Source organism: Pseudophryne corroboree, chromosome 2 (genome assembly GCF_028390025.1).
Source record: "Pseudophryne corroboree isolate aPseCor3 chromosome 2, aPseCor3.hap2, whole genome shotgun sequence".
Taxonomy (NCBI): domain Eukaryota; kingdom Metazoa; phylum Chordata; class Amphibia; order Anura; family Myobatrachidae; genus Pseudophryne; species Pseudophryne corroboree.
Genome location: NC_086445.1, coordinates 376295238 through 376418727, shown reverse-complemented (window position 1 = coordinate 376418727; position 123490 = coordinate 376295238). Strand labels below are relative to the sequence as shown.

Genomic DNA, 123490 nt, shown 5'->3' with positions numbered 1-123490 from the left:
TATGCAAAAATAACAGCAGACAACATGATAAACATATAAATATACTGGAATGATGGTTGCCAAGTTATGCCTGGCATTGAAAATTCTAATATCTACTATGTAAAAGTTGCACTGGTCAATAATTTGACGCTACACTATACTGTAAATTCAAATTATTTTATTGATTCCTATTTTGCCTACATTGTTCCTGTAATTTACTCACATTTATTTGCTCTGTATATCAAAACTGAACTTTACACATTTATTTTATTGAGAACATTAACAACCTAATTCACACAGTATGTCCATATTTGTTCTGGGCAGGTGTCTAAATCGCACCGTACAAGTGTCTGAGTTGCAGTGAGCAGGTATCTGAGTCACACCAAGCATGTCTGATTTGAACTGCGCAGGAGTCTGAGTTGCACCAAGCATGTCTCAGTAGAACCACGCAGGTGTCTGAGTCACACAACGCATGCATCTTGATTTTGTGCATTCAGAGTTGTAGGTCAAATTTAGATGCACGGTAACGGTCACAGGGAGGTAACAGGGATGAGATGTGTGTTATGGGAGTCTCGCAGGTATGTTGCTGAAATCTGTTGTGTGCAAAATATGCTGAAACACTCACATACAGTCGGAGGCCACACTCAGATGTAGGCACGTCACCTGCCGTAGTTTTCATGATGCAACCGATGGTGACGTGTAAAGAGCCAAGCTGTATTTCAGTGCCTGTGGTTGCTGACAGTAGGCATCTCAGCCATTGAACATTCAGACGCATGGATGTACACCAGGGAAGGCGTTTGTAGTGGAATTAGTATAACATAGTAACATAGTATCTAAGGTTGAAAAAAGACAATTGTCCATCGAGTTCAACCTATTTGTGGTCTCCTATGCACGATTATTTTGTATAAAATTTTGACTGAAGTTGATGACTGCTGTTACGTTTTACCCCTCTTTTTTATAATAACCATAGTGCGTGACTATGCCCCGTAACCCTGGATATCCTTATCCATTAGGAATTTACCTAACCCATTCTTAAAGGTGTTGACTGAGTCGGCCATTACAACTCCCTCAGGCAGGGAATTCCAAACACGTATCGTCCTTACCATAAAAAAGCCTTTACGCCGTATTGTGCGGAATCTCCTCTCCTCTAACCTGAGCGAGTGTCCACGAGTTATCTGTGTTGATCTAACCAAAAACAGGTCCGGCGCAAGATCTGTTTATTGTCCCCTTATATATTTGTAAATGTTGATCATGTCCCCTCTTAATCTCCTCTTTTCCAGTGTAAACATGCCTAGTCTTGCAAGCCTTTCCTCGTATTCCAGCGTCTCCATACCCTTAATTAGTTTGGTCACCCGCCTTTGAACCTTTTCTAGCTCCAGGATATCCTTTTTATAGTAAGGTGCCCAGAATTGTACACAGTATTCAAGGTTTGGCCTCACAAGTGATTTATATAACGGGAGTATAATACTCTCGTCCCTAGCATCAATTCCCCATTTTATGCATGCTAATATCTTATTAGCCTTCTTTGCTGCAGTCCTACTTTGGGTACTACTGCTTAGTTTGCTATCTATGAGGACACCTAAGTCCTTTTCCAATACAGAATCCCCTAATTTTACCCCATTTAGTAGGTAGGTGTTATTTTTGTTCTTGTTACCACAGTGCATTACCTTACACTTGTCTGTTTTGAAGCGCATTCTCCATTTCGCTGCCCAAGCTTCTAATTTAACTAAGTCGTTCTGAAGCGACTCAGCATCCCCCTCCGCATTTATAACTTTACACAATTTGGTATCATCTGCAAAAATTTACACCATGCTCTCTAGACCTTCTGTTAGGTCGTTAATGAAAATATTGAACAATAGCGGTCCTAATACTGAGCCTTGCGGCATACCACTTAGTACTTCAGTCCAAGTTGAAAAAGATCCATTAACCACAACGCGCTGCTCCCTATTATCTAACCAGTTTTTGACCCAAGTGCATATTGTGCCTCCTAGCCCTGTTTCTTGTAGCTTGTAGATAAGTCTCATGTGTGGTACAGTGTCGAATGCTTTGGCAAAATCTAAAAAGATTACATCCACATCTTTACCCTGATCTAGGTTTGCGCTTACTGTTTCATAAAAGCCAAGTAAGTTGGTTTGACAGGAAATGTCCTTCATAAACCCATGTTGATTCCTTTTAATGACCTTATTGACTTCAAGGAACTTCTGAATACTATCTCTCAGAATACCTTCCAATACTTTCCCCACTATAGATGTAAGACTAACTGGTCTATAATTACCTGGTTCAGCTTTACTTCCCTTTTTGAATATAGGCACTACTTCCGCTATACGCCAGTCTTTGGGAACCATACCTGATATTACTGAATCCTTAAAGATCAAAAATAGCGGTTTTGCAAGTTCAGAGTGAAGCTCCATTAGAACCCTTGGGTGAATACCATCGGGACCTGGTGATTTATTCATCTTTAAATGTTTTAATCAGTCAGACTACTTCCTCGCTTAAATAAGTACCTATCAGTGGCATATTCTCATTATTGAGATTATGTGTTAGTCCCTGAATTGGGTCCTCTCTGGTAAATACTGTTGAAAAAAACTCATTTAGTGTGTCCGCTATGTCATTATCATTTTTGCTTAAGACTCCCAACTAGTCTTTTAAAGGGCCTATACTCTCCTTCTTTAATCTCTTGCTATTAATGTATTTAAAGAATTTTTTGGGATTCGCTTTGCTTTCCTTTGCTACTAGTTTTTCAGTTTCTACTTTAGCCGCTCTTATTTCCTTTTTGCATATTTTGTTCATTTCTTATAGTGCTGAAATGACTCTGCTTCCCCGTCAGATTTGTATTTTTTAAATGCTCGCCTTTTCTTGCCCATAAGTTCCTTTATCTTTTTGTTAAGCCACATCGGTTTATGATTTTTATTCCTTTTTTTGCTGCTCGTAGGAATAAATTTGAGTGTATTTTTAGCTAGCAGGAATTTTAGTACCTCCCATTTCTCCGTAGTATTTTTTTCCTAAAAACAAACCTTCCCATTCAATATCCCTGAAAAATACCCTCATCTTTTCAAAATTCGCTTTGCTAAAGTTTAGAGTCCTAGTTGAGCCAGTATAGGGCTGTTTATGAAAACTGATATTGAATGTGACCATATTGTGCTCGCTGTTTCCTATGGGTTCCCCTACTATAATACCTGATACCAAATCCCCATTGTTTGTTAATACCAGGTCTAAGATTGCATAAGACACAGATCAGAGCCAGATTAAGACCATGGGGGGCCCGGGGCACTTAAGACAGTGGGGCCCCTAATAAAGAGAACGTAGATGAATTATATCCATATACATGTGTGTGTGTCTATATATATATATATATATATATATATATATATATATATAAAAAAAAAAAGGGGGAAGACAAAGGCGCCTAATAGTGCATCAACCTAAACCACTGTAGTTTCTGTGATATTAGATATTACCACACGTACCAAAAAGGAAGCCCTAGGTAAAACCTATATGGGCTAACAGCGCATTGTGATAGTAGATCCTGGAACCGTCCACCACTCATATGGTCCTCAGGACTCCAAACGTACATCAGTGACCCAGTAACAAATAATAAAATATATAGTGTAATACGTTGTTGTTTTTTTTAAAGAAAAATTTCATATACACACAAAAATAGTTAAGCGTACATAAAAAATGTGCACAGATTTTTAGTCATTGCATAACCGGCTTATCTGATCAAAGATAAATCATCTCACAAATCTCCGAGCAGCAGTAACAGTGACTCAACGCGTTTCATCCTTCAACAGTTCAGTAGGACTTCATCCTCCTCCATGTAAATAGAGAATGCTGCTTGGCCACTCTGATTGCGTTTAATTAAAATCAGAGTGGCTGGGCAGCATTTGCTACCAGCTTCCCAAGAAGTTCCGGGAGGACAGATGCCACTTAGCCCAGCCTGCCTTTTTTGGAGGGCCCCTAATATTATGGGACCCTGGGCAGCTGCATATTCTGGCCATACATTAAGATGGCCCTAAGTTTAGCCATTGGTCTCTGTTAGATCAAAGAAAGAAGAAGGCCATAGTCAAATATGCAAACCACTACAAGGCAGAACAAATTGGGTAGTAGGAGGCAAGCATATCAGATTGTAAAATAAGGGAGTACTATTATATACAATTATATCTGTGGTGTAATATTATCAAATTTAAAATATATGGAGGCAATATTATGAAAAATGGGCCACTATTGTTTCCATAAAAAAATACTTAATATCATTTGTTTTAAATAAAACCAGTATGAGGACACTCAATTTTCTTCTTAGACAATACATCTTTATTTTGCCTGGTATCCACTGATCAAGTGTGCCAGGAGAGGCCCATTGGCCCTTTCCTTTCAGCTGGACATCCGTAGGTGAAGGGATCCCCAGCTAGAGAACTGTGACCAATCATAGTCCATTATAGAAGATGTAAGAGGGGCCATTTTTTTTAACATTACTAAAGACAGTTTCCCACACAATGTTCGGCTCGGCTAAGCCACATTCCATTTATGGGTTTTAAGTCTAACAAGCATTGCTGTCGATTTACTTTTTGACACTCTTAAAGGGCAAAATTACAGATTTGCATTAGTTTTAAAATGTCTTCAATAATCTCAATTTATGTAGTATTGTGTGTCCATCTCTATATGAATAGCAACCACACATGAGAAAGATAAGCCAGAGATCCAGAAAGCAGTTACTTAACCCATACTATTGCACTTAAATAGCACATCACTAGGGTAGTAAGCAGAACAGCACCCAGGGACACAGAGGAAGTGGGTTAGTTTATTATATTGCTATCTTTTCAGCAGTGGTCATTTTTCAATATATAAAAAAATAGTCAACAATGTCCGTGAGGTCAGAGTCTGAGAGAACATCTAAGAGAACAATTAGCAGTAGCGTTGGTGTGAACGTTTGCCATCTTTTATTAGAATGATCTCATTCAACAGTAGTGCTCTTCAACTATGTTTGTTCATCATGAGGCTTGTCATATAGCAACAGTTGATAGGCTGAGTAACAAACCTCCAATATTAGATGCAAGCATGGACAGTGAATGCGTTTTCCCTCCCTTCCTCAAAATTTTATTCAGCACACTTGGTGCTTAAAGACAATTCAGAAGTGCTCACAATTGTGAAGTTATCTTTCAGTTCCTCTCTCATTAAAGTTCTGTCATGCCGGAGAGTTTCGGTTTGGCTTTGGTAGGCATGTATGGGTGGAGCAGGTACTGTTAGCTTGTGGAGGAAGTGGGGAGGCTTGAGCCAGCTCATACTTATGGAATTAGGAGTCTAGCAGAGGCAGCAGGAACTTGAGGAGAATCATTGTTGTTCTAGCAGTGGATGGCCCGAAGGCGTGAACAGGAAATGAAGATGAATAATTTTATTAAACTGGAACTGAATCTGTCTTTATCATCTGAGTAGTGTTTGAGATAGGATGAGTGGCTAGATGATTAGGCTGGATTGAATGAGAACCATGCTAAAACTGTATTGATGATCAGACTGGAACCGAACTGCATTGATGATCAGACTGAAGCCGAACTGCATTGACTTGAACTGGATTGGAAACCGGACTGGAACTGGATTGATGACCAGACTGGAACTGGATTGAAGACCGGACTGAAACCAGAGAGGTGATCGGACTGGAACTGGATAGATGACTGGACTGGAACTGGATAGATGACCAGACGGGAACAGGATAGATGACTGGACTGAAACTGGATAGATACTCGGACTGGAACTAGATAGATACCCGCATTGGAACAGGATAGATACCCGGATTGGAATTGGGTAGATACTTGGACTGGAACTGGAGAGGTAACCAGACTGGAATTGGACAGGTGTTGTTAGGGGATGTGGTTATGATACCAGCTGTTGGGATCCTGACACCCATCAGAATGCCAACGTCGGAATCCCAACAGGGTCAAGAGACAAATGCCAGAATCATGACAGCCGGCATGCTGACCATATGTATAGCAGGTGGGTTAGGGCCGGGGGGTTAGGGTTAGGCACCACTGGGGGAGGGAAGCACTAACAGGGGAAATTAGGGTTAGGCTGTAGGAAGAGATGGTTAGGGGTTAAGGGACTGGGTATAGCATGCTTACCTCACCCCTGTCTGGATTTTAACGATTGGATGCCGGCATTGGTATTGTGACTGCCGACAAAGTTATTTTCCAATAATAGGGAACTCTTTTATCAATAGGTTTTCACTTTGAAATTTGTGTGTCCAACTCTAGAATACAGAAGCACCACTAGAACCTCCATAAAGAAGGTCATGATAACAGATCATGAGTTTTTAGGTGGACCGGTATCATCAGCTTGAAACCTTGGTAAGTGTGTCTCCCTCTCCTACACCACTAAAAACTTTCATCTATTGGGTTGGGAGTTTTATTCCTTCAGATAAATTTACTACATCAAAAATCGATAAAATTTGCATCAAAAGGTTTTGATACCAAAAAATATCCAAAGAGTCCAACTGTGCATGGATAGCAGTCTCTTACATAAATTGGAAGGGATGATATACCATTTCAGAAAGGCACAAAAGAGAAATATTGTCTTGATGGGAATTTATCTGGGAAAATTAACAAATTAGCAGATGGATTGTGCAGACAATAGTTCACCCTAGGCTAAGTGAAATTTAAGAACACTGTTGTAAAAACAGTATAGTCCTTTCATTTGGAACTCCACACGTAGTAATCTTTCACTGATCCATTCAATGTACAGATTCCTCAATTTGTGTGTAACACCCTCTAGGGGATGTTAGTAGAAAAACACCCATATCAAGTAATGCATGCCTAAGATCTTGGTCGAACCCAAAAATGGGTTTGTCCAAGTGATAAACATCATTAAAGCTGGAGTGGAGTCTTATGCTATAAAGGAGAGAGGTTTTCCCGTTTTTGAGAAAATCATCTTGGAGCTGAAGAGTAAGGAGGTAGCTTCTTTGCTTCCCCAGTTGGGGAGAAGGGCAGAGCTGTGGTGGGTGCCACGATGCCCATCTAACGCCCAAACGCGGACCCATGTTGTTGTGAAAGGGAGCAAAGAGAAGCAGATATATGTGTGACCTAGTATATTGCTGGTCCTTAGGGAGCAGAGAGAGGCAGACTGGATGTGATACAATCTGTACATTGTCTGCAGAAAAGCAAAGAGAGGCATAGTGTAGTAGCACATAAGGGAGGACTAATGCACTTGCGTAGGATGTGTCCTTATTAAAGCAGTGAGAGAAGTATGTGGAGATGTGAAACTACAGGCATCAGCCAAAGAAGGGCCAGTTGGACCTGTATGTGTAAAGTGCAAACTGTGCTTCAAGACTGTGCTGGTGAAGAAGATAGAAATGTAATGTAAACATTTTCATAAGATTGTCTATGCCATATGACATCTGATTGTCCAACAAGAACTGTTACTTTATCACTGTGTATACCTGTGTCCATGTGAATGTTATAAAACTTGCATGGGCAGGGACCCAATTCTCAAGTATTGCCCACTCCCTGGAGTGCTATCCTGGGGCAATGGCAAGTGTATCACTTCAAAGGCACCTTGCACCACACTGCACACTGAAAGGGGGTTACATGTGGCGCTATGCTTTTCCACAAGTAGCTCTTTTAAAAGTTCAACACATGCATTTATAATTTGGCGATTAACCATCAGTCATTTTGATTGTTTACTACACTGTATATTCTCTCTGCTATTATGAATGGAAAGATGAGAGAAGGTTGACACATGATCAGGACAGAATGAACTGTATAAATTCTAGTTTACCCAGTGTTGCACACATATATGCAAGGGTCCCAAGATTCTGTCTCTGTTAGGCTTTTCCAGAGATTGCTCCCAGTGAACTATGACAATCTACCCCAACGCATGTGTATGGTTAATGGATATGGCTTTAGCATCTCATACTAGAGCATTGATAAATGATTTATGAGAGCTAGATACTATTCTACGAGGAATATGCAATACATTTCTGGAAGCACAAAGTATTGTATTTGCAAGCAAAGTGAACAATACTTTTTTTTTCAAAGTATTCGCCATTGAAGTCTATGCCAAGTTTTATGCGCTCAAATCACTTGGTGGAGCAGCTGACTAGTCCTAAGCAACTATGTCTTCTACATACTGGATGAAGGTATCCACTGAAGATTCTGGTGACTCAGAAATGAATCCCATGCATCTTGTGCTTGATTTGTGGGAACACGAAGAAGTCGTAGGGGGCCAGTTCTGGACTGTACGGTGGATGGCCAAGCCCCTGGATGCTTTCATGGGCCAGAAAATTCACCAGTTTCCTGGATTTGTGTGTAAATGCATTGTTATGATGAAGTAGGGCACCACGAGTGAGAGTTCTCGGACAGCGTCTGGAAATGGCTTCCAGCACTTACGGCAGGTATTGCTTGGCGTACCAGTCCCCAGTAACAGTGCACTACTGCACGAATGGTATGGTAGCTATATGACCAGTCATGGCCACAAAAACAGTCACCATCTGCTTGGCCACACTGCTCTTATGTCTGGTGCACCTCCAACTGGAGTCCACGGGGTTGACTGTTTGGTCTCAGGGTTGAAACTGTAGATTCAGGGTTCATCGCCACTGATGATCTTCCAGACAGAGTTTAGCTGATGGGGCACCCAGCGTGCAGAAACCTTGATCAGCTTTTTATGTAGTATCAAGTGGATGGATCCTGATGAGATGCCTATCTCCTTCTCTAGCTGGGCTATGGACACCCTGGCATTCACCTAAACTATGGCCCCACACACCAGCAATTTTGTCCTTGGTGATGGCAAACACAAATTGGCTGCAGCGCTCTTCGTCTTCCAGGGACCGTCTCCAGCACCAAAATTTGGCAGTGGTTTGGGATGGTGTTTTCTCAACAAAAGCAGCTTGCAGTCGGTCAATACTCTCCTGCTGTCGCAGACCATTCTTGTAGTTGTAAAAGATCATGGTTCTTCAGTGGCCTCTGTTGCACTCCATAACAAGTTTGTGACGGAAGTGAACATGCTGACTTCTTCGGTTTGCAGTGCTTTTTATATACGGTTGTGTGACTTGACATTTCAAAAGAACTTTAGTCAGAGATTACAGTTCACAACCAGACAGTCAGAATGTGTCATTGTGCTTTCAAAAACTTATTGCACACCCCTCGCATCGTAAAGGGAATTTTATTTATGTCATAATCAAATACATTTAGCTCAGTTTTAATTTCTCATTTTGGTCGTAGATTTCTTGGCTTAGGAATATGAATTAGGGATAATTTCCTCTACGATACGATTCTACAGTTCTGCAATGTGTTAATCATTCCAGGATTGACAGAGAATAAATTGTACCTGTGTCTTTTGGGGGGCATTTTTATTACACGTTTATTACTCAAAAACTTGCATGACTATTGGCACTAGTCTTTTCTGCTGGAGGTGCAGAACTGACTCTGATACATATCTCAGATACCTGGATGATTCAGACACTTGAAGATGTTAACACTAAAACATCAACCTTCAGACAGCCTATTGTGTACTCTGACCTTAACAAAGACAACAGAACCTAATTTTAACATTGTGCCTTGCTTGTCAATCTATCTTTTGCTTAAACTTCCTATAAAATAAAATATTCCTCAATTATTTTTGATTTGCTAGAAACTTTGTCCCCAGGGCCTCTACTACTAGAGGGCGAATAGTTACAGTCATGAAAGATGAAGGAATTGACACCAGCCGATTTAATGGCCACTTATTACAGGGTGCAGCTACAACTATAGCTGCAACTATGGGTAGGCATTTAAGTGACCTGCAGCATAGACTTTCGCTACTGAAGACAATGCAAGCTGTAAAAGATTGAATTTCAGAAATCACCAGATATGTGGAATTGTGTCCACTAGCTGCCTATGAGGCATTTAGGTCTGCATGAAGAAAGAAGTTGACCTACGTATATGTTAGCCTACCGGTCAAGTTATTCAAGCCCTGTAAAGTCATTAAACTGATTCCATACCCAATGGCCATTATCCCACCAAGATGGTCACAATTTTCTAGTCAAAATGGTGCATATGACCTGCATTAAATTTGCTTAAATGCTCATGGTATATTTAGACCTTAAGCAGTATCAGCAACTGTGTATATATCCTTGATGCCCTGCTAGTAGGATCCCCAGCAGTCAGACCCTACAGTAATTAAAGGTATCCTGTTTGTGTGATTTCCTATTCTGCAAATTTGTGTATTATGTTACTGCTTTGCTCTATGTACATGTCTGCATTGTATTGCGCTATGGTGTCCTTTTTTGGGGTCAGTTGCCTATAGTTGTTTGTTTGTAGAGTTGGGGAGCAAGGTCAGTGCAGTACACCTAGGGGATTATTCCGAGTTGATCGCTAGCTGCCGTTGTTTGCAGCGCGGCGATCAGGCTACAAACTGGCATTTCTGCGCATGCTTATGGACCGCAATGCACAAGCGCGACGTACGGGTACAAAGGCCTTTGTGGTTTTGCACAGTTTCTAGTGACGTTTTCATTCACACTGGCGGCCGCAAGAAGATTGACAGGAAGGGGGCGTTTCTGGGTGTGAACTGACCACTTTCAGGGAGTGCTTAGAAAAACGCAGGCGTGCCAGGGAAAACGCAGGCGTGGCTTGCTGAATGCTGGGTGGGTGTGTCATCAAAAGACAACCCATCAGCGTTAGAATCAACGCACACGAAGAGTAACTACAGGGCTGGTCTTGTTCTGCACAAAATGTTTTTTCAGGCGCTCTGCTGCACAGGCGTTCGCACTTCTGCAAAGCGAAAAAACACTACCCGGTGGGTGGCGACAATGCGTTTGCACGGCTGCTAAAAACTGCTAGTGAGCGATCAACTCGGAATGACCTCCATAGGGGGTCATTCCGACCCGATCGCTCGCTGCAGTTTATCGCAGCCGCAGGCATCCCCCGGCATGTCTGAGTGCCTGATCGTAGCTGTGTTAAATTTAGCACAGCTACGATCAACTTGGAATGACCCCCATAGAGCCATAGATTATTGTTACACAGGTGAGAGTGACCACATAGGGGTAATTGCGTTGGTTAGCTAGAGTGGGTGGAACACTTGTGAGTATTATTTTTCTCTCATACGGTAGTTCATTTTGCATTCCTGAGATTTTAGGATTACCTGGATATGATCTCTGGATCTCAGGATAATTTTGGAATTGGGATTAAAGGAAAGATATACAAATATTTTAATATGATATTTTTATTTCTTCATAACGGTAATGTATATTTTTGTGATTAAATGCTTGCCATACTCTGTTCTCCCAGTGCTACCTACTAGTTTCACTCACTGCTCTCCATCTCCACCTCATGTCCCCTCTGCTTTGCTGGTCTTTCCCCTCCTGTCCTCCCTACTGTACAATCAGTCTTCCCCCTCCTTTTCTCTCTGCTATCCCTCCTCTCCTCCATGCTATCCTTCTCCCCCTGTTCTCCATGCTATCCCAATCCCACCATGCTATCCTTCATCTCTGCTATTCTCCTCCCCTTTTACTTCCCTTAGTCACACAGTGGTGGTTAACAGAGACTTCTCTTGTTGGTGGATACATTGTCTGGTCCACTCCAAGGCTCAGCTGCAGTAAAGGAGATGGAGTCCTGTTATGTGACAGCTCTAAGGGGTCTATTTACTAAGCCTTGGATGGAGATAAAGTTAATGGAGATAAAGTACCAGCCAATCCGCTCCTAAATGCCATGTCACAGGCTGTGTTTGAAAAATGACAGTTAGGAGCTGATTGGCTGGTACTTTATCTCCATCCACTTTATCTCCATCCAAATGCTTAGTAAATAGACCCTAAGTCATTAATATGCAGAGAGCACAGTCCATGGTGTCACATGATGGTGGTGAGGAGCTGGAACAGGGGGATGGGGAGAGGAGGGAGATGGGAACCAGGGGGGAGGGGGATGGATCTACTCGGCATTTGCTGGAAGCAAATCACTGGTTTATAAAAAAAAAAAAAATTCTGTTGTTTTACGTAAGGGTCCTGGCACTAATTTGGTGGGTCCCTTGCTTTAAACATATAAAACAGTAACAAAAAAAAATCTTTAAAAAAAAAAAATCTTTAAAAAAAATCTTTTTTCAGCGAACCTAAATTTGTCTGCCTCACCAGGAAAACTCCCACTGAGGTCTATGGGGGTCATTCTGAGTTGTTCGCTCGCTAGCAGTTTTTAGCAGCCATGCAAACGCTATGCCGCCTCCCACTGGGAGTGTATTTTAGCTTAGCAGAAGTGCGAACGAAAGGATCGCAGAGCGGCTACAAAATTATTTTGTGCAGTTTCAGAGTAGCTTCAGACCTACTCAGCGCTTGCGATCACTTCAGACTGTTCAGTTCCTGTTTTGACGTCACGAACACGCCCTGCGTTCACCCAGCCACGCCTGCATTTTTCCTGGCACGTCTGCGTTTTTTCGAACACTCTCTGAAAACGGTCAGTTGACACCCAGAAACGACCTCTTCCTGTTAATCACTCTGCGGCCAGCAGTGCGACTGAAAAGCTTCGCTAGACCTTGTGTGAAACGACAACATTCGTTGTAATAGTACGACGCGTATGCGCATTGTGCCGCATACGCATGCGCAGAAGTGCCATTTTTTTGCCTGATCGCAGCACAGCGAACGAAAGCTGCTAGCGATCAACTCGGAATGACCCCTATGTCCAATCCACTCTTGACTACTAATATTGAGATGTGTGGCAAACTGGTAATAGTTTTGATACTGTCTCAATATTTGGTATTATTGTTTGTTTTATATTTGTGCATTAGCAAAAGTAAAAAATAAACAAGAATCTTCTAATTTTCATAAGATGTAAAACAAACACTATTAATCAGCTTACAGACGCTTTTTCAGCTACTTCGCAGAGATCTTCGTTTTTCTGAGTGCATATTAATAATGCAGGGTTTTACTTTCAGAGGTCAACGCAAACAAAAACTGTGCAGGCTGCAAATGTAGTGACAACAATATGCTCAGAAACCACTGTCCTGAACAAACAGTAGACAAAGCCGTATGCTAACAAATGAGCATATTGCTTCCTTATAGAATTGCTGTATTTTGTGTTATCATCAAGAAAACACGTAGGAACCTCTATTTCTGGAAGACTGTATGTAGAGCATGACATTTTGTTAACAATACTAATAATACATATTGTAATTTAAAAAAGCCTTACATGTAAACTTAGAAAAAAAGATTCAGTGGTTCAGATAGGTTTTGTAAATCGGCAGTGGGATCTGCTCAGAACCCTCTCCGCAACCCATGACCTCCTTCCAATAGGAAGGAGCGGGGCTCTCAGAACCAGTTAGTTCCCACAAGCAAATTTAAGTTTTCAGAGTTTGTGGAATACCTTATAATGAACTTGCACGTTATATGAAATATGCATTTCTGCATGTGTAACAGGCCCATTGCGGATGATGAATAGGCCCCAGTGTCAGCAAACATCTATATTGTAATCATATGTATCTCTAAATAACCAAAATGCAGCATACAAAATTATTTTTCACCTCTAGAACATTCCCAGGTTATGGGTAACGTTGTGTCCTTCATTGGTCACAAATTACTTACAGTAGTTGCATCTCAGGTGAAAGGCTTTTGCAGCAAACATAGCATGTGAAACTGCCAATATCTGACAACAGAGCTCCATTACAACAAGCCTTAAGCACATCTAGATGATGTATGTATCCAGCGACATTGGCAGCAATGGGACACGGCATGAGGGCCAGCATCAGCAAGTGCATGCACACTTGCCGATGCCGGCAGCGATAGACTGGCAGTGGCGGCCATGCTGCATTCGGCAGCATGGCCTTTGCTAACGCCAACCCCCCCGATGACCCTGTATGTAGGTTCAACAGAGGATGTTGCTGACAAGCCGCGGGAGCGCGCATAGTCAACAACACGTTTTGTCATTCCAATCCATCGAATTCAGGCACATCGTTTAAAATATCGTCTAGTGCACAGGTTCTCAAACTCGGTCCTGAGGACCCAACACAGTGCATGTTTTGCAGGTCTCCTCACAGAATCACCAGTGAAATAATTAGCTCCACCTGTGGACCTTTTAAAATGTGTCATTGAGTAATAAATACATTTATGCACATGCTGGTTTACCTGGAAAACGTTGACTGTTTGGAGTCCTGAGGACCGAGTTTGAGAACCTCTGGTCTAGTGTGTACCCAGTACTAGAACACAAGGACATGCACTGAAACTGGAGGGAGGGAGGTTCAGGGGAAATTTGAGGAAAAATTACTTCACAGAAAGGGTAGTGGACAAGTGGAATGGAATAGTCTCCCATCAGAGGTGGTAGAGGCTAAGACAGTAGAGGAATTCAAACATGCATGGGATAGGCATAAGGATATCCTTACAAAAAAATAAGGAACAAATAAGGTATGATGTAAAAATATGTAAAAAAAGGAAAAAAAAGAAAAGGGGCAGACTAGATAGGCCAAGTGGTTCTTATCTGCCGTCAAATTCTATGTTTCTATGTAAGGATGGTATGGAAGACAGAAGGGGTATATAGGTAGCAGAGAGGAAAGGAGAGGGAAGAATGATTGTAAGTAAAAGGTTAATCCACTACTAATTGTTTCATGCTGATAAATTGTGAAGAAGTAGCGCCATGCAGGCCTATTACCTTTTATTAGACATTTAAAATAACATTTTGTAAAAGAAAGCAGCATTTGCATCATTGCATTGTGCTCCCAAGTTAGAAAATCTCCTGTAACAGCTAAACAGACCATGCTGTGCGTCCATGGTACAAGTGGGTACAGAGGAGCTATAAGCACCGATGGAGCACATCAGGTTGAGTCAAAGCTGAGCCCCAATGATAATTCCTACATCCTCCATTCTACTGTACCTGCATCCTCCATTCTACTGTACTGTAGGTCCTCCATCTTTATTCATATATAAAACACTTTATTATGTTTTGTAGCATGCTAGTTTCACATACATATGTCCTTAAGCTTCCAAATAGGATAAGGTCCTCGGCAGGGCCGTAACTAGGGGGGGCTAAGGGGGCATGCTCCCCGGGTGCAGGATTTGAGGGGGCGCTGAGGAGTTACAGAGGAGCAGGGTTTTTTGTTTTGTTTTTTACCGACAGTGTTGTGCTGCTCCAGTGAGACAGCAGACGGCTCCCGGGGCAGTGTCTCTGACCCACCTGTCTGGCTGCAGCTGCCTCCGATGCTGTGCAGGTGAGCTTCAGTACCTGGGATCTCTCCTATGTCGGCTACTGTCTTAAACTCTTGTCTTTGCCATGCAGTGCTGTGGCTAGTGTGCGGTGCACTGTATAAGCTATAGAAGCGAACTGTTGGTGCTGTGTTTTTCAGCAGGTTATGATTCCAGCTGCCTGCCCAGCACCAACCGATAACAAGCTGCAGGCTACACCACACTGCCCCAGGCTTATGCTTGCTAACAGGTGCAGTCACCGATGTTACAGAAATCAAAGGTTCACTTTGCTAGCTGTCCACTTGACAGTGGAAACTTAGAGCCTGGACAACCTCCAACTCTCACCGAGTATCACTACAGCAGCTTTATGGTGGGTTTAAAGACAGACTTTATTATCGGCACTGTGCTCCCAGGTAGCAGTATCAACCTCCGCTTTGCCTCCCAGATAGGGGGAATTGGTGTAGTATATAGGGTATGTAGTGTAGTATATAGGGGCATGTAGTATAGTGATGTAGTTCAGCATATTGGGGATGTAGTATATCGATATAGTGCAGTTGATAGGGGAATGTAGAGCAGTGATGAAGTGTTATGATATAGTGCAGGAGCATAGGAGACAAAATTCCAGAGCTAATTGCGATAATGACAAGGGATAACCTGGATATTGTCGCAATTACCGAGTCATGGTGCAATGAGAATCATGACTGAGACATAGCTATACCAGGATACAATTTATTTAGGAAGGATAGAATGGGAAGAATAGGAGGAGGGGTAGCAATGTATGTGAAAAAAAGCATAAATGCTACTTTAATACAAAATGTTGAGGACAAAACTGAGGCCCTTTGGGTCACCACGGAAACTGGGGAGAAGGACATTATTCGCATTGGGGTGATCTATAGACCACTAGGCCAGGGGCAGGATTTGGACAGGAACCTATTGTTGGACATCTCTAAAATGGCTTTAAAGGGAGAAGTTATAATCATGGGAGACTTTAATTTACCTGATGTAAATTGGGAGGGGTCCTTTGCAAGTTCAGCTACAAGTGGCAAATTTCTACATTCCTTACAGGGAGCATCTCTCGAGCAATTGGTGAGGGAGCCCACTCGCAAAGACTCAATATTAGATTAGATTCTTACAAATGGTGACAGGATATCAGACATATATGTGGGTGAGCACCTGGGATCCAGTGATCATCAGGCAGTATGGTTTAGTATAAAGACAGGATCCAACTCCTGTCACACAAAAACAAAGGTGTTGGATTGAAGAAATGCTGACTTTGCAAAAATGGGGAGATGTTTAAGTGATTCATTGGCGGACTGGAGGAACTTGGAAGGAGTGCAGGAGAGATGGGAAAAACTGAAAAGTGCAACACTAAGGGCAACAGACCTTTGTATCAAAAGGGTTAGGAAAAGCACCAGGAAAAGGAAGCCAATGTGGTTCACAAAAGAAGTATCAACTAGTGTGAAAGCAAAAAAGATGGCTTTTAGGAAATACAAACAGACTCAAAATAATAATGACAAAGAGGTGTATCTTGACAGACGGAAGGATGCTAAGAAAGTGATCAGACGTGCAAAGGCAGAAGCTGAGGAGACAATGGCCCAGTCGGTAGATAAAGGGGGCAAAACTTTTTTTAAGTATATAAATGAAAGGAGAAAATCAAATGGAGGAATAATAAGACTTAAGACAGAGAGTGAGAATTTGGTGGAGGGAGACAAGGCAATAGCAGATCACCTAAATAATTATTTTTGCTCAGTATTTACTACATAAGGAGAAGGGAAGGGGCCACAGTTATGTTGCAAGGACATTCATAAAAATAAGGTAGATGAAAGTACATTTACAGAGGAGAAGGTCCTAACTGAACTTTCAAAACTAAAAGTGGATAAATCAATGGGGCCAGATGGGATACACCCAAGGATACTAAAAGAGCTAAAAGATGTGCTGGTGGCACCATTAACAGAATTATTTAACCAGTCACTAAATACAGGTGCCATTCCAGAGGACTGGAAAAGAGCAAATGTAGTTCCATTGTACAAAAGTGGAAGCAAGGCAGAAGCAAGTAACTACAGACCAGTAAGCCTTACATGAGTAGTAGGGAAAGTAATGGAAAAACTACTAAAAGAAAGAGTTGTGGAATATCTTAAATCAAACAACTTACAGGATCCAAAACAGCATGGATTTACTGGTGGGAGATCATGCCAAACAAATCTTATTGACTTTTTTGACTCTGTGATGAAAATAATAGATCAAGGGGGAGCTGTAGATGTAGCATATATAGACTTTAGTAAAGCATTTGACACTGTCCCACATCGCAGACTGCTAAATAAACTTGAAAGCCTGGGGGTGGATTATAAATTAGTTAAATGGATAAGAACCTGGTTGCAGGATAGGAAACAGACAGTTGTAGTAAATGGAGTGCGATATATGGAGGGAAATGTTACCAGTGGAGTACCCCAGGGATCTGTACTCGGATCAGTTCTCTTTAATATCTTTGTTGGTGACATTGCAAATAGTATATATAGTAAAGTATGCCTTTTTGCAGATGATACAAAGATATGCAACAGGGTAGACACACCAGGAGGGGTAAAACAAATGATTGATGACCTAGCTAGGCTTAAAAAATGGTCAAGAACATGGCAACTACAGTTTAATGCTAAAAAATGCAAAATCATGCACTTGGGTCTTAAAAACCCAAAGGCTAAATATAGTATCAAGGGTACTATAATGGAAACTACTGAGGAGGAAAGGGATTTAGGAGTCACTATTTCAAGTGACTTAAAGGCAGGAAAGCAATGCAACAAAGCAATGAGAAAGGCAAGTCAGATGCTTGGTTGCATAGGGAGAGGAATCAGTAGCAGGAAAAGAGAAGTAATAATGCCACTGTATAGGTCATTGGTGCGGCCTCATCTGGAATACTGTGTCCAGTTCTGGAGCCCATATCTCCAGAAGGGGTGGTCTTCAGTATGCCGGCGGTCGGGCTCCCGGCTACCAGCATACCGGTGCTGGGAGCCCGTTAGCCGGCATACCGCCACTTATTCTCCCTCGTGGGAGTCCACGACCCCCTTGGAGGGAGAATAAAATAGTGTGGCGCCTGTAGCGTGGCGAGCGCAGCGAGCCCGCAAGGGGCTCATTTGCGCTCGCCACACTATCGGTAAGCCGTAGTGAACCCCTCCAGAAGGATATAAATACATTAGAAAGTGTACAAAGAAGGGCAACTAAAATGGTGCATGGGCTACATCACAAAACTTACCCGGAAAGGCTAAAAGATCTTAACATGTATAGTATGGAGGAGAGAAGGGAAAGGGGAGACATGATAGAAACTTTCAAATATACCAAAAGTTTTAACAAAGTTCAGGAGGGAAACATTTTTCAAAGGAAGAGAAGTATTAGAACTCAAGGACATACACTGAAACTGGAGGGAGGCAGGTTCAGGGGAAATTTAAGGAAAAATTATTTCACAGAAAGGGTAGTGGATAAGTGGAATAGCCTCCCATCAGAGGTGGTAGAGGCTAAGACTGTGGAGCAGTTTGAACATGCTTGGGATAGGCATGTGAATATCCTTACAAGGAATTAAGGTTCAAAGAGGGTTGCGATTACCTAAAGGATAAAAAAAATGGGCAGACTAGATGGGCCAAGTGGTTCTTATCTGCCGTCAAATTCTATGTTTCTATGTTAATGTATGGGGACACATAGGGGAACATGTAGTGGGGCATGTGACGCATAAGGCATTTGAGGCACATAGGGGAATATTGTCCAATATTATCCCCCCCTTTTTTTCCCCCAACATTTTTCATAATCTAAGTATTTTAGTCTGACAAGGTTTTTTTTTTTTTTTTTTTGGGGGGGGGGGGGGGGCGGGAGTTTGTTTTTGGGGCGGGCGCCAAATTACTGCCTTGCCCGGGTGGCGAAAATCCTAGTTTCGGCCCTGGTCCTCGGTATACCAATGCGTTTTCCTAATTCCCAATTCCATCATTTATACACGAGGTAACCTCTCACTATAGTGAGGCAGACAGATTGATAGGATTTTATTTGTAGAGACATTACATATACAAGATGCCACGTTCCATTCCAGTTTGATAGACTAAATATTTTGCACACTTGCCAAAAACAACATTAGCCAACATCAAAATCTAGGTTTCGACCGTCCCATGACTCCCATGGTAAATGGACATTGTGTTTGTCTTTTATTTGTTCCATGGCCTAAGCCATGCAGTGAATACATATTATACTGATAACAGGACTGATTCTAGAAATGGCAGATATGAACGGCAAAAATAGAAAACATTGCAATTAATAAAACTGTCTTTCATATCGGTACTGCTCAATTGACCTTTCGACCTTCTAATCTTTTGGAAACGTAAGGCACTTAAAACATTTAAAGTCTGTAAAATATGCAGATAAGCACACTAACACGTGTCAATAAAATTGACTTAATAGTCTTAAATCAACAATCTGAACAGAGTAGTTACACATTTAGCAACACTTTCCATTATCTCACTTAAGTGTTTTATATTTATTTATATTTCCTACATGTGGTGTTTCTCTTACTTATGCCATAGGCCAGGCTTTTTCAACCAGTGTGCCGTGGCACACTAGTGTGCCGCGACCAGTTGCAAGGTGTGCCGCGGAGCCAGAGCAGCTTCCTGCACCATCAGAGTGAACTGTTGGCCCGGGATCTTCTTAGAGGATCAGTCGTGCTCCGGCCATGACCTATGCCTTGAAAACAATGTGATATCATAGGTCACAGCCGCCGCATCTCACCACCCAGCCAGCCCACCTGCCTGCATACACATCTTCCAGTTCCCGCCTGCATACACAGCTTTCCTTGCCTACCCACATCCACACCTGCCTGACCGCCCGCTGCTCTGTATTCGCAGAACTCCACTATGAACAACCCCCGCCACTGAGGGACAGGAAGGAGGACAGCTGATAATATTTGTTATTTTATTTCTCCTGTGGGGAACAATAGTATTTCAATAGGATTTATGTGGGGAGAATAAGAACAATGTGAATAATTCATGTGGGGAGCAATAGGATTTATGTGGGGAACAATGTGATTGTTTTTTCTGTGTAGGCCAATGCATGTGTGGATTTTTTTTATTTTTTTTTTACTGTGAGGGCCAATGTGTGTGTTTTGTTTTTTTCTGTGGGGAACTGATGGTGTGCCTTGGCAATTTTAAAATATTATTCGGTGTGCCGCGAGTAAAAGAAGGTTGAAAATCACTGCCATAGGCTATCTTCATATACTTTCTACTAGGAGCAGGTGATGGTTTAAGTGGACAGGTGCCCCTACAAATAAAGATTTATAAACAAGAAAGCCAAGCATCCATCATGAGGCACAGGCTTAGCAGTAGTCCCATTATCTGGTTGTCAAATACAGTATATGGGCACCAGACCATCTCTTATACTGGGTACACACTGGCCGATATATCGTGGGTGCGACGGCGGCTGTCTACCCACGATATATCTGTGAACAACGGCGTTCACAAACATATCATGTCGACCCTGCAGCACAGATGATGACCGAGATATCTATATACTGTATATACAGATGGAGCCTTGCTCATCTAGCCTTCTCTGCTGTGCCTAGGTGCACCAAGGTTTATTAGCATAAGCCTTTCATCTATTTTTCTCAGCTGCAATGCAATACAGAGAGAACAATACAGCAGGGGATTAAGTTATTACAGCAGGGGATTAAGTCTGACAGCACTGGCTCAGTTAATCCTATTAAAGGGATAGATGAGCAGGGCTCCATCTGTATTGACGCATTGTGTGGTGTGTACGGAGGTCTATAGGCCGCCCACACACTTGCTGTAGAGGCTGCCGGTGACTGACATCTTCACTGGGTGGGCACATTTAAATACCTGCCCAGTTGAGATATTAGGCACAACACATCGGGCCAACAATTGGAAAGTGTGTATGCACTTACTGATCATCAGAAGAATTGATGCTGTTTTGAAGGCAATGGGCAGTCACACCAAATATTGATTTGATTTAGATTCATCTTCTGTTCATTCACTTTACAATTTGTTAATTGATAAAAAAATTAACTATGACCACTTCTATTTTTTTAAAGCATTCTTACTTTGCAGCATTTTTTTTTCCCACACTTCCCTATAACTTTTGCACAGTAATATATAAATATAGGATGGTCCATAAGTCTGGAAACATCTTTATAAAAAGGAAATGAGTGAGGAAATATCAATCCATTGACTACACACATGATATGGGAGCGGGGGGGGGGGGGATTTTTAAGGTAAAGCCTTACCCCACTGCCACAGCATAAGTGTAGACACTGGATATACATATATACATACAGTTGTGCTCATAAGTTTACATACCCTAGCAGAATTTGTGATTTTCTGGCCATTTGTCAGAGAATGTGAATAACTCACAAACTTTTCTTTCACTCATGGTTAGTGGTTGGGTGAAGCCATTTATTGTCAAACAACTGTGTTTACTCTTTTTATATCATAATGACAAAAGAAACTACCCAAATGACCCTGATCAAAAGTTTACATACCCCAGTTCTTAATACCGTGTAATGCTCCCTTTAACATCAATGACAGCTTGAAGTCTTTTGTGGTAGTTGTGGATGAGGTTCTTTATTTTCTCAGATGGTAAAGCTGCCCATTCTTCTTGGCAAAAAGCCTCCAGTTCCTGTAAATTCTTGGGCTGTCTTGCATGAACTGCACGTTTGAGATCTCCCCAGAGTGGCTCAATGATATTGAGGTCAGGAGACTGAGATGGCCACTCCAGAACCTTCACTTTATTCTGCTGTAGCCAATGACAGGTCGACCTGGCCTTGTGTTTTGGATCATTGTCATGTTGGAACGTCCAAGTACGTCCCATGCGCAGCTTCCAGGCTGATGAGTGCAAATTTTCCTCCAGTATTTTCTGATAACATGCTGCATTCATCTTGCCATCAATTTTGACCAAGTTTTCAGTGCCTTTGTAGCTCACACATCCCCAAAACATCAGCGATCCACCTCCGTGTTTCACAGTAGGAATTTAAAGGATGTACCTTTCATCATAGGCCTTGTTGACTCCTCTCCAAAAGTAACGTTTATGGTTGTGGTCAAAAAGTTCAATTTTGGTCTCATCACTCCAAATGACTTTGTTCCAGAAGTTTTGAGGCTTGTCTCTGTGCTGTTTGGAGTATTGTAAGCGGGATGCTTAGTGGCATTTGCGTAGTAATGGCATTCTTCTGGCGACCATGCAGCCCATTTTTCTTCAAATGCCTCCTTATTGTGAAACAACCACACCACTTTTTTTCAGAGAGTCCTGTATTTCAGCTGAAGTTATTTGTGGATTTTTCTTTGCATCCCGAACAATTTTCCTGGCAGTTCTGGCTGAAATTTTTGTTGGTCTACCTAACCGTAATTTGGTTTCCACAGAATCCCTCATTTTCCACTTCTTAATTAGAGTTTGAACACTGCTGATTGGCATTCTCAATTGCTTGGATATCTTTTTATATCCCTTTCCTGTTTTATACAGTTCAATTACATTTTCTGCAGATCCTTTGACAATTCTTTTGCTTACCCCATGACTCAGAATCCAGACACGTCAGTGCAGCACTGGATGAAAGATGCAAGGGTCTTTCAGGAGTCCAGAAACTCACTGACCTTTTATACACACACTGATTACAAGCAAACAGATCACAGGTGAGGATGGTTACCTTTAGTAGCCATTCAAACCCGTTTGTGTCAACTTGTGTGCATGTTATCAGGCCAAAATCTCCAGGGTATGTAAACTTTTGATCAGGGTCATTTGGGTAGTTTCTGTTGTCATTATGATTTAAAAAGAGTAAACACAGTTGTTTGACAATAAATGGCATCACCCAACCACTAACCATGAGTGAAAGAAAAGTTTGTGAGTTAGAGATGTGCACCGGAAATTTTTCGGGTTTTGTGTTTTGGTTTTGGATTCGGTTCCGCGGCCGTGTTTTGGATTCGGACGCATTTTGGCAAAACCTCCCTGAAATTTTTTTGTTGGATTCGGGTGTGTTTTGGATTCGGGTGTTTTTTTCAAAAATCCCTCAAAAACAGCTTAAATCATAGAATTTGGGGGTTATTTTGATCCCATAGTATTATTAACCTCAATAACAATAATTTCCACTCATTTCCAGTCCATTCTGAACACCTTACGTCTCACAATATTATTTTTAGTCCTAAAATTTGCACCAAGGTTGCTGGATGACTAAGCTAAGCGACCCAAGTGAGCGGCACAAACACCTGGCCCATCTAGGAGTGGCACTGCAGTGTCGGACAGGATGGCACTTAAAAAAATTAGCCCCAAACATCACATGATGCAGAGATAAATAAAAAAAAGAGGTGCAAGATGGAATTGTCCTTGGGCCCTCCCACCCACGCTTATGTTGTATAAACAGGACATGCACACTTTAACAAACCCATCAATTCAGCCACAAGGTCTGCCACACGCATGTGGCTGAAATGACTGGTTGGTTTGGGCCCCCACCAAAAAAGAAGCAATCAATCTCTCCTTGCACAAACTGGCTCTACAGAGGCAAGATGTCCACCTCCTCCTCATCGTCCGATTCATCACCCCTTTCACTGTGTACATCCCCCTCCTCACAGAGTATTATTAATTCGTCCCCACTGGAATCCACCATCTCAGGTCCCTGTGTACATTCTGGAGGCAATTGCTGGTGAATGTCTCCATGGAGGAATTGATTATAATTCATTTTGATGAACATCATCTTCTCCACATTTTCTGGAAGTAACCTCGTACGCCAATTGCTGACAAGGTGACCGGCTGCACTAAACACTCTTTCGGAGTACACACTGGAGGGGGGGCAACTTAGGTAAAATAAAGCCAGTTTGTGCAAGGGCCTCCAAATTGCCTCTTTTTCCTGCCAGTATACGTACGGACTGTCTGAAGTGCCTACTTGGATGCGGTCACACATATAATCCTCCACCATTCTTTCAATGGTGACAGAATCATATGCAGTGACAGAAGACGACATGTCAGTAATCGTTGGCAGGTCCTTCAGTCTGGACCAGATGTCAGCACTCGCTCCAGACTGCCCTGCATCACCGCCTCGGGTGGGCTCGGAATTCTTAGCCTTTTCCTCACAGCCCCAGTTGCGGGAGAATGTGAAGGAGGCGCTGTTGACGGGTCACGTTCCGCTTGACTTGACAAGTGTCCAGGGCCGGTGCAAGGTTTCTCGGCACCCTAGGCAAAACTTCTGCCTTCTGCCCCTTCCCCCTACCCACCCTTCAGATGAAAGCCATGCTGCTCTTACCCCCTCCCCCCTACTCTGTTAAATGTTTGCTGTTCTATCCCCCCCAAAATCTGTGTGCATGCTGCTGCTCATCCCCCCAGACTGTGTGCATGCCTGCTCCTTATCTCCTCCCCCCCACCCCCTCACCACACCGCTGCTCTCGCTCTCTTTCCTTATCAATGCAGAGAATGCACTGTGCAGCCACCTTACCTGCAGGCTGCAGTGCAGAGTTGGAACTGAGTAGTCTGTGAAGAGCCTGGAATGAAGAGCAGTGTCACCCCCAGCCAGGACTCCAGAAGCTGTCAAAGTTACTGCCTATGCCGGGTGGAGGTGGAGCTGGAGGCTGCAATACGGGAGCTTAGCAGCCACGGCTACTGTAAGATACGCATTCTGGGGGATTGCAGTGGCTGTGAAAGGTAGGACTATGCTACCTTTTTTAGGAAGTTGCAGCAGGCCACCCCCTCAGGTCCCGGCGCCCCTAGGCAGCTGCCTAAAGCTGCCTAGTGGAAGCTCCGGCCCTGCAAGTGTCTCACCAGCAGGTCTTTGAACATGTGCAGACTTGTGTCTGCCAGAAAGAGAGATACAACGTAGGCTTTAAACCTAGGATCGAGCACAGTGGCCAAAATGTAGTGCTCTGATTTCAACAGATTGACCACCCGTGAATCCTGGTTAAGCGAATTAAGGTCTCCATCCACAAGTCCCATATGCCTAGTGGAATCGCTCCGTTTTAGCTCCTCCTTCAATCTATCCAGCTGCTTCTGCAAAAGCCTGATGAGGGGAATGACCTGACTCGGGCTGGCAGTGTCTGAACTGACTTCACGTGTGGCAAGTTCAAAGGGTTGCAGAACCTTGTACAACGTTGAAATCATTCTCCACTGCACTTGAGTCAGGTGCATTCCCCCTCCTTTGCCTATATCGTAGGCAGATGTATAGGCTTGAATGGCCTTTTGCTGCTCCTCCATCCTCTGAAGCATATAGAGGGTTGAATTCCACCTCGTTACCACCTCTTGCTTCAGATGATGGCGGGGCGGGTTCAGGAGTGTTTGCTGGTGCTCCAGTTTTCGGCCCGCAATTCTTCGGGCCACCGACAGCATCTCTTGCACGCCCCTGTCGTTTTTAAATAAATTCTGCACCACCAAATTCAATGTATGTGCAAAACATGGGACGTGCTGGAATTTGCCCACATGTAATGCACGCATAATATTGGTGGCGTTGTCAGAAGTCACAAATCCACAGGACAGTCCAATTGGGGTTAGCCATTCTGCGATGGTGTTCCTCAGTTTCCGTAAGAGGTTGTCAGCTGTGTGCCTCTTATGGAAAGCGGTGATACAAAGCGTAGCCTGCCTAGGAATGAGTTGGCGTTTGCGAGATGCTGCTACTGGTGCCACCGCTGCTGTTGTTGCTGCGGGAGGCAATACATATACCCAGTGGGCTGTCACAGTCATATAGTCCTGAGTCTGCCCTGCTCCACTTGTCCACATGTCCGTGGTTAAGTGTACATTGGGTACAACTGCATTTTTTAGGACATTGGTGACTCTTTTTCTGACGTCTGTGTACATTCTCGGTATCGCCTGCCTAGAGAAATGAACCTAGATGGTATTTGGTACCGGGGACACAGTACCTCAAGCAATTCTCTAATTCCCTGTGAACTAACGGTGGATACCGGACACACGTTTAACACTAACACAGCTGCCAAGGCCTGATTTATCCGCTTTGCAGCAAGATGACTGCTGTGAAATTTCATCTTCCTCGCAAAGGACTGTTGGACAGTCAATTGCTTACTGGAAGTAGTACAAGTGGTCTTCCGACTTCCCCTCTGGGATGACGATCGACTGCCAGCAGCAACAACAGCAGCGCCAGCAGCAGTAGGCGTTACACTCAAGGATCCATCGGAGGAATCCCAGTTAGGAGAGGACTCGTCAGACTTGCCAGTGACATGGCCTGCAGGACTATTGGCGTTCCTGTGTAAGGAGGAAATTGACACTGAAGGAGTTGGTGGTGTGGTTTGCAGGAGCTTGGGTACAAGAGGAAGGGATTTAGTTGTCAGTGGACTGCTTCCACTGTCACCCAAAGTTTTTGAACTTGTCAATGACTTCTGATGATTGTGGTCCAGGTGACGTATAAGGGAGGATGTTCCTAGGTGGTTAACGTCCTTACCCCTACTTATTACAGCTTGACAAAGGCAACACACGGCTTGACACCTGTTGTCCGCATTTCTGTTAAAATAATTCCACACTGAAGAGGTGATTTTTTTTTTTGTAATTTGACCAGGCATGTCAATGGCCATATTCATCCCACGGACAACAGGTGTCTCCCCGGGTGCCTGACTTAAACAAACCACCTCACCATCAGAATCCTCCTTGTCAATTTCCTCCTCAGCGCCAGCAACACCCATATCCTCATCCTGGTGTACTTCAACAGTGACATCTTCAATTTCACTATCAGGAACTGGACTGCGGGTGCTCCTTCCAGCACTTGTAGGGGGCGTGCAAATGGTGGAAGGCGCCACCTCTTCCCGTCCAGTGTTGGGAAGGTCAGGCATCGCAACCGACACAATTGGACTCTCCTTGGGGATTTGTGATTTAGAAGAAAGCACAGTTCTTTGCTGTGCTTTTGCCAGCTTAAGTCTTTTCATTTTTCTAGCGGGAGGATGAGTGCTTCCATCCTCATGTGAAGCTGAACCACTAGCCATGAACATAGGCCAGGGCCTCATCCGTTCCTTGCCACTGCCGTGTCGTAAATGGCATATTGGCAAGTTTACGCTTCTCCTCAGACGCTTTTAATTTTGATTTTTGGGTAATTTTACTGAACTTTAGTTTTTTTGATTTTACATGCTCTCTACTATGACATTTGGCATCGGCCTTGGCAGACGACGTTGATGGCATTTCATCATCTCGGCCATGACTAGTGACAGCAGCTTCAGCATGAGGTGGAAGTGGATCTTGATCTTTCCCTATTTTACCTTCCACATTTCTGTTCTCCATTTTTTTAATGTGTGGAATTATATGCCAGTAATATATCAATAGCAATGACCTACTGTACTGTACTATATATGTATACTGTTGGTCACCAAAATGCTGCACTGTAATACTATATATACTGCTCACAAAAATGCAGCACAAATATGGAATGGATACTTGCAGTGACACAGAGCTGCAAGATACAGCAATGGCCTACTGTACTGTACTACTATTATACTGGTGGTCCCCAGTCCCCACAATAAAGCACACTGAGCACAGATATTTGCAGCACACTGAGCACAGATATGGAGCGTTTTCAGGCAGAGGGGGTAATTCCAAGTTGATCGCAGCAGGATTTTTGTTAGCAATTGGGCAAAACCATGTGCACTGCAGGGGAGGCAGATATAACATGTGCAGAGAGAGATAGATTTGGGTGTGGTGAGTTCAATCTGCAATCTAAATTGCAGTGTAAAAATAAAGCAGCCAGTATTTACCCTGCACAGAAATAAAATAACCCACCCAAATCTAACTCTTTCTGCACATGTTATATCTGCCTCCCCTGCAGTGCACATGGTTTTGCCCAATTGCTATCAAAAATCCTGCTGCGATCAACTTGGAATTACCCCCAGAGAACGTAGATATTTTCAGCACACTGAGCACAGATATTTGCAGCACACTGAGCACAGATTACGGAGCTTTTCAGGGAGAGAATGCAGCCACGTTCTCTCTGTTCAATCTCCAATGCACGAGTGAAAATGGCGGCGGCGCGCGGCTCTTTATATAGAATACGGATCTCACGAGAATCCGACAGCGGGGTGATGACGTTCGGGCGCGTTCGGGTTAACCGAGCAAGGCGGGAAGATCCGAGGCTGCCTCGGAACCGTGTAAAATAGGTGAAGTTCGGGGGGGTTCGGATCTCGGAGAACCGAACCCGCTCATCTCTAGTTATCATTCACATGGCCAGAAAATAACAAATCCTGCTAGGGTATGTAAACTTATGAGCACAACTGTATAATTCCATATACTGTAGGTTTCCGCACTCACATCCAATCATTGGTCATCATAGGGGTGCTCATCAAGGTAATGCTGGAGGCTTGCCAAATAATATTGGTTCGTGAAGTCATAGACTTGGCAGAGGACACTCACCATTCCAGTAGATACTTAAACATTTTATTCAGACATCAGCATCAACAAGTATGTGTCGAAGTTTCAACCCTACCGGTTCTTCTTCAAGGCAGCCACATGAGATATCCTTTCAGCATGCAAGTTGTGCATGCTGAAAGGATATCTGTCTTGAAAAAGACCGGTAGGGTCGAAGCGTCGACACATACTTGTTGATGCTGATGTCCACATAAAACCTTTAAGTATCTACTGGAATGGTGAGTACCCTCTATATACAGTGGGGCAAAAAAGTATCTGGACAGCCACCGATTGTGCAAGTTGACCCACCTAAAAAGATGAGAGAGGTCTGTAATTTCCATCATAGGTACACTTCAACTGTGAGAGACAGATTCTGAAAAAAAAAACAGGAAATCACAATGTATGATTTTTTAACAATTTACTTGTATATTCTTGTGCAGCAAGATTTATGGTTCTCACAGACCTGTTACTTCTTCTTTAAGAAGTTCTTCTATCCTCCACTCGTTACCTGCATTAATGGCACCTGTCTGAACTGGTTATCTGTATAAAAGACACCTGTCCACACCCTCAAACAGTCAGACTGCTACCTCTCCACCATGGCCAAGACCAGAGAGCTTTCTAAGGACACCAGGGACAAAATTGTAGAGCTGCACAATGCTGGGATGAGCTACTCGACAATAGGCAAGCAGCTTGGTGAGAAGAGATCAACTGTTGGCGCAATTACTAAAAAAATGGAAGAAATACAAGATCACTGACAATCTCCCTCGACCTGGGGCTCCGTGCAAGATCTCACCTCGTGGGGTATCAATGATCTTGAGAACGGTGAGGAATCAGCCCAGATCTACATGGGGGGACCTGGTCAATGACCTCAAGAGAGCTGGGACCACAGTCACAAAGGTTACCATTAGTAACACACTACGTTGTCATGGGTTGAAATCCTGCAGTGCCCAAAAGGTCCCCCTGCTTAAGCCAGCACATGTCCAGGCCCGTCTAAAGTTTGCCAGTGACCATCTGGATGATACAGAGAAGGATTAGGAGAATGTAATGTGGACAGATGAGAGCAAAATCAAACTGTTTGGTATAAACTCCACTCACCGTGTTTGGAGGGAGAAAAATGATGAATGGCATCCCAAGAACACCATACCCACTGTGAAGCATGGGGGTGGAAACATCATGCTTTGGGGCTGCTTTACTGCAAAGGGGACAGGACGACTGATCCGTATTAAGGAGAGGATGAATGGGGCCATGTATCGTGAGATTTTGGGCAAAAACCTCCTTCCCTCAGTTAGAGCATTGAAGATGGGACGTGGCTGGGTCTTCCAGCATGACAATGACCCCAAACACACTGCCCGGGCAACTAAGGAGTGGCTCTGTAAGAAGCATTTCAAGGTCGTGGAGTGGCCTAGCCAGTCTCCAGACCTCAACCCAATAGAAAATCTGTGGAGGGAGTTGAAAGTCCGTGTTGCCCGGCGACAGCCCCAAAACATGACAGATCTAGAGAAGATCTGCATGGAAGAGTTGGCCAATATACCTGCAACAGTGTGTGCAAACCTGGTCAAGAACTACAGGAAACGTTTGACCTCTGTAATTGCCAACCGAGGTTATATTGCAAAGTATTGAGTTAAACTTTTTGATTGTCCAAATATTTATTTTCCGCAAGAATATACAAATAAGTTGTTTAAAAATCATACAATGTGATGTCCTAGTTTTTTTTCAGATTCTGTCTCTCACAGTTGAAGTGTACCTATAATGGAAATTACAGACCTCTCTCATCTTTTTAAGTGGGTCAACTTTCACAATCGGTGGCTGTCTAAATACTTTTTTGGCCCACTCTGTATATATATATATATATATATATATACACACACACATACACACACACACACACACACACACACATATACAGGAAACCACCGCACTCACTATACCCAGGAATGGGGTGCACACCTGCACTCACCACCCCCAGGCCGTGGCCTGTGACCACATTGCTTAAATAATATTGTACAGAGATCCCAGCACTCACCTTAGTAAGCTCACTCACCTAAATACATCAGTACATAAATAAATAATTGGGTTTTAGTTTATGGATTGTTAGCTGTGAAACCATGTGCCCTTAGAGACTGTGGGGTATATTCAATTGCAGTCGAAAAGACGGCAGTTTTCGGCTTTTTAAGGTCGAATCTTGATTCGACCTATTCAGAGCTATTCGACTTGTCAAAAGCACGTGGATCGGCGGAATAGCTGCCGATCCACGTGTTGATGTCGACAACGGGGCCAAATCCGACAGGTTTTGGCCCCCTTTTCGACTATCTCAAGCCGACATCAAAATGATGTCGGAATGAGATGGACCCGGAGGAGGCGAGGGGGGGGGGGGGAGCCGCAGGGAGACGGGGGGACAGCCGGCGGGCATACAGGAGATCAGCGCTGCGATCGCTGCTGGAGCCGGGTGGAATCTGCCGTGAGGCCGGGCGGGTGAGTGACACTCATCTCCTCTGGCTGCCGCCGGCTGTCCCCCCGTGGCTCGCCCCCCCCCCCCCCCCCACTCCTCCTCTGGGTCCCATCTAAAATTCGACTTGAAAAAGTCGAATTTTAGATGGGATTGAATAGGGGTTGTCGGATCCATTCCGACAAATACATGTCGGAATGGATCCGACTTTAATTGAATACTCTTTTGTAACACTACCTCCACCTTTGGAAAGTGTGACTCCCAGTTGGATCTAAAAATGACAATGTCATCTAAATACGCTGCTGCATATTCCCTGTGCGGCCAGAGCAATTTATTCATAACTCTCTGGAAAGTTGCAGGGGTGCCATGCAAACCAAAGGGCAGCACTTTGTACTGGAACAAACCCTCCAGCGTTACCTAGGGTAGAGAAGGCTGTCTTTGCTTTGGCAGTTTTCGTCAGAGGAATTTGCTAGTACCCCTTTGTTAAACCTAGCATGGTGAGATGCTGGCTTGTTGCTAAATTTTCTACAAGTTCATAAACCTGGAGCAAAGGATAGCAATCAAACTGAGAAACTTTTTTTTAACTTTTTGAAGTCATTACAGAATCTCAAAGCTCCTGAAGGCATGGGCACTACAATTATGTGATTGACATATTTGATCCTGGAGGCACTATCATCCCATTTAACGTTCTACATGACAAATTTTTGATTCCACACAATTTTTTATGTACTTACAAAGTGTCCATTATGCTCAGTCAACCGTTAAACAGTTACCGGTATCCAATTCTCCTGATCCACTTAATTCCTTAATGGTGTTTTTAACGCTTCATCCATATAAGACCAAATATCTCAGTGCAGAATTGGTGGTATGTACCCCTGCAAAGGTGTGGAATCAAACAGTGGTAATCTGGGGTCATGATATTCCTTCTGTCACCTCTGCTGATGCCCTGCTGGCTCATTATGACACAACATTGAAATATTTACACTGTTCTTGGTCGATGTAAAAACAATTAACCGTTTCTATATATCTCAGGCCTGACGGATCCGTATAGTGGTGGAGAAGTTGGGAGATTGTCTTAAGTGCAAACGCACTAATGCTACTTTCTACCACAACTTTTGGCAATGTTCCAAGGTACAGAGGTTTTGGGGTAAAGTGGTTCAATATATCAATTCCATCTTTCATTTACATTGTCAGTCTGACCCCCTTGCCTTGTTATGTGCAAATTTATCTATGTGGGATTTGGGGCCCCACAAATCCTCTGTTATGCCTCTACTGACTGTAATAGTCACTGTTGCAAAAAAGTTATCTTATGCAGGTAAAGCTTTGTTAATATGGACATTATATTATAATCTGCAAAAAGCCTTCCCGGCAGTGGAAACCGGGGTAATGTCTTTTTATAAAAAATGGAATTCACTGGTTGAATCTCTTGACTCCTCCACCCGTGACAAAATTTTGAAGGTTTTTGAGACCACTTCCTGGTACCTATACCGTACTTTGTCATAACTGTTTCTTGCATTGCTCATGTCCATTCTAAGGGTGTGTACACACGGTGAGATCCTTGCTATGCCTGATTTTCACTTGCGATTTCCCTTGAACTCCCCGGAGCCCAGATAGCACAGATTTTGACTAACTTTTCTTGAGATATGGACTATGTGTGCTTATGATTTTGGCTTATGTGAGATTTTGGCTTATGTGAGATGTCATTGACATGTGACATGAACTAGATAGTACACTGATCTAGCAAGGATTGACTTGCCTGCACAGTCTATCTTTTCTTGCGATGCCGACCTGGCGGGACCGCGCATCGGGATCGAATCGGGATCGCAAGGTGACTTTCACCTTGCGATCTGCACTAACTTTTCTTGCGATTTTGACTATATAGTGTAAATGTTGATTTACTTACATGACTAAAGGCAACACTTTAAAAAGACATTCAATACACTTTAAATGGAGCCGCTGCGGCCGCTGTAATCAATCCTTAGCTTACGTACTTTTTACCCAGTTTGCGTACAGAGCCCCGTACCGTGTACGCACTTTGCGTACAAACGCCGCGATGGTCGTACAAAGTACACGCGGTGCGTGCACACATACAGACACGCCGTGAGCACTTTTCAGCTACACGTGTGACTAGATTACACTTATATAACACTAGCAGGGAAAGAGAGACACAACACCAATTTGCATTTCAAAGACTATGTTGGGATCTGACCCACCAACGGTTCTTTACTAGCAGGGGGTTACAATAACAACAATACAATACAATAAGACAAAAGAGAATTTGAAAGTGCTGATAAAGCTAAATATTTATCTTATATAAAACCCTTTATGAGGTCTAAGAACACTGTACGCTATTTACGTACGGAGTACCGTAAGGGTACGCTCGTTGCGTAACGATCGCTTAGCCGAGGTCGAGACGCTCAAGCGTCACGTTCGCTCACGGCCAAGAGATCACAGGCAGGCACGCTATTGGCTGCCGACTAACGTAATGATTCGCCATAGCGTAGCGGCCGCTCGGGACCACGAGGAGATCACCAGCGGCGCAGACGCTCACAATGTTAAACCTTTATATCTAAACCATAAACAATGAAATATGCTGTAAAACCTTAGTGTAGAGATAGGGTGTAGATGCAACACAGTGTAACCTTATTAACTTAAAAGCTGCTTGAGCGTCACCGACGCTCTGAGAATACTTAACACTATAAGAAATACACAGATACCGTGCTTAGGGTCCAACGCCTAATATATATATTATGAATGTTATACCTGCAAAAGAATTAATACAATACAAGTCATACACTACAATATAACATAGACTACCTAACCAGATAACTACACATGAAATACAATACAATACTATTACGTTTAAGGGATTACGAGAGAAAGAGGAGAAGAGAGAGAGAGAGAGAGAGAGAGAGATATGGCCCATAACAACAAGGAAAGACAATATGATTGCGGAGAAAACTTACGCACAAAGGAAACGATCACATGCGCCTCTGGACATCCAGCTCCCGATTTTCAGCAATGATAACCATTGAAGAGTGAGAGCTGGATGTGATCGGCTTGTCTATTTATGCCCCACACACAATACAATTCAATGGTCCCTACAATCTCATTGTTCATTGGACACAGGAATTCCTCCTCGCATTATAACAAAAGGTCATAGGTTGATTCATACAGGTGGGCTGTGACGATTTCCAACAGCTCAGGTGGGAGGGAAACTGGGTTTCCCGCCGCATGGATAATTAAGTGCAAATAATAGTAAATGTCCATAAACTTCTTATGTCCATAACTATTCGCACGAGCGATTAATCCGCTTCAAACCAACACCGGAATATTGCTAATTAAATACTCTTCCGATGGATACTAAACACCACTGTATTACTCCTGTCTGACCCTTCGTATCAAACAAAGAGGGATTTCTCTGTTCAAGAACATTCTATATTAACCAAACTTTCAGAATCTATCAAAGGGACCATGATCTACAAAATACATTATATAGTGAAAATATGTAACGATTGAGTCGCACGCTACGAACACATGAACTCTACCGTAAATGCACATACCGCGCGCCCGCGGGTGCCCGCAACAGCGAGTATGCGCACGCACGGGAGAGCGCACGCATGCGCAGCGCAGACCTGTGTGAGGTGCAAATATGGCAGTGTGCATAGAGATATTTTTCTGACTTTGACAGTGCTGACACTCTGTATATATATCTGAAATATATTTTTATTCTTTAAACTACAAAGTTTTTGAATACCAAAAATAAAATTCAAAGAATATAAAATCAGCAGTACAATTAAAAACACATTTTTTTTATCCATGTAATAAACCATGTACATGACCCTCTTTTCTGGTCCCTAGAGACTGATAGCAATTATTTGTTACTTTGTTCTAAACACAATTGTATCAATTCAGTCTCTGTGGAGCAGAAAAGCTCCTAACTCCCTGCAACACAATAACTCTGTTAACTATATAGCTAATTATACTAGACAAAAACACCTACAAGGTTTCTAGTTATTTTTATTATAACACCATATCACTCCATCTTATATGCTTTTAGAATAACATTATAATGTCCACAATGTGAGTTTTTTTTTTTTACGTGGTGTATGGATTTTGTTTATCGTTCTGGCACCAGGTTTTAATCAGTAGAATAAGATGAAGTACATTGGAGTCTTTGACTCGAAGATTGAAATTTAATAGCGTGCACGTTGCCAGGATGTTTCAATCATCTCTCAGCGCAAGAAAAGTCAGTTGCACATATAGTGTTAACACATGGCCATGTATATAGTTTTTATGCATCAACTTTACCCCTCTCGATGTGCGGGGAAAATTTGCACTGGTCAATAGAACTTCCGGCTCTGGTAGCTAAATTCCGTTTAGTTGAGCCAAATCTGGAGGTCCAAATCCAGTTCCACGTTGGTTAACAGGGCTGTCTTATAGACAATTTCATTACTACATTTTCATATATATTTTGATCACTCAATTGTCTATTAAATACCTGGGTAACCTATTTTATATATTGCACTAATCCATTCATTACATTTCATCTTATAAATATACCATTTATAAACCGTTGTTCATATTAGTACTGTTTATTATTTACTAATTAACCAATCACAATTTATATCCTTTATTTATATCTGTATTTTGAGACACACTTCTTTATAATGTTATTTACAACCCCTACTAGTATTTTATTATATTTATATTTATTAATGTATGTTTTTCTTTTTAAATTTATTTATATGTTCTAATTAGTTTAATTAATTTTAAATATCACAGATTTATATCTGTGTGCCAATAGATCTCATTCGGCATTTACCTATAAATTTCATCTAGGAGAAAAAGGAAACTCAAAACTACTTCTAAATATATACCCCCCAAGATTTTTAACTACTATTTCTCCATATGGAGAAATAGATTTTATATATATAAATTTCCCATCATCTTCTATTCTTTATAGCTTATCTTTCATTCCCCTGGTACAGAATAAAAGTCAGATACTCTTGTAACTTATCCGTGTTGTAACCCCCTATAAAAAGGATCCTCAATCCATCAATTTTCATCTGTATAATATAGATCCCACTTATTCTTTATCCAGAGGTATTCACTTACAGCAGATACTACCCACAACACGTATGTAATCCTTATTGTTTTTATTTTCTTTTATTATTTTGTTTTTGTCTTTTCCAGGGACTCGGATGGACATCCGATATCATCTGAGTTACATCTCAAAAAAGACAATAAAAATATGTATGTATTATTTATATCGTTTAGGGGACTCTTTCTACTGATTATATTTATCCCACAATACAATAAGAAAATGGCTACAGTCAATGGTACATACGTTTTGGTTTCGCCTGCGCTTCCCGGTCCGGTCCTCAATCTTCAAGGTTGATGATCTTCAGAGATTGAGAGAGTGACCTGGCCTGCAGCTGGCTATTTATACATTCGTCCAAAATCTAACACAATGGAAACTGTAATCCCTTTGTCCATTGGACACAGGGATGGTCATTTACAGTACAGGAGAGGTCATAGGTCGGTTTGAATAGGTGGCCGATGTCTGTTTCAGGTGCAGTTGCAGATGTTTTCCTCTGGGTTCAGTAAAGTGTACAGTAAATACAGTTAATATTTATATTCTGCTCCTGTGCATAACTATTCTCAGGAGCATGCGATCTTCAGCAAACTAACACCGGAATATTGCTCTTAAAATACCCTACAGCTGGATACCAAACACTACCTTATAACCTAGTTCTGTCCCCTCCTATCCTGTAAAGGTGAATCCCTTTGTTCTTGTACCATTTAAACATGTGTAACTCGCTGGTGTGGTGCAGGGAGACTATGTGTACATTGTGCACTATTTGGATTAAATATGTAATGTGTTTTTATGGCTTTTCCTTGCGATTACAAACACTACCGTAATTACTCATACCACGCACTAATACGCAGGACCGCGGGAGCGACCATACGCAACTTGTGAATATGCGCACGCACGGCAGAACAAGTATGCGCACGGGGGCCATCTGTGTGTAGTTTGTACGTGATGTGTGTACTGCAATATTTTTCAACTTCGACAATAGTTAAAATCGGAAGAAAATATCTCACCGTGTGTACACACCCTTATGGTGATTTTTGTTTTTTATTTCAACTAATTATGTTTATACCATGTACACACAGCACTCAGGTCTGGTTTTACCTGTTCCTTCGCTTCCCTCTGTCGAAGTCAAAAATATTACATACACACAACATACAAACTCCAAACAGAGTGGCCTCTGTTTGTGCGTTTTGCGCATATACGGTAGCATATGCATTTGCACAGAGAAGCCACAAAGACATATACAACATATTCATACAACACAAAAACAAAACATGTTTAGCACCATTTTGTATTAAGTTATATAATAGAGTGTAACATTATATATATATATATATATATATATATATATATATATATTTATTTGGAATGAAACAAGTTAAACATATCATGCTTAATGTCAAAATGATCAGGAGAATGTGTCTTTTAATTTGATAGCTATGGGAAGATTGTAGCATATTGCAACTATTAGTTATGATTAGATGTATGAAATCTAAAGTCACTCTTATTAGAACAAAGACAGCATGTGTGCAGCAAAAACCAGTGGCTAACTTCTATAATTGCATCTTCAAACTGGACGTTGCTTGCATATGAACTGACTAATAACACATCATGAATGAGAGATCGTCCTCCTCTGGACAAATGGAATAAAATGAAACTCATTGTCGTATACACCCATTATTTTACTGTATAAAGGGAGGGACTCAGATTCCAGGCAGCTCTGTTTCTGATACATTCTCACACACACACACACACACACACACACACACACACACACACACACACACACACACACACACACTTATCAGAGGTCTCCTACCTGATGACTGGCTGCCTGGGACCAGTGAAACTAAGTGTATGTATATTGGCTGTAACTGATCCTTATGTAACTACAACTGCTTCTTGTGTAATTGTAACTCTGTAACCATATTTATATATGTTATTTTGTATGCATACCCTTTTAATATCAAATATATATATATATATATATATATATATATTTATCTCTGAGCGTTGGACCTCAGCTTACAATGTGTGCAACTGCTTGCTTTCTCTTAAGGGATGTAGTGCTGTGACGTTCAGCGCACTTTTATCGTATATGGTTATAAGATGCACCTTGTGTCCACAGTATATATTAACGCTGGCATTAAAATGTTTATTTAAAATAATTAGAAATTCACAGTTGGGGGCTCTGTCCGCGATATCACGTACTTAATGATGTGCTGTACAGACGCACTGTGGTCTACCAGCTAAGGATGGACGCATCTAGATGCTGCTGAACCACATGCGTTTTTTTTGCGCTATCAGTAAGGCGCTGATATAAATCAAGGGACAATAGATTTCTTTGTTGTGTGAGTGTGACAAAAACGCACAATATTAGAAATGCTATAGCGTAATTTTATTGTTGCAAAACGAGGTTCAGTAAGTCATATTCTGTTTGATTCAGATTGGATTGTTTCTCTGTTAAGTAAATTTAAAGAGCGTTTAAAAGTTGGTGCATAGTATGGATATAGCCCTGTTAGCATGCTGAGGCCTATTCGCATACTGCTAACATAGGCCTGAAGTAGCAAAGCTTTGTTCGCGCTGAAAAAGCGTGTGGAAATGTTGTTACCATGCAGTGGGAAATGTCTATTAGGGCAACTTCTGGTGCTTGTATAATTTGTGATTTATTTGTGACAAAGGATAGAGTGTTTGTATTCTGGCCGCATCGTGTGATCACCATTTTGTCCAAGTACATGGCTTGGGAAGGGGGGAGGAGCAGTGGCCATTTTAGGTACATAAGGTCACTATCCACCTAGCTAATAGCTGACTTCCAGCTGTTCCTGAAGTCCATTGTTAAACAATCTATAGCCTTTGTCACAATATAAAAAATATATGTACAAATTCATCACCATTTAAAAGCTACCAATGAATTTAACTAACCCATGCCATAGTCAATTATAAAAAGTGTTTCAATTAGATCTAGTGAGAGTAATAGTGAGGTAAATACTTAGCTTATGTTATGCACACCAGTGCCTGCAGGAATGTACTGGTGTCAGAACTGTTATGCACTCCAGTGCCTGCAGGAATGTACTGGTGTTTGAACTGTTATGCACACCAGTGCCTGCAGGAATGTACTGGTGTCAGAACGGATAGGTATGCAAAACAAATGAACTCACAGACAGACTGGGGAATATGACATTACGTACACAGAAGGTGATAGGGTAACAAAATACACACAAAGTGAACAGAGAAGCCCAGAGGCTAAGGAACTGGGTGTCTCCCTAGTATTAGTAATGCTCAGATGGGAAAAGCAAGATGTTGTGTTTTAATACGTAGAGAACCCGAAATGCTGTTGCTAAGGGCAACAGCAAAACCCTAAAGGGTTACCAACGGGTGTGGCAGTAAACTCCTTGGTCAGAGATGGAATGATAGACACAAGGAGAGTCTCCACAATCCTAATTCTCACTTGCAGTGCACTGGTTCAGCTTACTGCCACTAAACTGACACCTGACACCTTGCACAGTGAGACAGGATTTAGGCAGGCAAGTCTTAGAATACAGCCGCAAACTTGCTAAGTTCACAGAGTAGTAAAAGAACCCCAGCAAGCTAAACGACTGACTCCAGTCTTACTGCTAGGTCTGGATTGGCAGAGTGTAGTACCAAATCCCCAGGCCTATTTGCAGTAAGCAACAACAAATACAAAGCTACACAGTACTGGCTAACTTTCAGGAACTGACTAACCAACAAAGATTCAGCAGCATCTGCTTAACCTGAGAAGAGGCCTTATAAAGCAGGTGCTGTCCACGCCCCACTCAGACCTCACAGACTGTGAGCACAAAAACCAGCACCGGATCCCCTGCCGTGCACAGAGCCTGTAACCACTGCACAGCAAAAGACCCGAACCGGAGTATCAGCTGCGCTCAGGTTACTCCGCTAGCACTTGTCTCCCGGTTGCCATGACGACGTGGCAGCACAGGGCAGGAGACCCTAACAGCTTGATGTAAAAATTACACACAGATAATAGAGTTTTTTTTTTCAGGATTTGTTAACCATCTGCTTGCTACAAGATAGGCAATTAAAATGTTAATGAACTTGTCAACCACTCTGGAACAACAATCATGTGAACATCTGACATGCAAATTAGAGGCTCTGCAGAAATTACATTCATTCAGTATGTGTGTATAAAAATATATGCTGTGTGAGGGTTTTCATAAGAGTGTAATAAATGAATGTGTGTGTTATATATATATATATATATATATATATCTCTTTATCTATATATATATATATATATATATATTATATATATTATTATATAAAATATGTATATTTATATCAGTGTATGTTCTGCAAGATGGCTATCCAATCTGAATCATAGCATTTAAATTATAGTCAATAGCCATATTATATTGAAGTGTTTTATTGATTGTTAAAGTGTCATTGTTAACAAAAATTTGCTAAATATTTGCATTTCATAAGTGAAGCTCCGTTCCTGCCTAAAAGTTTAGGTAGCACGTAGTGGAAGCTTTCCGGCAGAGGACTTCCGGTGCTCGATGGGAACGTGGAAGCATTTATCTAACTACTACAATACAATACAAATATATATATATATATATTTTATTGTATTGCTAGAGTTGGGTAAGACAGTGTGGCAAGCTACGTGCAAAGGTACGCAGCGATACACATTTGCGTACGCAAGTATACACGTGTCATAGTACAATAGTAAGTGGACGCATATATATCGACGCACAGGTACACACATGGACACAGAAGGCCTGAAACGTGAGTGCATATTTACGCAAGCGGGAGTTAGCCGCATAATAGAAATTGATTGTTAAGGTGGGATAAAACACATTTTAACAAGTAACTATCCGATTTTAAAGCACATTACTATAATACTTTGTTAAAAGTGTAATACCTCTGAAGGGTATGTTATCAATCGCTGGTAAATGACTTTTTTTTCTGTACAGAAAATCTAAAAGTGTGGGTTGTTGAAAAGCAAGTGTGAGTGCATTGAACCCCAGGAAAAGCGGGATCCCGTCGGTGAGGCACTGAGTTAGCAGAGGCTTGGTGGCGAGGAGGTTAGTGACCACTGACCTCCAGTATTAATTGGTATTGAGGCACGTAGTGTGTGTGTTTTTAAAGGTAAAACATGTGGAGGAGCGTGATTTTTGGTGTTACGCTCCGGCTGTGGAGCGCAGCTTGTGAATTCGACTCCCGTGATCTTAGGGCGTATAGATAACAAGTATCTATAAGCTGTGCGATTGGACCGCACGTGTGTGTTATACGCGGTGCAACGTGATACCATTTGCGTAATTTTGCGCAAATTGCATCATCATACGCACTGTGTTAGCATACACAGATGTGATGTGTGTAAAGTAAAGGAATTTTTTCGCTGACTCTCTCTCAGGAAATATTCCTGGTAGACATTCATTGGAAAGGGTGATCGATAAGTTGTTTCTCACCCAAGAAAATTCCAGTGGATAGAAACCAAAAAGATCAGGCTTTTAACTTCCACTGCAAAAGGTGTGGTATTGATTTATTGCTGTAAATACTTCATACTTCCAGTGCTGAGGGGTCTGGTAGGGTCCTTGCTGGGTACGCGGGAAGTCACTACAGGAGCGGGCCGTGGTACTGGCCTGCGGAGGAGCGGGTGAAAAGCGCTCAAAGGGACTTTTCACCGTCGTCTCGCGTGGGCCATTTGGTGTTTAAAAAGTCCACAATGGGAGCCAAGTGGAGCCTGCGAGAGGTATTCAGGATCCAGGGTTCAGGCTGAGGAGCAGAGGCCGAAAGGGTCCGCTCGGTATATTAGGTGTAAGAAGTATGGTCCTTACATGCAGAGGCTTTTTGTAAAGGTATTGCAGGTAGTACGTTTAACCAAAGTCATATAAGACAAGAACGAAAACATAATAACTGTTTGAACTCGTAGCAACAATAAGTAAAAAGAGAAAACAAGTACACCGCCATATGTGGATGTGCAAGCAGTTACAGCCAGCATACAAACTATAGAAAATAATAAAAATATGAATGTAACCTATATATGTACTAATGAATGTCAAAGTTTTACTTAGGAGAAGGTGACCCGACTCTGGTTTCAGCCATTTCTCATGCACTCAGAGGAGTAATATCCAACCGGTAAAAGAGTAGCTATAGCCTGCAGGGAAAGTGGCTGAGACCAGTGGAACTGGTAAGTATGGAGCCATTCAAGTACATATATAGCCAAAAAATAAAATAAAATAGTATTTCCCAGTAGGAAAGCGGACAGAGATGGGGTAACCCCCAGGGTACTTCTTTTTAACTACCACATAAGAAGTATTCATTTCTAGGAATGCCCTTGTCTAGATAAGCTCGGAAATGTTGTTGGACCATGTACAGACCCTTAATATGGGATGAGAAGGATTAAATGTATACTTCGCATGACCTAGAAGCTTGTTTTTTTTGTAGTACTAGAAAATTCTCTGTTAGGATAAGATCACTGGTAAACACTAATACGGCAAATGGGAGGAACAAACCGCTCTCCAGTGTGAAGCGTCCTGCAATGCATCTCCCTGCCTCTGTGGGTGGACCCAGTTAAAGTATCAGGGTTTGCTGTGGTTACCGTCCAGCAATTGTGGTTCCTGTTCAGGCACCAAATATGACAGAACCACATAGACAGAGTACAGTCCAACTCACTTTATTTCCAACCCAGGCATGTTACAAAGTACATGCAGGTTTTGCAGGTCAGGTTTTACAGGCAGTCTTTAAACAGCAGCACAACATAACAATTTCTAATAAGTACAAGTAGTATAGATTCCAAATGGCTCCTAACATAACCCCAGACCCCAACTTATCACCTGGCCACTTGTTGGCATCAGGAGCAATGACCTACTGAACAAACACAACTTCAAAGGTAGCAGACAAGTTGTAGTGATTAGTCCAGCTGTGGCTTACAACAGACTCAGCTAAAACCCGGACTGGATTCCATCAGACCTTTTGCTGATGCTCCAATCCTGCAAGCGTACATATATATATATACAGATGTGTCCACTTACATCTTTGCTTTTTTACCAAATTGGCACAACATGCAAAACACGGCTAAGCTGTTTTTCACGAGTAGTGAGTGGATTAATTTACATTTTTTTGTTTGCCATAATCGAATATGTATAAAGTAACATATTAAAGAAGCAAATTAAGAAAAATCACAAGGCATGGCTAAATCTCTGAGTCTATGGCATGCAAAACTGTGCCATACATGGCGGGATATAGCAAAGATGTATGTGGACACATCTGTATATATAAAATCAGTGACAAGTCCGACACACCATGTTTAAGAAAAGGTATACTTAACTGGTTTCCCCCACAGTAGTCATTGGTATATGGAACGAAGGTGCGGCACTCCAAGCTTTTGAAAAAATACAGCTCACAGCACTGTGAACCTGCTGCTGTGAGCTGTATTTTTTCAAAAGCTTGGAGTGCCGCACCTTTGTTTCATATAACCGGACACCTGTGATTTAGCTCTGAGGGTGTCAGTGCGGCTTCCCGGGACTTTGTTCTGTGATAACCTGTGTTTTCTTTGGAGCTGCACCACTGATCATTCTTTTAAGTATTTGTTGTGTTTTTTTTGTGGTTTGTTTTTTTTTGTTTGTTACGGTGTCTTAGTGTGCTTTGGACATCTATCTGCTTCACGCTGCATAGTATGGAGCATGACATAGGTGACCTTACTGGCACAAAAAGATTTTTGGACAAAGATGTCACACGAATATTGTTTAACACCACTGATCAATTAGCTTTTGATGTAGACACACCGTCTGAAATTAATTCTGATTTGCTGAAGTTGCGCAAACGATTGGTTGAATTGGAACTCCATGGGTTGACTCTTTCCCAGTACCATAAAGAGAATCTTATACCCAGGGGTCTAAGAATTAGAAACCAACCTACTATTGGTCGCAACAGCAAAGAATTTTGCAGACAGTGGTGTCAAATTTTGAATCAATGTAGTTTCGACCTTATGATCTTGATAGTTCAACAGGTGAATTCAGAAATTGAAAATGTAAAAAAAGATATTGTCATTTGTGAATCTCAAGGTTTGCCCATATTGAAAGCCGATAACTCAGTAGACTGGGTAACACAACTTGAGGAAAGTCTGGTATCATTTAAAAATGAACTATTGGTCTTTAAAAAAGCCAAATACAGAAAAGTTAAAGACGATTATAAGGAGTTGAGGGTTTATCCCTGGATTTTTACACCAACTAATCGCCGTCCATGGCGAGCGGGACAAGGCTATAGGAGAAGGGTTGAGACACAATACACTGACCTAGATTCCCAAACTTCACATAGCGACTCGGATCATTCGACACATAAAAATACGGCCAATTTTTTAGGCGAAAGGGCCAATACCAGGAGTTATGTAAGGGGACACAAAAACCCAAAAAACCCTGTAGACGAGGAGGGAAGAGGCACAAAAGCAAACGCAAAAAATCAGAAGGTAGGCAGGAGGTAACCGTGTTAAATTTGTCCACATATACACCTACAGAAATTGAGATGGCAGTTTTATCTAAAGGTCTGACGTATGTACAGACACACCGTCAGAATGCTTTTGATTGTGAAGTTGAATTGTATTTATTTCAACGACAATTACGCCTGAAGGACTTCTTTTCCGGTAGAGGTGAGACTATGGGACAAGTTACACGATTCAGGGGTAAAAGTGTATTTGATCCACCAGCATGTAATGCCTCTATAGAAACTTTTATGAGACTAGTACGTACAGAGTCTCAGGCCAGTATCCGCATTTCTAGGAAATATTTTTTCCGATATGACTAGACAGGAAGCAGAGGCGGTGAGGGGCTTACGTGACAATACTACCATTGTTATACGCCCCGCCGATAAGGGCGGGGCTATTGTTTTATTGAACCATTGCGATTATGTCAATGAGGTACTCCGCCAACTGTCTGACAGGGATTGCTATGTGCAACTTCCGACAGACCCTACTGAAAGTTTCAAAAGGGAAATAGATTTAGTGATCTCAATGGGCCTTACTAACAGCTGGATTGATACACCTACAGTTGAATTTCTCACACAGGAGTTTCCATTAATTCCACTGATGTATATTCTACCGAAGGTACATAAGTCCCTGATTGCTCCACCTGGTAGGCCCATCATATCATCCAGAGGGTCATTAGGCCAACCCATCTCACAGTACCTCGACTTCCTCCTACAACCAGTGGTTCAATCCACTCCGTACTACATTAAAGATACCACTGACTTTCTATGCAAGTTGAATACCGTTGGTTTGTTACCGTTTGGTTGCCTGATGGTGACCCTAGATGTGGCTAGCCTGTATACAAATATAGGACACACTGAGGGTACTGCAGCCATCGGGTCTGTTGTCCACCACAGTCCACAGTATACGGGTCCCCCTTTGGAATTTACTATTCTATTACTGGAGTTGGTTCTTCAAAAGAACTATTTTTTGTTCAACAACTCATTTTATTTACAATTGCGTGGCACAGTGATGGGGTCCAATGTGGCCCCATCATATGCCAATTTATTTATGTACCAGTATGAGCAAAAACACATTATGGGAGATCCTGTATTTTCAGGGTACATTGCGTTTTACGTACGTTACATTGACGATCTCTTTATGCTGTTGACTGGGGGCGAGGAATTATTGCTGAGTTTTATTGATAAGTTGAATACGTTGCCAGGGTCCATTCGCTTTACCAGTATTCACAGCACAGTTGAAATTAGTTATTTGGATGTCCTGGTGAGACTAGAAAATGGACGTTTAACCACAGGGATCTATAGGAAGCCGACTGACAAAAACTCTCTATTATTAGCATCAAGTTTCCACCCGATTGCGTTAAAAAGGGGGTTACCATATTCGCAGCTTGTCCATGTGTCCAGAATCATTTCAGACCGCACACAATTATCTGATGCCCTTGCAGAAATGGGGGACAGATTTATCGCCAGAGGCTATGATAGGAATGAGGTTGGACAGGCCATCATAAGATGTGAGCAGCATTCCCGCGAGGAATTATTGGAACCTCAGACAAAGGTGGATACAGACCGGCTGGTCTTTGCAAGTACATATTCCATTGCATCTGGGAAAATTCGTCAAGCCATTTTAAGACATTGGCATATATTGCAAACAGACCCAGTGATGAAAGAATATTGTGCTCAACCACCATTATTCTGCTATCGGCGAAGTCGTAATTTAAAGGAACAAATTTCCTGCACTGATATTGGCCCACGAGTGGGCAGGGGAACCAGCTGGTTGCAGTTACGTAAAGGTGCCTTCAAATGCCATGGTTGTGTCAATTGTGCATTTATGATGACTGGTAATAGCTGCTCACACCCGACGAAAGGGACGCAGTATCCCATACAACATCGGTTGACTTGTGATACCAAGTTTGTCACTTACATGATTGTCTGTCCGTGTAAGAAACTATATATTGGGAAGACCATACGCATGCTGAAAGAAAGAATAGCGATGCATAGGTCCTCCATTAAAAAGGTCTACACGAAAATGGATGGTGGAACTCCCCCTGCATTTTGTTACTAGAAATCAGAAATTGAGTGAATTCAGGTTTATGCCTATTGACCATGTGCCACCTCTGAGGAGGGGTGGCGATAGACATAGACTATTACTCCAACAGGAATGTCGGTGGATCCATAGACTGGAAGCAATGGCCCCACAAGGACTAAATGAGGAATGTTCTTTTGTTCCTTTTCTGTAGAGCTGTGATACTGGTCTATCGATGGACCCTTTTTGAGTATTTATGATTTTTGAATGTTTCCGTATCTTTCGTAATAATTTACAATATGGCTGAAGCCTTATGATTCGCTTTGAGGGATGGTGTTTTTCAATACTGTGTATCATTATTATTATTATTATTTTTTATTATTTTGGTTGTTCTTTTCATCTATGTTATATACTTCATGTTTTGAATGCATAGTATATATGAAAGTGGGGATTTGATTGTTATTCCTGTTTATGCTTACTGGATATGACCCCATATGTTGCCTCTAACATGATTTAAGCATTCACTATGTGGTGACCATGACAACCGTTGCACTTAGATGTTAGTGCACCATTTTCCGGGTGGTTTTTCCATCGGCTGCGCAGAACGGGGGTGACTTCCTGTCTGTGGACCGCGGCGTGCGTTCCACGGGCCGGATCTTCTGGTCACGTGGAGCGCATGGCGTGCGTTCCACGCCGGATTGCCTCTGCAATGCGCGGCTGAGGGGGACTGACCCCCGCAGCTGTGTTGCGCCCACTGGTGTAATTGGTAAGTATGGTCAGTGGGATAAATAGAGCCCACATTGTTGAGCAATATTTGCACTGCACGCAGACACTTTACTCTCTTTGGCACATGGCACTTTAGCTGGTAATTCCCCTGATGAAGGTCTGAAACTGAAAACGGCTGTTTGGGATGCCACCCATGCTATGCTTCTGTTGCACCATGATGAGTATATGCTGGATCTTACCAAGTTTCTTCAATTAAATTGTTTGTTCAAATATAGAACAGTATGCTGGTTCTGTTCAAACCTACATGCGGATGCTGGGGAATGGACATGTTTTCATATCAATTTGATTTATAACCGGACACCTGCGATTTAGCTCTGAGAGTGTCAGTGCGGCTTCCCGGGACTTTGTTCTGTGATATATATATATATATATATATATATATATATATATATATACACAGAGGGTAGGTGCGGCACTCCAATAAATCAGTCACGAAACTCCGTTAACCACAACGTTTCAATGCCTTTTATTTGTTAGGCATTTTCATCAGGATATGATATCCTGATGAAAATGCCTAACAAATAAAAGGCATTGAAACGTTGTGGTTAACGGAGTTTCGTGACTGATTTATTGGAGTGCCGCACCTACCCTCTGTGTATCGATTTCATTGTGAGGGCACCCAGAGCTATATTTGTCTAAAGTGGCTGTGCCACCCCTACCTGTCATATATATATATATATATATATATATATATATATGATATATATATATATATATATTAGCTTTTATTCAAATTCAACCCTGAATAAAAAGACAGGGGGTGAGAGAGACAGGGAGACAAAGAGAGAAGGCTTGGAGAAGAAAACAGGAAAATGTGGAAGAGATAGAGAGACAGGGGAGATAGAAATAAAAGCTGAGGCTGAAGGCACAAGGAGCAGTGGAGTGAACGGGAACGAAATATGTGTGAGAGAGAGTGTGAAAGACAGATGGAGAAAGAAAGAGAGAGAGGTAAAAGACGAAAAGGGCACTAGAAGGTTCAAAGAAGGTGGAGAAAAGAAAGAATGAAAGGGAGAGGGAATTCAGAAAAAGTAATGGAATAGGGAGAGAAAACAAGGATTTAAGGTGAGATACGGCTGACAAAAAAAGGAAAGAGGATAAAGTAGAGGAAAGAATGGAGAAGAGAGATGGTGGTAGAAACAAATATGAGCAACAGAGGATAAAAGAGAAATCTCACCCACCTGAAACACTCCATCATAGCTTTGTAGTTATAACTGCCTGTGGACAAGGGTGTAATGTTGTCCAACACTTTTTTTTTTTTTAAATATATTTATTGAAGGGTTTTCAAACATATACATGCAAATACGAAAATACGCAAAAGGAAATATACATACAACATGGGAATACTGTATATTATACATGTAATATATATGTGGGGGGGGGGGGGGGAGGGGGGGAAACACAGAAGGGTAACAGAGATGGGAGGAAGGGGAAATAAGACCAGATGAGGGTGAGTGTTAGGGCCTGCCCATAACACTTCTTATCACATTATAATATACTAATGCCAGGGAAAGAAGAGTTATTATAATAAATGAAATGGATCGTTGACCAGTTAAGATAATATACTCAAGCCTTTAGAAATTACTCATAAGATAACATAGAGCAGTCCAGGGTTTTCAAGATATGTTGTTTGGTAGGTGTGGGCAACGTGTCTATAAATGGGCTCCATTTGCGACAAAACTTTCGCGTGGTAAAGAATGGAGAAGTTAGTACCGTTTTTCTATCATAATACAATAATTGCAAAAGCTTTTGCTTGACTTCCGCAAGGGAAGGAGCGGAACGTTTAACCCATCTAATTAGTATACATTTTTTTCCAAGTGTGAGGATCACGCTGAGGAGAGGGATGTGTCCAGCTGTGATCTGACAGTTTGTAAAGTTTAATGTGAGACAGGCTAGCTTGTCTGGTGCAATGTTCAATAGGAATAGACTGTTAATATAGATAAAGAGTTTACACCAGAATTTTCTGATTTTTCTGCATTCCCACACGCAATGTATAAAAGAAGCAGAGGCTTTTCCGCATTTAAGACAATCACCTGATTCGGCGGCTAACATGTGGGATCGTTGTGCGGGTGAGATGTATGCTCTGTGCAAAAATCGCAGGTGTACTTCTTGGAAGTAAGCTGATGACAGAAATTTCAGTGAGTTTTCACACGATTGTGTGATATCAGAAATGGTAACTATTGCCGGGATGTCGTTTTTCCATTTTAGCAGCAAGTTATCCCATTGCGCAGTGGGAAGGCAGGATATCAAAATGACATAGAGATACTTTATCCTAAATGGTCGTGTCTGGGAGGAATACAGAAGAGCATCAATATCTTTAGAAGCAGGGTAGTCTCTAGAGGAAGGTTTTGCATGAGGCAAGACATCGTAAGAGAGAACAAAGTGACGCATCTGGAAATACATGTACAAGTGGCGAGGAGACAAATTAAATTTCTGGCATAGAGCAGAAAAGGAGTACAGGACTCCACCTGGGTCAAACACCTTGTGAAAGGAATCAAGGCCTTTCTCCTTCCAGAGGGAGTACGTAGCATTGTGCAGCGAGGGCGGAAAGCCGGGTTACCCCATAACGGGATAAATTTAGAGAAATAGGGATCTCGTTGACATTTTTTGTTGATGGTTAACCAAGCATAGGATGTGTCTTTAAATAGTATATGGTTCTTTAATTGGGGAGGTATCTGGGAGTGATGTGAAAGTATTAGCGCACTAGGGGCGTATGGAGAGAAAATTGCTAAGTCGAGGTCATAATCAACATAATGGGATGTTGCATGGATCCAATCCACAATGTAGCGGAACTGGACAGCTAAGGAATATGCTTGAATATCAGGAGCCGCAAAGCCGCCCTTTGCTTTAGGGGATTTTAGTTTCTGTTTGGCTATGCGCGGTCTTTTGCCTCGCCAAAGAAATTTAGAAAAAAGTGTTTCAAGTCTGAGGATATCTTTACGTGTCAATGAAATAGGAAGCATTTGCATTAAATAAAATAACTTGGGGAAAATAATACATTTTATCACTTCTAGCCTCCCCAGGAGAGATAATGGTAAATCCATCCAGGAATCCATCTTGAGGGCTAGGTTCTCAATAAGAGGAGAATAGTTAATTTTGTAAAGATTAAGGAGGTCAGAGCAAATGTTAATACCTAAATATTTGAAATGGGAAAGGGTCACTTTAAAGGATGGAATGTCAGGATGGGACAATATAGAACTAGAAGGTGTTAAGTTGCCCAAGAGCAGGAGTTCCGATTTATTGACGTTAATTCTGTACCCTGCCAATTTCCCAAAGGAGTGAATCAATTGTAATAAGGACGGTAGTGATTGTTCTGGATTTGATAAAAACAAAAGTGTGTCATCCGCAAATAGTGCTATTTTCAAAACTTGCGGTCCAATGGCGATACCCTGAATGTGTGGAGAATTACGAACAGCTATAGCAAGAGGCTCCATTGATAGATCAAAAAGGAGTGGTGAAAGTGGACAGCCTTGTCTCGTCCCCCTCTGTAGAACAAAGGCATCTGAAAGAAGGCCGTTGCAAGAAATGGAAGAGGATGGTGCAGAGTATAGTGTACGGACAACAGAAATGAAGGAGTTAGGGAAGCCAAATCTGTGCAATGTTTGGAAGAGGTAAGGCCATAATAGAAGGTCGAAGGCCTTTTCTGCGTCTATCGATAGGATAAGCGCCGGGGGGGAGGCAATAGAAGAGTTGGCATGTTGGATGACCGAGAGGACCCTCCGAAGATTCACTACCGAATGGCGACCATTTATAAAACCTGTTTGGTCTTTGTGGATAAGTATAGGCATGACTGGCTTTAGTCTCTGCGTGAGGATAGATGTAAAAATTTTAAAGTCCACATTTAATAATGAAATAGGCCTATAGGAGCCCGGTAAGGAGAGGTCTCTGCCAGCTTTAGGTAACACCTTGATCACTGCGTCAGTGAACCTATCAGGGAGAATCCCCTCGGTCATGATTTTGTTAAAAACCGCCTGCAAGACAGGGCCAATCTTGTGGGACATAGATTTATAAAATTCATTTGTGTAGCCATCTGGGCCTGGGGCTTTACAAGGTTTGAGCCTTTTTATAGTTGTTAGGATTTCAGAAAGAGTAATAGGAGAAGATAGTGAGGAAATCATTGTCTCTGGTACATGGGGTAGTGGAAGGTTATCCCAGAAATGGGGGGGATATGTATCATGCGGGGTAAGTGCTTCTCCCTGATCAGGAGAGGAATATAAGGATACGTAGTATTCACGCATAATGGCTGCAATCTGGGCATTAGAAGAGGTGCGGGAGTTATCCGGTTTTTGTAAGGGATGGACCATCATTGGCTTCCTGGATCCCTGCAATAGTGAGGTGAGGAGTTTGCCTGCTTTGTTTCCAAAGCGGTGAAACTTGTAACTAACATTAAACTGATATTTTTCCCCTGCTAGATGTAAGATGTCATTAAAGGTAGTTTTAGCCAAAATGTAAGCTGTTCTAGTTTCCGGAGAGGGTTTTGTTTTGAAAGATTGATATGCCGATGATAGGTTGCTTTGGGCTTCTAAGTATGTTTGGTTAAGCGATCTCTTAAGATGTGAGTAGTAAGAGATCACTTCGCCCCTTAAAACTGTTTTGGCGGTTTGCCAGAAAAGAGAAGGATTTTCTATTTCATGTATTGAGTTATCCAGTCGAAAATTCTCCCAGATGTCTTCGCATTTACTTTTAAATTTGTCAGATTTCACTAGATGCGAAGGGAATTTCCACAAAGGGGGGGAAGATTTTTCCACTGTATAAGCCAACTCAACCCAGACCATTCCATGATCCGAGATAGAAATCGGTTCAATGGTAGCTTGGCGAATGTTGGGGAATAGTAGAGAAGCAACCAAGACATAATCTATACGTGACCATGAATTATGCACCATTGAAAGGCATGTAAACTCTTTTTCTGTGGGGTTTAAAGCTCGCCAGGCGTCTACCAGATTCAGACTTTTGGATAGCCACGGCACACCTAAATTGGGAAGAGGTCGGGATCGACTTGTGGGATGAGATTTATCAAGATACAGAGAGGAGACTAAATTTAAATCGCCACATAATACCAGGGAGGAGGGGTCACAGGATTGGAGTTTGGCTATAAGTGTTGTAAAAAATTTTTTTTTATAGACGTTAGGAGCATAAACGGAACATATGTGGTAACGTGTGTTGCCCAATTTACAATGCACAAGCACGTATCTTCCCTCTGGATCAGCCTCCATCGACAGTACTTCAATTGGGAGAGAGCGTCTCACTAAAATTGCTACGCCACAAGATTTTGAGTTAAGGGATGCTGCGCCCAATAAGGACCAATTCAACATCTGTAATTTTTTAGTTTCCTTTAGAACCAGATGCGTCTCTTGTAAGCATGCAATGTCTATATGTTTTTTATTCAGATAAGATAAAATCTTTCTCCTTTTAGCAGGTGTATTTATGCCTCCTACATTAAGTGTACATATCTTAATCGTAGCCATATCTCAAAAAAGTAGAATATGACGTCTGGCAGGTATAAGTTGTAACATCGTGTCTTATCTCTATAAGAGTTGGAGGGAAATGGGTGGGATGGGAAAACACATAAGGAAAGAAAACATTGACAGGGGCGACAAACTTAAAGATTATGGAAAAAAGAAAGTTAGACAGCAAAAACACACGTAATGAAATATACATTACAGAAGTATTAGAACTGGTATTAAACCGACTTCGGGTGAAGCTGTAATAGAAAGCGGTTACAACCACAGAAAAACAAAAAAGGGCGGCGGGGGCTTCTCCGCTGCCACCAACAACTGTAGAATACAACAACATTAATAAAACATTTTGTCAAGCTCACCAAACGATCACCAAACCATATATATTACGGCACAGCAGTGTGTATCGCCTAAGCTGCACACCAACGTTATAATCAACATTTTAGTTAGCATGCCTGAAACCTAAAATGGGCTACTAAAGAACTAAGAAAGAGTCACCCAGGTGGATGATCTGCAATATCCTGCTCCAGCGAATCAGCTTCTTCTTTGAGATATGCTTCAGCATCAGCGGGATTCGTAAAGTCCGTGAAAGAGGATCCCTGGAAAATTCTGAGTCGAGCAGGGTATAACATAGCGAATTTTCGTTTATTCTTGACCAGATAGGCACAGACAGGATTGAAAGCTTTGCGAAGGCGAGAAAGTTCAGCAGAGTAGTCTTGAAAGATCCGTAAAGGGACGCCCTCCCAACGGAGATCCACTTTACGAGAGGCTTTCCATATAGCGTCCTTATGAAGAAAGTTCAAGGTTTTAAAAATAACCACACGTGGCCTCTTAGCTCCAGTACGTGTCTGTTCTCCCATTCTATGCACACGTTCAACCACCATGTCAGCACACTCGTCTGCAACGTTTAGCATTTTAGGTAAGGTATTCCTGACAAATTGCTCCAGACTTGGACCTTTAAAAGATTCGGGCAGACCAATTATACGTAAGTTGCACCTGCGTGTGCGGTTTTCAATATTGTCCATCTTATCAAGGAGATGTTTATTGTCCTTTTCCAGACGCCCCACAGTGGATTTTAGGTTTTCAACCTCGTCCATGGTTACCCCTAAGCTGATCTCTGTGTTAGAAACTCTGTTTGAGAGTTGTTGCAATTGCAACGTAATGTCTCCAACTGCTTTCTGTAGCAGGGGGGCCATCGTGTCCTGGATAGCAGTTACCATGTCTTTGTAAGTTAGGGGGGTATCTGGAGGTGAAACAGTATCACGTACCTGTTTTTGGGAGGTGTCGGAGGCGTCTTTAATCGCTTTCTTCGCTGCAGGTTTCACTGGGCTAGAATCCGAACTGGACGGAGGGGTCTGGTCTGCTCTCCGTTTATCCTGCCGAGGAGGTAGTGCTGGAGGAGGAATCTTGGGAGTAGTTGGTGGGCCCAGGAATTTCTCCATGGCGGTCGTAGAAATTAGTAAGTCAGCCAAAGATATCTATTCCTATATCATAGGATCACGTACCTCAGGTACAGTAAAAGACCTTTCCCTTCGCCTCCAACGTTAACTTCTGTGCGGCAGGAGGTGAGAGAGCCTTGGAAAAGTTATGACCTTTAAAATAGATGCACTGTCAGCGTGCAGCGTAGTAATCACAGCCCCCGGGGCCCTGCAGACAGTTGCCGTGTATATCCGACCCTCAGCACGCCGTGCAAGCGCACACGGCGTGAGCGGGTATCGTGCCGGGGGGGGGGTGAGGGGAGAGCCTGCAGCGGGTGACGGGAGGTGATGGTAAAGGTGTGCCTTTCACGATATTTAGGTGCACTGGCACCTTGCAGCGAGCATGAAGACGCGTACTTCGTGTGGTACGCACAGTCACCGGGGCGCCGCTGCCAGCTGCTGTGTAGGCCCGACCCTCAGCACGCCGTGCGAGTGCACACAGCGCGAGCGGGTATCGTGCCGGGCGGGGGAGATCCTGCAGCGGGATGTGACTAGTGCCGAGGACCGGAGCTGAGACTCGTGAGCGGCCCGTTAGTGAGCGGTGGAGGCTGATGGCAGCGGAGGAGCACACAGGAGTTGCTGCTTACTCCGCCATACCGGAACCCGAAGCCCTGTTGTCCAACACTTTTACAACACCTATTCAAGTTAGTGCAATGACAAAAAGAAATAGCATTTGAACACTATGGGACTGCTGTTAAATGTGCTTTTTTTCACAGATTCAAATAGTGAGATTCAGCATTTGGCACATGAATGTGAGCAGTTTATAGATTTTTGCATATCTCCTGCAAATTAATAGTCGGACAGATCTTTGTTGCATCTCGCCTTGTGTCATACGGGTGCATTTGGGGCGGGAACTGGGTGGAGACCATGGAACTGTTCAGTCATGTGGGAGTGTCCTGTAGCTAGAGTTCCATGCTATTCTGAGTCTTGCTTGCGTAGAAGAGAAGCCTGTTTTCAGACTGATCTCTTGCACTTTGCATGGGGCTGGTGCAAGTGCCGATACTAATAATGATGGTTGTGGCTATAGATGTAACAACAGTGGGCAAAACAGTTTCCCACTTACAGGCGCACTGATCCTCATAAAGAGCATAGAAAAGAGCATAGTGAAGCTCCCCACTGTTGCCTCTCCCACCATACAGGTAAGCTCAGAGCTGGATTAAGGCTTCGGGGGGCCTGGGGTACTTAAGACAGGGGGGCCCTAAAATTTAAAATTAAAATCATAACGTCTTCAATCACTACAATGATCTACAATGATCCAAAATTCACATTACGCCACACAGTATGAGTCAAAATTCACATTAAGCCACACAGTATGAGCTGTATTCACATTACACCACACAGTATGAGCCGTATTCACATTATCCCACACAATATGAGCCGAAATTCACATTATGCCACACAGTATGAGTCGTATTAAATTACACCACACAGTATGAGCCGTATTCACATTACACCACACAGTATATACCGTATTCACATTACACCAAACAGTATGAGCCGAAATTCACATTATCCCACACAGTATGAGCCGTATTCACATTATTCCACACAGTATGAGCCGTATTCACATTATGCCACACAGTAAGGGCCAATGTTCAGGGACAGGGAGAGTGACAGCAGGGACAGTGACAGAGAGTGACAGGAAGGTACATAGGGACAGGGAGAGTGACAGCAGGGACAAAGGGGCAGAGAGAGTGACAGCGGTGATAGAGGGACAAAAAGAGTTATCTAATGAGCAGTGGAAGGGGCTGTGGTCAGCAGCGGTGCAGAGGCTGTAGTCGGCGGCAGTGCGGAACAGGACGTGGGTGACAGCGGCGGCGGTGCAGAGGGGCAGTCCTGGGGCAGCAGTGATGTGGACCTTCGGTCCCTATGACCGCGGCACCACCATTTGAAATCTGCTGCGGTTCGGCAGCCAATCAGGTGATTGGCTGCAGGTTCCAGTGCTTAAACAGTGCGGAATTTGAAAGGCAGTGGTGGCGGGGGACAGTGCTCAAACTACCGGTATGCCATACCAGCATATACTGGGCCACCTCGAGCACTCTATATATATATATATATAGGAATAGATTGCACGGCACTCCAATAAAGGAGCAAATGCCACTGGTGCCTTCAGCAATTAGTACAACAGGAAGAAAACAACGGAGCAAAAAAAAAAATACATCGCATTATTTGAACAAGACTATCGGACTGACGCTGTTTTCTTCCTGTATATATATGTATGTATATATATATATATATATATAGATAGATATAGATATATATATATATTTTTTTTTTTTGAAACACAGTACATAATACAGACAGTACATAATAGTACATAATACAGACAGTACATAATACAGCCAGCCTTACGTTTTTCTGTACTTTGCTGCTGGCAGGCTGCACAGATAATGTACTGTAGTCTGTATAAATAGGAGAGCTGCCTGGATGGGTGCTGGCTGCTGCCTCTACGCACCGTCCTCCTTCTTCCCTGCAGCCTGCGCGCCCAGCCAATGACTGAGCCGCAGGCTGCTGCTCTTCAGACTATTGGACAGCTGAGCCGTCGCTCAGCTGTCCTTCCCTTTACACGCTGACAGTGACTTCCTGCGTGCAGCCGCGGCGCCAGCCTATAAATGCTGTGTGGAGCCGGGAGCCGCCAGGGACAGCAACCGATGAGCTGCCCTGCGTGTGGTGCCGCCGCACGCGCCGCCTCCTGGGAGCGCAGCATAATACCGCAGATCGGACCAGAGGTCCGATCTATGGCGATGGCGGCGACGGGGGGCCCTTTAAAAAAGGGGGCCCGGGGTACTTATCCCCAGGGCACCCCTCTTAATCCGGCTCTGGGTAGGCTTCAGGCCTGAGCCCGCTAGAAATAGATCTGGGCACCAAGCTCAGATCATAATAATATAATTTGGTTTGCCCTGAATACTCCCGGGCAGTGTGGTCTATCTTGTTAGTTAATGCCCGTGAGGACCTGAACAACAGGCCCCTGTTGAAAATAGTGTGCAGGATCTTTAGTGAGGTGGGAAAGCTGTGGCTCCCAACCTCTAGTTACATCCCCTGTGTGAAGGAACGGTCCAGTTTCACACACTTGGCTGAAACACTTTACCCCTCACATAGATAGCTGTCAGGCCCCTGCTTATATATCTTGTTCCCCAACAGAAGTGACCAGCTCTACAGTATGAAGAGGTTTGAGGAACAGCTCTAGATAGGCAGGTATTTAAACAGACAGGACTATGATTTACTTTTGTGTGGTTGTGTTGCGTTATTGTGACTGTTCCGTGCAGGGTACAGTTGTTAGAACTGTTTATCTGTTAAAGTTTGTGCCGCACTACACACACAGTATAGGTTGAGGTAGATGTTATTGTAGTAAGTGTAGTGGTGTGACACACTTAGGTTAGGTTTAGCCTCCTGCGGTGTTTGTCTCCTTACATGGATCTGTAGGCGAGTGAGCGGGAGAAGAACAAGGGTAGTCACGGTGCGAACCATCTGTGTCTGTTTGTCCATCTGTGTTCTGTTTGTCTCTATTTATACTATCTTCCTTCTGGACAGACAGTGGACCTTGCACTCTGATGCCAGGTTGAATTTTCACCTGGTGCGGGAGTACCAATTGGTGAAATTCGGGTTCTGAGTAGAGATGAGCGGGTTCGGTTTCTCTGAATCCGAACCCGCCAGAACTTCATGTTTTTTTTCACGGGTCCGAGCGACTCGGATCTTCCCGCCTTGCTCGGTTAACCCGAGCGCGCCCGAACGTCATCATGACGCTGTCGGATTCTCGCGAGGCTCGGATTCTATCGCGAGACTCGGAATCTATATAAGGAGCCCGCGTCGCCGCCATTTTCACACGTGCATTGAGATTGATAGGGAGAGGACGTGGCTGGCGTCCTCTCCGTTTAGAATTAGAATAGATTAGAGAGACACTTGATTTACTAATTTTGGGGAGCATTAGGAGTACTCAGTAGTGTACAGTGCAGAGTTTTGCTGATAGTGACCAGTGACCACCACTTTTATTTATAATCCGTTCTCTGCCTGAAAAAAGCGATACACAGCACACAGTGACTCAGTCACATACCATATCTGTGTGCACTGCTCAGGCTCAGGCCAGTGTGCTGCATCATCTATTATCTATATATAATATTATATATATATCTGTCTGACTGCTCAGCTCACACAGCTTATAATTGTGGGGGAGACTGGGGAGCACTACTGCAGTGCCAGTTATAGGTTATAGCAGGAGCCAGGAGTACATAATATATTATATAGTGAGTGACCACCAGACACACAGTGCAGTTTATTTAATATATCCGTTCTCTGCCTGAAAAAAGCGATACACACAGTGACTCAGTCAGTCACATACCATATCTGTGTGCACTGCTCAGGCTCAGGCCAGTGTGCTGCATCATCTATATATATATTATATATCTGTCTGACTGCTCAGCTCACACAGCTTATAATTGTGGGGGAGACTGGGGAGCACTACTGCAGTGCCAGTTATAGGTTATAGCAGGAGCCAGGAGTACATAATATTATATTAAAATTAAACAGTGCACACTTTTGCTGCAGGAGTGCCACTGCCCGTGTGACTAGTGACCAGTGACCTGACCACCAGTATATAATATTAGTAGTATACTATCTCTTTATCAACCAGTCTATATTAGCAGCAGACACAGTACAGTGCGGTAGTTCACGGCTGTGGCTACCTCTGTGTCGGCACTCGGCAGCCCGTCCATAATTGTATATACCACCTAACCGTGGTTTTTTTTTCTTTCCTTATACATACATACTAGTTACGAGTATACTATCTCTTTATCAACCAGTCTATATATTAGCAGCAGACACAGTACAGTGCGGTAGTTCACGGCTGTGGCTACCTCTGTGTCGGCACTCGGCAGCCCGTCCATAATTGTATATACCACCTAACCGTGGTTTTTTTTTCTTTCTTTATACATACATACTAGTTACGAGTATACTATCTCTTTATCAACCAGTCTATATATTAGCAGCAGACACAGTACAGTGCGGTAGTTCACGGCTGTGGCTACCTCTGTGTCGGCACTCGGCAGCCCGTCCATAATTGTATATACCACCTAACCGTGGTTTTTTTTTCTTTCTTTATACATACATACTAGTTACGAGTATACTATCTCTTTATCATCCAGTCTATATATTAGCAGCAGACACAGTACAGTGCGGTAGTTCACGGCTGTGGCTACCTCTGTGTCGGCACTCGGCAGCCCGTCCATAATTGTATATACCACCTAACCGTGGTTTTTTTTTCTTTCTTTATACATACATACTAGTTACGAGTATACTATCTCTTTATCAACCAGTCTATATATTAGCAGCAGACACAGTACAGTGCGGTAGTTCACGGCTGTGGCTACCTCTGTGTCGGCACTCGGCAGCCCGTCCATAATTGTATATACCACCTAACCGTGGTTTTTTTTTCTTTCTTTATACATACATACTAGTTACGAGTATACTATCTCTTTATCAACCAGTCTATATATTAGCAGCAGACACAGTACAGTGCGGTAGTTCACGGCTGTGGCTACCTCTGTGTCGGCACTCGGCAGCCCGTCCATAATTGTATACTAGTATCCAATCCATCCATCTCCATTGTTTACCTGAGGTGCCTTTTAGTTGTGCCTATTAAAATATGGAGAACAAAAATGTTGAGGTTCCAAAATTAGGGAAAGATCAAGATCCACTTCCACCTCGTGCTGAAGCTGCTGCCACTAGTCATGGCCGAGACGATGAAATGCCAGCAACGTCGTCTGCCAAGGCCGATGCCCAATGTCATAGTACAGAGCATGTCAAATCCAAAACACCAAATATCAGTAAAAAGCCTCTTTTTTTCTTTGCGTCATGTGCTGTTTGGGGAGGGTTTTTTGGAAGGGACATCCTGCGTGACACTGCAGTGCCACTCCTAGATGGGCCCGGTGTTTGTGTCGGCCACTAGGGTCGCTAATCTTACTCACACAGCTACCTCATTGCGCCTCTTTTTTTCTTTGCGTCATGTGCTGTTTGGGGAGGGTTTTTTGGAAGGGACATCCTGCGTGACACTGCAGTGCCACTCCTAGATGGGCCCGGTGTTTGTGTCGGCCACTAGGGTCGCTTATCTTACTCACACAGCGACCTCGGTGCAAATTTTAGGACTAAAAATAATATTGTGAGGTGTGAGGTATTCAGAATAGACTGAAAATGAGTGTAAATTATGGTTTTTGAGGTTAATAATACTTTGGGATCAAAATGACCCCCAAATTCTATGATTTAAGCTGTTTTTTAGTGTTTTTTGAAAAAAACACCCGAATCCAAAACACACCCGAATCCGACAAAAAAAATTCGGTGAGGTTTTGCCAAAACGCGGTCGAACCCAAAACACGGCCGCGGAACCGAACCCAAAACCAAAACACAAAACCCGAAAAATTTCAGGCGCTCATCTCTAGTTCTGAGGCCATGAGTACCGAGGATAACCTTCACTTAAGGCTGAAATCCCTTTTTTGGGAAAAATCTAGGTTTAGTGGGGCGTGTCAGTCTCCTCTCAGGAAGGACAGGCCTCGCATTATCTCCTTCCTTCTAATCTAGATTCTCATGTCAATGTCCAGTCTATACCAGAACTGTCTGTTACCTATACGACCTGAAGGTGAGAGGGTGCAATGCAAGGTAAGTAACAAGACTACACCTGCACGACAGCAGGCACCGCACTACTCTTATACATACAGAAGCGTGCATTTCATAAAGTAGTAAATCAGACTCCATGGCATCATGCAAACACGGACACTTTGGTTCTGGCTCGCAATCAGACCCTGTCTGTCACATAGTATGTTGTCTGTTTCTTTTCTTCTCGCTACACACATTTTCTCATTTCACACATGGTAAATAATTACCACTAAAGAACACTCCTTTCATTTTATCCTTTTCTTACTATATGTTGTGGGAGATTTAGCAAAGCTTGGCGAGAGATAAAGTACCAACCAATCAGCTCCTAACTTTCATTTTTCAAAGGCAGCCTGTAACATATCAGTTAGAATCTGACTTGTTGGTACTTTATCTCTCTTCAAGCTTTGATAAATCTCCCCCTTTATCATTATTTGCACCATTTTTTAAATTTAGGATTGCAGTAGAGTAATGCTAGGAGACCTATTGTATAGTTCATTTATGTAGTAACAATAGAATTTCATTAGTACATAAATATATTCTGGTATTACTTGTTTAAATAAGCCAGGAGTTGCCACTTGTCTGAAAAGAAATGTTCTTGTGCATTATAGACACGAGAAAGCCTAGAGGTAGATACCGATCTAAAGTTCCATCCGGATCAATTATCTAATGCCTGGGTTGTCCAATTGGTTGGTTATTTGTGCCTTTTGAGTAGTTACTGCACATACCATCTCTGTGTTTATGAAAAAATATTATTAAAGCAGCTCCAGGTGTCAGTACAAATGAATAAGGACAGGGATGGGCAATTATTTCAGCTGGGAGGCCACTTAACACTTTTCAGTAAATATTCGAGGGCCGCACAGAAAATATTGGGGCTCCAGCAGGACATTATCGCAGATTATGCTTCGGGTGCCTGAGGCACCCGAAGCATAATCCCCGATAAGGGCCTGCCGCATTACAGCTAATAGGATAGCCCCAGCGATACAATTACCCGCAATTGGATACCCCCATATATCTTTTCATAAATTACTAATAACATTATGGTGCTGAATCTGAGGTAACAGACATTTATTAAAACAACGTATACTTTCGTCAGGAACAGTCAGTGCCAGAAGGCACAGAAACGCGTATAGCCTGACACGCATTTCCTACTGCCACCGACATTGAATAGTCAGGTGTCAAAACCTGACCTCACAGCACCACTTGCAAACAATCACATTTAATACTAATAATAATAATACCAATAAATAATAATAATAATAATAATAATAATAATAATAATAAAAACTTTTACAGTTATCATCTTCCCTCCCATCTACCCACTCCCTGGACAAAATAATCAGCTCCCCAGCTCCCTGGACAAAATAATCAGCCCCCCTCCCACTCCCTGGACAAAATAATCAGCCCCCCCCCCTCCCACTCCCTGGACAAAATAATCAGCCCCCCCCCCCCCCCCCCTCCCCAGACAAAGTTACCAGTCTCCCTCCCTGGACAGAATTGCCAGCTCCCCCCCCCCCCCCCCCCGGCACCCCTTTACTGGGCACCTCTGTCATCTTGCCAGGCAGGTCCTGCTGCCACCCGCCATCCATGCATGTACCCTGAGCACAGAAAGTGCTGTGCCGGTGCTGCTGCATGTATTCAAACTGGCCGGGCTGCCGCCACATGCCACTCGCATCCACGCTGAGGCTCCAAACCCCAACGGCGCCTGATGTCACAGGTAATCCAGCCAGCTGTCCCTGACATGACCAGGCTTCCTCAGCGGCACCCACGGCTGGGAGATAATGCAGCGCAATGACAAGCAGCTCAGACAGTCAGGCCGCTTGTCATTGCACACTGACCCTGGGAGGCAGCGGGCCGGGCAGGATCAGTTCGCGGCCCGTATTTTGCCCACCCCTAAATAATAACCTCATTAAGTAAGGGTTGCAGATTCTGCTTTTTAGCAAAATCTGCAATCCTAGCAATTGCATGCTGGGGTTGCCCATCGCAGGGCAAGGCCGCTAAGCATGCGACCTGCCGCCCACCCACTGCGATCATGCTGTAATTGCGATCGCACCTTGGTCCACTTGCTGCTCTGTTCTGTCCTGCCACTCCCCCTTTCTGCAGCTGCTCCTTCCTATCCTGCATCTGACCTATCCCTCTCTCTATCCACTGCTCCTCCCCTGCTGTCCCTCCCTGCCCTTTATATATTCTAATCCTTCCCAGCATAGAGAGGTCCCCTGGCTAACTACTGTCGCATCACTTACCACAGTGTGAGCCATAGGAGGAGCTACCTGACATGGCTGCACTGCGCATGGATGTTGGAAATGAGAAAGACCTAAGGATATTATTATGTACAATGGGGGTCATTCCGAGTTGTTCGCTCGCTAGCTGCTTTTAGCAGCTTTGCACACGCTAAGCCGCCGCCTACTGGGAGTGAATCTTAGCTTATCAAAATTGCGAACGAAAGATTAGCAGAATTGCTAATAGACACTTCTTAGCAGTTTCTGAGTAGCTCCACACTTACTCGGCATCTGCGATCAGTTCAGTCAGTTTCGTTCCTGGTTTGACGTCACAAACACACCCAGCGTTCGCCCAGACACTCCTCCGTTTCTCCAGCCACTCCCGCGTTTTTCCCAGAAACGGTAGCGTTTTTTCGCACACACCCATAAAACGGCCAGTTTCCGCCCAGAAGCACCCACTTCCTGTCAATCACATTACGATCACCAGAACGAAGAAAAAACCTTGTAATGCCGTGAGTAAAATACCTAACTGCATAGCAAATTTACTTGGCGCAGTCGCACTGCGGACATTGCGCATGCGCATTAGCGACTAATCGCTCCGTTGCGAGAAAAAATAACGAGCGAACAACTCGGAATGACCCCCAATGTTCTAATATAACTCTTTTTAATACTGAATTCATGTGGTGGGGAACTCTCAAACTAAATTATAAAGAATTTTTTTTTTTTAACATGCTTTTTTAGATTTTGCATTAATGCTAATTTCATTCTCTAGTTGTGTTCATGGAGTACATATAACATTTTATTTTCTGACATAACTGACTATAATCACTGGTTAAATTAATGGTGGCGCAGAATCTGACATAAATAACTATTTGTTCAGAGTTTATGTTGTCAGTATAGATTGCATTTCCTTCACACCGTTAATTTAGTTATACCCACTGTCTCCTACATGGCTTCATGGGCTGACACTGAGAGGAATATTGTGAGAATGTTTATATTAGGAAGGCTTCCTTTGTTTTCCTGTTGTTCCTCACAGACACCACCTGTCTAAAATACAATCTCTGGCTGCTGCTGGGATCTCCTAAATTGTTGTGCATAACGTAATGTGACATTCATTTCTGTACGGGTAAACCTGCAATCTACACTGTCAACAACTGTCAGCGTCCATTACATGAGAAACCAGCCCTGCCATTATATTGTCCAGCATTTCCACACTGTCTGGCTGGATGTTCTCATTCGGTTGCGTAATATGTTGATTAGGAACATGTTTTCTTCCTGTGCTCTGAGAGACAGAGCTGTGTGTCACTGACCTCATGACTCAGAAGCCATGGCAGTTTTTAATATAATGTATTTGTCTTCACAAATTCCATGTTAGATAGGGGAGGGATGATGATGGTGAAATATATATATCATTCACTTATATATTATACCCCCAACATGCCATTGTGAGATAAAAATTGAAAGACCAAATAGAGAAAATGGAAGAGAGTGTGGGCGCTAGTGAAATGACTTGGAGACACTTGAAAAAACTACTACACAATTGTCTATAGGTATTTGTCAATAAATTACACCTGTTCCCCGGACTGCAGCTACTAAATTGAGTTTGCTAAATCTCAATATTATACAAGAAAAAAAACGGGGATGTTTAAAGAAGCGCCATCCATAAGAAAAAGGTGTAATTATTTGATTTATTCAATAGATCACATATGTATTGACATACCTCAAATATTAATCGCAATATCCCCCCCAGCAAAAAACATGTATTAAGCAATTAAAAAGGTCACATGCATTAATAACCGATTTCAATTTATCCAATAATAACTGAACAGCTGTGAATATATAACCAGGAGGAAAAGCGCTTTTCAAAAACTAAAATGAGTAAAAAATGAAAAAAATAAAATAAAAATGATAAAAAGTCTATATTAATAAGACTGTCCAATTGGAGACAACACTGCACCAGTCTTTTTTAGTTCCACAATGGGCTTGAATCAGACTCTTTATGATAGAAATTACAATGTGGCAAGCAATTCCAGGACAGTTCAATTTAAGCAGATTCCTGCTCCAACAGTTCCATATGTTAAGATACCCCTCACCTGTCGTTTAAAGATGAATACAGGTGAATTGCTGTATCGGGGTTGGAAATCTTCTATGCAGGAGTGATGTAGAAAGTACATCACTCCTGCATAGGAGATTTCTAACCCCGGAGTGTTTTGCCCAGCGGTGCAACTATGCGGGTACGCTCGGGTTGGGAGTACCCTTAAGAATTTGGCAGCGGGTACGCAGTACCACCTGCCACACACTTTGCCATTACCACAATTATAATTAGAGATGAGCGGGTTCGGTTCTCAGAGAACCGAACCCTACCAGACTTTGCCTTCCGAGTTCGGTTCTGAGCCAGGCTCGGGTTTTCCCGCCTGATTCGGAAACCAGAACGCAGCAAAACTTAATCATCCCGCTGTCGGATTCTCGCGGGATTTGGATTCCATATAAGGAGCCGCGCGTCGCGGCCATTTTCACTCCAGTCTCGGAGAGTGTATTGAGAGGACGTGTCCTCAGTGTTCAGTGTTTGTGTGGGGGCAGGAAAGTGGGGTGGCGAGTCTTGTGCTGTGTTGTGCTGTCCAGTGTAGTCAGTGTATTGTGCTGCATCAGTCCAGCCAGTCACAGTGTTTGTGTCCTCTGCTGCCATATATCCAGTGTAGCTGTATAAAGTGGTGCTGTGTTGTGCTGTCGAGTCCAGTGTAGTCAGTGTATTGTGCTGCATTAGTCCAGCCAGTCACAGTGTTGGTGTCCTCTGCTGCCATATATCCAGTGTAGCTGTATAAAGTGGTGTTGTGTTGTGCTGCATCAGACCAGTGGTAGTGTCCTGTCCATCAGTCATTCCAGTGATGATATACGCTGCTGCTATATGTCCACTGCTACAGTTTTATAATAATAATAATAATAATAATAATAACAACAACAACAACCACAAGTCCCTTACAGTGTTGTTGTGTTGTGCTGCATCAGACCAGTGGTAGTGTCCTGTCCATCAGTCATTCCAGTGACGAGGCAGTCACAGTGGTATACGCTGCTGCTATATGTCCACTGCTGCCGTATAATAACAACAACAACAACAACAACAACAAGTCCCTTACAGTGTTGCTGTGTTGTGCTGCATCAGACCAGTGGTAGTGTCCTGGCCATCAGTCATTCCAGTCATTTCTGTGCCGCATATTGTCTTATATAACTACCAAAAAATAATGGAGAACAAAAATTTGGAGGATAAAATAGGGAAAGATCAAGAACCACTTCCTCCTAGTGCTGAAGCTGCTGCCACTAGCCATGACATAGATGATGAAATGCCATCAACGTCGTCTGCCAAGGCCGATGCCCAATGTGATAGTAGAGGGCATGTAAAATCCAAAAAGCCAAAGTTCAGTAAAAAGAACCAAAAAAAGAAATTTACATGGTCTGAGGAGAAACGTAAACTTGCCAATATGCCATTTATGACACGGAGTGGCAAGGAACGGCTGAGGCCCTGGCCTATGTTCATGGCTAGTGTTTCAGCTTCACATGACGATGGAAGCCCTCATCCTCACCGCTAGAAAAATGAAAAGAGTTAAGCTGAAAAGAGCAGAGAAAAGAACTCTGCGTTCTGAGATGGTATCACAAATCCCCAAGGAGAGTCCAAGTGTGTCGGCGGTTGCGATGCCTAACCTTCCCAACACTGGACGGGAAGAGGTGGCTCCTTCCACCAATTGCACGCCCCCTGCAAGTGCTGGAAGGAGCACCCACAGTCCAGTTCCTGATATTCAAATTGAAGATGTCACTGTTGAAGTACACCAGGATGAGGATAAGGGTGTTGCTGGTGCTGAAGGGGGAAGTTGACGATGAGGATTCTGATGGTGATGTGGTTTGTTTAAGTCAGGCACCGGGGGAGACACCTGTTGACCATGGGATGAAAAAGCCCAGTGTGATGCCTGGGAAACTACCAAAAAAGCCACTTCTTCGGTGTGGAATTATTTCTCCACAAATCCGGACAACAGGTGCCAATCCATCTGTTGCCTCTGTCAATCTGTAATAAGTAGGGGTAAGGATGTTAACCACCTAGGAACATCCTCCCTTATACGTCACCTGCTGCGCATTCATCAGAAGTCAGTGTCAAGTTGTGAAACTTTGGGTAAGAGCATAAGCAGTCGACTGACACCTAAATACCTTCTTCCTCCTGTACCCAAGCTCCTGCAAGCCACACCACCAACTCCCTCAACGTCAACTTCCTCCTCAGTCAGGAACGTCAGTAGTCAGGCAGGCCATGTCACTGTCAAGACTGAGGAGTCCTCTCCTAACCGGGATTCCTCCGTAGGATCCTTGAGTGGTACGCCTGCTGTTGCTGCCACTGCTGTTGTTGCTGCTGGGAGTCGATCGTCATCCCAGAGGGGAAGTCGGAAAACCACTTGCACTACTTCCAGTAAGCAATTGGCTGTCCAACAGTCCTTTGTGAGGAAGATGAAATATGACAGCAGTCATCCTTTTGCAAAGCAGATAACTGAGGCCTTGACAGCTATGTTGGTGTTAGACGTGCATCCGGTATCTGCTATCAGTTCAGTGGGACTTAGAGAATTGTTTGAGGTGCTGTGTCCCCGGTATTAAATCCCATCTAGGTTCCACTTCTCTAGGCAGGCGATACAGAGAATGTACACAGACGTCAGAAAAAGAGTCACCAGTGTCCTACAAAATGCGGTTGTATCCAGTGTCCACTTAACAACGGACATGTGGACAAGTGGAACAGGGCAGACTAAGGACTATATGACTGTAACAGCCCACTTAATAGATGTATGGCCTCCCGCAGCAACAACAGCAGCGGCACCAGTAGCAGCATCTCGCAAACGCCAACTCGTTCCTAGGCAGGCTACACTATGTATCACCGCTTTCCGTAAGAGGCACACAGCTGACAACCTCTTACGGAAACTGAGGAACATCATTGCAGAATGGCTTACCCCATTTGGACTCTCCTGGGGATTTGTGATATCGGACAACGCCACCAATATTGTGCGTGCATTACATCTGGGCAAATTCCAGCACGCCCCATGTTTTGCACATACAATTAATTTGGTGGTGCAGAATTTTTTGAAAAATGACAGGGGTGTGCAGGAGATGCTGTCGGTGGCCCAAAAAATTGCGGGCCACTTTCAGCATTCAGACACCGCGTGCCGAAGACTGGAGCGCCAGCAAACACGCCTGAACCTGCCCTGCCATCAACTGAAGCAAGAGGTGGTAACGAGGTGGAATTCAACACTCTATATGCTACAGAGTATGGAGGAGCAGCAAAAGGCCATTCAAGCCTATACATCCACCTACGTTATAGGCAAAGGAGGGGTAATGCACCTGACTCAAGCGCAGTGGAGAATGATTTCCGTCTTGTGCCAGGTTCTCCAACCCTTCGAACTTGCCACACGTGAAGTCAGTTCAGACACTGCCAGCTTGAGTCAGGTCATTCCCCTCATCAGGCTTTTGCAGAAGCAGCTGGATAAATTGAAGGAGGAGCTAAGATGGAGCGATTCAGCAAAGTATGTGGGACTTGTGGATGAAGCCCTTCATTCACTTTGCCAGGATTCAAGTGTGGTCAATCTGTTGAAATCAGAGCACTACATTTTGGCCACCATGCTCGATCCTAGGTTTAAAGCCTACGTTGTATCTCTCTTTCCGGCAGACACAAGTGTGCAGAGGTGCATAGACCTGCTGGTGAGTAAATTGTCAACTCAAGCGGAACGTGACCCGACAGCAGCTCCTCCTTCAATTTCTCCCACCACTGGGGCTGCAAGGAAAAGGATAAGATTTCCTTGCCCACCCGCTAGTGGTGATGCAGGGCAGTCAGGAGCGAAAGCTGACATCTGGTCCGGACTGAAGGACCTGCCAATGATTACTGACATGTCTACTGTCACTGCATATGATTCTGTCACCATTGAAAGAATAGTGGAGGATTATATGAGTGACAGCATCCAAGGAGGCATGTCAGACAGTCCGTATGTATACTGGCAGAAAAAAGAGGCAATTTGGATGCCCTTGCACAAACTGGCTTTATTTTACCTAAGTTGCCCCCCTCCAGTGTGTACTCCGAAAGAGTGTTTAGTGCAGCCGGTAACCTTGTCAGCGATCGGCATAGGAGGTTACTTCCACTAAATGTGGAGATGATGATGTTCATCAAAATGAATTATAAATTCCTCCGGGAAGACCTTTGCCAGCAGTTGCCTCCAGAAAGTACACAGGGACCTGTGATGGTGGATTCCAGTGGGGACGAATTAATACTCTGTGAGAAATATGTACACAGTGAAAGGGGTGAGGAATCTGAGGATGAGGTCGACATCTTGCCTCTGTAGAGCCAGTTTGTGCAAGGAGAGATTGATTGCTTCTTTTTTGGTGGGGGCCCAAACCAACCAGTCATTTCAGTCACAGTCATGTGGCAGACCCTGTCGCTGAAATGATGGGTTTGTTAAAGTGTGCATGTCCTGTTTATACAACATAAGGGTGGGTGGGAGGGCCCAAGGACAATTCCATCTTGCACCTCTTTTTCTTCTTTGCATCATGTGCTGCTTGGGGACTAGTTTTTTTAAGTGCCATCCTGTCTGACACTGCAGTGCCACTCCTAGATGGGCCAGGTGTTTGTGCCGCACACTTGTGTCGCTTAGCTTAGTCATACAGCTACCTCATTGCGCCTCTTTTTCTTCTTTGCATCATGTGCTGTTTGGGGCCTATTTTTTAAATCTGCCATCCTGTCTGACACTGCAGTGCCACTCCTAGATGGGCCAGGTGTTTGTGCCACCCACTTGTGTCGCTTAGCTTAGTCATACAGCCACCTCGGTGCAACCTTTTGTCCTAAAAACAATATTGTGAGGTGTGAGGTGTTCAGAATAGACTGGACATGAGTGGAAATGAATGTTATTGAGGTTAATAATACCGTAGGAGCAAAATTACCCCCAAATTCTGTGATTTTAGCTGTTTTTATGTTTTTTCCCCAAAAATCATCCAGATCCAAAACCAAAACCAAAACACGAAAGGTTGCTTTTGGCAAAACCAAGCCAAAACCAAAACGCGAAAAGTTGAATTAGATCCAAAACCAAAACACAAAACACGAAAAGTGCCAGCGCACATCTTTAATTATAATGGACCATGGTGCTTGGCAGCATGACGGCTCTATCCACTTTGTCAGAGTCACTGGGAGTGCAACAGGGGCTGTATTTCCTGTTATAATGGAGGCATTACTATATATTGTTATTAAATTGGGGGCATTGCTATATATTTTTATTATACTGGAGGTATCACTATATATTTCTATTATACTGGAGGCATTACTATATATTTTTACCCTTGCTCCCAGATTCCAAAAAAAAAAGGGGGCTGTTGTGTGGCCATGTTGCTAGTGTCATGTAGTCACTCCCACTAGCAGCATGTGGCTGGTACCATTAAGAAAATATTTCTACTTGCACCACTGGTTTTGCCCACTGGAAACCTGAACTCTAGTTCAGAATTGTCAAAGCCTTCACAGAAACCACATTAAAATGTGTTTGCAATACTGCTAGAATGATCTAATGGTTTTTTTTATGCAGGTTAAATACTAGCAAATGTATAGCAGTTCTTACATGGATGCTTAAATATGCTATATTGGCAATTTTGCAGGTCATAATAATATGATGATTTTTTTTATTGAAAATAAATCACACAACATTTTTAAATTTTCCTGACCATCCTACAGTATGTCAGCCTTCTGGAATGAATGTCTTAACAGGAGTTCTCAACTTCATGGTTGCAACCATCAGTCTCATGGAGTGTTTTGCCCACTGGAAACCCAAAATGGCAGAAAATGAAGACACATGAGCTTTTAAAGTTAAAAGCATTTTTGAACTACAGTACTTTTGATAGGAAACTGAGGTTGTGAGAATCAGGTAGCTGTTATTCCCATTCTATAAATCTATTCCAGACAATATGATACAAGGTAGAAGAAGAACTGTGTTTTAGCATAATTTCTACTACTGTAACATCTGGACCCTATATTATTAAAATATACTGCTCAATCTGCAGGTCATGAGGGACCACACTTTCAGTGGTAGATGTTGCTTCAGTCTTTGGACCATGGTGTCAGGAAGAATTGGCAATCACAATATTTTCTCCTTTGTGATATTATTCAGCATTACATACTTGTCTAACCTGGTACTACAACTATTAACTGTGTCTTAAGTTCTGGAAGAATAAGCTATTTTAAAGAAAACTAAATCATGTTGCATGTTCCATTTCTTAGACTTTTGCCTGTATTATGTAACCCATGGCAACATTTTCTCTGGAAGATCCCATGTGTCCGCAATTTTTTAAAATCTTGGGACATGGTTTATTTTCATATTTGTTGATGTAATTGTGCTTAAGAAATCTGCCTGAAGAATGAGTCATACTGAATGAAGAGTCTAAATTGTTCTCATCAGATAAGAATTCACTTTAGCATCCAGAGTAGTGGACAACTGTTGGAAACTGGAACTGCATTGAAACGTAAAGGTCAATAGAGGTTAGCCAAACACTGACTGGACCAACAGAAATTATGGCTTTTTAACTCCATCTTGAATGTTTTCACTGTGGGAAAATGGTTGCCTCTTATCTTATCTCCATAGTTCTGTTAATTTATTGACCAGGAAAATACTATATAATCATCCAGTTCCATACCAAAGAGAGTCTTCCCTTGGAAGGGCATAGTAAAAGTAGGAATTCCCGACTTGTCAGAAACCACGTGGATTGTCGGAATCCACATTGGCTGTCGGAAGTGCGGCCCCGTTTAAAGAAAGTCGGATTGCCATTGTCGGGAATGGGCCAAACCTGTCGGGTTTGGCCCGGCATTGAATACTGACCTGTCAGATCCTTTTTGTTGGAAAGGATCCGACAGGTATTGAACATACCCCTATGTATATACACATATATGTATAAAATGTTAATGTACTAGTTTATTATGATGATTATTACCTGATTTTAATGCATATAAATAAAGTAACAATGTTTTAGTTTATCAAAAACTTTTCTGTAAGCGTGCCTCAAAACCAAAGTCCTTCTTTGCTCTTGTAACCTTGATACAGTACTTTTGACTCTTGGGAGCACCACCAACCCAGCTTATCTACCTTTAATACAAGGATCCATCTGAATCTGATACATGTTGGTTTCAGCATATTCCTCTATAAGATATCCAGCTTAGCATACCCAGACAAACACTGTGCGGAATCAAACCCTCTCCAAACACACTCTTAGTAGTTTTTTGTCTAGTGATCACCTGTAATCACCAGTCAATATTACCCCCGCTGTGAACGCCTAGATCTTTCCATCCAGGGTAAAAAAATAAAAAAATGAGGTCTCATGCTTGTTGGACTACGTAATTATTCATTTATGTTGTTTGCATTTAGGGCCTGATTCTGAATTGTATGGAATTGCACAGCCGCAGGGAAGCAGGTGTGCAATGCCTTACACAGAAAAATGCAAATACAGCAGGATGCGTTTGTAGGAGATAGGCACTTCCTGCATGCATCTACTAAACCCAAGTGCTGTGTGCGAGGACTCAGCATCGCATCACCATTGCGACCATCAGTCTGGTGATAGTAAAAGACGACGGTCAGTGTGCTTAAGCCAAAGGTTACTCAGACTGGCCGTACTATGTGGTCAGCTGAGACCATGCAGTCTGCATCCGACGATGCAGACCCTGGGCCTAGAATACCTATACAATGGGCAGACATGCCTCCTGTTTTGAAGAATGGTAACAATTGCCGCCCCCAAATGCCGTAGCATGTCAATCTATGGCTCATGTGGCTATGGGGTGTTGCAAGACCCATTTTGCAAATGCGCAGACCACTAACCATCAGATTTGAACGTAAATCATCAGGTTTGTGTACAAATCTGAATAAAGCCCTTAGGGGTAAAGGTATGAAGCAGTCATAAGAGTGGAGAAGTGAGCAAGTGGAGAAGTTACCCATTGCAACCAATCAGCATTGAAGTAACATTTATAATTTGCATACTATCAAATTATAAAGAGCAGTTGATTGGCTGCCATGGGCAACTTCTCCACTGGCTCACTTCTCCACTCTTCTCACTGCTTCATACATTTACCCCATATCTGAGATGGTGAAAGCAACTTACTCTTTTCAAGTACAGATTATGGGGCATATTCATCATGAAAAAATTATGCAATGAGAATTTAGAGTTTTCAATTCTCATTGTATTCTCTCACAGTTTTTTTCACCATCATAAAATTATCACTTCCAAAAAACTTGTCTTTATGAGAAGACAGTTTTAAGGAAAGTGACAACTTTCCCCTCTGTAGCCACATCATTCACTTGTCTGCTGTGTGTTTTTCAGCACAAGCACTTTCACTGCTGTGTCCGGATGCAGCCGTGCCCCTCACTGGCACCTAATTGCTGTTTATTATTTATTTTTCTTCTTTTTTATTGGACAAAGCTTTATTTAACAGTCATATTTCAGTTTTAACATTATGTTAGTTTTTCTGTTCATATTTTTATATTTATCTCCATTTAACATAGTGTTAATATCAATAGCTTTCGACTTTAGCCAGTGCTAAACTAAGGCTTAGGATGGCCCTTGGCACATAAGACAGGGGGAGCCTTAGAGGCCCCCATAGCTCTATGTCTGCATGCCTGTGTCCCTGTATGTCTGTGCCCAGTTGTCTCTGTGTGGTTCTCTCTTTTTGCTTGTGTCCTAAATGTCTGTCTGTACCCATGTATGTCTATGCCACTCTTTGTCTGTGCCTATCTGTATGTGCCCCTCTATGTATGTCTGTATTTATGTGCCCCACTATATCTTTAGCGGGAACTTAGATGCTGGCACCATGATTTCTCTTACGTCCTAGGGGATACTGGGAATCCATTTAGTACTATGGGGTATAGATGAGTCCACTAGGAGCCATGGGCACTTTAAGAATTTGATAGTGTGCACTGGCTCCTCCCTCTATGCCCCTCCTACTAGACTCAGTTTAGAAAATGTGCCCGGATTTGCCGGTCACGTTCCTGGAAGCTCCTGAAGAGTTTTCTACATTTATTTTCTGTGTTTGTTGTTTTCAGGCAGGACTGGTTGGCACCAGCCTGCCTGCTTCGCGGGACTTAGGAAGGGGAACGGCCCAACCTCTGTCAGGGTCAATGGTCCTATTCCCTGCTGACAGGACACTAGCTCCTGAGGGAACTATCCGCAAGCTCCACCACAGCGAGCATACATTCCCGCAGCACGCCGCCACCCCTAACAGAGCCAGAAGAAAGAAGAGTGGTGAGTACTAAGCCGGTGTCCCGATTAGCGGGTCGCCAGCCATTATGGCGGCATGAGGGTACGGAGACACACCGCTCCTGAACGGGGCGGCCTGCGTCTCCCTCTGTGTGGGACACAAATGCTGAACAGTGAACACAGTATCCAGACTGGCAACAAAGCCATTTTAGGCACTCACACATAAACAGCCAGTATAAAAATAGAGCGGGAAGACCATGACTCATTGAAGGGATGGGGCTTCACTATGATCGGGTCCAGCAGCTCACAGCACCATTTTCCCTCTGCAGCTGACACAGACGCTGACTGACAGGGACTCGCAGCTCCTCCGGAGAGACTCCAGATTACCTCAGCAGTACCAGGTGGTCATAGCAGGGGGGGAGCGGTTATTAGTGTACTAAGTCCCTAATCTAGGTACTTCTTCTGCGACCCAGCTAAGCTTGGCATTAGTGGTAAGGGCACCGTGTGCTGGCTCCATACTCTCTCTGTGTCTCCGTGGAAGGGCTCTTTGTGGGTTAATTGTGCATTTAACATTTTCCTGTGTGTGTGTGCTGTCACTGTTACAGTATGTCAGGCAAAGAATGTGTTTCATGTAAGTCCCTCTTCTCCAGGGGGTTCACTAGCGTGTACTCAGTGTAGTGTCCCTTCCCAGGCTAGTGGGGCTGAACCAGCATGGCTGGACACCATTAGAGGAATGATTTCCAACATTTCTACTAAATTGTCCCGTAATGAGAAAGAGATGCAATACTTAAGACAATCTATGACTGAGTTTATGAAAAGAGACTCAGTACCCAAACCAGCATCTCAGTCTTCTGCCATTTGTCCGCAAAAATGTACTTTGTCCCATATCCAGCAGTCTGACTCTGATGATGAGGGGTCAGACATGGAGAATGGGGAGGTGGACTCAGAGTTGGAGGAGGGTACTGTCACAGGGAATAGAGGCTCTCATAGAGGCTATCAGAGAAGTTCTGCATATCCCTGATAAAGTGAGAGAGGAGAGTGAGGAATCTTATTTTTATATAAAATAGAAATCCTCAGCCACTTTTCCTGTGTCAAAGGAACTAAATACCCTGTTTGAAGAACCGTGGGTTAATCCTGATAGGAAATTTCAAATCCCTAAAAGGTTGTTATCATCTTTTACTTTTCCTCCTGAGGATAGGAAAAAAATGGGAAAATCCAATCCACCGATAGTGGATGCATCAGTATCCAGGCTATCACGAAAAATTGTATTGCCTGTCCCGGATGCAGCCTTCCTGAAAGACGCAGCTGATCATAAAATTGAGACCACACTCAAATCCTTGTATACAGCTGCTGGGGTGGCCCAGAGACCCACTATAGCATGTGGGTGGATTACAAGAGCCATTGCCAAATGGTCGGGTAACCTAATTAAGAGGTTAGATACCTTGCCTCAAGGGGAGATTATTTTACTCCTGCAACATATACATGACTCTGCAAGCTTTATGGTGGAAGCCATAAATGAAATAGGCTTGCTTAATGCACGCACCACTGCAGTGTCTGCACACAGGGGCTTATGGCTACGCCATTATTTGGAGATAAACTAGACAAATGGATCTCCAAAGCTACTGCAGGTAAGTCCACATATCTTCCTTCTGCAGCTCCCCCAGCTAGGAAGACATACTCAGGTCCCAATTTACAATCCTTTTGGACGGCCAAGTTTAGGTGCAAACCCAATGGTTCTTTTACAGCCACCAGAGGCGCTAGAGGTAAACCACACAAACAGGCAACTGCTGGTTCACAGGAACAGGGCTCAAGCTCTGCTTCCTCAAAACCTTCAGCATGATGGTGGACCGCAATGACTGGAAGGTGGGAGCCTGACTAAAATTCTTCAGTCACATCTGGACAACGTCATGCTAGGATCCCTGGTTCATAGATCTTATTTCCCAGGGCTACAGACTGGAGTTCCAGGAGCTCCCACCTCACAGATTCTTCAAATCAGGCTTACCAGCTTCACAAGAGGCAAGTATAACTTTACAGGAAGCCATTCAAAAACTGGTACAGACTCAGGTCATTGTTCCAGTTCCACCTCTTCTGCAAAACAAGGGGTATTACTCCAACTTGTTTGTAGTACCGAAACCAGACGGTTCGGTAAGACCGATTCTGAACCTCAAGTCGTTGAACCTGTACTTATGAGTGTTCAGATTCAAGATGGAGTCTCTGAGAGCGGTGATCTCAGGTCTGGAGGAGGGGGAATTCCTAGTGTCTCTGGATATCAAGGATGCATAACTTCACATTCCGATCTGGTCGCCTCATCAGGCTTATCAACGGTTTGCACTGCAGGACTGTCACTACCAGTTCCAGGCCCTGCCATTTGGTTTCTCCACGGCACTGAGAGTGTTCACCAAAGTGATGGCGGGGATGACGTTTATACTCCGCAAACTGGGACTGAACATAGGGGGTAATTCTGAGTTGATCGCAGCATGAACTTTGTTAGCAGTTGGGCAAAACCATGTGCACTGCAGGGGAGGCAGATATAACATGTGTAGAGAGAGTTAGATTTGGGTGGGTTATATTGTTTCTGTGCAGGGTAAATACTGGCTGATTTATTTTTACACTGCAATTTATATTGCAGATTGAACACACCACACCCAAATCTAACTCTCTCTGCACATGTTATATCTGCCTCCCCTGCAGTGCACATGGTTTTGCCCAACTGCTAACAAAGTTCCTGCTGCGATCAACTCAGAATTACCCCCAAAAGTCTGTACCTGGATGATCTTCTGATAAAGGCACCGTCCAGGGAGCAGTTGTTGGACAGCACTGACCTCTCAACCAGACTACTCCTGGATAACAGGTGGATTCTGAACTTACCAAAATCTCACCTGGAACCGACACAGAGGCTTCCTTTCCTGGGAATGATATTGGACACAGAGTCCCAGAGAGTGTTCCTTCCCTTGGAGAAGGCTATGGTAATCCAGTCGATGGTTCGGGATGTCCTGAAGCCAACCCGGATCTCGGTGCATCTATGCATTCACCTTCTGGAGGAAATGGTGGCCTCTTACGAGGCGCTTCAGTACGGAAGGTTTCAAGCGAGGCCCTTCCAGCTAGATCTATTGGACAAATGGTCCGGATCGCATCTTCACATGCACCAGGGGATCCGTCTGTCACCAAGGGCCAGGATCTCCCTTCTGTGTTGGCTACAGACTTCTCACCTCTTCGAGGGTCAGAGGTTCGGGATTCAGAATTGGATTCTGCTAACCACAGACGCAAGCCTCAGAGGTTGGGGAGCAGTCACCCAGGGGGTGCAGTTTCAAGGAAGATAGTCAAGTCAGGAAGTCATCCTTCCAATAAACATCCTTGAACTCAGGGCTATCTACAACGCCCTTCTGCAAGCATCATCTCTACTTCGGAATCAGGCCATTCAAGTCCTGTCGGACAATGTGATGGCGGTAACGTACATAAAACAACAGGGCGGAATGAAAAGCAGAGCCACAATATCAGAAGTGTCAAGAATTCTCCTCTGGGCAGAAAACACACCGTGGCATTGTCAGCGGTCTTCATTCTGGGAGTAGACAACTGAGAAGCAGACTTCCTCAGCAGACACGACCTGCAACCGGGGGAGTGGGGCCTTCACCCGGAGGTGTTCCGGTGGTTGACACATCGGTGGGGATATCCACAAATTGACATGATGGCCTCTTGGCTCAACAAGAAGCTCAAGCGGTTTTGTTCCAGGTCAAGGGACCCACAAGCAGTGGCAGGATGCTCTGACAACTCCGTGGGTCTACCAGCTGCTTTACATGTTTCCTCCACTTCTGCTGATCCCAAGAATTCTAAAATGAATAAAAAGGGAAAAGGCTCAAGCAATCCTCATTGCCACGGACTGGCCACAAAGGGACTGGTATGCGGATCTTCTCGAGATGCTGCTCGAAGATCCGTGGCCTCTACCACTTCGCAAGGATCTTCTGCAACAGGGCCCGTTCGTCTATCATGACTTACCGTGGCTACATGTAACGGCATGGAAGTTGAACGGCTAATTCTAGCTAGGAGAGGGATTCCTGACAAGGTCATCCCGACTATGATCCAAGCCAGGAAGGGGGTAACGTCTGAACATTAATTGGATTCTGCTAACCACAGACGCAAGCCTCAGAGGTTGGGGAGCAGTCACCCAGGGGGTGCAGTTTCAAGGAAGATGGTCAAGTCAGGAAGTCGTCCTTCCAATAAACATCCTGGAACTCAGAGCTATCTACAACGCCCTTCTGCAGGCCTTATCTCTACTTTGGAATCAGGCTATTCAAGTCCAGTCGAACAATGTGATGGCGGTAACGTACATAAAACAACAGGGCGGAACTAAAAGGAGAGCCGCAATGTCAGAGGTGTCAAGAATTCTCCTCTGGGTGTAAAAACACGCCGTGGCATTGTCAGCGGTCTTCGTTCTGGGAGCAGACAACTGGGAAGCAGACTTCCTCAGCAGACACGACCTGCACCAGGGGGAGTGGGGCCTTCACCAGGAGGTGTTCCGGTGGTTGACACGTCGGTGGGGATATCCACAAATCGACATGATACCCTCTTGGCTCAACAAGAAGCTCAAGTGGTTTTGTTCCAGGTCGAGGGATCCACAAGCAGTGGCAGGATGCTCTGACAACTCCGTGGGTCTACCAGCTGATGTACGTGTTTCCTCCACTTCCACTGATCCCAAGAATTCTAAAAAGAATAAAAAGGGAAAAGGTTCAAGCAATCCTCATTGCCCCGGACTGGCCACGATAAGGCCTGATGTGCTGATCTTCTCGAGATGCTGCTCGAAGATCCGTGGCCTCTACCTCTTCGCGAGGATATTCTGCAACAGGGCCCGTTCGTCTATCAAGACTTACCGTGGCTACGTTTAACGGCATGGAAGTTGAATGGCTGATTCTAGCCAGGACAGGGACTCCTGACAAGGTCATCCCGACTATGATCCAAGCCAGGAAGGGGGTAATGTTTAAACATTACCTTGGTGTGAGAGCAGACAATATTCTGCGGTGGAATTTCATCTGGGATGTTTCCTGCTTTTTATGCAGTCGGGAGTGGATTAGGGCCTACGTCTAGGCTCCATTAAAATCCAGATTTTGTCCTTGTCTATTTACTTTCAGAAACAATTGGCTTCTCTCCCTGAGGTCCAGACATTCTTGAAGGGTGTTTTGCACATCCAACCTCCCTTTATGCCTCCCACGGCACCTTGGGATCTCAATTTGGTTCTGCAATTCCTCCAATCGTACTGGTTTGAACCGTTACAGGAGGTGGACGTAAAGTACCTTACGTGGAAGACCGTCACACTGCTGGACATGTGTCGGAGCTGGGGGCATTGTCTTACAAGAGGCCCTACTTAATTTTCCATGAGGACAGAGGTGAACTCCGGACTAGTTAGCAATTTCTTCCTAAGGTGGTGTCCGCATTTCACATCAACCAGCCTATTGTGGTTCCAGTTGTTACGGACACCTCTGCTACTTCAGAGTCTTTGGATGTTTTGAGGGCTTTGAATGTGTTTGTAAAGAGGCCAGCTCATCAGAGGAAATCGGACTCGCTGTTCGTTCTTTATGATCCCAATAAAATTGGGTGTCCTGCTTCAAAGCAGTCAATTGTACGCTGGATCATGCTCACTATCCAGCATGCCTATTCCACGGCAGGCTTGCCAGTTCCAAAATAAGTACAGGCCCACTCTACTAGGTCGGTGGATTCTTCTTGGGTGGCTAGTCATGGCGTCTCGGCTTTACAGCTCTGCAAGCAGCTACTTGGTGTGGTTCGAACACGTTTGCAAAGTTATACAAGTTTAATACTTTGGCCTCTGAGGACGTTCAGTTTGGGCAATCAGTTCTGCAGGAACCTGAGCACTCTCTCATCCGGTTTGGGAGATTTGGTACTTCCCCATGGTACTAAATGGACTCCCAGTATCCCCTAGGACGTACAAGAAAATAAGATTTTAATTACCTACTTGTAAATCCTTTCCTCGTAGTCCGTAGAGGATACTGTGCGCCTGCCTGGTGCTTCATTCTTTCTGCGCTGTTACTTGGTTAAGTAATGTTGTTTGGTTTAGCTGTTGCTGTTCCTGTTTCAAGTTTGGTTAGCATGGCTTTCCTCTTGTTATGGGTGTGCTGGTTCGTAATATCACCACTTTCCTTATCTATCCTTCTCTCAAAGTGTGTCCGACTCCTCGGGCACAGTTTCCTAGACTGAGTCTAGTAGGAGGGGGGTAGGAGGGGCATAGAGGGAGGAGCCAGCACACACTATCAAATTCTTAAAGTGCCCATGGCTCCTAGTGGACCCGTCTATACCCTATGGTATTTATTATTGTTTATTTATTACCAGTTTTTTATATAGTGCACACATATTCCGCAGCGCTTTACAGAGAATATTTGGCCATTCATATCGGTCCCTGCCCCAGTGGAGCTTACAATCTATATTCCCTACTACATTTACAGAACCACACATTCATACTAGGATTAATTTGTGTTCGGATCCAATTGACCTACCAGTATATTTTTGGATTGTGGGAGGAAACTGGAGTACCCGGAGGAAACCCACGCAAGTACGGGGAGAATATACAAACTCTGCACAGGTAGAGCCATGGTAGGAATCAAACCCATGACCTCAGTGCTGTGAGGCAGTAATGCTAACCATCACACCATCTGTACTGCCCTAAATGGATTCCCAGTATCCCCTACGGACTACGAGAAAAGGATTTACCGGTAGGTAATTAAAGTCCTATTTTTTGAGTATGGGATCACAATTATAGTCAAACAATTGGAGGCAAAATGCCTGTGTTTTTGCTGTCACTCCCCATAACCGCCCCAAAAAGTCCCTGATTGCTAATGACATTACGAAGAAAATTCATACTGCGAGTGACGTCGCTAAGTTACCTTGGCATGGGCACAGTGCGACAGTGAGTATGCACAGTCAAACAATGGGTGTAGTAAAATAATAAAAACAACATAGACACAATTTAAACAATGGTACCAGAAAAAAGTATAATATACAAGAACAGCCTAAAACAAAAATGGAGGGCACAAGGATACATGTTGAGTCAAGGCCTTAAAGTGAGACTGAGACTTGGACGCTGCAAGCTTAGATTAGAGCAGGGCTGTATACCACAGACTCACAAAATGCTCTTCCAGTGTTTTAGCAGTCCATATATGGTAACGGAGTTTGTTGTAAATCCATTACAACTTGGCTAGTTATTATGACACAGAATGATGAGATAATAGACCCAAGAAGTTGAGTAAAGCTCTTCCTCCAATAGGCTAGAGGCATCACATCAACTATGCAATTTTTTTACTTTGAAAACTGCTTGATTCAACCTTATTGAATTTAATTAATCATTAGAATGAGGGGACTTTGCCTTTATTTCAAAAGCAAGTAATGTAAACTTAGAAATGCCCATCTCTGCCAAGTATCACTGCAATGTGTAAAATGTATCTACTTAAAAGTACAGAAGCCAATCTCTGCCAGGTCCTAGCTGGTAAAGATGTGGCTGAGATCTTTGGATTAGCTGTTTGGAAATGCTCTTCTGATGCTGATTGACGCTTTCTTCATCACTCAGATATCTATTTTATTTAGTATGCTATTATGCGTTATAAAACAAACAACGTCTCATAGCACTTATTGGCTAAGTTTAACTTTACAATATTATTACTCATCATCATACACTTGATACTTTTCTGTTTTATTAATATTACCCTTTGTTAGTACTTAAAAAAGACATGTCTTAATGAAAGATATGTATGAGTTTTCTATTTGTTTTACTGTAGGTTAGATTTAGAATATGATGATCAATATAATTATTATTGTTATTATTAGTATCCTTTATTTATATGGCACCACAAGGGTTCCGCAGCGCCCAATTACAGAGTACATAAACAAATAATCAAAGCAGGAAAACAGCAACTTACAGTTGAAGACAATCTAGGACAAGTACAAGGTAAATAAGCATAACTACATCAGCAGATGACACTGGAATAAGTATCAGGTGGCAGAAGACTGCGGGATTTGGTGCAGTTGAAGATTATTAAAGTAAGAAAAAAGGATAAGCACATGAGGGAAGAGGGTCCTACTCATGAGAGCTTACATTCTAAAGGGGAGGGGTAGACGGTCAGGGGGTCAATACTGATAAATCCTTCAGCACAAACAGTAATAGACCTGGTCCATGCAAGTCAATTATCCTTTTCAGCTGTCTGCTCCGATATGGTAATATAAAGATTTGAGACTCGACATGAATGTGTTGTGAGGTCAGTGACCTTTGAGTCTGTAGACATGAAATCTGGAGTATCTGCTGAGCTGATGCAATTTAAACTGCTTTATATAAACTGTTAATGCTACATGCTTTTACAGCATCTGTGCAGTCAGAGTTCAGAATAAACTTTTACGCTGGTATTTACCACCGCATTAGAGCTTGAGTGATTGAACTTAATACCATTTTATTTCCAATACTATGGCACATATTAATTAAGCAATACTGCACTTAAAATATGCAGCAACTGCAATGTTTGTATTTTTAAAGGCAGAAGTAAGTATTCCTACTATGTAACATGATTATTTGGTGTGCCATTGGCATAGCTAAGGATGGGTAATAGGGGGAGCTTCCTCCCCAATATTTTGTACTGTTAAGGAGTTGGGAAATTTGAGTTCACAGTTAGGAAAATCCAGATGTACATCTTATGCCAAAAGGGGCTAAAAACAAAAGGCAATAAAGTTTATGTTAATTTCCACCACCCAAATTCAGCAGAACTTTGTTGTCTATATATCACATTTGTTTTGGATGATTACTTTTATTTTCTTAGATGTTTATTCTCATTAATCTTATTAAAGGTAAGAAAAACACATAAATAAGTTATAAAAACAGTACATGCTGCAGTATAAGTTACTAAACAAGTAAGGTTTTATTGGCAAGATTTATTTAAGCAAGGAAAGCAAGTAGTTTTACTATACGTGTAAACATGGTTAAAAAAAACACATAATTCTGTTATTGGTAAAATACTGAGATACTGTATTATTGTTTGAGCTTGGTATGTTTAAATAAGAACAAGCATGGAAAGTTTAAAACAATATGCACACTTTGTTCTCAGCATCAGTATGTTTAACATACAGAATGTTTAAATCCCTGCCTCACCAGTAACACACCATCTCCCTGTCACCCCTGCCTCCCCTGTCACCCACTATCTACCTGTCACCCTTGCCTCACCCGTCACCCACTATCTCCCCGTCACCCCTTCCTCACCAGTCACCCACTATCTCCCTGTCACCCCTGTCTTTACAGTCACCCATTATCTCCCTGTCACCCCTGTCTTACCAGTCACCCATTATCTCCCTGTCACCCCTGATTCCCTACTTACCTACTATGATTCTGTCACCCAATATCGCCCTGTACCCTTGGAGGTACAATTGTGTGTCCATGCCACTTTCTTGTGAGACCACATCTCAAAGTCGCACGCTGTCCCTTTAAAAAGTTTATCCCATCAAGGGGCACCAATTTTTATATTTGCTTACCAAAAAAAAAAAGCTCCGACCAGTTCCTGCTGTGCACTGCTGAAGCAAGATAAAAAATATGGCAGGTCCCTGGAGAGACAGGAGGTCCAGAGGTACTCACCTGCTGTACCCTTCCTTAATATGAGTCTGATGGCAGTGTGATATTGTAGCCTACTCTTAGAGCTAGGAGGCAGAATGCAGAGAAGACCCTTTAGTACATATTAAGAAGCAATATGTATAGGTATTTTGGGGAGCATTTTCTCCCTTCACCCTTTAGCACATGGACCAGTATGTCCATAAGGAGTTAGGTTTCTCATCCTCAGTGGATGGATTGGTGGAGCATTTTAATTGCACATTAACTGATGCTGAGATGACAGACATTGGGATGTCTTACTTGGAGAAAGTTTTCACCTTTAAGCTATTTCATGGGTGGAAACCTCAGGGTCCCCTCAATCTCTTTCAAAAAGTTTTGGAGGAGCATCCAGTAGATACAGTGATTTTCAACCTTTTTTTTAACTCGTGGCACACCAAACAATATTTTAAAATTGCTAAGGCACACCATCAATTCCCCACGGGAAAACCCCCCCACACACATTGGCCCTCACAGTAAAAAAATAATCCACACATACATTGGCCTACACAGAAAAAACAGTCACATTGCTCCCCACATAAATCCTATTGCTCCTCACATAAATAAATCACATTGCTCCCCACATAAATAAATCACATTGCTCCCCACATAAATCAATCACATTGCTCCCCACATAAATCCTATTGCTCCCCATATGAATTAGTCCCATTGCTCTCAACATAAAGCCTTTTGCGCCCCACATAATTTATTTACATTGTTCCCCCCATAATTCCTTTTGCACTCCACAGGAGAAATAAAATAACAAATATTTGCCCCCACCTGTCAGCTGTCCTCCTCCCTGTCCCTCATTGGTGGGGGTTGTTCATAGTGGAGTGCTGCGAATACTGAGCAGCGGGCGGTTGGGCAGGTGTGGATGTTGGTGGGCAGGGAAAGTTGTGGATGCGGGTGGGAACTGGAAGATGTGTATGCAGGCGAGTGGGCTGGCTGGGTGGTGAGACGCGGTGGACGTGACCTAGGATGTCATACCGCCTCGTTTTCAAGCGGGGCACGATTGAAGAGCCTGGGCCACAGTTAGCTCTGAAGGTGCAGGCAGTGACTCCACGGCACACCTTGCAACTGGTCGCGGCACACTAGTGTGCCACGGCACACTGGTTGAAAAAGCCGGCAGTAGAGTGACAGAATATCCAAAAGAATGTTATGGACATGCAAAATTGTTTAGATTTGGTTGGTCAATTATCCAGAGTGAATTTGTTAAACTCCCAACAGACACTCAAACGATTATACAATCATAATTCACAGGTTCAAGTTGTTGCATCAGTAGAAATTGTTCTGTTACAATTGACTACTCCAGGTAGCAAATTACTATCAAAATAGCAGGATCCTTATGTATTAAATCATAGAGTAGGAGGCATAAATGATGAAATTTCCCAGCTCAATAGCTGAAGGGGTAAGCAGATTTATTTACAAAATTATTGAGAGCGTGGGAAGAAGAGAGATGCTGTTTGCTCATCCAGGATGGAAGCTATCAATTATCTATTAACGTTTTGTAAAGGGCTCAGGTTGTGGGTAACTCTTCATTAACCCTAGAACAAAAACGTTCCCTAAAACCCCTGGTGGCTGACTTTCATGATGTATATTTAAATATTCTGGGAAAACTGAATTTGATACACTATATCATTGTGTCCCCTTCTGGAGTGAGGGTTCACTTGTAGGCTATCAGATAGCCAGTATGAACAAGTCATTAAAGAAGTGCAGGAAATGTTAAAATTGGCAGTAATAGAAAAGTCCAAACTTAAATAGGGTAGCCCAGAGGTTCACAAACTGTGTGCCGTGGCTCCCTGGGGTGCCTCGGGACACTTGCAGGGGTGCCCTGGGTTGGTAGTCCAGGACCAATTCCAATTATTCATTGTCAATATAATAGGCAAAACCAGTGCTGGTGGCTGCCAGTCATAAAATATGTGGCCAAACAGAAGCAAATCTTGTCCCTCACCACACAACTGACCCTAAGGATGACATATAAATGCAATCTACTTAATGTAATATTTCTTTCTAAATTTCTCAATTAGAATTTTTTGGCCTAGGGGTGCCGTGAAACAAATTCTGATATTCTAGGGTGCCGTGATTCAAAAAAGTTTGGAAACCACTGGTATAGCCCCATTGTGTTGGTACCTAAGGCTGATGGGAGTATTTGCTTCTGTGTGAATTTTACATAGTTAAAAGCAGTCTCAACGTTTTATGCGTATTCCATGCTCAGAGTGGATGAAGTCCTTGATTGGTTAGGTACAGCTAAATATATTTTAATCTTTGGTCTCACAAAAGGGGCATTGGCAAAAATGAGCTGACCATGGAGTCTAGGGAAAAGCCCTTTTTTACTCACTTAGGTTTGTTCCAATGCATTACTATGCCTTTTTGGCTACATGCAGCCCCTGCTTCTTTTCAGCGACTTATGGACGAGGTTCTTCAGCTTCAGAAAAATTATGCTGCCACCTATTTGGATGATGTAGTTATTTACAGTACTCATTAACCCTTGTTTGGGCTGTGCTTCAGTCAGTATGGAAAGCAGGTTTATCTGATAACGTTAGACAATGTGCCCTAATTTAAAAAAAAACAGAAACCAAATGCTTGGGTTACATGGCAGGTAATGGTTGCCTTAAGCCTTTTGATTAAAAAGGTAAAGGCCTTATTTCATATTGTAGTCCTCGCCCAAAAGAAGCAGTTTTTTCTGGAATTGGCAAAACTATTACAGGATTATTTCATCATTTTCAACGCGATACATCCTTGTCAGATTTATTAAATAAATCTGCTGCAAATAATCTGGTGTTCCCGTCAATGTGACTTCAGATTCTCAAAGAGAATGGTGTTGATTCTGCACAGATCTGCTCTCAGGGGTCACACAGGTATATTATGACGTATATGTACCACCATTTAAAATAATTTTTCCAGGCATGAATCCTATGCGATAATTTCTCAGTTGGTGGTGCTCCCACGAGTCAGAATGTTACAGTGGTAATAGAGGACAGAAAAGAAGACTCTTTTTTAGGGGCACTCTTTATTTATGATTTATTAAAAATATTAAATTTTATTGATATGCATTAAAAAAGGGGATTTAGGTGTCCCGTTTTGAGTTCACAGACAATACAAACATTTAACTATAATTAGACAGAGAAAATGGAATCCCAATCAGTCATTTCAAGTAACCAAAGGGCTGTGTTTAAGAAATAATAATCGGTCCAAAGATTAGTGAACATTCAGCAGTACAGATAAGTGTGCTATATTTAGTAAGGCACTTACAGTAAGTAGCACATGTGGCAAAATATATACAAATGTCAACCAATGTAAATAGTGATTTCCAATTTTTGGGGAATAAATTCGTCCTGTTAATCACATATTGCATATTTGTATATTTTTGAACATAACATCAAAGTAGTAGTAGTAATTGTAGGCAAAAATATAGACTTAGGATAATAGTAAATCAGTATAAATACATATAGGCAAAAATAAGAAACAATCTTCAGGTATCACATATATTATCTGTGTATGCCTATACACTGTTAATTAAGTATTACAATTTGTACAAATGTTGTGGAGCATACGGCAAATTAAATAATCACTGGTGGTATATTTTAGGATTAATGTAGATATATTTATGTATGGAGGAGGCAAAGACTCATATGGGCCGCTCCCATTTCTACTGTTCTCCCGTGTGTCCTAAAGGACAGTGAACGTGAGGATGAGAGCGTGGGAAGATGGGCCAGAGGTGAGAGAGTATAGAACAGGGAAAGGATCTATTGCTGTGGGGTGGCCAGCACTGACACCCCTGTTGGTAAGTAACCAGCGCAGGGGAGTCAAATGGGTACCACACAGTGAGAATCCCTCCGAGTTAGGTGGTGAATGTGAGAATCGGATATATACTATCAATAAAGATAAACCCTAGTAGCAGAGAATTCCCACAGTTTCAATAATAGGGGATGGAAACAGTAAGCTCTGGTATCTCACAAGTGTGGTACCAAGACACACCCTGATATAGACTTCAGATTCTGTCAGAAAATTGCTTTATAACAGTTCAGTGTAGTGTTGATATCTACTGATTTGTCCAAGCGGTTCTTTGTACAAATAGATGACCCCAATTTTGGTATGGGAGCTGGCAGTAATTTCACAGGCTAGAGCATCTGATTTTATATTTAAGTTGGAAACTATTTCCTTGGGAAGTTTATTAGTCCCCGATTGAGAAAGAAAATCTTATAAAATGGGCATTGGGGACACCTCGGTATTACCTATCGGAAGTGTGTTTTGGTTACATTTTATGAAAGATGGGCATCCAAGCTAATGAGACGGTACCTGGACCTCCAAACATCACTGGCTTAATGCAGATACATTTTATTTCTAGGTCAACTGGGTGTTGGGCGTCTACCTTGGGTGGTCAAGGACTACCCTATAAGAAAGGGATAGGGGGTGAATGTGGAAAAGTGACAGACTTGCCCATGTGAGGAAGGGGTAAAGTTCATAGTCTTCAGGTGATGACTCCACCCCTCCCTATCACTACTAGGCTGCAATACATACTTACCAACAATCTGGCTGCCCCCAGAGGGGAGAGATGGCAGACAGGTCAGTGTAGTGGGGGGCATGATGCAGCAGAGGGGTCATGATGAGGATGGCAGATGATGTATAGGGGTGGGATTGGGGGCGTGGTCATATGATTGTGTCATTGTGGCCCCATCCCCGCTATGAAGTGCTGAGATTATCGGCATTGCTAGGCACGGGGCGAGGCCGATATGACATGTATCGCATCATCTGACCCCCCCCCCCCCCCCGGGCCATACGCGCACACAGGGGGGGTTTCAAGCACCTGGAAAAAAAACCTGCCTGCCGATCCATTGGCACTGCTGATTGATAATTTTTTAGAATGAGGCTCTCAGGCAGGCTGTGCCTGTAGCACATCAGCCTACTTATAACAAATGGGTCAGGGTTACCAGCTGTACAAAAGTAGAGAGAGACAAGCGGACTCCTCTCCTAGTTATCACTGACTGTCCTGTATCAGCCGCGGCGCGTCTCTGTCTATTATCCCCCTCCTCCTCCTCTCCCTTCTCCTCCTCCTGTGTGTCCGCCTGCCCCCTCCTCCCGCATCTCTGCCTATCTTCCTTCTTCCGCATATCTGATATTCCCCCGTGACTGCCTATTGTCTTGCCTAACTGCGGGAACTGGGAGACCTACAGAGCACTGCACACCCGGGGTGCCACCTTGTGGGACCATGGAGCTTCTTCCTGACCTGCGCCTGGACCTGCAAGTACTGTAACTGCTTTCCTGGACACTCTCCTCATCATGCCTCTCTCCCTCACTCTCTCTTCCCCATACCTCTTCCTCTCCCCCCTCTCTCTCCCTGCCCCATGCCTCTCACTTTCCCAATGCCCCCTCCCTCTCCCCATGCCCCCCCTCTCTCTCTGCCTGGTAATGCCCCCTCTCTCTCCATGCCCCCTCTCTTTCTATGCTTCTCCCTCTCCATGCCTCTCTCTCTCCCCATACCCCCTTGCTGTGCCAATGCCCCCTCTCTCCCTGTGTCTCTCTCTCCCTCCTCTCCATACCCCCCTCTTTATCTCCCCATGTCCCCCCTCTGTTTCTCCCCAAGACCCCTCTCCAAGACTCTCTCTCCTCACTCTTGCTGCCTCTCTCTCCCTCCCCATGCTCACCCTCTCTCTCTCCCTCCCCATGCTCGCCCTCTCTCTCTCCCCCATGCCCTGCCCTCCCCCCTTCTCTCCATTACGCTCTTTCTCTCTATCCCTCTGAATGTCTCCCCCGGCTTTGTATGTTCGGTTCAGCACTCCACGTTGATATAGTAACTGTTACCTGCGTGCCCTTGTCAGAATTATGCACAGTCCTAGTGGTAAACACCCAGCGACGGGTGTATAGTCACGGCACTGTAGGTTTTCAAAAGAAGCTTGTCTTATTGTATGATGTTTCGGGGCTACACGCGCCCCGTCCTCAGAAGTGAAGCAACTGGCGGGTGTTTATTACTGGGACTGTGTGTATGTATATATATATATATATATATATAGTGAGATATATATATATGAGCTATATATATATATATATATATATATATATGTATACTCCTCCAAAGTAGCACGGCATTCACGGGGACTTGTCTCAAAGCTTATTTAATCAAGGTGTTATATCATCAACATGTTTTGAGGCCTCCGCCTCTTCCTCAGGGCACACCAATAATGATTAATTATTGGTGTGTCCTGAGGAAGAGGCGGAGGCCTCAAAACATGTTGATGATATAACACCTTTATTAAATATACTTTGAGACAAGTCCCCGTGAGTGCCGTGCTACTTTGGAGGAGTACATGTGTATTTGCACTGGGCACCGGGACCAGATGTGCTGAGGAGCGGAGTGTCGGCTGACTCAGAACTTTATATATTAATCCTGCGTTTGCTACTGGGGGTCGCCCACTTTGGACAGCGCCCGGGAGTGCCACCCAATTTTCGGAAGCCTCCTGGCCATTCCTGGAGTGTAAGTAAGTATGCTGCAATACTGCCAAGATGATTCTGTAACACTGCTTTGTTACAACTGAAACTTTACTGTGCTGCTCTGACTATTTAATAAAGGGTCTTTATGACTGTGTCAACACTTGAAACTATTCTGCTACACTGACATATAGCCTTTTGGGTTTATATATCTAACAATATTTTATGTCCCTTGAAAATACCCATTTTTGGGAAAGAATCGCAAATATTAAATTTCTCCAGAATGTAACATTGCAGCTGATATTTCTGATATCTGCCAAGGTCCCTCTATTTCCAACAGCAGAAGCAGTGCTCATAGGTTTGTAATGTATGGGGCTGCTAGGCTGTTGGATTTACAAAACTCTCTAGATGGAGTTAGCTGCTTATACCAACGCTGAGTTATGTGTATTAAGCAGTTCATTATATATCGGGAGATTTGCACTAATCCTCCTTCCCATCAGCATTTGTGCAGGAGAAAGTCCATTCTGTAAAGGTGTACTGCGGTAGATTAAAAGACTTTTGTAGAAATCTTCTTTACCTTCTTGAGCTTTTTTCATGAAACTCTTTACAGTTTTGACTGAACTTTCCATCAACCCATTTGAGCGTGGATAGTGGGGACTTGACGTAGTATGGACAAATTCCCACTCATCAGCAAATTGTCTAAATTCAGCACTGGAAAACTGAGGACCATTGTCAGTGAACACTTCCATAGGAACACCATGCCTTGCAAAGATTGACTTCATGCAATTGATTACGGCTTTACTAGAAGTTGTATGTAGTGTCTTCACCTCAGGGTAGTTAGAGTAATAATCAGTCACAACAATGTACGTTTTCCCATTACAATCAAACAAATCTGCGCTATCTTTCTGGTACGGTCTCTCTGGCACTGCGTGAGGACTCAGTAGCTCGACTTGTTGTTTCGGTCTATACGTAAAACATAATTCACATGTAGCTGTAGTCTGTGCTATGTCTCGGTTCATTCTTGGCCAATACATAACTTCACGCGCTCTCCGCTTACATTTTTCTTCTCCTAAGTGGCCTTCATATATCTTGCACAGCATAGTTTTTCTTAGTCGTGCAGGTATGACAAACCTATTGCCTTTGTAAATAATACCATCGACAACTGTAAGGTCACTGCGGTACATCCAATAATCATGGATAGACAGCGGGCACGCATGTTTTTCTGCTGGCCAACCTTTCAGAATGATATCTTTCAACACTTTCATTGTGTCATCTCTCTCAGTTTCTTTTCTAATCTGTTCTTGTCTTGCAAGAGACACTGGTAGAGAAGCTACGATCAAACTAACATAGGCTTCTATCTCTTCATCCATCAAACTTTTGGAACCTTCACTTTTGTCCACAGCACAAGAAAGTGTATCAGCAATGTACATGTATTTGCCGGGACAGTACAGCAAGTGTACATCATATTTCTGTAGTCTGATAAGCATTCATTGAATTTTCATGGGACAGTCATGTAATGATTTAGTCATGATAGCTACCAATGGCTTGTGGACAGTTTCCACTGTAAATGTTTGACCATACACAAACTGATGAAATCACTCACATGCATATGTGATTGCTAGAAGTTCCTTTTCTATCTGAGCATACCTTGTTTCAGCACTTGTCAGTGCTCTTGATGCATAGATTACTGGTTGCCATGTATCCTCATGTTCTTGTAACAGCAATGAGCCTAGGCCAAATTGCGAAGCATCTGCTGAAATTCTTATTCTTTTCTCAGGATCAAAGAATTTTAGCACTGGTTGCTCTGTAATGATCTGTTTCAAGTTTTGCCAACTTTCTTCTTGTTCATGTGACCACATCTTTGTCCAACAACCATCTAAGAGAGGCTGTTCGTTCAGAAAGTTGAGAAATAAACTTTCCTAAGTAAGTAATCATTCCTAGGAATCTTCTGACGTCGTCTTTGTTGTTAGGACGTTCCATGTTCACTATGGCTGATATTTGCCTTGGGTCTGGTTTTACACCTTGATCCGAGACCACGTCGCCCATAAAGGTAAGCGTATTCACGCCAAATTCACATTTGCCCTTGTTTAGCTTTAGATTCACTTTCTTGACAAGTTCCATTTCTTTTCTCAATCTAGAATCATGTTCTTCCTTTGTAGATCCCCAGACAATAATGTCATCCATCATTGTTTCAACACCTGGAATATGTTCAAAAATCATGTGTATCTTTTTGTGATATACTTCTGAAGCAGACAAAATTCCATATGGTAGTCGAAGAAATCTGTATCGACCTTCTGGTGTATTAAATGTACAAAGCTTTGAGCTGGCCTCATCTAGCTTCATTTGCCAGAATCCTGAAGATGCGTCCAATTTACTGAACCATTTTGCTCCCACAAATTGCGACATGATTTCATCTCTGGTTGGTAGTTTGAAATGTTCTCGTTTAATAGCTTTGTTTAAATCTCTGGGGTTTAGACATATTCTGAGTTGTCCATTTTTCTTTTCAACAATTGCTAAGGAGCTTACCCATTCAGTAGGCTCATCAACTTTCTGTATCACACCCAAGGCTTCCATGCGATTTAACTGTTGTTTCAGTTTTTCTCTCAGCACAAACGGCACTTTTCTACAGGGGTGTATCACTGAAGAAACTTGCGTGTCTATATTTATTTTATGCTCTCCAGGCAAACAACCTAGACCTTCAAACAAGTCTCTGTATTCTGTAAACATTGATTTGCAGTCATCTTCTACTTGTGATGTCACCATAAAAACTTTCTTTAGCAAGCTTAGTTTCTCACAGGAACTTAATCCTAGAATCGGTTGCACATTTTTATCCACAATCAGTAGAGATGTTTTAAACTGTTGCCCATTGTATTTCAGTGTCACTAAGCATGTACCTTTCACAGGAATTTCCTCCCCATTGTACCCTGTAACTTTCACTTTGGCTGGATGAATTTTAGGTTTTACTCTAAAAGTCTTATAGTCTTGAAACGATATTAAATTCACCTGCGCGCCAGTATCAAGCTTAAAGGGAATGACAATCTCATTCACAGTTAAAGGGACAATCCATTCTTTCTTATCTGCACTGCAAAGTTCAATGCAATCCACAAAGAATTCCTCTGTTTGTTTAACAGCATGCACATTGGTTGTTTCACTTTTCATTTTACAGCATTTGGCAAAGTGATTAAGTCTACCACATTTCATGCAGGTTTTACCATAAGCCGGGCACATTTTAGGATTGTGAGCATTTCCACATCTACTACACATTTCCTTATTAGACTGTGGCTTAGACTGCTTCATTCTTGAGAATGGAGGTTTGCTTGGCTCTGTTTTCTGCACTACATGGACAGCAGCATCAACTTCCTTGTGTAACGTTTTGGCTTGAAATCTAGTTATTTCTGCAGATCTACACATAGTCACTGCCTTTTCTAGTGTTAGGTCTTGCTCTCTCAGCAGTCTCTCTCTGAGTCTATTATCAGGTATTCCACAGACAATATGATCTCTAATCAGTGAATCCTTTAAATCACCATTCTCACAGGTTTTACTGAGTGATTGCAGCTCTGTAACATACTGATCAAATCCATCTACAGACTTCTGATCACATGTGAAAAACTTAGATCTTTCATATGTCACATTTTTCCTTGGCACAAAGTAATCTTCAAACTTTTGCATTATAGAAGATAGCACCATATTCTGCCCCTCAGCAAACTGAAAACTATTATAAATGTCCAGCACATCCTCTCCTATCACATGGAGGAAAATAGATGCCTTAGTTTTGTGAGCCTCTGTATCAGCTCCACATGCAGCAAGATATATATTAAATCTTTGCTTAAATCTTTTCCAGTTTTCAGACAAGTTACCAGACATCAGCATGCTGGTTGAAGGAGCCAGTTTATCCATGGTTACTCACAGTTTGAAGAGAGGAGCACACGGCAGGCTTTGCAGACACTGAGTATCACAGCCTTACAGACTTCTGCAAGATTCTTTCACACTCTGAGAGCACTAGCAGTCCAAGTTAAACTTCTTCTGACACCATGTTTTGTTCATATGTTTGTAAATCCAGTCATCAGGACACAGAGACATGTGAGTTCACTGATGTGCTGTTTTATTTCATCACCAACTCCAGGCACACTGCACACTGGACCACCCACTTCCCAGCATCCCCCTGGTCCCAAGGACCATCACTGAAGATTCAGGCTTACACATATTAGTAAGGTAGTGTCTACAAATATTAAGTATTCTAATATACTAACATCAGAGCTGCTACACATGCGTGCACACACAGTTGAGCTACAGTGACAGAGAAGTAATAATTTCCGTTCTTACACATCGCATGGGTGGGCAGCCTCTGTACCTGTGTGTGATTGCTAATATATACGGGTGATACATAATTTCTTATCACCGACAATAGTGGTGAAAAGAAATTATAATTATCGGCTCTGAAACCCAATCATTTTTAAAAATACCCATGAAACGTATACAAATTCACAATTTTTCTTTTTTAAATTCCACATTGGGGGTCATTCCGAGTTGATCACACACTGCAACTTTTTGTAGCCCATGCGATTAACTAGACGCCGCCTATGGGGGAGTGTATTTTTGCATCTCATTGGCTGCGATCGCTTGTGCAGCCGAGCTATGCAAAAACATTTTGTGCAGTTTCTAAGTAGGTCTGGACTTACTTACCCACTGCGATGACTTCAGCGTCTCAGGTCCCGGAATTGACGTCAGACATCCGCCCACCAAACGCCTTGACACGCCTGCGTTCAGATCTCCACTCCCCGAAAACGGTCAGTTGACGCCTCAGAACGCCTTCTTCCTGTCAATCACGGTGCGATCGCGGCAGCGATAGTTTTCTTCTTTAATTCAGTCGCTGCCTGGCGTTCCCCCGATGCCAGGCAGTGACGCGCCTGCACATTGCGGCCACTGCGCATGCGCATTACAGACCCGTTTGCACGGCTGCGAAAGAAAGCAGCGTGCGAACGGTTCCAAATGAGCCCCATTGTCCAGATGAAATGGGGAGCTTAAATGTAAACCTTTTTCCTAGACTATTCAATTTATATTGAGAAATATTATAAGTAATAAGAAGAGAAGCATATCTTAAATGTAAAAGTTATTTATCTGGGTTCAAGAAAAACCTGGATGTAATCCATTGAAAGATGTTAAACATAGCAGTGTAGAACCAGCACTTGTGTTTGCAGGAAAGAATTTGTAGGAGACCTGTCTAAATAAAGACCTGGAAATGGCAATGAGCTAGGCTGGTATGCATATCAATGCTTGGCTGTATTGGCCGATAGCAGAAGAAGGAGAGCTGGCTTGTTTCTACTATAAATATATCAATTTACACCCAACCAAGGAAAGATTTGTGTTTTGGAGATCTCACTCTCAGAAAGGTAGTCACAAAATATATAGTGTCCAAAGAGGGACTAGAAAACAATGTCTTCCCTCAAAGAAGAAATCCATCCAAATACAGTATTTTTTTGTAAGCCTTGTGTGTGAGCATGAACCTATGGGGGTCATTCCGAGTTGATCGCTAGCTGCCGTTGTTCGCTGTGTAGCGATCAGTGAAAAAAAGGCTAATCTGCGCATGCAGTAATGGTAATGACAGAAAAGTGCCCAGGCGCCAAAACAGATTGGCAGCAGGCAAACTGGTCAAAAGGTATCCCCAATACCACAATGAATGACGTGAATACAAGAAATTTAGACCAGGTGCGGTGCGCCCATCTAGTGACACAAAGTAATAAGCGAATAATACTTCCCTCACAGATATTCTGTCGTGGGACTTTATGTATATTTCGGACACTTGGAATCCATATGTAAGGAAAAAGAAATATTTCCAAAAATAGTGTAATACGTTCCCAATAACAAGGTTTAATACTATCAAACAATGATAAAATATAAATAAAACCATAAAATCAGGCAATTATACAATAAATGGTGTAGATGGAGGTTTACCAGATAATGGTAGAATGAACGCCTTGTATAATGCCTATCAAGATATATATGCAGAATTCACATCCCATATGATGAATAATCAATGTGGGGGGGGGGGGGGGGGGGTGTTACCAGATTTCCATGAGGTATGGGCCTTAAGATGTATTAATGGGGAGAAACCGGCTCCAGAACCTGTCTCCACGGTCCAAAAGAACTCCGTCCGTCTGGTAAATCTTCCACCGACAACAGAACTCCTGTCATACAATGCCAATGGCAGTCTACCATTATCTGGTAAACCTCCATCTACACCATTTATTGTATAATTGCCTGATTTTATGGTTTTATTTATATTTTTAGCATTGTTTGATTGTATTAAACCTTTTTATTGAGAACGTATTACACTATCTTTGGAAATATTTATTTTTCCTTACATATGGATTCCAAGAGTCTGAAATATACATAAAGTCCCACGGCAGAATATCTGTGAGGGAAGTATTATTCGCTTATTACTTTGTGTCACTAGATGGGCGCACCGCACCTGGTCTAATCTGCGCATGCGTTTGCTCCGCAATGCGCACGCGCATTGTACGGGTACAAAGTCCATGGTGGTTTTGCACTGGTTGTAGTGATGATTCCAATCGCACAGCCGGCAGCATGGAGATTGACAGAAAGTGGGCATTTCTGGGTGTCAACTGACCATTTTCAGGGAGTGCTTAGAAAAATGCAGGCGTGGCAGAAAAAAGGCAGGCGTGGCTGGGCGGGTGTGTGACATCAAAAGCCGTCCCTCCATCATTAGAATCAACGCACATGAATAGTAACTACAGGGCTACTCTTGTATTGCACAAAACCATTTTGTAGGCGTTCTGCTGCACATGAGTTCGCACTTCTGCTAAGCTAAAATACACTCCCCGGTGGGCGGCGACAATGCGTTTGCACGGCTGCTAAAAACTGCTAGCGAGCGATCAACTCGGAATGACCCCCTATATTGGACACTCTACATCTGAAGATGATGTGTAAAGAGCTGCAAATAAGGGGGTGGGGGGCACAAGGCCAAGTGGGTGGCACCTATTTTTGGAATGCAGGATGACTGGAATAAGGCTGATTGCAGAGTTATTATGTTAGTTTGCATCCTTATATTCAGAGAAGTGGAATAGAGGTTGGAGGGGGTGTACACATGCAAGCAGAAGTCAGTATGCGCGTGTTCCTACAACTGTGGCTGTGTGAGAGGGTGACAGTAGCTTGGTCGACAGTCATTAGGTCAACCACTATTGGTCAACAATGACTATGTCGACACCTGAATTAGGTCAACATGGTCATTAGGTCGACATGGAAAAGGTCGACATGGAAAATGTCGACAGGAGTTTTTTAATATTTTTTTGGGGTCGTTTTCTTCGTAAAGTGACCGGGAACCCCAATTAGTGCCCCCTCGCATGGCTCGCTTCGCTCGCTATGCTTGGGGCAAGGTGCCTTGTTCCGCTACTGCTGCATTCGGCACAGGTTACTATTACCAATCGTAGTCCACGTAGATCGTGAAGTATAAAAAAGCTAAAAAATTTGAAAAAAGTGAAATACTCATGTTGCCCTTTTCATGTGTCGACCTTTGCCATGTTGACATATTGACCATGTCGACCTAATGCATGTCGACCAACAGTGGTCGACCTAATGAGTGTCGATCTAAGTACTGTCTACCTAAAGACCGGATACCCTGTGAGATCAGCAAGAAGGTGCACAGGTGCCTGCAAGGAGACACATACTTTCAGTTGCTACATGGCAGGTTCAAGTCCATACTGATGATATTGGATGATAGAAAACGTGTTGCATATGCTGCTGAGAAATAGGTACAGATGTAGCCATGCTCATCCAGCAGACAGCTTGCCATTTTTGCAGCAATCCAGACAAGGCAAGTGTGCACGCAACTAGGACGAGCACCTGCGTCTAAGTATATGCGCCCATAGGAATACATGGCGACATACTGTACTAAGCTGCAGCTCGGCATACTAAGTCACATCTGTGCCTCGGCACGGCACGTGCCACAGGATGGATGAGCATGGCTACATCTATATATATGCATCCCAAGATTGCTGTATGCCATGGGTCTTCAACCTGCGGCCCTCCAGCTGCTGTGGAACTGAACATCGTGCCATCCTGTGGCACGTGTCGTGCCGAGGCGCAGATGTGACTTAGCTGGAGGGCCACATGTTGAAGACCTATGCTGTATGCAATCGTGCTATTTTCCTGGGCACTTTACACCAATTTATAGTTATACCCATTTTTCTACCCACTCTGCATGAGCCCTAATATCCTTATAAAAGACATGTTAGTCAGTCACTTCTATCTTTACAACTATAATTAGAGTTAGATGAATCCAATATTGTTTATGAAATGCATAACAGTTTGTTAACGAGAGGAACAGTTATGTTTATTATTCGGAGAATCTGTCTGCAGGAAATATATCCGTGTCACTGACCCTTAGGAGAGGAGCTGCGCATGTGATGTGTGTCATACACCTAAATATATACTGGCAAGTTGATGTTCAGTGTAGCAGTTTAGAGTATCATAAAGTACTAAGCAGCCAAGCAATTACCTCACCTTGGCTATTGCCACTGCCAACAACATAGATGGATTGCAAAAAATACCTTTAAAGAATAAAATGTCAACTTTGAAAAAAAAAGAAGAAGCCTGAAGAGCAGAGGCAGCTGTTACTGAGATGCTCCATCATGTAATGACTAATGAGCAGCTAGAAACAGGTAAGTGGTTTTCATTCTACTATGCATGTTCCATTTGCTGGATATTATCTTATTAAGATAAGCCAATGTAGAATACTGTATATACTGATTAAGCACACATTCTGCTGATACTTTGTACAGTATATGAATAAGGGAAATTAATGTGAAGTCAGTTATACAAAAAGATTAAGGGGAAGATAAGATCATAGGCAAAAGCTGATGGAGGCGGGGACAGGGGGACACTTGTCAGAATATATGACCACAATAACAGTAGTATACCAAATTTGATTTTACAAGAGCTGCTGTGCTTTCCAGTGGTAGCAGCTTCTCCTACCAAGCAGTACATGTAATAACCTGCATCTCGCGGTCATCAGCAAGATCCTGCCCAGTCTGGCTCATTAAAATGACAATGATTTAAAAGTCCTAACCAACCTTGTTTTGGGGGCGTTATAGCGGTCGGTTGTGCACCAGATCACTTTGTGTTTATGTCCGCCCGAAGAGTGTCCGACGCATCGGTGAGTACACATTGTACCGTGTGTTCCCACCTTTAGTTATGACTCCTGCTGGTTATACTACGTACAGTATGTATATTTATTGTGGAATGTTTAACCTTTTCCTGACCACTTATGTTATTTATGGGAGATAAATATGTTTGAGTGTGTTTTAGACTATCTCCTACAGCCTGTCCTATAGATAGACAAATGTTATCCAAACTTGGTCCTCTGAGGCCCCACACAATGAATGTTTTATAGATCTCCTCAGTATCACTATTTAAATAATTAGCACCTCCTGCAGATATTTTAAAATGCATCAACCAGTAAGAAATACACCTGTGCTCCAACTTGGAGATTTGGAAAGCATGCACTATTAGTGGTCCCGGTGGACTGAGCCCCTCATTCAGTACAGAACGCAGATTGTCAAAAATCGCAAACCAGCTGTTTTCTCACTCTGCGCATGCACCGCATCTGCACAGCGTGTGCGCAGGTCATCAAACTGTGATCACATCCCGGAAGGATGCATTCACACTCTGATTGACAGCGGCGGCCATTTGGGGGGCATTGACATGGCATTGTGGGGGTTTAGCAGTGTGAACGCAGGTGGGATGAACCGTTTTCGCAGCTGCTCCGATGAAAAAGATGCCAGCAGTGCGGTTGCATATGCAGCTGTGCTGCGTATGCAGGGTGCATCCGCTATTCTCTGGACAGTGATGCGATCGTAACACTGGGTGGGACTTGGCATGCTGGGGGGCCTTGCTCTGTGCTGGGCGGCTCCCAGTATGTGATCACAAGCAGTAGCAGATGCTGATATTTAGCAGAATCTGCTACTGAACCTGAATATGGTCGTGAGTTTGGGATACACTGCTGTAGACATTTTTTGTATTTTTTTTAACTTGTTATTATACAGAGAAAAAACAAAAGTACACAAATAGTTATATGTCACATAAGAAAAAGTTAACAGATACATACCGGAATATAATTAAGTGAAAACATCACAGATGTATAAACACTTGCCACATACTTAAGTGCAAAAGCAAATATAACTCTGGATAAAAACAAATAACACAAAGCTATTATGAGAAACAAAAAAGAAAAGAAACAAGACAAGAAGGGGTGGGGTGGGGTGGGGTGGGGATAATATAATGCTACAAGGGGGCAGCTACATAAACACAAAATACAGAACAAAAATGGACAACACCTGTCATAGTTGAACAGGCAAGTCTCCCAAGCTGGTTTTATACCAGCCCGTACATGCTATAGCCTGCAATTGCACAGGATGCAACAGAGTGGCAATGTAACTTTCCCATTATTCACAGCTTGGGGCCTGATTCAGATGTGTTTGGAGGTGTGGCATATAGTGCAATGTACCAGTATTCAGTAGTTTGCGCATATGCCTGATCTGTACTGCGCATGTCTAGTATGGCTCCTGCAATTGTTGGACACACTACGGCTACAGACTGTCAGTGATTGACTGTCTGCTGCCATTTGGGGGTGGGAAGGGTACTGCAATGGCCATGGATTCTCAAAACAGAGGCGTGCCACCTCCATTTTCGGGGGAGTGCTGAGGCCAGTTTGTAGGAACTGTGGTGGTGGGCTTGCGCATACCCATGGGTAACGCAGCCGGCCAATGGTTGTTGCTCAGTGGTCTTAGGATGCAGCACGGATCACTAATGCAAGCAAGATGTGTCTACTTATATTAGACACTTTCTGCAGCATTATCATACTGGTGTATTGCTGCTGCTTTCATGTAAGTAGCAGTGATTGCACCTCCTGTTTGGACTGGCAGACCTAGGGCAGAAACCACCTTTCCATGGCAGGGCTGGCAACAGAAATCTTGGGGCCCCATTCATTGATATCAGTGGGGCCCCTCATATTGGATATATATATATATATATATATATATATTTATTAAAGCGCAACAGAATTTGCGCTATATAAGAAACTGTTAGAGTATACTGTATATTTATATATTTATTTATACAAATATATAAATATGTGTATCTCTCCTTTCTCCCCCCCACACACACCACAGTCTGTGTCTGCCTCTCTCTGTTCTCCCACACACCCCACATTCTGTCTCTCCCCAATGAATCCATGCTGCATTCCCAGCTCCCCCATCCCATCCCAAAGCCCTGTATTCCCTCACCAATCCACTCTTACCCTGGGGAGAGATTCACCCAGAGCCGGTCTTAGGCATAGGCAAACTAGGCAATTGCCTAGGGCATCTGGTATGCCTAGGGGCACAAGCAGCTTCTGCTGATTAAAATGATATGCAGCATGCCTATATTTTGTGTGTAGCATTTCGTATGCAGATACAGCCACAGTCGTACACAGTATATAGGCATGCTGCATATCATTTTAATCAGCAGAAGCTGCTTGTGCATTCTAGCCACATAGCAATGCAAATAAGATGCATTTTCATAAAAAATAGGCACCCGATGTTAGCAGAGCTGCCAGTTGACTCACGCCAGGAACTATGGAATGTGTCATTATTTGTATAAGGGCATTAATAATGTGTAACATATGTGTAAGGGACACTATGTGTATCATTATGTGTTTAAGGGCACTAATAATGTGCGGCATATGTGTAAGGGACATTATGTGTGTCATATGTATAAGGGCATTAACAATAATGTGCGGCATATGTGTAAGGGACATTATGTGTGTCATATGTATAAGGGCATTAACAATGTGCGGCATATGTGTAAGGGAAATTATATGTATAAGGGCATTAATAAGGGTTGGCATAATGTGTAAAGCGCATTATGTTTATAAGGACATTAATAATGTGTGTCATATGTGTAAGGGGCATTACTGTGTGGTATTATGTGTATAAATGCATTACTAATGTGTGGCATTATGTGTATAAGGTGCTCTACTGTGTGGCGTAACGTATAGAAAGGGCACAACTGTTTGGCCTAATGTGAATAAAGAGCAATATGGTGTGGTGTAATGTGAATAAGGAGCAATATGGTGTGGTGTAATGAGAATAAAGAGCAATATGGTGTGGTGTAATGTGAATAAGGAGCAATTCAGTATGATGTTATGTGAATGAGGGGCACTACTGTGAGAAGTAACGTATATAAGGTAAATTGGTACTACTGTGTGATGTAATGTGAATAAGGGACACTATCGTATGATAAATTGTGAATAAAGTTGCACTACTGTGAGGCAAAATTTGAATTGAGGGTACTATTGTGTGGCCATGCCCCTTGCCAGCAAAAACACATACCGTTTTGGGCTGTGTGCCAAATGTGCACACGGTTCTTATTTAAATAACAGGGGGTAGGAAAACAAAAAAAAGGACTGCTATGGGTGGGGGGTGATGGTGCTGGGAAAGGGGTGCAGGGTCAGAGGCGGAACTAGCGGTGGTGCTAGGGGGCACCATCCAAAATCTTGCCTAGGGCATCATATTGGTTAGGGCTGGCTCTGGATTCACCTGTGCTATGAGAAACATCTCCACTTCTAAAAAAAACTCACACCTTAGTAAATATACACCTCTGTGCTTCCTCCTCTCTCCCATTGTATAACACTCTCTCTTTCCCCATCTCTCCCTCTGTTTAACACACTCTCCTTCCTCCTTTTCCTTACTTAGGACACTTACTCATTGTTTGAACGATAGCATGAGAACGGTTGTTATGGCAGTGTACGTTCTCAGCCAATCAGCCCTTGCCTCGATTCTACTTAGAGCTACATACAGTATATATAAACCACATTACCTGCCTCCAAAAAACACAAATTATATTGATCATTCCTAAATAAGATGGAAGAAAGCAGTTGATTAATTGAGTATTCAGGACATCTAGGTCTATACAGTAGTTTGACTTTGTGACAATTATGCAAATTTAAAAAAGGGATGTTTCATTTCCCAGAAGCACTTTAGGTGGACTACAGCTTATTAACCTGCCCACTGGTGAGCATTTTAAATACACTCCTAGTTTAGGCAAAACTTCTGGCATTACTCCAACATTATCCTGCATCATTCTATTTGAACTAGAGATGTGCACCAACCCCCGTGTTTTGGTTTTAAATCTGTCCTTCTTTCTGTTTTGGATTGTATTTGGTTTTGCAAAAACTGCCCTTGCGTGTTTTGGTTTTGGATCTGTATATTTTATTGCCTTATTTTAAACAGTTGTCTGACATTCCTATTTGGATGCTATTGCTAAAATAATCATCTACCACGAATATAAAGGGGGGGTACACACGGAGCGACATTCAATTAATTTCTAAGCAATCTGACTACATTGCTTAGAAATTAGGAACACATCACTCCGTGTGTAGAGGTGCCGGCGACAGCGAAGCGCAGTCCCACGCGTCGCTTTCACCGGTGCTAGATTGGGTGAAATGAGCGTCCCCTCGTGTCCCCCCCCCTTCTCGCTCAGCACACCGCGCTGCGCTGAGTGGGGTGAGGGATGTGTGCTGATCTCCCTCCACATCTCCCCATCTGTACGCCCCTTTACACTGCAGTACAACCTGCAGCATCACAGTAATTGTATGAAATATCACACTGCGGTAAGGCCTGCAGCATGACAGTAATTGTATGAATATTACAAGGAGTATGGTCTGCACAGTACTTGTATGAATATTACAATGCGGTAAGGCCTGCAGCATCATAGTAATTTTATAAAATATAACATTGTGGTACAGCCTGCAGTGTCACAGTTATTGTATGAATATTACACTGCTGTATGGCCTGCAGCATCACAGTACTTGTATGAATATTACACTGTGGTATGGCCTGCAGCATCACAGTACTTGTTATGTATACACTGGGGTACAGCCTGCAGTGTCACAGTACGTGTATAATTATTACACTGCAGTACGACCTACAGTGTCACAATACTTGTATGAATTGGGGTACAACCTACAGCATCACAATAAGTCTATGAATATTACACTGCGGTACCATCTGCAGCATCACAATACTTGCATATATATGAATATTACACTGTGGTATGACTTACAGCGTCACAATATTTGTATGAATATTACACTGGGGCAGGGGCGGATTGGGATGGAAGCAGCCCTAATGGGGGTGGGGTCTGTTAAGGGGGTGGGATCTGTCAAGAGGGCGGTATCCCTCCTTATAGGGCCTTATTCTGAGTTGGATGAAGTTGCGGCCTTCCTTACGTCTTTTACTGCGGTTGTGTCTACGACTTTATACTAATGCTGCTACAATGCCCTTCCCTGGTGTACATCCAGTGGTGCAAGTGTGTGGGTACGGGTGGGTACGGCGTACCCGTAAGAATTTAGCCGTGGGTACGCCGTACCCACACCGACGGGCCGCCGCCGCTCCTCTTCCCTCCCTCCCTCTGCTGCTCCCCGCCGTCCCCGCCGCACCGCCGCTGATGTGAGGGAAGGAGAGCGCAGCCTGCACCCTCTCCTTCCCCTCAGTCTCCGGCGGCTGTCTCAGTTTAATTCAGCGCCGATCCGTGAGCCAATCAGAGCTCGCGGGTGCGAGCTCTGATTGGCTCACGGATCGGCGCTGATTTAAACTGAGACACCCGCCGGAGACTGAGGGGAAGGAGAGGGTGCAGGCTGCGCTCTCCTTCCCTCACACAGACAGGACGGCGACGGCAGCGGTGAGCAGGGGAGGGAGGGCATGTATACCTGGCACTGGGGGGGCATGTTATACCTGGCACTGGGGATATCTGGCACTGGGGGCATATCTGGCACTGGGGGGGGGGCATGTTATACCTGGCACTGGGGGATATCTGGCACTGGGGGGGCATGTTATACCTGGCACTGGGGGATATCTGGCACTGGGGGCATATCTGGCACTGGGGGGGGGCATGTTATACCTGGCACTGGGGGATATCTGGCACTGGGGGGGGCATGTATACCTGGCACTGGGAGCATATCTGGCACTTGGGGGGCATGTATACCTGGCACTGGGAGCATATCTGGCACTGGGGGATATCTGGCACTGGGGGACTTGTGTACCTGGCACTGGGGGATATCTGGCACTGGGGGGGGGGCATGTATACCTGGCACTGGGAGCATATCTGGCACTGGGGGGGACTTGTGTACCTGGCACTGGGGGATATCTGGCACTGGGGGCATATCTGGCACTGGAAGGACATGTGTATCTGGCACTGGGGGCATATCTGGCACTGGGGGGCATATCTGGCACTGGGGGGACATGTGTATCTGGCACTGTGGCCATATCTGGCACTGCGGAGACATGTGTATCTGGCACTGGGGCAAATCTGACACTGAGGGCATATCTGGCAATGGGGGCATACTTATGTATCTGGCACTGGGGGCATTTCTGTATCTGGCACTGGGGGCATACTTGTGTATCTGGCACTGTGGGGGCATTTCTGTATCTGGCACTGGGGGGCAATGTATATTTGACACAGTGGGGGCATTTGTGTATCTGGCACTGTGGGGCAATGTGTATCTGACACTGAGGCAATGTATATCTGGCACTCTGGGGGCATTTGTGTATCTGGCACTGTGAGGCAATGTGTATCTGGCACTGTGGGGCAATGTATTTCTGGCACTGTGGGGCAATGTGTATCTGGCACTATTGGGGTCATACGTGTATCTGCCCCTCCCCCATATGTGTATCACGCCCCCATTTTCATTGGCCACGCCCCATGTGGCATTTGGCCACACCCATTTTTTTGTGCTCGCGCGCACACAGTACCCGTAAGACATTTTTTCTACTTGCACCACTGTGTACATCAATGCATCTGAATATGCAAGGTCTGAGATGCCCGCTGTCAGTGTGTACAGAGACTGCAATAAATGCTTTGTGCGTCTTTAGACGCTACCATCGGTTGCACCATTAAAACTTTCACCAGCCCTATGCTAGGTGCAGATCATCCGAGTATGGCTTCCAGTGTGAGTGATTCAGCGTTTCTGTACACAACCACTATCAGCAACATGCCCATACTATGTTACCACTGCTTCTGGTTTCCCAACCCCCTGTAACCACCTAGGCAGTGGCGGAAGTTCCGGAGTCAATGGAGTCGGTCGCCGCCGGGCTCCAGCGCTGAAGGGGGCACGCAGCCTGACCGTCTTCATTGCCTCCAGTTACCTCCAAGTACAGCCTCCATGCGCAAGTGGTGATCCCGTGCAGCAGCAGCGTCACCCCAGAATCTCAGCGAGCAGGAGGCGGAGTTTGTCGCCCATCAGTGTCAGACAATGCCCCCGCCTCCTGATAGTCCTGCAGCCCGTCTCCATGTAGCTCTGCTCTCCTCCCCAGACTAGTGACTCATGCAGGGTGAGAAGTACCCTGCAGTCTGCACTCTGTCTGCTCCCTGCTGTCCTGGAGTCTGTTTCAGCTTTCAGGTGAGGAGTGGCAGCAGGGATTGCAATGTTTGGGTATCTAAGTGTATCTAAGTATATATATATATATATATATATAAATCCAAATGTACAATGGCGGCACTCAGACGGGACTTGTACAGCAAATGAAAAAGGAAGAGACAAAGCTCTTATCAGTAGTTAACGTTTCAGTTTTTATAACTTTCGTCAGAACAGCATATACATGACAATACACATACCTTTATACCCTTCACCAACACCCGAGCACTGCTTCCGTGGCTCGGCCGCGCCGGCGGGGGACGGATGACGTCATCACACTGCACTGCTTGTTCGAGCGCTCCTCCCCGTCGTCGCCCCGGTCACCATGGAAACCAACTGTAACAACAAAACGTGATATTCACTCTGCTACATCCCGTGTAAACCCTGAGTTACCGGATACCAAACTGCATGTAGTTAGCAATAGAATAAGTTATATTACTCATATAGACCACATCTCCTGCAACTATATATTATCATGCTTTAATAAATAAAACAGTTCAAACTAAACTGCTCATTGAGCCCACCTGGGGCTACAGTATTTAAACGGTGTATCCACCTGGCTTCCCGTTGCAATAACAACTTATTCCTATCACCCCCACGGATATTTTTGGGTTGTTGGTCTATAATTTTGTATTTCAGGGTTGCCAACCCATGTCTAAACTTGGCAAAATGCCTGGCCACTGGTTGCGCCTGGCTCTGCCCCTCAATAGCTGCACGGATAGCAGACCTATGCATAGCCATTCTTTCACGAAATTGACGTGTGGTTTTACCCACATAAAAAAGCCCACAAGGGCATCTTATGAAGTAAATCACATGGGTGCAGGTACAAGTTAGAATTTTATCTATTTTTATAAACTTCCCAGTATGGGGATGTGAAAAACCGGGGCCCACCTCCATGTAGCTGCAAGTTGTGCAGCCTACACATTTGTAGCACCCCGGTCAGAAAAGTAGATTTCGGGATAGGTTTGAATGAAGATATATCATTATGTACTAAGTAATTTTTCAGGTTCCTATTCCTAGTATAACTAGGCAATAGGGACATATCCCTAAAGGTACTTGTTTCTCTGTCTGATGCAATAATTGACCATGCCTCCCTCGTATGCTTAGAGATCTCCCCACTAATAGTCGAGAATCTCTGAACAAAGGGAATTTGGTTGTGCATCCTGTCTGCCTTAAGGCCCGTACACACTGGTCGATGTATCGGCCGTTCTCTTGAACGGCCGATACATCGCGGGACCGTCGGCCAGTGTGTACGGGCGATACGTCTGTGAACTCCGTCGTTCACAGACGTATCGCGTCGGCCGCGCAGCACAGCCGACAGCCAATATATCTAACGATATATTGGCCCGTCGCTGTGTGTGTACGGGGCGGTCGTCCGACCGCCCGTACACATGCTGCGGCGGCCGGCGGTGATTGACAGGTGAACTGGGCGGGCGCAAGTGCCCGCCCGCCCAGTTCATGACGTCAGTCCCCCGACGGATCGGGCTGTGTGTATGCACAGCACACTGCCCGATCCGTACATAGATATATCTGCAGATCAATTGATCTGCAGATATATCTAATAGTGTGTACCCACCTTTAGTGTGTGACTTTTGGAGCAAATCCTTTCTATCTAGCTTTAAGACCTTTGCTTTAGTTTTCATCAGTTCATTCCAATTGTATCCCCTCAATTGGAAATTACGGGCCATAGCATCAATCTCCAACTCTGTGTTGGCAATATTATCCAAGATTCTGTGTGCCCTTAAGAACTGGGAGTATGGTAAACTATATTTAGTTGTAGCGGGCTGAAAGCTAGAGGCCTGCAATAAAGTGTTTTTGTCAGTCGGTTTTTTATAGAGACTAGTATGTAACCGTCCTTCTATCAGAGTTATTTGGACGTCCAAATAATTCACTCGTTCCTCACTAATCGTGGCAGTAAACTTGATGTTTACATCTCTTAGATTGATTTCAGAGATCAGCTGATTAAGGGAATCCCTGGTCCCAGACCAAATCAGCAGCAGGTCATCTATATAGCGCACAAAGAATATTATCCTTTTAGATGCTATTAGGGTTAGAGAAAAACAATTCTTTTTCTATCTCAAACATAAAGCAGTTCGCAAACGCCGGGGATACGCAGCTACCCATTGCGCACCCCTGCAGTTGTTCGAACCACCTATTGTCAAACAAGAAATAATTGCGTATCAGGGTGAGATTCAACAGCTCTACGAAAAATTGTAAATCCGGGCCCTGATACAACGGACTACTAGATAACAGACGTCTGGCTGCCTCTACACCTCTATCGTGTGGGATGTTGGTGTAGAGGCTAACCACATCTAGTGTGCACAATATACTGTCGGCGGGGAGGTCTAGCAATGACTGTAATTTGGTAATTAGTGAAGTGGTGTCTTTAAGGTATGTAGGCTGTGCCTGAATCACAGGCTGGAAATAATAATCTAGATACTGTGACACCTTATACAAAAGACAAACAAGAAATTTTCCCGGCGCTAACAAAATACTCAGTTTTTATATAACAGAATTGCCGCTGCCTTCATATAGTTAAGGGATACTCAACCCTTAAAAAACAAACAAGAAGGAAGAAAATTTGAAAGCGCTGACACTCTGTATATATATATATGAAATATATTTTTATTATTTAAACTTCAAAGTTATTTAATACCAAAGAATAAAATAATATTTAAAAGATATAAAATCAGCAATGCAACTAAAAACACATTCTTTTCTCCATATATTAAAACATGTTCATGACCCTCTTTTCTGGTCCCTAGAGACTGTTGGCAATTATTTGTTACCTTTATTCAAAACACAATTGTATCAATTCAGTCTCTGGAACAGAAAAGCTCCTAACTCCCTGCAACACAATAACTCTGCTAACTATGTAGCTAATTATAATAAACGAAAATACATACAAGGTTTCCAATTATAACACCATATCACTCCTTCTTATATGCTTTTAAAATAACATTATAATGTCCACAATCTGAGGTTTTTTTTTAACGTGATATATGGATTTTGTTTTACCGTTCTGGCACCAGATTTGAATCAGTAGAATCAGCTGAAATATGTTGGAGTCTTTGACTCAAAGAGATTTAACAGCGTGCACGTTGCTAAGGTGTTTCAATTCTCCCTCAGCGTAGAAAAAGTCAGTTGCACATATAGTGTTAACACATGGCCATGTATGCAGTTTTTATGCATCAACTTTACCCTTCTTAATGTCCGTGGAGAATTTGCGCTGGTCAATAGATCTCCCAGCTCTGGTAGCAAAATTCCGTTTAGTTGAGCCAAATCAGGAGGTCTAGATCCAGTTCCACGTTGGTTGCAGGGCTTACAAGGAAAACGGTTCTGTGTGTCTGCTGATACTGCTAAAACGCGTTTCTCCGCCTCACATCACCATCGGCGGCTTCATCAGTTAGTATTCTACGCTGAGGGAGAATTGAAACACCTTAGCAACGTGCACGCTGTTAAATCTCTTTATACACCTTATACAACACTGAATTGCGAGCTGAAATTATTGGTTTCCATGGTGACCGTGGCGACGACGGGGAGGAGCGCTCGAACAAGCGGTGCAGTGTGATGACGTCATCCGTCCCCCGCCGGCACGGCCGAGCCACGGAAGCAGTGCACGGGTGTTGGTGTAGGGTATAAAGGTATGTGTATTGTCATGTATATGCTGTTCTGACGAAAGTTATAAAAACTGAAACGTTAACTACGGATAAGAGCTTTGTCTCTTCCTTTTTCATTTGCTGTACAAGTCCCGTCTGAGTGCCGCCATTGTACATTTGGATTTATATACACGAAAGTGACGGAGGGCACCTGGGCATCCCACATGTGAGATATTGAGTGCCGGTAATTGTGTTGCTGCTATATATATATATATATATATATATATATATATATATATAATTTTTTTCTAAAACTTATGTATAAAATATATATATATATATATATATATATATACACAGTATATATGAGTCCAGGGCTATATATATATATATATATATATATATATATATATATAGGGCTGTGTATGTGTACAGTATGTATATGGGGCTGTGTGTGTACAGTGTGTATATGGGGCTGTGTGTGTACATGTGTATGTGTATGGGGCTGTGTGTGTGTATATGGGGTTGTGTGTGTGTGCACGCATATAGGGCTGTTTGTGTGTATATGTGGCTGTGTGTGCGCGCATATGTGGCTGCATATTGGTGGGCACACCATTGTCTAATTCGCCTCTGGGCATCTGGTTTGAACTTACGCCCCTGCACCTAGGGAAGCCCAACACATTTCTAATACACTTGGTGTGTGTGTCTGAATCTATACTGTAACTATGGGGGTCATTCCAAGTTGATCGCTCGCTAGCTACTTTTTGCGGCGCTGGGATCAGGGATCAGTCGCCGCCTATGGGGGAGTGTATTTAAGCTTTGCAAGTGTGCGAACACCTGTGCAGCCGAGCTCTGCAAAAACATTTTGTGCAGTTTCTGAATAGGTCTGAACTTACTCAGCCCTTGTGATCACTTCAGCCTGTCTGGTCCCGGAATTGACGTCAGACACCCGCCCTGCAAACGCATGGACACGCCTGCGTTTTTCTAAACACTCCAAAGAAAACGGTCAGTTGACACCCATAAACGCCTTCTTCCTGTCAATCTCCTTGCGATCGGTTGTGTGAATGGATTCTTCGTTAAATCCATCGCTCAGCAACGATTCGCTTTGTACCTGTTATTTATTAACAGTTTAGAACAAAACTGGGCAAAAACAGACAGACATAGTTGTAGGAAGGCTCTGCTCGCAAGCTTACAATCTATAAAAATATAAATATATAAATATATAGAGAGTAGGCAGTTATTGTAAATATTGCAGGCAAACTATATAATTATTAAAAGGTGTACTACTTACTGACTGTCACAGTCAGAATTGGCTGGTTGCCGGCTCCAGATTTGGCTGCTAGCTGCAGCAGTCTCTCCTTTGTGCAGCAGTGTCATTGGCGTTTCTATAATGGGTGGAGTGTGTGCGATGCACACGGGCCCCTGAGTCCAGGGGGGCCCACACCGCACACACGGTACCCATTTCTCCTATATTTACCTTTCCGGAGTCAATCGCTGACCGTGTGTGGGCCTCCTCCTCTCCCGTAGCCGTTGCGCTGCTGCTAGCGCACTGACCACTAGAGACACTGGCACAGTGCCAGAGTCTACAGCGCATGCGCAGGACTCCGAAAAAATGTCGCGGCGGTCATTTTCCAGAGTCCTGCGCATGCGCTGCAGACTCTGCCACTGTGCCAGAGTCTACAGCGCTCAGAGCGCTATAGAGCGGCGCAACGGCTACAGGAGAGGAGGGGGCCCACACACGGGTCCCCTCCAATCTAGAGACGGCCCTGAGCAGTGTGTGACGGGTTGGAGGGGAGGAGGAACACGTGACAGGGCCGGTGGGGAGGCGGAGCAGTCAGTAGTGACTGATGGGGAGAAGGGGCTGCTGCGATCAGCTCTGATCATGGCTGGTGGCCTGCATGTGGGGTGACGGGCAGCCAATGAGGGGATGACCGGCCAAACGAAATATGGTCTGGCATCCCGGCATGTCAATCCGCCCCTGCACTGGGGTACAGGACAAAAAATTATTATTATGGTTTTTTTTTTACTTATATGTTTAACTTTTTTTACACTGGAACAGAACCCCTGGATGGACACAGCAGCCCTGGAGGACACAGAAGCCCTGGAGGACACAGCAGCCCCTGGACGGATACAGCACCCCTGGACAGACACAGCAGCCCCTGGACGGGTAACACAGCACCCCTGGACAGACACAACACCCCTGGATGGACACAGCAGCCCCTGGATGAACACAGCAGTCCCTGGATGGACACAGCACCCTTGGACAAAGTGCACTGTAGACACTCCACCACCAGAGTGAAGTTTCGCTCTGGTCACCAGGATCTTTATGTAGCCCAAAACCTGCGAGAATCCGACAGCAGGATGATGACGTTTTGCCTTGTTTTGGGATCTAAGTCAGGTGGGAAACCCATAGGCGGTCCACTCAACTCTAATTTAAACTAGTGATAATTTCAGAAATTATATATTATCAACATCAGTATGGAGAGTGTTTTGTACAAAAAGCTATTAAAGAATGTACTTCTGGGCTGTTTTTTTCATTATAGAAAGTACTTTTTCTATTTCTATATACTTTCAGTGTATAAGAAAAAAGGAAGAACAAAACAACACCATACCCCAGTTTGATAACACGTTAAGGGACTATATTTCAATTATTATTTGCGGAACATACTCCGAAAATGGGTACCTGCAAATAACAAGTATCCCCTGAATTAAATTATGGGGGACCATAGCAGTGATAAGAGACATTGGCCGGGATGTAATGGGAGCCGATAATGCTGCCGGGGTAAATAATGCACCATATCACACATTACAGATGTGCGTATATTTCCTAAAACTCGGGTAGAGTAATGGTGTGCATCTATTTCCCGTCTTTGGCGTTTCAGATCCGAGGTGTCAGAGTATTTAGACTAGAAAACGTCTGATTTTTACGGACCAACCATAATTTGTCTTAGATGTATGTGCATAATTTTCTGACCTATCAGAATGTAGGAGATCTGCGGTGTGAAAGAAAGTCACCTGTTGGCCCCCAAAGGTCACATGATTGAAGCATCACACACCCTATATTAAACCCACTCCATTTTGTCCTTTAAAAGGTTGTAGGCATTTTTGAGAAGAGCAGGTAGATTAAGAGTGAGGAAGTAGCAGTGGTAAGCATTTTCTGAGTGGCATCCAGGCACATGGGTAGAGAGAGTAGGAGGAGGCCATGTCCCAGCAGTAGCCTGTGTCTGACATAGATGCAGGAGAGGAGGAGATGCAGGAGACTGCTGTGGAGGACACTGAGTGCCGGATGTATTAAGATACATCGCCGCCCCTCGCTGCGCATCGCAGCGATGTTGATCGAATATGTACTAACATATGCAATCAATATCGCAATGTGGTGACGGAGGCCCCCCGCGATACCTGTGAGGTGGTGTCTCTGTCAACTCCCCGGGATCTTCACCTGCTCCCCTGCCGGGAAGCAGGCAGCAGGCTGTCCCCAGCGCCTCCTCCTCCCCCCTGCAGTCGGAAGGACCTCCGGCTGCATTGCTAGGGGGAGGAAGAGATTACCTCCCGGCTCTAGGCTTCCTGGAGGAAGGTATGCCGAGGGGGAGGGGGGGAGGCATCTGCGGCGGGGGTCGGCATCTGCAGCGGATTGCGGCAGCCGGCAAAAAGAAGCCCATAGGATTCTATAGGGTATCGCCATCCAGAGATGGTGATACCCTCATCGGCGAAAACACTGCAGTCGGGTAATAGTACATTCGAAAAGCGGTAAAACCCACGAAAAAAGGGGTTTTATCACTTTTTCTTTAGTACATCCCACCCTGAGTGTCAGGTCTGTAACTGTGTCTGTTCCCGTAGGGGGCACTAGTGGGTCAGTGGTGGTGTGGTGGAGGAAACGAGGAGGCTGTAGAAGATTCCTGCGTATTTGTGCAATTATATTTATTAGCACACAGAGGTATGAACAGTCACTGAAGCAAAATAATAATACAGAGGGTTTGAGCAGAGAAGCTGACAGAGGTATAACAACAGTCACAGGTGATGATCTGTAAACCAGTGAAATTAATAACAGTGATGACCAGCCTGGAAGCCGATGGCAAACATCGATGGTCAACTTGGAAGTCAATGGTAACAAGATCCAATATGCAAACGATAGTAATGCAGCTGATAACAGTGAACACAGGCAATAGTAACTCTGGAGATTGGTCTGGAAACCAACAGCAGTAGATTCACACAGTCTGTATATACTGTATGCACAAGTCCACAAAGCCAAGCAAGGCCAAAGCAGGAGACAGTTTGTAAATTGCAAGCTGGTTGTTTTAAGTGCCAGATGGAATAGCACAGTGCTGAACGCAGATAAACAACACACAAGTGAGAATGGTAAGTAGTACCTGGAGAGAGTCTCTTACTGCATGCAGAGGTGGAAGCTGGCTGTGGAAGGAGTTGAAGCAGAGCAGGATGGCTGGAGCCTGTAGTTCCACGGAGAAACTGGAGCAAGGAAATCACTGGAGACAGGAGACTGGAGCCAGGAGACGCTGTACACTGGATGTAACTCGTTGTTCAAGGCGATGAGACTAAGCCGATGTTCTGGATTTATACCCCCTGGTCAGCAGGCATTGGATGCTTGAATCATGTGTGTAGACACAGTGCAGGATTGAGTGTTTGCAGGTCAGTTGACCGCAAGTGTCATGGCGGCGCCCATGCTGCACAGATGGTGGGTACACACTAGATGGACTTCAGGGGTACACAATGACAATGGGCACAGTGCCCCTGGACAGAGAATTCATGTAGCTGCAGACGGAGGCCTGCACACCAGCGCGCTGGTAAGTGAGATGCCACTGAACGCCGATTCCTGACACCGAGGAGGAGAATGAAGAGGCTGGGACATCAGCACATTGCAGGACCAGGGCTGTATGCAGTGTGAGGTATTCATTTGAGGAGAACTGTGCTCTAGTCCATGCCATGGTGCAGGTATACCAACGCCTGCTGGGTTCCCAGGCGTACAGGACTCATGCGTCCCAGAAGATGGCCATGTGGAGGCTGATCCAGGACACAGTCAATGCAGTCAGCTCCTGCCCTCTGGACCTGAAAAATGTTAAGAAGAGAGACATCAAGAGGGCCTGAAGGCCAAGATGGCTGAGGACCGCCACCAGAGTCTCAGGACAGGAGGAGGACGAGCTCCACCGGTCAACTACACGACCTTCGAGGAGGAGTTCAAACAAATCATCCCTCTAGAGGTCCTCCCAGAAGTGCGCATAGTGAACACGGACCACCCAGCGTCCCCACCTCATCCTGGAAAGATAACAGAATGTTTATCATAGGAATACCTTTCACGCTTGATTAAAGAATTTTTTCCCTCCATAGCTGCTGTGCACCAGCGTATAGCTCCACAAAAAGGCAACAGCAAGAGATGATCACAGAGGAGTGTGTTATAAAAAAAAAACATACACACATTACACATGGGTTGGTTATGCGTGACCAGCGGTCAAGAGGTGGGGAGGGTGGGGCGAGCGTAACAAGCCCCTTGCAGGCTTGGAGGTGACCTGCAGTTGCCACAGGTTTTATTCCCACTATATGGGTGTCGTGGACACCCACGAGTGGGAATAGTCCCTGCTAGTCAGCATGCCAACTGTCAGGATTCTCAGGTGGCAGGATGTAGGAGGAGGTGCTGTCACATAACTACATCCCTATAGATTGTAAGCTTGCGAGCAGGGCCTTCCTACCTCTATGTCTGTCTGTTTTTACCCAGTTTTGTTCTATTACTGTTGTTCTAATTGTAAAGCGCAACGGAATATGCTGCGCTATATAAAAAACTGTTAATAAATAAATAATAAATAAATAAATACATACCTTACACACATTACACTCATTGCATGGTTCTGCGGCCATATGTAAGGAAAGTGGATACCTACATAACTTTATTTAAAATACAATTGAGGCATATTAAGGCCTGTAACCTTAACATTAATCAAGGTGGTCACAACCACATCAGGGTTTAAGAGACCTTAAACTGATATGTGAAGTAGTGTTTTTGTTAAAAAAAAAAAGCCCCCTGAAAAGAGATTTCATAAGCCATGTATACATTGTAAACGTAATGTAATTCAGTCAGCTAGCATGTTTTTTAAGCACGTACATTGGTAGGTGTTTCAGATTAGTGTAGGTTGTTTTTAGTACCCATTACAAGTGTATTTATTTAATCTTTTTGACTCCTTTACAGGACCTTTTCATGTGCTCCCAGCACCACTGCTCCCCCCATCACCAGCTGCTCAGGGCCTGCCACTTCCAGGGCTGGTGGCTTATTTAATGGGGGAGGATGACAACACCACCATCATCTTCACTCCCATGGAGCATGTGCCCCATGTGCCACCGCCACAGCAGCTGCAACCACCATCAGCCAGGCCTCAGTCCAACATTCCAAATGTGGAGGAGATCGTCATCTCCCTCCACCAATTGTGTGAACACCAAATGGCATTTATGGAGCACTAGACCAGTCAGATGGACTACACTGGGTGGCAAATGCAGCAGATAAATAGAACTGTGGCAATGGCACAGGGCACCTGACCCCGGATGGCCTTGCAGATCTATAATCACCTACAAGAATTGACCCAGGCCACACAGGAGCGGATGGAGGTGGCACGGGATCAACTGCAAGCAACCTGGGAGTACACGCAGGCCATCTGAGAGCAGACCCTGATGTTTGCAGCCCTGTAGGGGGAGCTGGTGGCTCAGAAAGCAGGCAGTGAAGGGCCCACTTCAATAACAGCTATCTCCCTCCGCTTCGGCACACAGAGTAGCTCACCAGTCGCTCCTACAAGGCGTAGTGCCCACAGGGGCAGGGACATGCAGTCAGGGGAGGCAGCGCCTCCCCTGTCATAATGATTGAAGTAATACAAAGAAGATATTTATAACACGTTCTGTGTCATAATTATCCTCTTTGCATTCTTCTAATCATATTTGCTGTGGAAACACAGCCAAATGCGGGTTGGAAGCAGCTGAGAGCACTGCCTCACTCCAACAATAGTAAAGTGCCAGAGGCTGGGGGTGGGCAGGGGGTGGTGCCAAACGAATGGTAGTAAAAGTCCATTGAAAAAAACATAGTAGAAGCACCAGCAGATCTGCCTCAGTGACAGGGGCGTGCCTGCATCCCACTTCAGAGCCTGCCCCTGTCAGTGAGGCAGATTTGATTGGTCTGCGGCTCCAGCACTGAGCGGTGACTGTTTCCTGCTGTCACTGCTAGTGCTGAGTGTGGATCTCTCTCTCCCTCTCCAGGTGCTGGTCGCGGCGGTACAGATGGTGAGGTAAGGCCATCATGGTTTACAATTCCACATATCTATAGCTGGTGTAGCACTGTTATAGGGGGTGGGCGCGGGGAGGGGGCTCTGGTTCCCTGCACATGGCTGCTATAGCCACGAACAGTAGGGTCAGGCTGCTGCTGTCAGGGTCAGAGCTACGGCAGGAGCAGGCTGCATGTCACTGTCTGCTCTTGCCTTTTGATTTCAATCCCTCAGCTGCTGCCTGTGGATGTGTTAGGCTGTTGCCATGATTCCATTGGGCGGTATGTTAACCGCATACCGTACTCAGACCTGATGGTTTGTGCACATTTCTGATGGTGGGGTGTCTGCACAAAACCTGTTTTGTGTTTGAGCAAAATGATTCCTGCATCATTGCACACAGTGCCCCCTGAGCAGCAACATGACTAGCAGGTTGCGCCCATTTGTGGGCAAGGTGGGGACACTGCTGGCCACCATTCCGAAAAATGGGAATGACAGTAGCGATGTAATCTGAGGTTTCCATCTCTGAATTAGGCCAATAATTTACAGGAAGTGCATCTCTAAGAGAGAATGTGCAAGCAAAATGTAAATATTTACCAGTAAGTTTACAATATGTCGTCACTGACCTTGTCGACATTCATCATGTAGACAATGATCAGGGCCGAAACTAGGATTTTTGACACCCGGGACATGGTAGTCATTTGGCGCGCCCCCTTCTCCCCCCAAAAAAGCAAAAACAAAACAAAAACAAATTTAAATAAATAAAATAAATAAATTAATAAAAATATTATATATATATATATATATATATATATATATATCTCTTTCAGAACTTTTTTACCTGAAAAATTGCCTTTTCTAACATAAATTTCATATCCATCCCCCTAGCCTCCCATACTTAATCAAGGGGCAGCATGCTCCGAAGGCCACACCATAGTACCCCAATTCAAATTGTACCCCTGCAGCAGCCTCTACCCCCCTTCCCCATGTGCTTATGCAGCAGCCTCACCCCTCTCTTTACCCAATTGTGCCTCTGCAGCAGCCCTCCAATCCCCTCCACCCCGTGCCTCTGCAGCAGCGCTCCACACACACCCATCCTCGTCTCTGCAGCAGCCCTACTTTCCCTTCCCAATGTCCTGTACCTCTGAAGCAGCCGATCCCTCTCATGTACCGGCGGCAGGCAGCAGCTGGCTCCGCAGTGTACACTATTCTCCAGTGCGCTAACGTCATGACGTCAAGCGCACGGCAAAAAAAATAACTATATTGTGCCGGGTGATTTCGGGACCCGGCCTCAGTCTACAGTCCTCCGTGCGTTCTGCTTACCCCAGTAGCGCAGGGCAAGCACGGGGAGGTCACAATAGAGGGGACATCAGCAGCCAGCCGCCTCTGATTCAGAGGAGAGAGAGAGAGACTTCCTGCTTCCCCGCGCACAGGACACTGCACACAGGAAATTGAAAGTAAACTACAGCTCCCGAGGGCTGCTGGGAGCTGTAGTTTATTTTCAGTTTAATCACAGAACTACGGCAGCTCCGACGGCTCTAAGCTGCTACCGTTGGCGCATAGGGAGAGGGTGTTAGGGGGTCTCGGCGCCTCCTCCAATCCGGCGCCCAGGTCGCCTGCCCCCCTAGCCCCACCTAGTTATGGCCGTGCAATGATGAAATGTACACATTATAGAATCTTGACATATGATCCCCGCTGGAAAAGTGGTGATTTAGCTGTTACTAATGGCTGCAGTGGCTGCAGTGGCTCCAGCAACGTCTTCCAGGTCCCAGAGTACTGTTAGTTTCGGCAGAGACATCAGACAGATCAGCATTCCGGTGAGTACACAAACTAACCCTAACTCACCTCATAGCCCAGTGGTTCCCAAACTTTTTTGAATCACGGCGCCCAGGGGTGTATCTACGGAGGAGGGGACCCGTGTGCAGCCTCCTTGTGTGGGCCCCTTCTCTTCTGTAGCCGCCAGTGCTGTTAGTGTTCTGAGCACTATAGACTCAGGCACAGTGCTAGAGACAACAGCGCTTGCGCAGGCATACAGGAAAAATGGCGCCGCGGCCATTTTTCCAGAGACCTGCGCAAGCGAGTCTGTAGTTTTCAGACCGCTAACAGCTCTGCTGGCTACGGAAGAGGAGTGGGCCCACCCATTGGCCAGAGTGGCACTCACCAGGTGCGCCAGCCGAGCAGGGGCCGCCGCCTGATGGTGCCACCCTCGGCCAATGGGTGAAATCCCTTAAGCCGTAGTGTCTGGCAATACCTGCTGTGTCGAGCTGCTGGGAGCTGTAGTTTATTTTCATTTTCTTCACGTAGTTTGGTGCGGTGCCGGACACCGGAGTCAGCTCCTGTCTGCTGAGCGATCCTCCGCCCTCCATCCAAGGCAACTCGGCACAGCAGGTATTGCCAGACACTACGGCTATCTAACATAGTAACATAGTATTTGAGGTTGAATAGAGGCAAATTGCCCATCGTGTTCAACCTGTTTTAAGTTGTGATGATTCTACATACTTGCTAAATAATGTTTTATGACTAGTTAGCTACTATAACTCATGTTACCCCCGGATTAACCACATTGATATTTTAAGTATTATAACCTTGGATATCTGCTAGGATGTTGTGGGGTGGGGACTAGGGCTATGTGCTGTGTGGGGAGGCAATGTATGTGTTGGGAATGGGGGAGACTACTACTTTGTGCTAAGGGCAGACTACAGCTATGTGCTGGGAGGAGGATGGGAACTATGGCTATGTGCTTGGGGAGGAGACGGACTATGTGCAAGAAGGGGGACTATGGCTATCTATGCTGGCAGGGAACTATTGTTATGTGATGGGAGGGGGGTGGGGACTACTGTATGACTGTGTTGGGAGAGGTGGAAACTCCGGCTATGTGTGTGTGTGGGGGGGGGGGGGGGGGGACTACGGCTATTGCTTGGGGAGGTGGGGACTATGGCTATTCACTGGGAGGGGACTGTGGCTATGTGCTGGGAAGGAGATAGGGATTATGACTATATGACTGTGGGGGCTTATCTGGCACTGTGGGGGCATATGTGTATCTGGCACCATGAGGACATATCTGGCACTATGAGGGCATATCTGGCACCATGGGGGCATGTGTGTCTGGCAATTTAGGGGCATATCTGGCACTGTGGGGGCATATCTAGCACTATGGGGGCATATCTGGCACTGTGGGGGGCATATGTGTATCTGGCACTGTGGGGGCATACCTAACACAGTGGGGGCATATCTGGCACTGTGGGGGCATGTGTGTATCTGGAACTGTGGGGGCATATGTGTATCTGGCACTATTGGGGGCATATGTGTGTATCTGGCACTATTGGGGGCAAATGTGTATCTGGCACTGCACTATTGGGGTCATATGTGTATCACGCTCCCATTTTCATTTGCTACACCCATTTTTTTGGTGTGCGTGCGCCTCCAGCGCTCGCACACCGTACTACTAAGATTTTTTTTCTACTTGCACCACTGGGTAGAGCGCTGCACTGCACTTCTTTGCACTACTATTTGATTATACTACCTGGCCTTAGGTGGCATTGCCTCTTCAGCCAGGCCAGGCACTGCTGATGTCTCCTCAGTGTTATAAGAATTACTGTGTGGGCATAATGTGTAAAGGGAACTGCTACTGTGTGGGCATAATGTGTATAAAGGTTACTACTGTGTAGCGTAATTTGAATTGAGGGAACTATTACATGGTCATGCCCCTTTCCCACAAGATCATATCCCTTTTTCTCATACATCCTAGAGGATGCTGGGGTCACTTCAAGAACCATGGGTATAGACGGGATCCGCAGGAGACATGGGCACTTTAAGACTTTCAAATGGTGTGACCTGGCTCCTCCCTCTATGCCCCTCCTCCAGACTCCAGTTTAGATCTGTGCCCAGGCAGACTGGATGCACACTGAGGAGCTCTACTGAGTTTCTCAGAAAAGCCTTTATGTTAGGTTTTTTATTTTCAGGGAGGCTGCTGGCAACGGTCTCCCTGCATCGTTGGACTTAGGGGAGAGAAGTCAGACCTACTTCTAATGAGTTTAAAGGCTCTGCTTCTTGGCTACAGGACACCATTAGCTCCTGAGTGTTTGGAACACTAGGTACGCCTAGGGGTTCACTCCCAGAGCCTGCCGTCACCCCCCTTGCAGAGCCAGAAGTCAGAAGACAGGTGAGTAGAAGAAGAAAAGAAGACTTCAGTGACGGCTTCTGAGGTACCGCACAGCGATCGCGCTGCGCGCCATGCTCCTACACACAGCGGCACTACAGGGTGCAGGGCGCAGGGGGGGCGCCCTGGGCAGCATAAAAATCCTTATTAAGGCTGGCAATGTGGATGATAAGTGCCTGGGCACTAAATCCTAACCCCCGCCAGTGTCATTATAGAAAAAAATAGCGGGGCTGAAACGCGCCATTAAGGGGGCGGGGCTTAGTCCTCACAGCTCACACAGCCAGCGCCATTTTCTCTTGTAAAAACGCTGGTCCTCCCTCACTCTGCTGAAAGTATTAGGGTGAAAAAACGGGGGGCGGGCGCAGTAAAAGTGGTAAAATATATGTTTAATATAAACTACTGCAGGTTTGGGGCATTCTGTAATGTTCAGAACCGCTGTTAAGCGCTGGGTTATGAGCTGGCAAACTCTTTCTGTGTCTCTCTGACAGAATTTACTGTGAGACTGTCCCCTATATGTCGGTGGGTGTTTAGTACACGTGTGTCAGCACGTCAGTGGCGGAGTGCTTCCCACAAACGCTGTGGGAGGGACCCTGTCGGCACCGCTGACTCCTTAGTACTTGGTACAAGTTTGTCAACAGATCGGGGGATGAATGTTTTTCCTATGAGAAAAGTATATTAGGGACACAGACGTGTGTGGGTGGCCCTGTCGGCACCACCAATATCTGACTGGGTAAAAGAATTGCATGCAGTGGTGCAAGTAGAAAAAATGTCTTACGGGTACTGTGTGCGCGCTCCCAAAAATGGGTGTGGACAAATGCTACATGGGGCGTGGCCAATGAAAATGGGGGCGTGGTACACATATGGGGGGAGGGGCAGATACACATATGGCTCCAATAGTGCCAGATACAAGTTGCCCCACAGTGCCAGATATACATTGCCCCACAGTGCCAGATATACATTGCCCCACAGTGCCAGATACACATTGCTTCACAGTGCCAGATACACATTGCCCCACAGTGCCAGATATACATTGCTTCACTGTGCCAGATACACTAATGCCCCCAGAGTGCCAGATACACATTGCTTCACAGTGCCAGATACACATTGCCCCACAGTGCCAGATACACAAATGCCCCCACTGTGTCAGATATACATTGCCCCCCAGTGCCAGATACAGAAATGCACCCACAGTGCCAGATATGCCCCCAGTGCCAGATACACATGTCCCCCCAGTGCCAGATACACATGTCCCCCCAGTGCCAGATACACATGTCCCCCCAGTGCCAGATATGCCCTCAGTGTCAGATATGCCCCAGTGCCAGATACACATGTCCCCCCATTGCTAGATATGCCCCCAGTGCCAGATATGCCTTCAGTGTCAGATATGCCCCAGTGCCAGATACACATGTCCCCCCATTGCCATATATTCCCCCAGTGCTAGATATACATGCCCCCCAGTGCCAGATACACATATTCCCGCAGTGCCACATATGCCCAGAGTGCCAGATACACATGTCCCCCCTTTGCCAGATATGCCCCCATTGCCAGATATGCCACCAGTGCCGGTATACATGCCCCAGTGCCAGATATGCCCCCAGTGCCAGATACACATGTCCCCCTTTGCCATATATGCCCCCCAGTGCCAGGTATACATGCCCCCATTGCCAGATATGCCCCATGTGCCAGATATGCCCCCAGTGCCAGGTATACAT

General features: G+C 44.0%; 1 long non-coding RNA gene across 1 annotated transcript; it reads right to left on the bottom strand.

Annotated features, from left to right (window-relative positions):
* Window positions 1–28738: 28738 nt before the first annotated feature.
* Window positions 28739–119048, bottom strand: LOC135021137 (uncharacterized). The gene is made up of 3 exons (XR_010218456.1): window positions 118943–119048; window positions 106974–107109; window positions 28739–28802 (listed from the first exon to the last, which is right to left on the bottom strand). It is a non-coding gene; the product is annotated as an uncharacterized LOC135021137 (long non-coding RNA).
* Between the last annotated feature and the right edge of the window lie 4442 nt (window positions 119049–123490).